At 42.2% G+C, this 138699-nt stretch overlaps 1 protein-coding gene and 1 pseudogene across 5 annotated transcripts; one reads left to right on the top strand and one right to left on the bottom strand.

Annotated features, from left to right (window-relative positions):
- Positions 1-38967: 38967 nt before the first annotated feature.
- LOC122752273 lies at positions 38968-39081 on the bottom strand (annotated as a pseudogene).
- Positions 39082-50097: 11016 nt separating this feature from the next.
- PDPN (podoplanin) lies at positions 50098-92824 on the top strand. 5 transcript variants are annotated; one of them, XM_043999254.1, is made up of 6 exons: positions 50098-50475; positions 79422-79507; positions 82187-82313; positions 87242-87280; positions 88402-88507; positions 90527-92824. In XM_043999254.1, the coding sequence occupies exons 1-6, from the start codon at positions 50409-50411 to the stop codon at positions 90531-90533; spliced, it is 432 nt and encodes a 143-aa protein (XP_043855189.1). In that variant the 5' UTR covers positions 50098-50408; the 3' UTR covers positions 90534-92824. The 5 variants fall into 5 exon arrangements, with proteins under 5 accessions (XP_043855189.1, XP_043855187.1, XP_043855192.1 ...); XM_043999252.1 differs by having other exon boundaries at positions 88402-88513; XM_043999257.1 differs by lacking the exon at positions 87242-87280.
- Positions 92825-138699: the final 45875 nt, after the last annotated feature.

The following is a 138699-nucleotide window of genomic DNA, read 5'->3' as shown; positions in this document are numbered from 1 at the left end:
AGACGAATAGCAGCAAAATATTGCGCAACAGTAGGTGGATGCACCTGAGAAGAGAATGGAGTGATTAAACAAATTCCCTGGATAAATGGTGGATTAATTAAGAGTCAGACAAAGTGCAGGCAGGTGGCAGTTTGAACAGATCTTGCTTCACCCCCGCAGCTCTGCTGAGCGACCTTGGCCTCCCCTGTGGCCCTGTCCCCTATTCCAAGGAGAGCCCCACACCCAGAGCGCTAGCTCCGGTCTCCTTCGAGCTGCTTTATGAGCGGTCTATATACATGTCTCATTTGACCCTCACAGTAGCCTGGTGAGGTAGGAGCTATTGCTGTTGCTGTTCAGTCATTTCAGTTGTGTCTGACTCTTCATGATGACCCCATTTGGGGTTTTCTTGGCAAAGATTCTGGAGGCGTTTGTTTGCCTTCTACAGCTCATCTGACAGTTGAGGCAATTGAGGCAAGCAGGATGAAATGACTGGTCCAAAGTTACAGAGCCAGATTTGAAATCAAGATGATGAGTCTTCCTGACTCCAGGCTCAGCACTGTATCCACTTCACCACCTAACTGTCCCCTAGGTGCTATTAGTAGGCCTATTTTACATAAGAGAAAACTGAGGCTCAGAAAGATGAAGCCACCTGTCCAGCATCCCTTTCACTGTTAGCAGTTGTTTGAGGCTGCATTAGAATTCAGGTCTTTCTGACTTTCAGGCCAGTGCTCCAGGGATCTTTCCACAGTGCCTGGGCACCAGTCCTGAACACTCAGCTGGCCCTGGTGTCACTGCCTCAGAGCTCCCCAAACTTGATTTTGCTGTCCTCCAGCCTTTGTAGGTGATTGTCAGTGTGTCTGCATACAAAGGAAGCTGCCTTCCTTTACAGCTCATGTGGAAGAGATTAGGAGTAGAAATCAATCAGGAGACATGGCTTCTACAACTGACTAGCTGGTAGCCCTTGGGCAATTTCATAGGCTTTTAGATCCAGAGTTGAAAAAAACCTCAGAAGCTGCCACACCCAACTATCTTCTTTTCTTTCTTTCTTCCTTCCTTCCTTCCTTCCTTCCTTCCTTTCTTTCTTTCTTTCTCTTTCTTTTTTCTTCCTTCCTTTCTTTCTTTCCTCCTTCCTTCCTCCCTCCCTCTCTCTCTCCTTCCCTCTCTCTCTTTCCTCCTTCCTTCCTTTCTTTCTATTAACAATTAGGTTTAAAGGACTTTCCCCAGGACACACAGCTAGTGTCTGAGGTCAGATTTGAACTCAGGTCCTCTTGACTCCAGGGCTGGTTGCTCTATCCACAATACCACCTAACTGCACCCCCCCCCCCAAATACACAAACACACTTTATTTTAAAAAGAAGAAACTAAGACCACCAGAGAAGTGAGAGGACATGTTGAAGGTCATGCAAGTCATAAGTGGCAGAGACAGAATTTGAAAATAGGCCTTTTGACTCTAAATCCAGTACCACATATCTCATCTTCTGAGCCTCCGTGTCCTTATATGTAACTGGGACAATATCAGCTCCATTCACCTCAATGTCTGTGAAGGTCACATTGAGAGAAGGTTTGTGAAGATTCATTGAAAAATACAAAGTCCCAGAAAGGATTAATTTGGTTGTTGCCCTTTGGCAAATTCTCTGTGACACATAGGATGTCTCTCCTGAAGGGGTCCCTTGGGGCTAAACGTAAGCACACTGTCAATAAAGGTCACTTGAATCAAATCGAAGAGGCAGCTGGGAGTAGGGGAAAGAGTACTGGGCTGGGTTCAAATCCAACCTGAGACACTTAGTTGTAAGACCCCCCTGCAATTTTCACTCCAATTTTCTGTGCCTCAGTTTTCTCATCTGTAAAATGAAGGGGTTGGAATCAATGACCTTCCAGTCCTAAATCAATGATCCTATAAGACCCAGTCTAGGACTGATCTCTTTCCAGATGAGGTTCCCCAGACCCTTTAGCAAATGTGAGCTTTACTACCTCTGTTTTTCCCCGACAAGAAAAATACAGGGCAAATGACCTACTGAAGGTCACATCATGAGTCAGTGGTGGGAGCTGGAAATAGAACTCAAGAATCCTAACTCCCCAGCAGATGCTGTCAGCCCTACTCTCCCCTCTCCCCTAAGAAACACACTTCTTGTGATTTGAGGAAAAACATTTCACCATGAAAGGAAATAGGGAATGGAAGGCAGTGGACCCCACCCTCCCTGCCAATGCGAGATGGCATTTTCAATAGGATTATAGCATTGAAAGCTAAAAGGGATCGCAGAGAACAGCCAGTCTAACAGTGAGTCTATCTCCTTTATTTTTCAGATGAGGAAACTGAGGCAAATAAGTGATTGCCCGGGGTGGCAGGATTTGAATTCAGTTTCTCCTGATTTCAAGAATAGCACCCCTTCCACTCTTCAGAATGTCTGTGTATAGGTTCATAGAATTCAGATTCCGAAGAGACTTTGGAGCTGGTCTAGTGTCTCTGACTCACTTGATAGATGACAAAATTAAGGCATAGGAAACTTAAGGCACTTGCAGTGTTATATGGGGATTCCCATCTAGAACTTCTGGCTCCACATTTGGTGCTATTTCTCCCACACTCTGTCTCTTTGGCTGAGTGAAGAGGGTAGGGATGGGAGTGGGACAAATACTCAAAGCACTTCTCCCAGAATTATTCTGACTTCTTTTGTCCCTGGTACAAAGAGGTGGGCATGCCCAGGTAAACACTGGGAGTTTCCATCTACTAGGATTTGGTAGCTTGACTTCCCACTTTAACCACTCCCCTTACTCCCCATTCTTACTACTGCTGCTGCTGCTGCTACTACAACTGTTACCACTACTATCACTACCACCACCATTACCACTACCACTACTACCACATCACACATCTACTATCACATCAGTCCCTTGTTTTGACTGACTATGTAGACAGGATAACAAAAGCTATATCAATTCCTACTCCTAGGAAGGAGGAAGAGGAAGGTGGAAGGGGAAGAAGAGAATGGGGAGGAAGTAAGAGGAAGGAAAGGAAGAGGAGAACTAAACCTATGATTTCACTAGTGCAGGAAACTCCCAGGTGAGGAAATTCCATCCACCAGTGCAGCATGGCCCCCTTCTCTACAATTTTCAGTCTTAGAGAGTTACCTAGAGCACTGAGAGGTTAGGAAACTAGCTCAGGGTCACACAGCCTTTCTCTCTCTCTCTCTCTCTCTCTCTCTCTCTCTCTCTCTCTCTCTCTCTCTCTCTCTCTCTCTGGTATGCAATGCATCTTTTACATAATAGTAACTACTACTACTACTAAGTTAATATTTATATAATACTTTCAATCTTACAAAGCACTTTACAAACCTTAACTCATTGGATCTGCCATGTGAGGTACATGCTATTTATCATCTTCCTTTTCCTGATGAGCAAATGGTATCAGAGAAATTATATGATTTGCCTCTGATCACATAGCTCGTAAGTGTCTGAGGCAGGATTTGAACTTGGGCCTTCCTTACTTCAAGCTGGTTTCAGCATGAGACTATTGAAGAACTCATAGGTCAAAAAGAGCTGGAAGAAACCTTGGAATTTACTATATCAGAGTAGAAAGAGCCTATAGGATATGGAATATCAGACCCTGGAGGCTCCTTTGGACATAGAATATTTAAAATTGGATAGGTTGTTAAAGATGGTGTCAACCAGCCCAGTTGTTTTACAGTTGAACAAACAGGCCTACAGTAGTGGAGCTCACAGATGGTAAGTTGCAGAGTTGGAATTGGTCCCAGGTAGTCATACCCCTCAGTAACATATTCCTGCTTTTTTTTCCCTCTGGATTTCCCATTGCCACCCTTTCCAGGGCTGTCTTTCCCATCCTGCTTTGCCTGGGATGATTGGCTTGCTACAAAAACAAGAAAAAATCCAACCACCTCTTTTCCATGGTCAGAAATAGCCCTCCTAATCCTGGCCAGCTGTCTGGTGAATTATGCCCCGGGTGAGTGTGGGGAGGGGGCGAGAACTCAGGTTCCACACAGCCCAGTTCCATTCAGCAAACACTATGTAGGTTCCTAATATATTCAAAGCCCTGGGATAGGTTTTAGAGCTACAAAGACAAAAACAAAACAAAACAACAACAACAAAAAACTGAGGTGGGCCTTACCCCTCAAAGAGCTTACATTTTCCTGAGAGGATACAATGTGTGCATAAAGGAAAATACAAAGTATACACAAAATAATGCAATAAAAATGAATAAGACACAGCTTCTACCCTCCTGAACTTTTATTTTCTGCAATTAGCAGAAACATTGCAACAACATAGGTTGTTGCAATTAGCAGTAACCCCAGCATGCTGGAGGTAAAAAGAAAGACAAACAACAGTCCCTTCCCTCAAGGAGTTCACATTCTAATGGGGACAGAAACAAGCAAATGATTATGTATGAACAAGAAATTGTCTGGATAAACTGGAGCTATCTCTGAGGGAAGACATTCGCAGTGGCAGGGGACTGGGAAAGATCTCCCGCAGGAGGTGATGTTTGAGTTGAGTCTTTGTCATTGTTAAGTCATTGTGTGCAACTAGATTTTCTTGGCAGAGATACTGAAGTGGTTTATCAATTTCTTCTCTAGCTCATTTTACAGATGAGGAAACTGAAGCAAACAGGGTTAAGTGACTTGCTCAGGGTCACACAGCTAGGAAGTGTCTGAAGGAAACCAGAAGGTGAAAAGATAACATTCTACTCATGGAAGACATCCAGTGGGAAGGCACAGAGTAAGGAAGGGGTGATTTTAGAGGAACAGCAAAGAGCCCTGGATCACTGGATTGTAGATGGGGATGGGGTGGTGAGATATAAGGTACAAGAAGACTAGGAAGGTGGGAGGGCAGGTTATGGAGGGCTTTGAATGCCAAACAGAGAGTTTTATATCTGATTCAGGACGTAGTAGGGAGCCAATGGATGTTGTTGAACGGAGGGGACGTCGATGGGGTCAGCAATAACAATAATACCAAATTAAACATGATCAATGCCTAAAAGAAATAGGAAATGCTACTCCAGATATGGATAGGGAAAGAAAACTCCCAGATTAAGAAAATGATTCAAAAGCACCAATCTTATTAAACATCGGCCAAGAGCATCCTCCTCACCTAGGGAAAAGTATACATAAGGACAAGCTTCTCAGCTAACACAAAGGGTTAGCCATTCATTCTAATGATTTCTTACAGTATTCCCAAATGAGTCCCCACTAGAGTCCTCCTTCAGTGGCTTCTTGTGGTAAGAAGGTGATCCTGAGTTTTGTTGCTGGCACACAACCTTCTGTTTCCTCCCTGTGGACTTTGACCCAAGCTGAGCCCCCTGTCTGGTATAGACTTCATCCTCATAAAATCTAAGTCCAAGTACCCCCTCCTATATGAGTCTTTTCTTGATTCTCCCAGTTATTAATGCTCTCTCCCTCCTGAAATTACTTGGTATATGCTTTGTATTTATTTATCTCTTCCACCCCCTCCCTTGCCACAGGTAGAATATAAACTCCTTGAAGGTAGGGCTGTCCATTACTGATCTCCATTCCAGTGCCTAACATAGTGCCTGATGCTTAGTAGGTGCTTAATAAATGCTTGGTGAATTGAACCAAATTCTTGGAGGCTAACACAAACTTTGGTGGGCTCTACCAAGCCAGAATGGCTTAAAGAAGGGATTGTGCTGCTAAATGTTTAACAACCAGGCTCTTAGAAGGAGAAAAATTATATGCACACATACTTTTTTTTCGGGGGTAGGGCAGTGAGGGTTAAGAGACTTGCCTAAGGTCACACAGCTAGTAAGTGTCAAGTGTCTGAGGCAGGATTTGAACTCAGGTCCTCCTGAATCTAGAGCCAGTGCTTTATCCACTGTGCCACCTAGCTGCCCCCTGCACACATACTTTTAAGTTTAACATACAATCTTAACACTTTATTAAATCTTAGACAATTAACAAAACAGCAAATCAAGTTCTGATTTGTAGTTATTAATGATTTCTGAGAAATGTTCACGCTGACAACTTTTAGATCTTGCAAGCTGGTTAGAGCTGGCTCCAGCACACACTTCTAAGTATGGATCTGGTGTGACCCCTTTATGTCTGTCCATTGCACATTAACCCAGCTAAGAGGCTGATCATTAGGTTTGTAGGATTATAGATTCAGAGCTGGAAGGGACCTTAGAGATCACCTAGTGAGACCCCCTCCTTTTAATAGAGGAGAAGAACAAGGAATAGAGAAGTAGGTGAGTGACCCACCTAAGGTGATACAAGTAATAAGTAAAAGAGGTAGGATTTGAATATAGGTCCTCGCACTCTAGCCCCTTTGCTCTTTCCACCATACCATGGTGCCTCTCTGGTTTTAATAAGCCCAAAGTGTGATTACCGAGCAGCATCCAAACGTACCCTCACCATCCCCCTCCACACTCCTTCCCCCAATACAGGAACGAACGTGTGGGTGATGGGACACAGGCACACACACACACACACACACACACACACAAAGAGGCCGCACCGCCTCCATCACCCAGGTGTGAGACTCTGGAAGTATTCATGGGAAACCTGGTTTAACTAGAAAATTCAATAGTATAAAGCTGCTCTATTTGTTTTCCATGAATCCAGAGCCATCTATTTGCATGCTATTTTCACCTAGATTTGAGTGCTAGTGTGCATACATTTGCATGAATTTCCCCAAGCCCTCACACTGCGTATAGAGTCAGTTTTCTTTTGGAGCCTTCCCCATTCCTGGCCTCCGGAGGAGGTCATGTCACATATACTGCCATGGCCTGAGTAGCCTTTGCAACATTAGGGGGCACAGAGGCAGAAAACACCCCAAAAGACCAAACTAGGAAGTCAGGCTATCTGGGGAGTCAAAAAGAACCCTAGTTCTTTATTTACCTGCTAATTTAACAAGAGCTAATTGCAGAGCGCTTGTAAGGGATCTCTTGGATTCCATTAAAAAACATTTGCTCATCTGTTAATTAAACACATATTTTTATAGCCTATGGGGACCTTCTGACATGGCACTCTGGGAAGATACTTCAGGTTCAAAGGCCAACATTTACCCCAAACCACAGCTTACAAGCCCTCATCAGTGTTTCCTATTCTAGTCTGAGTCCATAGTGGTTAAGAGCAAAGAACATTTAATTAACCGCATATCAAAATAGATGAAACCTTCCCATAGATTTCCATACTACTATTAGCCCTGGATTCGGGAGGACCTGAGTTCAAATCCAGCCTCAGACACTTGACACTTACTAGCTGTGTGACCCTGGGCAAGTCACTTAATCCCCATTGCACTACACACACACACACACACACACACACACACACACACACAATACAGGTGATATTTAATCTGGATAGAAGACTTGGGCAAAGTCACAATCTCTATCTGAAAGGGTTCCAAAGAATGTCATATGGAAGGAAGGAAATAAGCATTTATTAAACACCTACTATGTGTCAGGCACCATGCTAAGCACTTTGTAACTATCGTCTCATTTGATCTACACAACAACCCTTGGAGGTGTTATTATTATCCCCATTTTACAATTGAGGAAACTGAGAGAGAGATTAAGTGACTTGCCCAGCATCACACAGCCAGTTAAGTGTTTGCAGCTAGATTTGAACTCAGATCTTACTCACTCCAGGCCCAATGTTTTATCCACTGTGCCACCTACCTGCCTCTAAGAGGCAGGATTGGAACTGTTCTACTTGGGACTAGCAACTATGGATGGAAAGAGGCATCTAGGCTTCATGTAAAAAAAAGAATTTCTGGGGCAGCTAGGTGGCGCAGTGAATAGAGCACCAGCCCTGGATTCAAGAGGACCTGAGTTCAAATCCTGCATCAGACACAACACTTACTAGTTGTGTGACCCTGGGCAAGTCACTTAGCCCCAATTGCCCCACCAAAAAAAAAAAAAGAAGAATTTCTAAGAGTTAAAGCTATCCAAAACTGGAATGGACAGCCTCAGGGGACAGGGAGTTCTCCCCCTTGTTGGAAGTCTTAAAGAAGAGAGATTAGATGACCACTTGTTGGGTATGTAGAGGGGAGATGTGCTTAGGTATGGGTTGGGTTAGATAGCGCTTGAGATCCTTTCCTACTCTAAACACATGGGATTCAGGAACTCTCTCATCCTGCAGTGGTAAAGTAAGTTCTGCTGAATATTACTCCTCTCCATTATTCATTGACACTTCCTATGATTCAGCTTTCAATCAACTCAACCTTAAAAAAGGGGGGTTTCAGGGGCGACTAGGTGGTGTAGTGGATAAAGCACTGGCCCTGGATTCAGGAGGACCTGAATTCAAATCCGGCCTCAGACACTTGACACTTTCTGGCTGTGTGACCCTGGGCAAGTCACTTAACCCCCATTGCCCTGCAAAAAAAAAAAGAAAAGAAAAGGGGGAGTTCTGGAAAGCTTCCTCTTGCCCCCTGAAATTCCTTTGTAATTTACACTTCTAGATTCGGTATTTGATTACCTGGATATATATTGTCTTCTCCCTTCCCCCAACCCCCACACCTTCCTACATCCCCCCTCGCAGTTCAGATATTGTTGTTTGGTCATTTTGGTTGTGACTGATTCTATGTGACCCCATTGGGGGTTTTCTTGGCAAAGATACTGGAGTGGTTTGCCATTTCCTTCTTCAGCTCATTTTATAGATGAGGAACCAAGGCAAGCAGGATCAAGCGACAGCTAATAAGTTTCTGAGTCTAGATTTGAACTCAGATCTTCCTGACTCCAGGCCTGGCACTCTATCTACTCTGCCACCTAGCTGCCCAGCTCATATATAGGTAGTGGTTTAAGGTTTATAAATCGCTTTAAAGAATAGAATGTAAACTCCCTAAAGGAAGGGACTCTTTCATCTTTGTATACCCAGAAACTAGCAGTGTGGTTGGGACATAGTAGGCACTTAGCAAATGCATATACAATTGAGTTGAACTCAACCAATAAGCAATTATTAATCACCTCCTTCTGCACTCACTACCGTAGGCAACGGGGATACAAAGACTAAATTGAAACCATTCCTGACCTGAATGAATTTACATTGTAAGTCAGTTTGGAAACTGCCATGGATTTTTCCATACTAAAAATGTTAAGCAAAGATATTAGGTTGAAGCATTTCTCAAGTGCTTACTTCATACAAGTATGGTGCTAGGCACCAGGGATAAAAATGCAAACATCTCTGACTTCCAGGAGCTCACATTCTATTGAGGGGAGACAACATATATGTGTATATATAAATATATATGTATAAAATATGTATGTATATAACTAAATATGTGTAAGTTAATGGGAGAGGACCTTGAGTATGAGCAGCTGATTAAATGATGGAGGTCAAAGTAAGGATGGGAGGCAATGATCGTGAAAAAAGACCGGGTATCAGCCCCAGCCAGACTGCAGGCTGATTGATCCAATAGAAATAGTATTGGATTTTGAGTCAGGAATTCCTGAGTTGAAGTCCTGGTTCTGCTACTAACTTGTCATATGATGACCTTAGAGAAAGTCACAAATCCCTAGACTTTGCTCCCTGGACTTTGCTTTCCTCATTTATGAAATGAGGGGGCTAGATGTTATCTAAAGCTTCTTTGCTCACAAGAATGACTTGCCAAGGAAGTGTGAGTAGATCACTGGGATAAACCATCTGGATTCATGGAAGAACAATTCCAGGTGAATTTTGTACAAAGGACAGTGTATTATTACTTTCATACTAGAAAAGATTTGTGTTTTCATCCATCTGGGCACCTCTTCCATCAATGCAGACCATGACCTCCCACTATGCTTTTAGTAGGTTGTTTCATGAGTTGCTGTGGCCAAAAACCTCATTTGGTGGCCAGCCTTCTGCCAACCAGCTCCTAATTTAGTTAGAATTTAGTTCAATTCTACTTTGTTGATTTTGATTCAGTTTAATTCAATAAATATTTCTGAGGGTCCTGTTGTCATTGTTGTTCATCTTTTGGTTTTGAAGAGGACCAATGATATCATGGGTGATGCCTTGACTTGAACATGAATTGGATTTAAGTAAGGCAGAGTTGTGCAAAGTCATTAGACTCACTCTCTCTTCCTCAGTCATTGAAGTCCAGTGGACTTCAGGAAGGACAAAAGTCAAGACAACTGGCAATGGCTTGGGATGCAGTGGATGACCTTGGCTGACCAAGCTCTAAGCAGCTCCACAGTGCCTGCTTCAATTGACTTCATGGCCATTGGAAGAAACTGTTCTCATCCATCCATTCTGCCATGAGAAGTCTTTACATGCTTGGGGTAGACATCCCCCTACTCTGTGCGTGGCACTAGGCCTAGAGTCAGGATGATTTGAGTTCAAATTCTGTCTCAGTCTAGCTGTGTGACCTGGGCAACTCATTCAACCACTTCCTGCCTCAGTTTCCTTAACTGTTGAATGGGAATAGTAATAGTAATCCCTCTCAGGATTGTTGTGAGGATCAAATGAGATACTATTTGTAATGTACTCGCCATGGTGCCCAGCACATACTAGGTATTGTATACATGTTAGAGTTTATCATTACTCAGGTACTCCAATGAATATGTGATCTTATTGATTTTGAGATTAATTCCAATCATGCAGATTGCAGCTCATGCCAATTTGCCCAGCCTGTGGTTCTCTATGCCACAGGAAATCCAAAGGCCTGGGACCTTTCCTGGCTTTCTTTTGACCTTGTGAGGATCCCAGTGGAGCACATGAGCTGTCCATTCTATTTTCCCTTACTCTTGTAATGGTGATAAACCCATCTTTTTTTTCCAGTTACACATTTCTTTGATGTCATCCTTTCTACAATTCCTTATTCCTTATGTGTGTTAGCTCACTCCCACCCACCTAGCACCTTGCCCTTCTCCCCTTGTGATGCTCATTTAAAATGCTTTGGGAACAGTTGTGTTCTCTGACTCATAGCCATACAACACGCTGCTAGAATACTAGTATTTAAAAAGACGGGCTTTTGTTTCAGGGAAAGGTTTCAGGTTCTTAAAGGAGTTTTTCAATTTCCCAAAGGCAACTCTGCCCTCTCTCCTCCTATTTAACTGGTTGCTCAGAATAGAAAAATTAAGTCTATTTATCTAGAAATATTATTAACATCTAAAATATATACCTAAATAAATATATATTATATTGTTGTTCATTCATTCAGTTGTGTTCAACTTTTTGAAGTTGAATTTCATAACACTCATAATACTCCAAGCCTTTCTATCCTCCTCTGTCTCCTGAATTCTGTCTAAGCTCATGTTTATTGCTTCCATGACGATATTTATCCATTTCATCTTTTGTCATCCCTTTCTCCTTTTACCTTCATCTTTCCCAACACCAGGGTCTTTTCCAATGAGTTCTACCTTCTCATCATGTGGCCAAAGTATTTAAGCCTCAGCTTCAGCATTTGTTCTTCCAATAAATAGTCTGAATTTTCTTTATGGACTGATTTGCTCTCCTTACTGTCCAAGAGACTCTAAAAAGTTTTCTCTGGCGCCATAATTCAAAAGCATCTGTTCTGCAGTGCTCAGCTTTCCTTACAATCCAGCTTTCACAGACATACATTACTACTGGAAAAACCATAGTGTTGACTATACAGACCTTTGTTGGCAAAGTGATTTCTCTGCTTTTTAGTATGCAGTCCAGATTCACCATAGCTTTTTCTTCCAAGGAATAAGCATCTTTTAATTTCATGGATGCAGTCACTATCTGCAGTGATCTCTGAGCCCAACAATCTAAAATCTGACATTGCTTCCATTTCTTCTCCCTCTGTTGGCCATGAAATGATGGAACTAGTTGCCAAGATCTTAGGTTGGTTTTTTTTTTATGTTAAGCTTCAAGCCAGCTTTTTTTTACACTCTCCTCTTTCATTTTCCTCAGTAGTCTTCTTAATTCTTCTCCACCTTCTGCCATGAGAGTGGTATCATCTACATATCTGAGACTGTTGATATTTCTCCCAGCAACCTTAATTCCTGATTCATCCAGCCTGGCATTTTGCATGATAAACTCTGCATATAAGTTAAATAAATAAGGTGACATTGTATAGCTTTGTCATACTCTTTTCACAATTTTAAACCAATCAATTGTTCAATGTTTGGTTATGTAAAAAAAGTAACTTAACTATAATCTGGAAAAATGTATAACTGTACTTATATGGAAAATTATAACTTTAGAAAAATTATAATTGGGCCGTAAGTCCCTTCATAGTCGCCATTTATATGTAAAAATATTTTTGCTAACTGGGGCCTAATATGACTGGGCGGGGGGGGGGGAGCCTAATCTAGGGACTTTTGACTGGCTGGCTATCTGACTGCTATTAATTTCCTAAGCCAATCTGTTAGGGCCGTTTAAAAATTTTTCCACACTGCTCCACTCCCAAATTGATAAGCAAATGATTAAGAAGCCTCTTAATTAAATAATCAAAGCAGAATTTATTTATAAAAATGAATGTAATAGATAAGGGTTTAAGAAATTCAAATTATACAACCTATCTGCTTTTAATATAATAAGGGCCCAAGTTGCTGCCTCTTACCTTAGGGTATGCTCCAGTGTTCTCCAACTTTCACTCTTTATCTCCTTCACTGTAGCTCCCCTGCTTCACTTTCACTGCTCAGCTCCTTTCTTCTAACTCCAAGCCCCTTTCACTTTGTCGACTCCCCTTTGTCTAACTTTCCTCTCCATACTGCCATGCTGAACCCTGAAAAGCCCCTTACTCCCTAAGGCTCCTTCCTCTGTCTGTCTGCCCCCCTCAGCGTCTCTACCTTCTCTGTATCGTGGCCCTTTCTCGCTTTCTCCATCCACTGTACTGTCTCTCTCATCTCTCTTGTCAGCCCGCTTTTTATGTCACCGCCCCCAGGGCCAGCCGAGCCCCGTGCTTCTCAAGCCCGTAGCTGGGGCTGGGCAAAGCAAACCCCAGCATCCCTGAGGGTTTTTGTGGGCCTTTCCGATGTGCCACACCTGTGGCTCCGGGTTTTCGTCTGTGCAGTTTAGCCTGGCTCAGAGGCCTCTCTGCAGCTGAAATGGAGGGGGAGGGACCCTAGCCCCTCTTACACAGAAAAATCCCCTGAGAGCCTAAGGCTTTTTAATCTCAGCCCAAAGGCAGGGTCCCCAAATCACAATAAATTTCCCCAGTTATAACTGTAGCTTCTTGACTCCCATAGACCTGAACTAAATACAGCCATTTCTGTGTATTTAAATCCACTGACCCTCAAGATGTCGCTGTTTAATCTTTTCATTTCCTATTTGACCACAATCTGGTTTACCTAGGTTCATAGATCTTACAGTCCATGTTCCTATGCACAATATTGACGTTTTCAATATCAGACTTTCCTTTCATCACCAGAAAAATCCACAGCTGAGTTTCCTTTCAGCTTTGGCTCAACCACTTCATTCTTTCTGCAGCTACTTTTGGCTGTCTTCTGCTCTTGCTCACTAGCGTGTTGGACACCTTCCAACCTGACGGGCTCATCTTCTGGCATCATATATTTTTATTATTTTCATACTGTCCATGGATACTGGAATAGTTTGCTATTTCCTTCTCCAGGAGATTGATTTTGGTCAGAACTCTCTGCTATGACCTGTCCATCTTGAGTAACTCTGCATGGCATGGTTCAGAGTTTCATTGAGCTATTCGAGTCCCTCTACCACAACAAGGCAGTGATCTGGGAAAGGGGAATATATGTTATATTATAATTAATTATATGTTATGCTATAAAAATAATTATATATTTCTATTATAGACAAACACATATTTTATGTGCATTTTATAATATATATGTCTGTCTATATTATATGTGTACATATAAAACATACACATATATTATGTATGTATACATGTGTACACATACACACACATATTGAAGGCACCGCCATCCTTCCAGTGTCTCAGGTTCAAATTCTCAGCATTAGCCTTGACCCCATACTTTCTCTCATCCAACATATCCAATCAAGTACCAGATCTTGCTATTTCTACCTTCACAGCAGCTTTCCCATTTGATCTCTGCTCTCCACTCACACAGCTATATTTTAATTCAGCCCTCATCACCTCTCTCCTAGATGATTGCGATAGACTCCTGATTGGGTCTCCCTGCCTCCAATCTCTCAACACTCCAGCCCATCCTAGGCACTGATGCCAAAGTAATTTTTGTTAAGCACAGATCTGACCATGGCGTTCTGCCAACTTAGCCAACTTCATTGGCCATAAAAATGACTTCTAAGAGAATTATTGCATTTTTTATTTAGCATTTTGACCCCTAGTTGACCTAGCCCCAATGTATCTTTCTAGCCCACTAGACAGTACTGTCCCTCCAGCATGCCAGGATCCAGCCAAACTGGTTTTCTCTCTAGTCTTCCCACTCCATTTCCTACCTCCAGGCCTTTGCCCTCATCATTTCCAATTCTTGTCATGCACACCCTCCTTAAATCTGCCTCTTATAATCTTTCTCTTCCTTCAAGATGCAGTTCAGGCACTGTGTCCCACCAGCAATCTTTCCTTCCCTTTTCTGTTAGTGTCCTCCATTTCAAACTGCCTTGTATTGAACTACTTTGTATATATTTGTATTTTTTAATTTTACACTTATTTAGTGCTACATTTTTTTCTTTTTTTTTTTGTGAGGCAATTGGGGTTAAGTGACTTGCCCAGGGTCACACAGTTAGTAAGTGTTAAGTGTCTGAGGCTGGATTTGAACTCAGGTCCTCCTGAATCCAGGGCTGGTGCTTTATCTACTGTACCACCTAGCTGCCCCTGTAGTGCTATATTTTTACATGTAATTGTTTCCCTCATTAAAATGTAAGCTAATCTTTGAGTAAGTATTGTTCTATTCCCTGTATTTGTATCCCAGCAAGCTGGGTGCCTGGCATACAGTATGTACTCAATTATTTTATTATAATGAATTAATCATAATACTATAACAATAATCATTATTATATATGAATATATAATACAATATATAGTAACATAATACAGCATATAAAGTATAATATAGACATTATTATATTATATTTTAATTATATAATAGTTTAAAGCAAGAAGAGAAAAGGGCCCAGGAAAGAACTCTATTAGGGGACAATCTCTGGAAGAGGGTCCAGCAAAGGAGACAGAAAAGGTGTGGTCAGATGGGTGGGAGAACAACCAGGAGAGAGGGGAATCTCAGAGAGAAGAGAGTATTCAGGAGGAAAGAGTCATCAGTGGTGTCAAAAGCTGCAGATGGGTCAAGGAGAAGGAGGTCTGAGAAAAGGCCACTGGATTTGGCAACTAGGAAATCATAAGTAACTTTGGAGAGCACAGTTTTACTGCAGTGATAAGGTCTGAAGCCAGATTATAATGGGTTAAGAAGAGAGTAAGGAGGGGGGCAGCTAGGTGGCGCAGTGGATAGAGCACCGGCCCTGGATTCAGGAGGACCTGAGTTCAAATCCGGCCTCAGACACTTAACACTTACTAGCTGTGTGACCCTAGGCAAGTCACTTAACCCCAATTGCCTCACTTTAAAAAAAAAAAAGAAGAGAGTGAGGGGAAAGAAAGTGAAGACACCAATCGTGGATGGTCTTTTTGAGGAGTTTGGCTAAAAAGGGCAGAAGAGACACAGAGTGATGGTTAGCATGGATACAAGGCTCAAGTGAGGGTTTTTTTCAGGATAGGAGAGACATAGACATATTTGAAGGCAGAAGAGAATGAACCAGAAGACATCAAGAGAGTGAAACTAAGCGAAAGAGTGGGGATGACAGAATGGGAAATTTTTTAGAGGAGATGGAATGGAGTGGGATCACCTGAACAAGTTCTTCTCCTTCTCCTCCTCCTCCTCCTCCTCCTCCTCCTCCTCCTCCTTCTTCTTCTTCTTCTTCTTGGTGGGGTAATGAGGGTTAAGTGACTTGCCCAGGGTCACACAGGTAGTAAGTGTCAAGTGTCTGAGGCTGGATTTGAACTCAGGTTCTCCTGAATCCAGGACCAGTGCTTTATCCATTGCGCTACCTAGCTGCCCCCTCCCATATATGTCTTTTATGTATATAGTTGTATGCATGTTGTTCGCCTCTGAGGAAATTAAAATTATTCTGTATCATTTAATAATTAATTATTTTCTGAAATTGTCTCTATTCCCCATTTTGTCAAGCCCCATTTCTCAGGTCTGAAGTTAAGCTCAAGAATGTAATTGTCTCTCCAAGCCAGTTCATAGGTATGGTTGAAAAGGAATGTTATTCTCACTCTTGCAATTAGCCCCCACACATCTGCTTGTTGTCTGTAAGCCCTAACCAGCTTAACCTGGTGCCATCCCACCAAAAGACAAGTCACCTCGGGGACAGCTAGGTGGCGCAGTGGATAAAGCACTGGCCCTGGATTCAGGAGTACCTGAGTTCAAATCCGGCCTCAGACACTTGACACTTACTAGCTGTGTGACCCTGGGCAAGTCACTTAACCCTCATTACCACCACCCCCAAAAAAAGACAAGTCACCTGTCCTTGCTTAATGAGGGGGTGGCTTGATGTCCCCCAAGGGGACAACTGAGTATTTCTGGTTCCTTAACAAAGATTACAAGAGTCAGATGAGTCCCATTAAATAATGAACATTCCTTAATTGTCAAAGAGGGGCATGATTAGCCATATCTGAATGCCAACCCTTTTTACCAGCCTAACCAATTGTAATGTTCTCCAAATACCCAGATCCCATCCCCTTTTATGCAGGTTAATAAAGAGGGGCCCCCCTTCTTCCCAGTGGGGTCACTGGCCTTACTGAGGTGGCTAGTTTGACTATTAACAGTTATATGTATCACTGTTGATGAACTGGTGATGCTCAGAGTATGTACCTCAGTTTACCTTTATTTCATTTACTCATCACCACCACCAATACCACCCCCACCCCTAAGACTTGTTAGAAAGTGAGCTCCTTGAGGGCAGGGACTATCTTTTGCCATTCTTTTCATCCCTGTTGCTTAGCATCGTTTCTAGTAGACAATAGACACTTGATAAATGCTCATAGGTGATGATGGCAAATGACATTCTTGCTTTTTCTTGACTTGCAGTGGTCAGGTGACCTCATGGGAATACCAGAAAAAAATCTTGTTGCCCCAGGGGCAATGACCCCTTCCCTTTTGCCACAATACCTGCTCTACCCTAATCAGATTGGATTGATCCTGTCTGCCAAGGTGGTATAGAGCCACAGGCCAGTTGATTGATATATTAACTAATTGATTGGCAGGTAGTGTTGATTTGATTCCTAATATTCATAAATGATTTTAAAAAATCTTTACTGAATAGGATTGAATTAACTTCTAATTTACATATTCAATTTCTCCTGATTTTTGTTGCTGTTATTTATTTGTTTAGCTATGTACCTCCTATCTCTTTTCCACCCCAGAGCTAAGCAGGAAGCAGCTGCAGAGAGGGGATTGGGAGAGGGCACCCGGTCAGTCCACAATCACTGGGGAAAAAAAGTATAGCATAACGGAGAAGTATAGTTTCTGTGCCTTAGATGTTTGCTAAAAAAAAACAAAACAGGCAGCCAATGTGCACTTACTTGCTTCCCATGGGCAGAAATCTGACTTGCTACTGCAGCAAAAGGTAGGTGGGAGCCCAGTCCCATAGGTACCGGAAAATTTGGTTTTGAGCTATTCTTAATCTCTCTAATCTTGACCTGGCAAGTTTATTGCTAAAACACTTTTAATCTTTGGACTTAAAGAAAAAGCACTCAAATCAGATTTGGAGAATCTGCCTCTGGAAAGGGGCCAATCACTAATAGGAGACAGTTGTCCTGTTCTTTAGGGGTAGCTGACCTCAGCAGATTTCCACAGCTGAGACTATAGAGAGGAGAGCAGGAAAAGAGGCAGGGTGCCCTCTCTCTCAGCCACCCCCTATGCAAAGCTTTCCCTGAGCTCAACATTGCTACCTCTGTCTTCTTCCTTAAATGACCTCATTCGCTTAAGTGTATACATGTTATGCCTCCCAGGAGTATGTAAACTCCACAAGAGCAGGAAGTATCCCATGTTAATCTGTATATTCTTTGTATCTAACACATAGAAAGGATAGCAATAATATTTATTACGTTAATAATGTTTCATATACTCATATATAATATTTAATATTAATATAATGTACTTTGTGAACTTAAAGTGCTGTATAAGTGCCAATAATACAAAGCTATTATATTGTAATATTATATCATGAGAATGGATATATAACATTGTATTATAATATATTATAACATATAACACATCATATCATATAATTTGCCATAATACATTATATCACAGTACACTGTATTATATAATATTATGCTATTATATATATCATTATATCATAATATATTTGTTATATGATAGAATATTCCACAACATACAATATATTGTATTAAATTATATAACATTATAACTATTATATAACATAATATGCTATAACATGGAACATTGTATTATATTATACAATTTATCATAACACTAATATATTATATTATATTATGTTATATTATGTATGCATTACATATTATGGTATATTTAGCATTTATATAGAAGTTTAAGGTTTGTAAAACACTTTACAGACATAAAGTTAATAATAAAACAGGTTGTGGTGGGCACAGTGGGAGGATCTGGAGGAGTGGGATAGGAACACTGACATGGGTAGGTCTGACATAGGTGGGTCTGAGGGAATGGAGAGTTGTGGTCAGAAAAGGGGGCCGCTAGCCCAGGCAGTTCAGAATCACAAAGATTTTGTTGGAGCAAAGTCATGTGGCAGTAGATTTTTCTGCCCTTTATAGCAGATCTCATTTGATCTTCACAACCACCCTGAGAGGCAGGTACTATCATTATCCTCCTTTTACAGATGGGGAAATAGGCAGACAAAGGTTAAGTGACTTGCCCAGGGTCACACAGCTAGTAAGTGGCTGAGGCCAGATTTGAGACACAGATATTTTTTTACTCCAAGTCCCAGCAGGTTGCTTAGGGAAGTCTTAATCCTGTGTTTTACCAATTTTCTATTTCATGCAATAATTATATACTAAACTAGATAGAACACCAGGTCTGAAGTTTATGAAGTCATGAGTTCAAATCCAGCCTCAGATACTTACTAGCTGTGTGACTCTGGACAAGTCACTTAACCCTGTTTGCCTCAATTTTCTCATCTGTAAAATGAGCTGGAGAAGGAAATGGCAAACCTCTCCAATATCTTTGTCAAGAAAACCCCAAATGGGGCCACAAAGAGTCAGACACAACTGAAATGTCTGAACAACAACAGTAACATGAGTGTGTTTATGGTTCACATGGAATAGAGGAGCTGAGAATTTTCATGGGAAATGAGACATAACTTACATCTGTTATATTTGGAAATTCTCCAGGTGGGGGGCAAAATACAAACCAAATTGTGATAAACTCTGAAATAGTTTATGCAGGGGGCAGCTAGGTGGCGCAGTGGATAAAGCACCGACCCTGGATTCAGGAGGACCTGAGTTCAAATCCAGCCTCAGACACTTGACACTTACTAGCTGTGTGACCCTGGGCAAGTCACTTAACCCTCATTGCCCTGCAAAAAAAAAAAAAATAGTCTACGCAGATGATTCTTCTCCATTGAAAAAAAAAACAAACCCTAGTTTAAGTCTAGGGGTAGGAGAGCAGCTGTTTGCTGTAAGTAGGGCAAATGACCTAAGGCCTCTGCAGTCCCAATGTCAGCCCTTACCTGAGGGGACTAGGCCACCATCTGGGGTACCCTGTTACCTAGAGGTGGGGTGTAATACTGTCAGTACTGCCTATCCTTACACACAGGGCTGGGGGGGAAAGCCCATTCTATTTCATCTAAACAAATGTGGTCCCTTGCTCTTCTGGAGCTCTACTCCCCTAAGAATTGAAGCTGAGCTGGCCAGGGGCTGTTTCTTTCCCTCAGTTCATTTGTTATTCTGGGGTTGTTACTGATTGACATTTGCCTTTGAGGTGCTGTAATTCTGAGGATCCTGCAGGGAAGGGTTTTTGCAGGAGGGAGGGGGGCCCTGGCGCAGTCTTCTGCAGGGAATGACAAGGCACATTTTCAAAGCCCACTTGTTGCTTTGAGAGCCAGCCTTGTGCCGCTGGAGGGATGGCCGCTGGAGGCTGCTGGGTCTTAGACTTTCTGATCCAAAGGGTTTTGAAGAATCTTTTTTTTTTCTCCCACAGAATACTCATATGAGGCAGGTAGCAGGTAGTGGTACTGGCAACAATCACATAAGAAAATCAGTCAGGAACAATGCTTCAAGAATTGTACAGTGCTTCAACAATTCAACTAATATTTATTAAGTACTTAACTATGCATTATTCAAGGGCAGCTAGGTGGATAGAACGCTAGGCCTGGAGTCAGAAAAACTCATCTTCCTGAGTTCAAGTCTAGTCTCAGAACACTTGCTAAGCTATGTGGCAAGTCACTTATCCCTGAGTTCAAATCCATCATCAGACACTTAGTAGCTGTGTGACCGTGGACAAGTCATTTAACCCTGTTCACCTCAGTTTCCTCATCTGTCAAATGAGCTGGAGAAGGAATCGACAAACTAACTACTCCAGTATCTTTGCCAAGAAAACCCCAAATGGGATCACAAAGAGTCAGACATGACTGAAATAAGTGAATAACAACAGATCTAATATGAGAGGTGGTTTGTTAACAATAAAACAGATTCCATGGGCAGCTAGGTGGCGCAGCGGATAAAGCACGGGCCCTGGATTCAGGAGTACCTGAGTTCAATTCCGACCTCAGACACTTGACACTTACTAGCTGTGTGACCTTGGGCAAGTCACTTAACCCTCATTGCCCCACAACCCCCCCCCAAAAAAAACAAACAACCAAACAAACAAAACAGATTCCAGTGGGTTCAGTGGAAGGAAATAGAAAAATAGGATAGGGAGGCTGAAGGGATGGATCTGACATGGATGGGTATGAGGGAACAGGGGGTGATGCTTAGAAAAAGGGGGGGCTTCTATCCAAATAGCTTCAGAATCAGAATCACACGGATTTTGTTGGAATGGAGCCACATGGTAATATATTTTCTGCCCTTCGTAGTAGTGTGTGTTTTGTTTTGTTTTGTTTTTTGCAGGCAATGGGGGTTAAGTGACTTGCCCAGGGTCACACAGCTAGTAAGTGTCAAGTATCCGAGGTTGGATTTGAACTCAGGTACTCCTGAATCCAGGGCTGGTGCTTTAACCACTGTGCCATCTAGCTGCCCCCCCCTAATATTGATTTAATTATAAGCCCCTGAGAAAAAGGTGGAAAGGGTGGGGGGAGAGCAGGTGGTTTGAGGCGAGTCCAATGTCCAGTCCCTGGTTCTTCCTGACAGTTAAGGAAGGGGTTGGTGGAGTCCTAGGACTGGGCTGGTTAGAAAGGGGTGGGGTCTTTTGGGGGTACTCATCCTCAACAGATCAGCTCTGCCCTAGGAATCACTCCAAGGTCAAGTAGATTATTGGAGGTGGAGTGGTAGCTTTGAAGAGTCTTTGTTCCCAAACTATAACAATGTATTAGACTGAGAATAGAAAGGACAAAAAAATTCAGGACAATCCTTACCCTCTGGGAGCTTACATTCTATCAGGGAGACAAGATATGCACAAGTAAGTTTACTAGAAGGAAAATGGTAGTGAGAGAAAGTGAGAGAGAGACAGAGAGAGACATGTGGGGGAGGGAAGGAGGGAGGGAATTCCCAGAATGCTCAGTCTTCACGCTTCAGGGCACAGGGTTGATTACCAGCAATAGTCAGGAAAGTACTTATCCCCCCAACCCCTTCCCCAAACACACACACACACACACACACACACACACACACACACACACACACACACAGAAAGAGAGAGAGAGAGGGAGAGGGGGGGGAGAGGAGAGGACAAGAGAAAACAACAGATGAGAACCAACAGCCTGGGGAGGGGGGCAGGGGGAGATCAGAGAAGACTGCTCCCCAAATGGGTGTCACCTGAGCTGAGCCTGGTGGGAAGATTACTATTCTGAGAAGTGGAGATTAAGAGAGAGGATATTTCCATGTACAGGGAATGGCTTGTGTGCATTTGCAGAAGCAGGAGTTCTGAGTTTAGAAGATAGCTCATAATAGAGATCAGAAGGAACACAGGATTATGAAGTGGGATAAAGGGTAAAAGAGGCTAGAAAGGTAGCCTGTGGCCAGACTGTGGAGGGCCTTAAGGTAGGCTACACCCACAGAACATCAAAAGCCCCCAGAGGCTGGGTCATGGAGGAGAAAGCAGTGCCCAGGTCCCCATTCTTTCCTCCCTGGGAAAAGACCAATAAAACGAACTCCCCAGACACCCAGTTTCCATTCAGCTCCGGTCCATTAAGGGCTTTTCCAGTGCCAGATATCACTCATTTGATCCCCTGAACAATTTCTTTTAGTAATTGATCAGGTCTCATGGGATTTAGAGTTAGACAGGCAGGACCTTTGAGATTATGTAGTCCGACCCATGGAGAATAAATGACTAGTTCAAAGTTAGCCAGGCATTAATTTCCACAGTAAAAATCCCAAACCGGTCCCCCTGAGAGGCAGATCTAGGTAGGCTAAGACCCTGGCCTTAGAAATCAGTAGATGAATTCAAACCCTGCTAAAGAGATTCCTCTTCGTCTCTCTGGGCCTCAGTTTCCTCGCCTGTCAAACGAGGCCTCCAAGTCTCTCCCCCATCTCCATCTCAGATCCTGTGACTTTATAGCCAGTATTCTCTCCATCACTGCATTCAGGACAGACCATCAACAGTGTAGGAGTAAACAACAAGGCCAACTCCTTTTGAACCTCTCCACCCCACTGGGTGAAGGACCTGGAGCTCACGCCATGTGAAAGTTGGTTGAAAACTGGAAATGGAGAAGAGAAGACTCAGGGTGGGACATGGGAGCCATCTTCAAGTATTTGAAAGGCTCTGCTTGGTCCAAGATGGAAGAACAAGGGGCAATGGGGGTGCAGGGGGGTCAAAGGTCAGAGAAAACCTCCTGACAAAGTGGAATGAGCTGCCTTAGAGTTGGGGGGGCGGTGCGAGTGGAGTCCCTCACTTGAGGGACCCTCAGATTCACAAGCTGGCACATCAGGAAATATTTTCCGCAGCATGTCAGAGTCATAGCCCCCCTAACTTTTCTATTCTGGTGCCTCTTGAAAAGCCGGTAGTGCACAGGAATTGGAAAATTTCAAAAGAAAAAAAAACCCAACCAACCCCATGATCAGCTCGCAAAGTGCTAACTCCATGGAACAGCTGTACTGTCCTCGCTTGTGCCCTTGAGTCGCTCTGTTGCAAGATAATTCTAACTTGCATATATAAATAAAAACATTTGCTTGATAACTTAAGCCTGACTACACTTGCTTAGAACAGTTGAGTACCCAAGACTATAAAAATCTTCCACAATGGACAGCCAGCCCCTCCCTCCATCTCTGAGATGAAGCACATACCCATTCACTGGATAGGAGAGAAATTCCCAGAATGCTCAGTCTTCATGCTTCAGGGCACAGGGCTAAAGTCGGGAAGGTACTTCTCCCCCCAACCCCTTCCCCAAACACACACACACACACACACACACACACACACACACACACACACACACACAGAGGACTTTTTTAGTATAGTTTTTGAATAACAGAATCATAGAATTCTGTAGTTCAATGAGACCTTAAAGATCAGGGAAGGGCCAAGAAGGATACACATCAACCTTCTTTAACATGGTAGCTGTCTTCACATATTTGATGGGCTGTCATACACAAGATGGAATAGTCATGTTCTGCTTGGCCCTAGAGGGGAGAATCGGGGATAGAGACTGGAAGTTGCAAAGAGGCTTTAGAGTCTATAGGTTTATAGTTTCAGAGGTGGAAGAGACCTTAGGGGTTTTCTGGGCCAATGATGTCAAACTCAGAAGAATCAAGGCCAATAAACCTACTAAACCATACATAAGGGTCCTTGGTGGCATATTGACATGCTGAATGTTCCACTGGATGGTTTTAAAATTTTTTGTTAAATATTTCATTATTCCATTTTAATCTGTTTGGGTGGCATTTGGGAGTGTTGAGCTGCAATGCAGAATGTTTGACATCTCTGATCTGGCCTGATCCTCTTTGTATTCTCTTTTTTAAAAAAAAATAGGGCAATGAGGGTTAAATGACTTGCCCAGGGTCACATAGCTAGTAAGTGTCAAGTGTCTGAGGCTGGATTTGAACTCAGGTCCTCCTGAATTTAAGGCCAGTGCTTTATCCACTGCGCCACCTAGCTGCCCCTGGCCTGATCCTCTTTAACAGAGGAGGAAATTGAATCCCAGAGAAGGGAAGAAAGAGACTCGGCCAAGGTCAAACAGGCAGTAAATTGGTATTCTGGAGATTATGCCCTCAAGGTGTCGGGGGAAATATTTGCACTTTGTTCTGGCTGTACTTCTAAAGAAAATAGCTCTTTGTAAAAGTTATTAAGATTAAAATAATTGGATAAAGCACTGGCCTTGGATTCAGGAGGACCTGTGTTCAAATCCAGCCTCAGACACTTGACATTTAACTAGCTGTGTGACCCTGGGCAAGTCACTTAACCCTCATTGCCCTGCAAAACCAAACAACCCCCCCCAAAACAAAACAAAACAAAAATTAAAATAATTAAAAGATAATAAGTTGAAGGAAAGAAATAAGCATAGGTACTTTAATAAGGCTAAGTACTTTACAAATATCTCATTTCATCTTCACAACAACTAGGTACTATTATCCCCATTTTACTGATGAGGAAACTGAGGCAGACAGGGGTGAAGTGACTTGCCTAGGGTCACATACCTAGTGTTTGAGGCAAGATTTGAACTTAGGTCCTTCCTCACAGTGGATAGAGCATTAGGCCTGGAGTCAGGAAGGCTGAGTTCAAATCCAGCCTCAGGCACTTACTTGCTGGGTGACCCTGGGCAAGTCACTTAACCTGTTTGCTTTAATCCAGTGGAGAAGAAAATGGCAAACCACTCTAGTATCTTTGTCAAGAAAATTTCATGGACAACATTGGTGCACTATGGTCCATTGGGTCAAGAAGAGTCAGATACAACTAAACAACAATCTTCCTGACTCCAGGACCAGAATTCTATCTACTGCTGGCTAGTTGCTGGTTCTCTAGTCACAGACCCTTACCAATAGGCAGAACACAAGTAGTGGGGACTCAAGCTGGTGATGGAAGAGAGAAACTCCAAACCCTCAAAGCCATCCCTGAAAATCCAAGGTGGCTCTGGGAGACAGGGAGCAGGAACTAACATGCTACAGGACTATGGAGCTACAGCAGGAAGGCACAGAGCTCAGAGGCTCTCTGGTCTGTTGCCCTCCATTCACAGAGGGGAAGCCCAGAGGGGAATGGACCTGCCCATGTCCTCTTGGCTAATCAGCATGAGAGCCACAGTGTAAAGTCAGCTTCTCTGACTGGAAATGCTGGTTGCTCTCCCTTGTATTTGTAAGGGGTTAATATCCAGTTATGTTTTTTTTTTCTCAGTCAGTGAGTATTTATAGCATAATTACTATCACTTGATGGAGATTTTTTCCAACATCTAAAAGTGGGTCTTGGATTCCAAATAGACCCATTGATCGAGACCAGCTTTACAGGTGAAGAAACTGCAGTCCAATGAGGTTGTTGTCCTAGAATATTGTTCAAGGTCACAGAAGTAGGAAGAGAGAGCAGAGAAGACTTGAACCCAGCCCCTCTGACTCCAAATCTATTGCTTTTTCTACTGTGGCCCTTGGCTCCCAAATCAAGGTAGATTCATGCTTAATGTAAGAAAACTTTCCTTCTACATCAGACTAGAATGGGGAGGTCACAGGTTCTCAGGCATTGCTCTTGTCTCACTCCTCAAGTGATCCTAGGCGTGCTTACCCCCTCTCCAACCATCCTCTCCAGGGCAGGGACTGTGCTTTCTCTTGTTATTATATCCCCAATGCCTTGTACAGTCTCCCATGCAACAGGTGCCTAATTAGTGCTTATTGGACTAGATGACACTGTTGTCCTGTCTGACTCTTCGTGACCCCATTTGGGGTTTTCGTGGCAAAGATACTGGAGTGATTTCTCATTTCCCTTCTCCAGCTCATTTTATAGATGAAGAACCTGAGGCAAACGGGCTTAAGTGAGTTACCCAGGGTCACACAGCTAGTATCTGAGGTTAGATTTGAACTTGAGAAGATGAAGCTTCCTGATTCCAAGTCTCTTCACTGCTCCACCTAGTGGCCGCTAGATTGCATTGGAGGTTCTTAAACAAAGAGCGAGGGAACACTATAGTGGAGGGGATTCCTCTTCATGTTAGACTAGACGACACAGAGGGCCCTTCCAGCTCTGGAATTTTGGGATTCTGGGATTCCATCAAAACAAACCACTTGACAGCATCCTATTCATTTCTTTGTTATCTAAGAGTGGCTGCCATATTTTTTTTAAACAATTAAATAAAATGCAGTTGAGATTAGACGCATCAAACACACTCTGTGTGGGGGTGGGAGGGGGAGACAGTGTGCTCAGAACCAAATTAAAATGTAATTGGCTGGGAAGCTAGGTGGCACAGTGGATAGAGCACTGGCCCTGGATTCAGGAGGACCTGAGTTCAGCCCCAGACACTTTACACTTACCAGCTGTGTGATCCTAGGCAAGTCACTTAACCCCAGTTGTCCCCCACACACACACTGTAATTGGCTGTGTGACCTTGGGCAAGTCACTTAGCCCTCATTGCCCCGCAAAAAAAAAAATGTAATTGGGAAAATTTAACAAGGTAAAAATCCAATAGAACCAAGGTAATGTTAAGGTGTGATCTTCTACCAAGAACCTTATGGAAGGTTCAGTGGACTCTCTTTTCCATATGAGGTTGACCTTACAGATCCAGATGATCATTATTGGAAGGGGAGTGGTAGCAATCGTTCAAAGTCAATCTGTCAATCAACAGGCATTTATTAAGTGCCAAGTATGTGCCAGGCATCAGGGATTCAAATACAAATGAACTAATCCTTACCCCCCAAAAAAACCTTACATTTTAGTGGGAAGACAAGTACAAAAATATGTATAGATAACAAATGTAAAATGAATAATTACAAAGAAATATGAAGTAGTCTAGGAGAGTGTGTAATGGAAAGAGGTCTGCTTTTGGTTGTCAGAAGCTCCAGGTTCTAATCCCGACACTGGTGGATGGTCACTTGTTGGGGATTTTGCAAGTCAGGGATTTTTGGTCAGGTATGAGGGGTCTCTTTGTGATTCTGTGACTTCTGCTCAGTGGTGGGAGATGTAGCTGATGCCTCTCTTACCCCCCACCCCCACCCCATGCAGATTAAGCTAGTTTTTTCTTAAAAGGTATTGAAGCTCTCCTTGAGATTTGATTGGCTCAGGGAATTAAGGAATGGGCAGTTGGTATAGCTTTCCAGTCCTTAGGTACAAAACAAACAGGACAGGATGTGTCCCTGAGAATTCAGACCACAGACCCATTGGCAGGAACAAGACTAGGACACTTTACTCAACTGCATCAATGTCTTATCCTGAATGAGCATCTGATTTTGTCTTTTTCGTATCCCCGGTGCTTAGCATAGGGTCTGGCACATAGTAGGCACTTAAATGTTTTTTGACTGACCGACTAAATGTCCTTTTTCTGCTTTGGTTAAATAAAGCTCCTTTTGTTAAATGTTAGATGGATCACAAGTGTCTCATTTCATTCCCATTTTGGACCTAAACTACCAGGGGACTGGCCTGAGTCAAGCCGGCCCATTATAGACCTAGAAGATAGAACTTGGGATAATGACAGACTTAATCTTTGCAGAAATGCAGACTTTAACTTAATACAAAGAAGAAAAATTTCCTAATAATTAGAGGCATTCGAAAGCAGAATGGATTGCCTACTGGGACACGGTGCTAATTGCCCTGGAGAAGGGGAGTGGTTTCCTATTCACTAGAGGCACCGGGATGAGGGCTGGGTGACTCCTTGTTAGGGATGTAGAGGAGATTCTTGTTCAGGTGTGGATTGAACCAGATTGTCTCTGGTGTCCCTTGCAATATATCTCCCATCTCTGTAATAATAATAGCTAACATTTGTATAGCACCTACTATGTGCCAAACAATAAATATTATTTCATTACATCCTCACAACAATCTTGGGAAGTAAATTTTGTTTTGTTTTGTTTTACAAATGAAGAAACGGAGGCAGACAAAAGTAAAGTGAATTGTCCACAGTCACATAGCTAGGCAGTATCTGAAGCTTTGATTTGAACTCAGGCCTACTGTTTTCTCCACTGTGCTACCTAGGATGGATTAGAATGAAGAAAGACCTGTGGCAGGGAGACCCACCAACAGGCTGTTGAATTACAAACATGAAGTGATATAGGCTTGGACCAAGGTGGTGGCAGTGTCAGAGGAGAGAGCAGACTCCTGGCTGTATGGTCAGTTTTACCCTCTCTTTCTTGAGTTTTGACCTTAGTCTCCCCTCCCCTCCTATCTCTTACCCTCCCCCCTTTCCCCTCCCCTCCCTTGCCCTCTTCGATTCTCTTCTCCTCTTCTCTCCTCACCTCTCCTCTCCTTTCTTCTTCTTCTTTTTTAACCAAAGGGTTAGAATTTACAAGTTCTTGACCTGGGGTCCATAAATTTGTTTTTTAAAAACCATTTTAATAACAGCATTTCCATATAATTAGTCTCCTTTATTTTATGCATGTAAGAACCTGTACTCTGAAAAAGGGTCTGTAGGCTTCATCAGACTGCCAAAGGGTCCCACAACACAAAAAAGATTAAGAACTCTTGGTATTAGATGCTCTACAGCAAGAAAACAAGTGATTTTTCATTCTCAACAACCAGGACTTTTTCCTTCTCAAAAAAAAAACAAAAAAAGCTTTAAAAAACAAAAAAACCCCACAAACACCACAAAACACCCAAAAACCCGGAAAGAGAAGAAATTGGCACCCAAGGATGTGGCATCGAAATTGCAACCTACAGGGCTCTCTTGACAGTATATTTATCTCGTCACCCAGAATCATTCGGAAGGCAGGAAGAAGGCAGGCCAAACCAAGCCTGTCTTATCTCTAGTCCCTTTTCATTTCTGTCTGACTTGCAAAGAATCTATTGACCTGGGGCGCCCTCTAGTGACTATAGCTGGGAGCACCGCATTCACTCAGGTGTGAGTTGGTCCTTCCGACAGCCCTGAAGGGTTAAAAAGCCCGGCAGGAGGGTTGGGAGACTAGCGAGCCCACGGGCAATTTGTCCAGAACCTCACCAGCTAGTGGTTTCTACCCCTTTTGGTCCTTTCAGAACCAACCCTCCAGAAATCCCAATGGGACTCCCCGACCCTTACCTCCCACCGGCCAGTTCTGCAGCCCAGCTCCGCTGACCGGCAGCCTTTCCCTGACAAGGGAACACCGAGCCTTTAGTTAACTTTTTTTTTTAGTGAGGCAATTGGGGTTAAGTGACTTGCCCAGGGTCACACAGCTAGTAAGTGTTAAGTGTCTGAGGTCGGATATGAACTCAGGTACTCCTGACTCCAGGGCCGGTGCTCTATCCACTGCGCCACCTACCTTCCCCCTTTGGTTAACTTTTTAAAAAATCCCACCCCTTGGTAGTTTTCTTTACCTGCCTTGGAGTTGAGTCGAAGCTCAGGCTAAGAAAAACCCAGGCGCAACATATAATTTAGGACTAAGTGCATGATGAATGGCCAGAGACTTAAAATTAGTAAGGAAACCCAATCCTGGGGCATTATGCTGGCGGCTAAGCGCCTGGATGTCTGCTAGGGCAGCAGGACTTCGGGGGAGGCACTGGATGGAATAACTAGTCTCTATCCACCCTTAAAAAAAAAAAAAAAAGGTGAGCACTCTGGGAGGGGCGTCAGTCGTCCTAGCTGTTCTGCAGCCTCAGCGCTGAGCCTTGCTGGGTAGCCTTTTTGTGCACGACGATTGGGAGGGTCAGTCCAAATTACAGTGAGGTTTGGGGACTATCTCCAAAAGGCAAATATTTATTTGATCTCTATAAACATGCCCCATTAGGCATTCCCCTGCCAGCCCTCGGCCTCTATAATCTGCAATACTCAAGTGGAACGGGTCTGCAAAACAGCTGAAAGCTGTTGGATTGCCAGTGCCTGGCAGTCGGTAAATCAATAAAAGTTTATTAAGTGCCTACTGTGTGTCAGATAGTGTGCTATGTGCTGGGGTGGAAAACAAGGCAAAAGATAGTCCCTGCCCTCAAGGAATTCCCAATCTAATGGGGGAGATAACATGAAAATAAACGTGTACAAACGAATGATATTTGGGATAAAGGGAGTAATTAAGAGAAGGAAAGGTCTGTAGAAGATGGGATTTTTAGCTGGGACGGAAAGGATGCCTGGGAAACTGGGAGGCAGAGATGAGGAGGGAGACATGGGGGGACAGCCAGAGAAAATGACGGGAGATGAGAGATGGAGAGTCTTGTAGAATAGCAAGGAAGGCACTGTTATGGGATTGAAGGGTATGTGATGGGGCGGAAAGTATAACAAGTTAGAAAGGTAGGAGGAAGCTGGGTTCCCAAGGGCTTGAATGCCAAATAAGGGATTTTGTATTTGATCCTGGAGGCTATAGGAAACAACTAGTATTTTGAATGTTTTGAGTAGTAAGATGACAAGGTCCATTGTCCGTAAACATTTATTACTTGCCTACTATGTGCTAGGCACTGTATATACAAATGCAAAAGAGAAAGGCATTGCCTTCCCTCAAAGAGCTTACAGTCTAATTGGGGAAAACAAGGCACAAAAAGAAGCTGAAAATCAGGGAAGGAAGGGGAAAGTACCCAATGTTGTGCTCTGACTATGTGCCAAACACTTCAGTCATAGAGATACAAAGACAAAAATGAAATAGTCCCCAACTTCTTCCCTCTACACACACACACACACACACACACACACACACACACACACACACACACACACACACACACACACGAGAAAAAAAGAAAAAAAATCCTGATATTACTTTGTATACACATATTTCATTGAAAAAAATTGAGGCTGTTTGCCTAGCGTGTTCCAGACCCCCAAAACTGGCATTTTGTTCCCTATGTCTCACTGCCTTTCCCCTTCATTTTACAGATGAAGAAACTGAGGTTCATGGGACAGGGGAGTTCCCTGTTTGAAGTTCTACTTCAAATATTGACTGGCTGTGTCAACTTGGAAAAGTTATTGTATTGCTCAGTGCCTCAGCTTCCTCATTTATAAATTGAGGATAATAACACTTCCACCATCTTTCTTTTTTTTTTAGTGAGGCAATTGGGGTTAAGTGACTTGCCCAGGGTCACACAGCTAGTAAGTGTTAAGTGTCTGAGGCTGGATTTGAACTCAGGTACTCTTGAATCCAGGGCCGGTGCTCTATCCACTGCGCCATCTAGCTGCCCCCTTCCACCATCTTTCAAAGAGGTCTTCAGTGAAGGAGAGCCCTTGGTCAACCTTCAAGTGCTTTGGAACTGTGAGCTAGTATTGATCTACTTACTTATCAGTAATGAGGATTAGCAATGCTAATACTCAAGGCTGCACAGCTGGATCTTGGCTGCTGTGGGGGACTCAAACCCAGGATTCATCTCTCAGTTCAGGGCCCTTTCTATGGCTCCTTACTTCTGAAGATCCAGTTTATCCTTACCATCAGAATAAATTGGACGCATAATAGTAATGTTATTATTGCTGCTAAATTTGAACATCTCACATTTCTTTTGAGTGACTGCAATTCCGAATGAACACAGCACTTTCTTTGCTAGGAGCACATCATGCTGAGTGGTCCTGTGCCAGTATCTCCCACATCTCATAATCAATACCAAAGTTCTGTGGAGAGAACTTGAGAGTGTCCTTGTATCACTTCTTCTGACCTCTGTGTGACTGCTTGCCTTGTTTGAGTTCTCCATAAAATAGTCTTTTAGGCAACTCGACAGTTGGCATTTGAATAAAGTGGCCAGCCCATCAGAATTGTGCTCTCTGCAGTAAAGTTTGAATGCCTGGCAATTTAGCTTGAGAAAGGACTTCAGTACCTTAGCTTGCCAGGTGATCTTCAGAATCTTCCTAAGAAAATTCAAATGGAAGTGATTCAGTTTCCTGGCATCGCACTGGTATATGTCAAGGTTTCACAGGCATACAATGAGGTCAGCACAATGGCTCTGTAGACCTTCAGTTCAGTGGGCAGCCCAATACCTCTTTTCTCCCATACTTTGTTTTGGAGCTTCCCAAACACTGAGCTGGTTCTGGCAATGCATGAGTCAATCTCATCATCCATATGTACAGCCCTGGAAAGTATGCTGTCAAGGTAAGTGAACTTATCCACAACATTCAAAATTTCTTCATTTGCTGTAACCATTGGTTCCACATATGCGTAGTGTGGTTGGTGCTGGTGGGTGGAGAACCTGCGTTTTCTTGGTATTAATTGTTAGGTCAAAATGAGCACAAGTGGTAGTTAATTGATCTATATTATGTTGCATTTTAGCCACAGAGGCTACATTGAGTACACGATCATCTGAGAACAAAAAGTCATGTACCAACTCTCCCTCCACTTTAGTCTTGGCTTGCAGCCTTTCCAAGTCAAATAATTTACCAGCAGTGTGGTATCTGACCTTGATGCTGTTTTTATCCTCTTTGAAGGCATCTGAGAAAATCACAAAAAACATCATACCAAAAAGCATAGGAGCAAGCACATACCCTGCTTCACTCCATTCATGAGTGAGAACATCCTTCATTATCCAGAACATGTGCAAGAATGCCATCATGAAACTAACATATAATACTGATGAGCAACTCTGAGCAACCAAATTTTGCTATGCTATTCCACAAGTCCTCATGACTGACAGTATCAAAGGCCTAAGTCAGATCAATGAACATTGTGTACAGACCTCTGTTCTGCTCCTGGCATTTCTCCTGGAGTTGTCAGGCAGTAAACACCATATTGACCATTCCTCAGCCCTTTCTGAAGCTACACTAGCTCTCAGGTAGTTGACTGTCTTCCAGGTGATGGATCATCCTATTAAGGAGGGATCTAGCAAGAATCTTGCTGGCAATGACTAAAAGAAAGAGGACCCCCCCACCTATGACTGTTGCAGGAGAACCTATTTCCTTTTTCCTTATAGAGATGGACAATGAAGTCATCTTTGATCTCTGGGGGGATAACCTTCTATTGCCATATAACCTGGAAGATTTCCATCAGCTTTCATTTGAGCAATGGACCTCCTGCCTTGTAGATTTCTGCTGGAATGGACTCAGGACCAGGAATATTGACACATGAATGGAACCTAATAACATTCAAAACTTCTTTTTCAGTTGGAAGTTCTGTTAGAGAGGGATTGACTTCAACCTGAGGCATATGGTTGAAGTCTTTAGCATTGGTTGATGATTGTATGTTGAGAATGCTGTGGAAAGAAAAAAAAGAGAATGCCATGGAAGTGTTCAGCCCCTCTCTCCAGCATCATGTCCTTATCACTGATCAGTGTGGCTCCATCAGTGCTAACTAGTTGAGATACCTCAAAGGTCGTTGGCTCATAAATAGCCTTCAGGATATCATAGAAGTGCTTTGGATGGTTACTATCAGTGTAAAATGGAATTTCATCTGCCTTCTTACTGAACCAAGAATCCTGCATCATTCTAAGTTTTACTTTCACTTTACTTTTGATGAAGTTAAATCTGCCTTCTTAGAAATGGATGAACTATCCTGCTGGTAAACCCTGTCGAGTATTTGTTTTGCATTTAGTAATTTCTGAATTTCTCCATCATTTTCATTAAATCAATATTGATGTTTGCTAGTGTTCTGAAAATGCAGTACTGTACTCCAAGTCCCTGGAAGCTGCTCACTCTTTTTCTGCTTTATTGTTGCCAACTATGTGTTGGCTCAACTTTCCCTCCAAGTCAGCAACAAACTGTTCACACGTGAAGAAGTATTCTAATCTGTTGGCTTTGAGTATTCTGCTAGTCATCTTGCCTTGGGGCCCACACTTTTGTCAAATGACAACATTTAGCTTGGAGAGGATAAGTCTATGATTGGTCCAACACTCTGCATCACACATTGTCACTCTCACATCCTATCTGTCTATTTCCTTACAATGATGTAGTCTTTTAAATGCCAGTCATTGCTGTGAGGGTACATTCATGAAGTTTTTGTTTTGTTTTTTGTTTGTGTTTTTTTGTGGGGCAATGAGGGTTCAATGACTTTCCCAGGGTCATGCAGCTAGTAAGTGTCAAGTGTCTGAGTCCGGATTTGAACTCAGGTCCTCCGGAATCCAAGTTCAGTGCTTTACCCACTGCACCACCTAGCTGCCCCCGTCCATGAAGTTTTATTGCATTTAAGTAAATGGAAGACAGTGTTGGTGATGAGGTCATGAGATGCATAAGTCTTCAGTAGTAAGTGACCATCGCTGTTACCATTTCTGACTCCATTCCTTATAAGGATTCCCTGCCGTGTCTGATAGTCTGTGCCTATTCTGGCATTAAAGTCACCCAGAATTCCAAGCTTCTCTTCTTTCGACACATTAATCATGAGGGTCTCCAGGTCTTCCTAACATTTTTCTTTGATCTTATTAGGGTTCCACATGGTGGGAATATATGCACTGATGATAGTGGCATGGCACTTTCTTGCAAGTGGCAATCACATTGTCATGAGCCTATTTTTTCATTCCTTTGGGGAGGCATACAAGCTTATTGACTAGATTAGATTTGATTGTGAAACCAATACCAGTTTCATGATGCCCCTCATCATAGTGATCACTCCAGAAAAACCTGTATTTAGCTCCAACTTCGGTAAGCTGGTATTCATTTATCAGCCTTGTTTCAGTCAGGGCTGTTATTTGGATGCAATAGATGCTGAGTTCTCTCACAAGAGCTGTTTGTCTTTTAGGTCTACTGGATTTCATGTTGTGTATAAGCACAAGTATATGTCATTTACCAATGATAAGTGGTGAGGGGAATCATCTTCACAAAACTTTTTGTATTTGTGTGTGTGTGTGTTTCAACCACAGGGTGGGATCCCTGCCTGTTGCAGTAAGCAGACCAGGCTTGGGTGAAGCAGACAATTTTTAGGGCACCTTTTCTAGCCCCTTCATAATGCCAGGAGGTGAGGAGTGTGGTCCTTAAAAGGCTGCTCAGATACCCAGGGGGTACCAAATCCCACTGCTGCTTCAGTCTAGTGAGAAAACAACCCTATGGCCCGGGCCACCTGTGTGCAGGGTTGTGGCTACAGTTCCCAGCGTATCCATACCTGTTGCTTCATCACTGGTCTCTCGCCATAGGACTTTTTTTTCTTTTTCTTTTTGTGAGGCAATTGGGGTTAAGTGACTTGCCCAGGGTCACACAGCTGGTAGGTGTTAAGTGTCTGAGGTTGGATTTGAACTCGGGTCCTCCTGACTCCAGGGCCAGTGCTCTATCCACTGCGCCACCTAGATGCCCCTAGCCATAGGACTTTGAGGTAGGTAAAAGTAAAATTTAACATAATAAAATAGCAAAAATAGTAAAATGGTATAGGTGTTATTTTTTGACTCGAGCATAAATTGGATTTATGTGAAGCAGAACTAAGTCCCCAGCCTCACTTTTACTTCCAGAGTCATCAAAGTTCAGTGGCAAGACAAAAGTCAAGATGACCAATGATGGCTCAAGATACAGAGGATGACCTTCTTGTCTTCTGTGTCTGACCAAGTTCTGAAGGCTCCACAGCATCTGCTTCTGTTACCTTCATGGCTGCTGGAACAAATTGTTCACATCTTCCTATTCTACCAGGAAAATTTTCACATGCTTGGGGTAGACACCCCTCCCCCAATTTACTGATGACTTTGAGGCTCATCAGTTACACATCACCTGGTTTAGCCTGGCTGCTGATTTTACCCAGTGGCCACTGCACATGTTAGAGCTTATTGGAGCCACAGGTGAGAGTTGGGTGGCAGGTGGACACCAAAGGCGGATGAGCAGCCCTGAAAAGGGCCTCACATAGGAGGTGCTAGTCCTCCCTGAACACCCCATACACCCTAATAGTAATAAGACCCAGCATCAATACAGTGCTAAGGTTTGTAGCGCATCTAACATGTACTATCTCATTGGACCCTCACACTCTGGTGTCAGACCTTTTATTATCCTCATTTTACATATGAAGGAAATTGAGGGCCTGAGAATGGAAGTGATTTGCTCCTGGTAACCCAACAAGTGAGTGTCAAAGGTAGGATTTGAACACAGATCACTCCTGGAGTCGGAGAACCGAGGATCAGATCCTACCTCTGATACTACCTGTGTGACCTTGGATATGTCATCTCCCTGGGCCTCAGTTTGTCAGTGGAAAAATTAGGTGATTGGCCCCTGAGATCCCTTCCAGCTTCAACTCTACGATCTTGTCAGCCTGTGACTATAGCTTTAGTGTCAATGTCAGAGGCAGAATAAATACCTACTATGTGCCAGGCACTGTGTTTAGTGCTGGGGATATAAAGAAAGGCATAAGACAATCCTTGCCCTCAAGAAGCTCACAATCTAACGGGGGAAGACAATACCTTAGAAAGAAGCTAAAAAGTGGAGGGTTGGGGGAGTTCTCCCACTTGGGAATGATGAGATTTTGCAGCTGGGGTATCAAACGATCTGAGGAGGTGAGAGTTTCAGAGCTGATTTCTTCTTGAGGAATGAAGAATTTCTGGGGATCTTTAAGTCCAGGAAAGTAGCCAGGTGAGAAATTATGAGGTGAATTCCTTGGGATGAGGAGCTCCCAAATGTCCACTCCCCCACCCCCTTCTCTCCAATCATAGGGAGAGAGGGGCCCCACAGGCACAAAGTCCTGGAGATCAGAGGGCAGAAAATAATAAGGTGAATCCTAGGGGAGTCCTCCTGAAATGTTAGTGTACCTGAGAGGAGCTCTCCAATATCCACCCTCCATCCACCTTCTCCAATCAGAAGGTGGAGGGGCTCCAGGGGTGGGAATGCTGAAGGGGAGTGAGTTTCAGAAGCGATTTCATCTTAATAAATGATGAGTTTCAGGACTGGCCCTGGATTCAGGAGGACCTGAGTTCAAATCCAGCCTCAGACACTTGACACTAACTGTGTGACCCTGGGCAAGTCACTTAACCTGCATTGCCCCACCAAAAACAAACAAACAAACAAAAACAAACAAATGAAAAAGTAAATAATGAGTTTCTAAAGATCTGAAGTTCAGGAAATCTGGGGGGAGGGGAGAGGTACAGAGGGAGGGGGAAGATGTGTTCTCATACCTGCAACCCCACAATGTCCTCCATCAATTTAGCTTTCCTAACCAAAACGCTCTTCTCTGATCCCCACTCTATTATATATGCTGTCTTCCTCTATAAAATCTCTCAACCTTGAGAACCTTGGAAGCCTGCTTCTAGAAGAATGGGAATGATGTATATGGGAGATGCCTCAGAAAGACAGACTGTGGAGAATGTGTAGAAATCCTATCACTTCTTCCAGTTGACTGACCATGTGTTGAAAGGGTAGCTCTTTGATTGGCTTTTGAGGCACTTGAAAAGGGCTGTTAGTTTCAGTTACTGCCTCAGAACCTTTTGAGGGAGCTCAGTGTCTAGTGAAGGGAGTGGTGCTTCTAATCTTATGAATTCAAAAAGTCCCGAGAGCTCCTTCACACCCTGTCACACCAGAATCAAGATTTGTAGCCAGTGCAGCATTGATGCCTCAAAGGTCAAGAAGTAACCTTTGAGACCCAGCCCAGTGGTAACTGAAGTGAAGATTCATCTGACATTCATGCCACCCATGAACTAGGTGGGACTAATGCTATGTAGGGAATGATCTAAGTTTTGAGCTTACTTCTCCACAGACTGAGGCAGTATAGGGGAAAGGATGTTCCTGAGGTGTTGGGGAAAATATCTGTAATTTGTTCTTGCTATACCCTTGAAATTAATATCTCTTTGTAAAAATTAATCGATGCTAGGAGGTTGAATGGAATTATAGTGCTAGTCACAGGCTCTTCCCATTAGGAAGAACACAGCTGGAAAGGGCTTGACCTGATGGTCATAGAGAGACACCCAAGGAGTCTGGAACTACGAAGGGCATGTGGAGAGAGGGAGCCAGGGCATACACAACAAAGAAGCATAGATCCATAGCTGGCAGGTACCTTAGAGACTGTCTAATCCAATCCCTTCTTCTTCTTCTTCTTCTTCTTCTTCTTCTTCTTCTTCTTCTTCTTCTTCCTCTTCTTCTTCTTCTTCTTCTTCTTCTTCTTCTTCTTCTCCTTCTCTTTCTCCTTCTTCTCCTCCTCCTCCTCCATTATTCATTATTTATTTATTTTTACAGAGAAATCCAGAGGGGAATAGACCTGCCCAAGTTCTCTTGGGTAGTAAGTATGAGAGCCACAATTAAAACACAAGTTCTTTGACTATAAATGTCATATTCTTTCCCTGTTATTGCAAGGAGTTGATACTTAGACATGCCTTTTCTCAATCAGTGAGTATCTACAGTATAATTGTCTGTGGGTTGGGGGTAGTTAGGGAAATGTTTTGACATTTGAAAGTAGTTGACATCCAGTGCTTTCAATTTATGGATAAGGAAGCTAAGGTTAAGCAAGATTAAGCAACATGCTCAAGGTCACACAACCAATTAGTGACTATTGGGCTAGAACCCAGATCTCCTGACCACCAAGAGTGTCCTTCCCACTTCTCTGGGCATCAAAAGAGGGAAAAGCACCAACCCACTCCACCTCCAGGCTCCAGACCCAAAGAGCCCTTTTCAGAACACCCTAATGCATGATGTGAGGAGAGACCCAGTGCTTTCCATTGCCAAATTTCCTGTATCGAAATGCAGCTGGCAGAGGTGGGGTATTGGGTCACCAACAGAAAAGCTGTTTTCTTCCAACTTTATTAACTTTTGAGCCATTTCCTGTTTTCCTGTTGGGGCCAAAACCACCCTCCTGGCTGATTGGAAAACCTGAAAACTTGAATCAGATTCCTGACTGTGGAGTCACTCAGATCCATGTCTCAGCAAAGGAAGTGCTCCAGTGGCAGCCAGGCAGAATGATCTGGAAATAAACAGGAGAGGAAGCTGCCTAATACACATCCTAATCCAGTCTGAACCCTGGGATCTTCTAGCCTCCTTAGGAGGGGCAGATTTTTGGAGGCTTTCCCTTCCTCCACACTTCTGATTTTCTGAATCCTTTTCATCCTTCAAAGCTCAACTCAAGTGCCCCCTATTTATTGAGTCTTCCTTGATCCCTGCAAAAAGTCTCTCTCCCTCTCTCTCTCTCTCTGAATTTGCATGTCATCCTTGCGCAGAGGCCGTGCTAATCTCTGTATCATTCCAATTTTAGTATATGTGCTGCTGAAACGAGCTCTTTCTCCCTTTTCTCTCTTCTCTCAGCTTTCTACCTTTTGTCTCTATATCCTTCTTTCTCTCTCCCTCTCTACTTCTCTGTCTCTGTCTTTCTGTGTATGCCTCTCTGTCCCTTTCCCTCCCTCTGTCTCTCTATGTCTCTCCTTCCTTACATCCCTATCTCTGTCTTTTTGCATTTCTCTCTCTCACCTTTCTGTTTTTCTATCTCCTTTCCCTTTCTGCCTTTCTGACTGTCTTTCTAGTGGGAGGTAGATGCTATAATTATCCCTTTTGCATAGACAAGGAAACAGACTTTGAGTATATGCCTGGGCTTCCCAAGTAGCCTTTAGAGCCCTTGCTCTGAATCTTTTCTTTAACCTTTCATTCTATGCCCTGCCTAATGCTTTTCTAGGTCCATTCCGTATCCCACCCAGTAAAGTGTAATCTCCTCGAGGGCAAAGACTCTTAAAATTTTGCCTGTCTCCCTCCAGCCCCTGGCACAGTGACTGTCACATAGTAGGTGCTTAATAAATAGTTGCTGAATTACATTGGGGGTGGCTATTAGGCTGGAAGGATGAGCTCAACCTTCCATCAACTCTAGAGAGCTTTTATCATTGTGATCATTCTGTCCCAGCTGCTGCCAGACTCAAATTTTCAACATTTCAGGAGGATTTTTCAGAACACCAACACACTAGCCCACGTGCACAAAATATGAACTCATAAAATAGTGGTCCTTGACCAGATTCTCGCAGTTCTAGCACAGTCAGCATGTTTACAGACCACCCGCCCTTCCCCCAGCCTTAGAGCCATGGTGGTTCCAGTTGTTCCTCTGACACACACTGGCCATGTAATCTTGGGCAGGTCACCTAACTTTTCAATGCTTGGGGAATCTTCTCAGATTATAAATTGCAGAGAAGGTATCAACCTGCTCTGGTAGAGGGAATTTCTCGTCCTTAGAGTTCCCTATACCAATAAGATCCTAGGTCCAGTCCCTATCCTGGATGCCAGTAACAAGTCAGAACATCCGTGTACACATTCACAATCACACACACACAGAGCTCCCACAAAGTTTTTCCAAAGTGTCTTTCCCTTGGGGCAAACTGAGGTCCAAAAAAATATTCAGGGCCATAGCACAGTCACTGGAAGACGGATGGCTAGGTTGCTCAGCCTCCCCATTTCAGGTATGAATCTCCTGATGCCTTCTCTCTGTGTCAGTCTCTCTCTCTCCATCTCTCTCTCCCTCCCTCTCTCCCTCTTTCCCTCTCTCTGTCCCTACTTGACTTTTCAAAGCTCCTTCCACACTGGGCGGCATTCATTCAGATTGTTTTCTGAGGCAGAAGGCCGGGTCTTCCTAATGAAGGGGCTTTCTGAAAACATCCATGAAAGGGCCCTTCTGTGTGCAATGGGGCCTCCATGGCCTGAATTGGGAAAAAGAGCCACCTCCCCCAACCTTGGTTTCTCCATTTGATGCTCAACCTGGATAAAAATGATTCCACAGCTCCTCGACCCCTTTGAATCTCAGAGGCCCCATTAGGTGTCACCGTTTGCATGAGTTGACCCAGACAATAGTCCATTTGGTGGTGGGGAAAGCTAGAGCCATCTGGTGTCACATCGACAGAATGATTTCAATAGACCCAGGGCCTTAGAAATATGAGCCCCCTCCCGCCCCCCATCCCTTGTGCTGGTGCAGAGATGACCCTGGGTGAGAGAAGGTCATTCCAGCAGACCCCAGGCTCTCACACAGGCTACCAGGATGGAAGGCTTCAAACCCAGGCCTGGTGACAGATTGTGACTATCACTGGAAGACAAACTTAAGTAATGCATATTTCCTAAGGCCCACATTTTGTAATCTTAGACGCAGCAGGGTTGTATTAAATGGTCTATGTCCCTTTCCAGTTCAAGAGCTACAGTCCTATTATTATTTATTACTTTCCATTCAATCTAACCAGTATTTATTAAATGCCTACCATGTGCCAGATCCGATGAATGGTCCTGGGGATAGAAAGACAAAATCGGATGGGGCAACTAGGTGGAGCAGTAGATAGAGCACCAGCCCTGGAGTCAGGAGGATCTGATTTCCAATCTGGCCTCAGACCCTTGACACTTACTAGCTGTGTGACCCTGGGCAAGTCACTTAACCCTCATTGCCCAGAAAGAAAGAAAGAAAGAAAGAAAGAAAGAAAGAGAGAGAGAGAGAGAGAGAGAGAGAGAGAGAGAGAGAGAGAGAGAGAAGGAAAGAGAAGGAAGGAAGGAAGGAAGGAAGGAAGGAAGGAAGGAAGGAAGGAAGGAAGGAAGGAAGGAAGGAAGGAAGGAAGGAAGGAAGGAAGGAAGGAAGGAAGGAAAGAAAGACAAAGTCAGAACAGTCTCTGACTTCAGTGAGGCTACATTGAACTGTTGTGTGATTCACAAAGTACTCTGCCCGTTGTATCTCATGGAATCATCACAACAACCCTGTGAGGGAGGTAGTAGTGGTGTTATCATCCCCATTTTACAGATGAGGAAACAAAGGGTCAAATTGGTGAAGTTGCTCACCTTGTTCGGTCCTCATTTTCCCTCACCTGAACTATTATGCCATCCTGCCTGCTTCTGATCTCTGCCTTCTCCAACTCATTCTCCATACAGCTGTCAGCATAATCTTCCTAAAGCACAGGTCTGATTATACCCTGCTCCTGCTCAAAAATCTTCAGTGGCTATCTATTACAAACTCCTTAGCCTGGCTTTTGAGGTTTTCCCCAACAACCTTTACAGCCTTATTTCATGTTATTCCCCTTGTGCTCTATGTCATAGCCAAACTAGATTACTAGGAAGTGCTGGATATGGGGTCAAAAGACCTGAATTTGAATCCTGTCTCTACCACTTACTACATCTTGACAGCTAGGTGGTGCAGTGGATAGAGCACTGGTCCTGGAATCAGGAAGGCCTGAGTTTAAATCTGACCTCCAACACTTAGTATCTGTGTGACCCTGGGTAAGTAAACCTTTGCCCTGTTTGCCTCAGTTTCCTCATCTGTAAAATGAGCTAGAGAAGGAAATGGCAAACCATTCCAGTATCTTTGCCAAGAAAACCCCAAATGGAATCACAAAGAGTCAGTCACAACTGAAACAATTAAACAACACCATCTCTCTGACCTAGGGTAAGTTATTTCACATGATGCATCTCTACTACCTTGTTTAAAAAATGAGGGATTTCTTTTTTTCTTTTTTTTTTGGGGGGGTGAGGGGGCAATGAGGGTTAAGTGACTTGCCCAGGGTCGTATAGCTAGTAAGTGTCAGGCGTCTGAGGCTGGATTTGAACTCAGGTCCTCCTGAGTCCAGGGCCAGTGCTTTATCCACAGCATCACCTAGCTACCCCCAAAATGAGGGATTTCTAATAGACGACCTCTAACATCCCTTCTGGCTCAAAAAATAGATGGTCCTGTGATTCCAATCCCTTCAATCATTCATGGTACTGTATTTGTAGGAGATACTGCATTAGACACATACTCTCTCCATACAGACACATATAGACACCGATATTGCGAGCATTCAAGAAACACCAGAGTGGGACCCCAGGTATCCAAGAAGAGAGTCAGCTGTGGACTCAAGTGGGAGCTACTCCATGAAATCAGGAATAGAGATTTAGAGAGGAGCAGTTTCTGAGAGCCCTACTGGGCAGAGGACCTCTGTGAAGACTTCAATAGAAGAGGAAAAGGACATGGGGGCACTGGAGTATGGAGTGGTGAGTTGCTTTAGCCTTGTGTATTCAATATATGTACGCTTTACTATCATTGTCCTATTTGTACTTATTCTTTTCATGGATGCTGCATATTATAGGATGATGGAATTGTAGGAAAATGTGGTCTGGGTTTTTGGTGGCAATGATTTGTAGCTACTGTTCTATGAAATTTTAGTAATTTTTTTGTCATAAGCTAAATGTATGTATTGGCATAACTATTCTTTTTTTTTAAGTGAGGCAATTGGGGTTAAGTGACTTGCCCAGGGTCACACAGCTAGTAAGTGTTAAGTGTCTGAGGCCGGATTTGGACTCAGGTACTCCTGACTCCAGGGCCGGTGCTTTATCCACTGCGCCACCTAGCTGCCCCTCCCCTTTTTTTTTCTTTTTTGGTGGGGAAATGAGGGTTAAGTGACTTGCCCAGGGTCACACAGCTAGTAAATGTCAAGTGTCCAAGACCAGATTTGAACTCAGGTCCTCTTGAATCCAGGGCCACTGTGCCACCTAGCTGCCCTTGGCATAACTATTAATGGGAAGCATACTAGTGGGGGGGTTATGGATTATAGTCTAGGAGTATAGTCTCATAAACTATACTTTGAATCCAAGGGAGCAGAAGCTGCCCTCTAGACTCAACCTGCAAGTATATGAGTGCAAATTGGGCCAGTCCCACAGAGGGTCACTACCAGCACCCCTGGAAAGGCAATCCATAGGGGAATACCAACTTTGCCTATACATATAGCCATCTCTGCTGCTTGTGTATGGTAATGAGCATCTAATAAATGAAACAGCGGCAGAGGTAACTGGGTAGAATGGTCAAGAATGTTCCAAGAAGTATGCCACAGTGGGGTGGAGGAAAGAATACTGAACCAAGAGTCAAGACACCTGAGTTCTTGTCCCACCTCTGTTTTAACTAACCTTAGATTAGACCCTACCCCAGGTCTCAATTTCCTAATCTGTAAAAAAAAAAAAAAGGAAGTTGTACCAAATGGTCATAGATTTTTGATCTAGAAAGCACCTCAAAGATAATCTATTTCAATCCATTTCACAGATGAGGAAACTGAGACCCCAAGAAGTGAAACCAAGTCAACAAGCATTTACCAAATACTTGCTATGTGCCAAGCACTGGGCTAAGTGATGGGGATAAAAAGAAAGGCAAAACTCTTAAAGACCTCATGGTCTACTAGGGGATACTGCATACAAACAACCATGGACAAATAGGCTATGTCCAGAATAAATTGGAAATAACATAGAGAAGGCACTAGCATTAAGGGGGATCAGGAAAGGCTTCTTATAGAAGGAGAGTCTGTAGATGGGACTTGAAGGAAGTCAGGGAAGACAGAAGGTGTGGATGTGGACGAAGAGCATACCAGGCCTGGGGGACAACCAGAGGAAATGCTCAGAGTTGGGTGATGGAGTTGGAGAGACTGGATTCAACCCAGATATTCTGGGTTCAAATCCAGTACTCTTTCTTTTTTCTTTCTTTCTTTTTTGTTTGTTTGTTTGTTTTTTTGGTGAGGCAATTGGGGTTAAGTGACTTGCCCAAGGTCACCCAGCTAGTTAGTGTCAAGTGTCTGAGGCCGGATTTGAACTCAGGTCCTCCTGAATCCAGGGCTGGTGCTTTATCCACTGCACCACCTAGCTTCCCCTCTTTTTTCTTTTTTTTTAAACAATAAACGTTTTTATTTAAAGTTTTGAGTTCCAAATGTTATTCTTCCTTCCCTCCCTCCCCTTGCCCCTCCCTGAGGCAGTAATCAATCAGATATGGGTTATACATGCGCGATTATGTAAAATATTCCCATATTAGTTATTTTGCCCAGTATTCTTTCTACTAAACTATGGCATTTTCCGCCCAGAGGCACCTTATGATTCTAGGAACCCTTATTACTATGGGTTTGACCATGTGGTATCTTAGAGCTAGGTCTAATTCCTAGAGAGGATAGTAGGAATTCAGAACGCACATTGAATTTAGAGTCAGATCCAAGGGAGCTTACATCATTCCCAACAAGCTGGAGAGGATGGACCCAACTGTAGATTTTATGTCTGTCATCCAAGGACTGACAAGTTTGGAAAGGTCAGCTTTGGAAAGCAGGTTGGCTGCTAGGTGATAGATTTTTTTTTTTGGTTCAACGCTATTCCTTTTTTTGTTTTAAATAATACTCTCACTTCTCAAGGACAGCTCCTTGTCCAAATAGATTGCAACAAAGAGGTACAGCTAAATTAAGGAAGCAGCTAGGTGGCTAAATGGATGGAATGCTGCACTTGATGTCAAGATCTGAGTTCCAATCTTGATTCAGACACTTCCTAGCTGTGTGACCTTGGGCAAGTCACTTAACCTGTTTGTCTCCTGGAGATAATACTAGTGCCTATCTCTTAGGGTTATTGTAAAGATCAAATGAGATAATATTGTAAAGCAATTAGCATAATGCCTGGCATATAGCGGCTGCTATATACATATTAGATATTATTATTAGTGTTACATACTCATAGCCTCCCACTTTTCACCTGAAAAGAGGAAGATATGATTCAATGTTATTTCACCAAAGGCATAATTAGTCACCGAATTGATCAAAAGTCTAATACCCTTTAATGTCCACAGCAGCTCTTATCAATCATCTATTGTAATGTCAGATAAGTGGCACAGTAAATAAAGAGTTGGACCGGAAGTTAGGAAGACCTGAGTGCTAATCCTGCTTCTGTCACTTACTAGCTGTGTGACTGGGGAAGTCACTTTACCTCTGTTTAACTCAATTTCCTTACTATAAAAGGGGAGTATTAATAACACCTCCCTCCAAGGGTTGTTGTGAGAATAAAATGAGATAATATTTGAAAAGTAAAAAATCTTAAAGCATTATAGAAATAAAAAGCATCATATAAATCCTAGCTATTATTGTTGCTGTCCTTATAAGTAGGTTGCATCAATGGAAAGAGAACCATACTGACAAAATCACAGTGTTGAAGTAAATCCCTACTTATCAGGGTTGTTGCAAAACTCAAATGAGATAATAGTGGACATGAAACCCATGGTCCAAGGCTCCCCTTATCCAAGACTCTGGTGTCACATGAACCAGATTAAGCCCTTGGCAGTGATTCAAAAGGTCAATTTTTCTCTGGCTCCTTGTCTCTGCTCAGAGTTTATTCCCAAGGAATTTCCAAAACCGCTCGTGTCTACACTTCCACAATTGTCCACAACGAGAGCCTCCATCTCTCAACCAAGCAGGCAAGATAGCAATTGCACATGAGTATAGGACAGCCTTTATTTTTACAAACCCCCAGAGTGTACTGAAGATCAGAAAGATTCACAGAAGCCCAATAGATTGGGAAAACTCATGAGGTGCTCATAATAGCTTCCTTCAGCTGAATTTGGGGGTTGCCCTGACAGTATTCTGTTGAAAACCTTTTCCCCCCAGGGAATTCCTTTCCAGACCAGTAATGCCATTCTGTGACTTAGGTGAGCTCTGGAAGGCAAACCCACTTTGGGACTGCTGAACAAGCAATCCTCTTCCCATCTGGCCCATGTTGTCTAAAAAACCCTCTGTAACTGCAGGGGATAAAAAGGTCCCCGGGGAAAGTAGGTGGTGCAGTGAATAAAGCACAGGCCCTGGACTCAGAAGGATCTGAGTTCAAGTCCAGACTCAGACACTTGACACTTACTAGCTGTGTGATCCTGGGCAAGTCACTTAACCCTCATTGCCCCTCAAAAAACAAAAGGTCCCAACCTCTTCCCCATCCTACCCCCACCCCCAACCCTGAGCTATCCATTGAACCTTCATTGCTTTTCCTCTGTGTGCAGGAAGGAAGGAAATGAGTGTTAAGTACCTATGATGTTCCAGGCACTGTGCTAGATTTTACAAATATTATCTCATTTGATCATCACAACCATCTGGGAAGCAGGTGCTGTTATTATCCTCAATATACAGTTGAGGAAACTGAGGCAAAAAGAGGTTAAGTGACTTGCCCAGGGTCACAGAACTAGTAAAGTGTCTAAGACTAGATGAGGTTAAGTGACTTGCCCAGGGTCACACAGCTAGTAAAGTGTCTAAGACCAGATTTGAACTTGCGTCTTCTTAACTCCAGGCCTATTTCTCCAATAGGCACATTGCTTCCATCCCTGAACAATTTATAAGACAACTCCGGGCTGGTCTTCCTTAAGAGATCTTGTAGCTCTGGCTAGAAGGATGAATTCTGGGAGTCCCTTGTCTGGAAAATCGAAGAACATCTTCCTGTATCACCAGAAGTCGGGGCTCAGATAGACTATTCAGAAAATCCCCTCTCAGGCTGGTGGGTAAACACACAACTGGTTTTTGCTGGGACTGCTTCTATCTTCTGGACTATCTATCTTCTGGAAAGTCTGCTAACGGTTCTTCAGCCTCTTCCCTGTGCTCATGACAACCACCACAATGATAACAATAGCTGGTGTTTAAATAAAGCTTTATATGTGATCTCATTTGGTCTTCAACACCCATTTTACAGATGAGGAAACCAAAGTGGAGGGAGGTGATATGGCTAGCCTAGGGTCACACAGCTAACCAGTGTCTGAGATGGGACTCCAGCTCCAACACTAATTACTATGGCACCTAGCTGTCTTTTACTATGAGCTAGCACGTATTGCCATCACGTGCTTCTTTCTCGATATCCTTGATGATGGGGGGTGGGGAGTGGTAGCGGGAGGGGCAGGGAGGAGAATGTACATGTGTATAAATTAGTTCAGCTGCACTCCAGTCTGATCTCCGAATAGGAAAATGGAAAGGAGAGGGAGAGGGGCTGGACCTGTGATTACATTAGTCTAGGGAACTCCCAGGTGGGGGAAACTCCTTCTACCAATGCAGGTTGCCACCTTGCCTAGAGTCAGAGGATGATCAGGCATTGAGAGGATAAATGCCTTGTCCCAGCCACACAGAAGGTGTGAGAGGCAAGACTTGAGCCCAGATTTTAGTCTGTGCCATGTAGAGGACAAGAAAAAAAAATGCAGAGGGGAAGGAAAGTGATTAGGTCTGTCTCCTCCCTTTCATAGGCCAGCAGAGAGACAGGCTTCTGTTACTAGCACTGTTTTCCTCAGGATCCCAGCAAACTTATCATTTTATTTTATTTGTTTGGTTTGGGTTTGGGTTTTATCTGGGGGGCTCTGGGCATTTTCTTTTTTTCACTTAATAGTATTTTATTTCTTCCCCAATTACATGTAAAGATAGTTTTCCACATTCATTTTGGTAAGATTTTGAGTTCCAAATTTTTCTCTCTTCCTCCCTTTTCTTCCCCCCTCCCTAAGACAGCAGGTAATCTGATAGAGGTGATACATGTGCTATCATGTTAAACATATTTCCAAGCTAGTTGTGTTGTAAAAGAAAAATGAGAACAAAAGGGGAAAACCACAGGAAAGAACAAAAGCAAAAAATACAACAAAAAAGTGAAAACAGTATGCTTCGATCTGCATTCAGACTCTATAGTTCTTTTTCAGGATGTGGAGAGCATTTTCCATCACCAGTCTTTTGGAATTGTCTTGGATTGCTGAAAAGAACCAAATCTATCACAGTTGATCATCACACAATGTTGCTGTAACTGTATACAATGTTCTCAGCAGTGCTGATCCCTAAAATCCAGTAGGGTGATGCTTCTGTCATTTCCATAATATCCATTATCTGTAAATGGGTGAGCCGTCATACTGTTGGGATGAGGGGTGTCTTTCAGATGCCCCAAAGGTTTGCCCCTCTGGGACCTCATCCAATCAATAGAAGAATTCTCTAGATTCACCAGGGAATTCAGCTGACCCCACCCCCACCCTCCACCCCTCTCACATAGTGAGATATAGTGCTTAGCAAACTTTAAGCTCTCTATTGATGTCAGTTATGATCGATGTCAGTCCAATCCCCTTGATTTTACAGAAAAGGAAACTGAAACAGCAGGATTTGGTAGAAAAGGTACTGACTCTGGATTCAAAGGATGTAGGTTCAAATCCTACTTCTTATGTTTACTACTTGTGTGACCTTGCACCAATTGTATAACCTCTCTGAGTCTCAGTTTCCTCACCTGTAAGATGAAGGGGGCTGGATTTTGTGGGCTTCGACATCTCCCAAGATTTAGGATCCTATGAGGCTCGGACAGGGAAAATGACTTTCCCACAGTCATAAAGGCTGTTTCCCCTTCATTTCTTTTTTCTCCTTCTCTTTGGCTCTATGGTATCAACATACCCCCTTCCCTGCCCCATCCTCTGTAATTTTGTCCCACTCCTTGGCTGCCTTCTCTCTCCCCAATAATGGCTAGCAAACCTGCTCTCAGAAAAGGTTCTGCTATAAGTCATTTATACCTTACTAAGAATTTCGACTCACTTCACCCCCCCCCCCCCGCCCCAACACACACACCTACTTTGTCAGTTAAGGATGGCTTATAATTGGAACCATAGAATCTCAAAGTAGAAGCGCCTCTGTAGTTTATGGTTTGTACCACCCATCAATAGGACAGAGGAGGCTGACAGCTCTACGAAAGTTCTGCTACCTGTTGACCCGGGAGTTTTTCTGAGCTCTTTAGAGCTGACTCTTAGAATCAGTTTATTCTAGAATTCAGCTATTCCTTTGTCCAGACAAATACTCACTTAGCAGGTTAAGAGTCTGGCAGCTTGCCCAACCCAAATGCTTAGAGCAAACAAATAAAAAAAATTGTTTTAAAAAAACCCTAAAATATATATGAAACTTACCAGAAAAAAGTAAAACCCTAGTTTTAAAATTACATTCATAGGCTCAGGGTCCTTAGGAGGCATACCTAGTAGGTCTCTGTCATTTTTCAAATGAGGAAATTGAGACTAAGAGGGTCAGGGACTTGTCAAAAGTCACAAATCGAACAAGCATCAGAGATGGGAGGTGAACCAGCCCTCATCCTCCACACCCACCCCACTCCATCCAGGTCCACGTCCACTGTAGCACCCCTTCTCCCAATATTCAGTCCCTCCCTCCTGTACATAACTGGAAAAGTCCAGGGCTTCAGTCTTAGCCTCCATTTCCTCATCTGTAAAACTGGGGGGATTTGGGAGGGGGGGAAACCAGACCTCTGATATCATTGTCATAGTCAAAGTCCTTCTACCAAACCTTAGCCTTAAAAAAGGGATAGGGAGGTTCCTAATAAAAAAGAAAGACGTTCCCCTAGCCCACACCACTTTCAGTAAAATCCCTAGACAAAATCAAATCAAATCGTCCTAAATCTAACGGCCCTAGGCTCACTTAAGACCCAGGCAGGGCAGCTGCAGCCCTGTAACTTTAAACCTGCTCTGAGCTCATAGTTTTCCACACTGGCCAAACAGAAGAGAGGGCGGTCCTAGTATTTCTCCCTCCCGCAGACCACCTTATGCACCGCTGCTCCCTCCCCTCGCTGGAGAGAAGCTCTGCACGACTTGCCGACTGTTCAGAACTTTTCTTCAGAAAGTTTGGTCCCCAGGAAGATCTGTCTCCAGTCTCTCTTTTTCTCTCTGTGGGAGGCAGAGACCCACCCATCAGGGGAATCCTCCGAGGCTGGACGCGCTCTGACTCCCCCTCACTCTCCTCTTCCCTCCTCTCAACCGCCAGGATTGGGACTAATCGAGCTGGAGACCGGACCCGTTTGTAGTTCCACTGAAATAAAGCATCCCCCCGGCCTGCACTATTCAGGCAGAAGAAGATGTGGCAATTTCAAATCCTGCTGCTGGTTTTGGGGAGCTCGCCCCTCTGGGTGATCGCAGAAGAAGGTAAGGGTCTGATATGACCAGGCGCTCATGAGCAGAGACTTTCCTTATGCGGGGCGGGGAGGGGGGGGGGAATCGTTTGTGCCTGCATGTTTGGAGTCGCCCTTGTGATGGGGGAGCTGGAGGAGAGAAAGTTTAAGGGTCTGAACACTTTAGGGTGGAGGAAGAAGAGCTTCAGGTCAGGGAGAGCCTCATCCCCGAGAGAAAGTGGATAGAACCTTGCAAAGCCTTTGTATCATCAGACTGCCTGGGAGAAGAGACAGCTGGGAGTGGTGAGGGGTGGGCAAGAGGGTAGCCTGAGGGAGCATCTCTTCCAGCTCCTTGTGTGACCTCCTCTGGTTTGGAATCTGATAAGTCTGTGGCCTCCTCATTGACCCAGGCAGCTGAGCTCTCCCAGGTGGCAGAGCCTGGAAGTTAAACAGTCCCATTAATAATGATGAAGATGGGGAGGGGGTTAGATCTGAGCCTAGATTCATCCAGGATTCAGAGGCACCAGAGACCAGGCTCCTTCCTTCTGAGTTGGGCAGACTTTACCCTCTCCAGGTCCATGGATTTGAAGTCAGAGGGGAGGGGCTCAGATCTTACCATTGCTATTTATTACCTGTGCAAACATGAGTCAGTCACTGAATTTCTCTGGACCTCAGTGTACTCATCTGTAAAATGGATGAGTTATACTGAACGGCTCCTGAGATCTTTCCAGCTCCAAGTCTGGAATCTGAGGATCTTCTCCAGATTTCTCATCATAACAGAAACACTCTGCAGGATTGCTAGAGAGCCTCTATCACATTATTATTATTATTATTATTATTATTATTATTATTATTAATAATAATTTTTATGAAAGGAAGTTACTTCATTTGAGCGTGGGGCACTTGAGGGGCAAAGAGAGATATAGACTTGCAAGAGGCTGTATCTACACCTGCAGAGTAAAGAATTGAACTAATTATCTGCTTAATTCAGGTTAAAAATTATTTCAGGGAAAAAGAGGGTTGCTCTGGGAATTCATTTTATCCAAGCTGGTTGTCTTCGGTGATTGAATAATCATATGATTGTTCAACCACTTTGCTGTACTTAAAACTCAGTCAGCTGATGATGATGATTGTGTGTGTGTGTGTGTGTGTGTGTGTGTGTGGTGCCTGGGGAGAGAGTAGACAGTGTGTTGGTGTTAAATGAGAGGCATCGGAGCATAGTGGATCGAATTCTGTACACAGTGCCAAAAAAGCCTCCATTTCAAATCCAGCCCTGGACACATATTGACAAATCATTTCTCTGAGAGTCAGTTTCCTTGTCTGTTAATGAGGAGTCTAGAAGAGCCCTTCCCACTTCTAGAAGTAGGCAAAATGCTCTCGAGCAGAAGAACCAACAACCTACATCAGTTAGTCATTCAAGAAGAATTTTTAAAGTGTCTGCTATGTGCCGGCCCCGTGCTAAACTCTAGAAAAAAGAAGAAAGGCGAAAAGCAGTCCCTGTTCTCAAGAAGTTCACAGCCTCTGTGTGGGGAGAGATTTGTTTGGGGTCCTCCCTCCATCTCTTGCCGTCATCCTTTTCCTCTTTTCTTCCTTTCCCCTTCATTTTTTTTTGAGGGGGGGTGGGGTTAATCTCTAGCACTGATAGTATTTTGTAAATCTTAAAGTGATTTAGAAAAGTCTATTACCAAGATCATCTCTTTTTCACCAAGGACATCCCAGGAATAGTCCTGGGGCAAATAACAATATAGATTCAAGGTTTGCATAGGTTATATAGATTTATCTCATATGTTCCTCAACCTAACCCTTTAAGGTAGTTGGTATTATTATTCCTATGTTACAAATGGGGGAACTGAGGCACAGAGAAATGAAATGACTCCCCTATTTGAACTGGGAGCACTTCCTGGTTCCAAGTCGAACATTCCTTCCAGTGAGTCACCCACTCAGCTGCCTCAAATTGTTCTCCTGCTAATATTATTTCATGTTTAATGTTTTATGGACTATCGAGCAGGTGACAAAAATGATTGCTTTTTATAATTGAATATAAAAAAGTATTGGGGCAGCTAGGTGACAGTGGATAAAGAACTGGCCCTGGATTCAGGAGGACCTGAGTTTAAATCTGGCCTCAGATACTTGATACTTACTAGCTGTGTGATCTTGGGCAAGTCACTTAACTCTCATTGCCCTGGGCAGAAAAAGTGTTGAGAGACCAGGGGTTGCTCTGGCAAGAGAACCAGATTTGGAGTTATGGGACCTGGTTTTAAATCTCAGTTCTGCTCCTTGATTCCTGGGTAACTTTGGGCATGTGTCTTCCCTTCTCTGAGCCTTGGTGACCTTATCTAAAAAATAAAGGAGCTGAGTTCAAATCCGGTTTCAGATACTTGACACTTACTAGCTGTGTGACCCTGGGCAAGTCACTTACCCTCATTGCCCTTTAAAAACAAAACAAACAAACAAACAAACAAAAATAAAGGGGTTGCCCTCAATAGTCTCTGAGATTACACCTGCTGGGCTGTAGGTTCATATAGGGGCAAGGCCCTAGGAGGCAGCTAGGTGTCTGAATGGATAGAGCACTGGGCCTGGAGTCTGGAAGATCTGAGTTAAAATGTGGCTTCAGATACTTCCTAGCTGTGTGACCCTGGGCAAGTCACTTAACCTCTCTCTTCCTCAGTTTCCTCAACTGAAAAAAATAGGAATAATAATATCACCCAACTCAGGGTTGTTGTGAGGACCAAATGAGATAATATTCATAAAGCTCTTAGCTCAGTGTCTGACACATAGTAGGTACTATATAAATATTTATTCAATTCTCTTCCCCCGCCCCCTTTGTAAGGCACTATACATACAAATCTCATTTGATCCTCAAAGTGTTATGAGGTAGGTATTACAGGTATTGTTCTGTTTTACTGATAAAATGATGGAGGCTCAGAAATATGTGTTTTGTTCATGTTCATACATCAAGTAAATATCAGAGACAGGATTTGAACCCAGGTCTTCCTGACTGAATCCAGCATTCCACACAGGATACCAAGCTTCTTACTCTTACTGTGTATTGAAGAGACTGAGAAAGTGACCTGGCTAGTATCATACAAAAAACAAGTGTCAGAGGCAGATTTTGAATGCGGAACTTCCCTGCTCCAAATTTAGTCCTCTACCCACTATATAAAACTTGTTACCCTTGTTTTACAAATGAGGAAACTGAGACTAGGCAGGAGGAAGTGACTTGCCCAGGGTCACAGGGCTCATGGCCTAGAGCTGGGACTGCAATCCAGGCTTCCTGACCACCCCCTGGACCCTGGAGGCCCAGTGTTCTTTCCATCAGCTGCTCTGCAGAGAGACAGGAAGCTCATTCATCCACTTTTCGAAGATGCACAGAACACTAGAGGCAGTCACCCTGCTGGGCAGGCCGGGTGGGCAGGGGTGGGGGATGACCCAGCCTTGCCTTGACTTCACTAATTCTGTTCAAGGACAAAAATACCTCGTCTTCAGAAAATTACACCTGGCACGCAGAGCTGCGTTCTCAGGCCACTCAGTTCAAAGAGAGTGTGTCTGACCAGCTCTCTTTAGAAGTGCCACATGACTGGCTCTGGAGGCACTATTTTTAGGGACCCTTGTTTCCCCTGGAACGCATACCATTCTCTATTTCAATTATATCTCTTTTTTTGGAGGCAAAACGTGCAGATTAGACTGTTTAGTGCTCCCTAGACGAGGGACGTGTAGGTGGCACCCAAATTAACCAGCACTCGAGGCTCCACCAAGGAAGGGGAGGGAGAGACATCCTCTGTTCTTCACTGGGAGGAAGAGCTAGCTGTAAACAGGGGAGACCAAGGAATAGATGGCAACATAGCAACCCAAAGGTGGTGTTCAGTCTGGTCTCCTTATAAACAACCCCTCATCCTCCTCCCTCCCAACCAGCAGCATCGAGCTGCTAAAGAAAGAAACGTGAGGAGACTAACAGAGAGTGTGTGGGTCTGCTGAGCTGCAGGGGTGGGCAGGGGGCGATTGTCCTGGGAGAATGCACGAGCCAACCCGAATGCAGCTGAACAGCTCCATTGAAAAATACTATTGTTGGTGATGAATGTCATTGTGTTTCTCCCTGTGGGCAACTTCCAATCCAGGGGTCTTGTGCTGCCACACCATACGTGAGCAGATTCTGAGCTAGAGTACTCTCCCCAAAAGGTTGGGTCACGGCCAAGTCTGCTGTTTTTCTCCAAATCGTTGGAGCCCCACCCTGACCTTGAACTGAAGGTCCCAGGCAGACTGCAGGGCCCCGAGGAGTCGAACTTATTTCAGCAGATTCTGCAGTTCCTCCTTTGCAGAGAGCACACATGTGTTTTCTGGTATCTGTTCACTCAGAATTAATCATCACAGTGAATCCACTTCCCTGTGATTTCCCCACCGACCCTGCCAATAGCGAGTTCCACCCTGGCCCTTAGAGATCCTTCTGTGAGCTCCCAGCTCCAAGTGCAGCCCTAGCAGATGTGTTGGGTATGAATGGAGGAATGAGCCAGGCCCTTCTTAAAGCAGGACTCATGGTCTTCCTTGGGTGTCAGAAGCCAAATATCTGATCCAAATGGGACATTCCACAGAATTGGGGAGAAGGGGAAAATAGACCAGGAGAAAAGGGGTTCAAATCACATGGGAACTAAGAATGGGAATGGACAACATTGCTTAAGCCCCTGCCAATCTAGCTATGATTACTTTGTTATGTAATAATAATAGCTAGCATTTATAAAGTGGTTTTAAAGTTGTAAAACACATCACAAATATTATATCATTCTAATTTCACAACAACCCTGGGAGATAGATGCTGCTATTTTGTCCATTTTCCATTTTCCATTCCAGGAAACTGAGTCAGACAGATGTTACACGATTTGCCCCAGGGTCAGACAGCGTTTGAGGATGGATTTGAACCTTTGTCTTCCTAACTCCAGGTCTAATGCTCTGTCTACTGTACTGCATTCAGTTGTTCTTCAGTTGTTTTCAGTCGCGTCCAACTCTTTGTGACCCCCAAAACATCCCAGTCCTAGAAGGGGCTTTTCCAAGACTGCCAAGGTCAAGAACCTCTGCTTTAAGCAAACTGAGTGGATCAAATCCAGATTTCTGCGCAGGATAACTGGAGGAATAGGGGATCGGTGGATCATAGGGCTGAAGATCTGGAGCTAATGACTTCTTCAAGACCCTCTAGTCCAAAGCTTCTTAGCAGTTAAAAACTGTGGGTCTCAACCCCATGTAGGGTCTCATAATTGGATGTGGGGGTCATGAAAAATTTGGCAGTAAATGTTATATACCTATTTTATATACCTACCTGGGGTCACATAAAAATTCCTTGAGCAAAAAGGGGTCATGAGTGGAAAAGTTTAAGAAGCCCGGCTTTAGTCCACTCGCTTTATTTTACAGATGAGGAAACTGAGGTACATAAAGGGACCATGCCTTGACTGGGTCACATAGATAGTAAGTGCAAGAGGCAGGATTTGAACTGAGGTCATCTGACTTTAGAAGTAGTGCTCTCAGGGGCAGCTAGGTGGTGCAGTGGATAGAACACCGGCCCTGGATTCAGGAGGACCTAAGTTCAAATCCGGCCTCAGACACTTGACACTTACTAGCTGTGTGACCCTGGCCAGGTCACTTAACCCCCATTGCCCCGCCAAAAAACCCAAAAAACCAAAACAACCAAACTAACAAACAAAACAAAAAAGAAGTAGTGTTCTCTTTTCTCTGTATGATGCTAGGTAGGAGGTGTGTATGTGTATGCATGTATGTCGGGGTGTATGTGTACATGTGTATGTATGCATCTGTGTATGTGTATATGCATGTACATATTGTATATGTATGCACTTATATGTGTCACATGTATGTATGTATATTTACAGGATCACAAAGAGTCAGAATGACTGAAAAAAATGACTGAACAACAATATATGGTTTCACTTTTATCACCAGCCCCCTTGCACACAGTAGGTACTTAACAAATACTTGTTAGATTAGGTTGGAATGAGGGCACACCTAACTGTGTAAACCAAGGCTCCCTTGTAATCTTCCTTCCATTCTTTGCTATCCTCTTGCCAGGAGAAGAGTGGACTTGACTCCATTCCACTGATTTATCTCGGAATATTTCTCATATTTGTGTGCTCCAGCTCCTGCATGCTGGCATGCCAGGTTATAACTCACTGTGGAGGAGGGACTGCCTAGGGAAGGGTGGGGAAGATGCCCAGTGAACTCTGCAGCTGTTGCCCGGACTCCCTCCTGGGACAGTCTGTAAATGGTTACTTCATCAAGGTTCTCCAAGTGAGCCATTGCTGTTCCCACATCCCGTAGCTCCATGACTTCTCAAGAATTCCATCACAATGGTTTACAAGAACTTAGATCAGGAGGTGGTAGGGACTTCAGGGCATCTAATCCAACTACCTCATTTTACAGGTAGAGAAGATGAGACCCATGGTGGGAGGGAGGACTAGACCTCACTTACTTGCCCATGATCACACAAGTAGAAAGGGAGGTTTTGAACCTAGCTCCTCTCACTCCAAATCCAGTGCCTTTTCCACTTTCCCATAGTGTATCAGTCCTCTTTGAAGTAGACATTTACAGATGTCCCCCCCAGCTCATAGGATCTCATGTTTTTAATTATTTCTGAAATCCTAAAGTTGTTGTTGTTTAGTCATTTTTCAGTTGTGTCTGACACTTTGTGATCCCATTTGGGGTTTTCTTGGCAAAGATCCTGGAGTGGTTTGGCACTTTCTTCTCCAGCTTGTTTGCCAGATGAGGAAACTGAGGCAAGCAGGGTTAAGTGACTTGCCCAGGGTCACACAGCTAGTAAGTCTCTGAGGTCAGATTTGAACTCAGGTCTTCCTGACTCCAAATCCAATGTTCTATCTACTCTACCACCTAGCTGCCCTGAAATCCTAAAGACTAATTTTATCCTTACAGTGATAACTAGGGGAAGCTTGTTATAGTGCTGGGCTCGAAGTTGGCAGACCCTGGTATCAAATTCTGCCTACTGACACTGCTTAGCTGTGTGACCCTGAGCAAGTCCCTTAAACTCTTTGAACCTCAGACAACTTTCTAGAACTTCTCTGCCTTGGTAGAAAACTTCTTGGGCTGAAGAAGCCCCAGATATTTTTTTTTTTTGGCAGGGAAATGGGGGTTAAGTGACTTGCCCAGGGTCACACAGCTAGTAAGTGTCTGAGGCCGGATTTGAACTCAGGTACTCCTGAATCCAGGGCCAGTGCTTTATCCACTGCGCCACCTAGCTGCCCCAACCCCAGATCTTTAAGGAAAGCAGACACATGTATTAAGAGGTTGTGTGATATGGGAAGGGAGCATTGAATTTGGAAGCAGAGGATCTGAATCAAGAGCACTTCCATTCCACAATATCATGGCTCTTAGAAGCAGGCTCCCCAGCATTTCCTTGTGGGGAGATGCTATTAGAGACACTCTGTGTATTGCTTGTTCCAATTACAATCATCTAGTTTGGACCTCTTGTTGTACAGATGAGGAAATTGAGGCACAGAGGGGGTAGTGACTTGCCCAAAGTCACACAGCTAGTATGTGTCTGAGAGGGGATCTCAACCCAGGTATCCCTGACTCCTAGTTCCAAACTCTAGCTGTTGTGCCACACTGCCTTTACTTCTAAAGAACCACACAGCCCAGTCTATTGGTAAGTGTTAAATCATTTGGCACGGACTATACCCAAAGCTATGGAAATTTAGAGAAAAGAGAGACCAGACTGAGTTGGGATGGTCAGAGAAGGCACCTTGGAGAGGACATGACCTGATCATTGAAGGATAATGGTAACGATTATGGCAACAATAGATATTTATACACTGACTTAAAGATTGTGCTTTACCTACATTAACTGCACTCTGCCTTTTAACAAAAAGGTGTCAGAGATAAGTTGTTGGCAAGGATTTCTGCTTGGAACAAGTTTCAGATGGCCAGCACTTTGCTTACTGTAATAACAACTGATAGTTATAGACGTTTTAAGGTTTGCAAAGCATAAATGTGAACTCATTTCATCCTCACAACAATCCTGGGGGGTTGGTAACATGATTACCCCTATATTACAAATGAGGAAACTGAGGCACACAGAGGTTAAGTGACTCGACCCAGTATCACACAGCTCATAATCTCAGTGAAGTCTGAAACAGATTATGAACTCAGGTCTTCCTGGCTCCTAGTCATGAGCTTTACTCATTGTTCTACCTAGCTCAGAACACTCCTGTGAGGTAATCGCTTCAGGCATTGTTGTACTCGTTTGATAGATGGGAAAACTGAGTCCCAGACAAGGGAAATGTGGCTCTTCCAGGTAACAGCCATTGAAGAAAGCTATCCTGTCCCTATTGAGTTTTCTCTTCTCTAGGCTAACCATCCTCAGTTCCTTCAACAGTTTCCTGTATAGCATCCCTAAGGTGATTGTTCCAGTATAACTGTCTTCCCTCATTTTTCAAAGGAAGAACTCAAGGCCCAGAGAACTTTGCGGAAGATCACGCAGACAATTAATGGCAGAGGCATCCCCCAGCTGAAGAAAACAACCACCACCAACAATGCTGTTAGTGGATAGAGTGGATAGGGCCTGGAGGAACTGAGTTCAGGTTCAGACTCAGATATTTACTGGCTTTGTGACAATGGACAAATCACTTGATGGGCATGTGGTATAATGGCTAGAGTGCTGGACTGGGGGTCGGGGAGAACTGAGTTCCAATCCCATCTCACACATATACTAGCTGTCACTGCCCCCTCTGGGCCCCAGTTTACTCATCTATACAACAAGGGGGCTGAACTAGGTTATTACTAAGATCTTTTCCAAGCCTAAATCTATGAAGCTCTTGTAATTAGAACTGGCAATACACAGAGTGCCTCGATTTGCCTTAGTTTCCCCAATTGTAAAATGGGAATAATAGTAATAATAGCACCATATAAGTATCAGATGAGAAAATAATTTTGTACCTGGTGCATAAAAGCACTACATAAATGTTAGCTATTGTTAGAATTAATAATAATAATAATAAATTATTGTTATAGCAATGCTAACAGCATCCCATCTAGCTCCAGCAGAGGTTTGGCCGCTGGCCAACCTCAGCCCAGGGACACAGAATAACATTCTGAACATTCCAAACCACCTTCATCCCCCTGGTTTTACATCCAGGCTGTTTGCAGGCTGGCTTGTTGGAAAGTAAGATCAGCTCAAAAAGAACTTATCTATGCCTTCTTGTAAGACCAGCACTTTGTTCTGCCGAAGTACCTGTGAAGGAATTAGTTGGAATTTTTGTCTCCCATTCAACTTTCTTGGAGTTGATATGGCCCAGGAATGGGGAGGGGATGGAAAGAACACTAAATTTGGAGTCAGAGACCAGGGTTCAAATCATTACTATGCCATTTAACCATTTAGGTGAACTTGAGCTAGTCACTTCTCTCTGGACCTGAGTTTCCTCTTCTGTAAAATATCAGCCAATGGGGTACAGCAGTTAAGAAAACTACTGTCGCAGCAGCTAGGTGGCTCAGTGGATAAAGCACTGGCCCTCAGGAGGACCTGAGTTCAAATCCAGACTCAGACACTTGACACTTACTAGTTGTGTGACCCTGGGAATGTCACTTAACCCTCATTGTCCTGAAAAAAAAAAAGAAAAGAAAAGAAAACTATTGTGATGTTAAATAAGAGAGGTACAGTGTCCAGAACAAGAGAGCATAGTTTCCTTGTCCTCTCCCTTCATTAGATCATATTGGATTGTTGTGTTTGGTTCTCGGTGTCACATTTTAGGACAGACACTGATAAATTGGGGAATGTCCGGAGGGAGGCAGCCAGGAATGGTGACAGGCCTCAGCTTCATGTCATAGGAGGATGGGTTGAAGCAATTGGGCTGGTTAGCCTGGAGAAGAGAAGGCATCAGGAGCACTTGACTGCTGCTGTCTTCAAGTGTCTCAAGAGCTACCATGGGGAAGAGGGAATAGGCTTTTTCTGCTTGGCCCCAGAGGGCAGAACTAGGTGTGAAAGGTGAAAGTTTTAGAGAAGCATATTTATGCTCGATATCAGTAAAAACTGGCTAACAATCAGGGCTTCCCAGAATGCTTTGGGGCTGTTTCTGGAGGTTGCCCTTTCTTGGGAGATTTTCAAGCAGAGCCTGGATCAGCACTTGTCAGGCTTCTGAGTTCCCTTCCAACTGAAAGTTCTGTGATTTGAAATGATGACTAGGGGAAAGATACCATACTGGTGACCTAAAGTCACAAGGTATTAGATATTATCGAATCAGGACAAATTATGAGCCTCTAGCATTTCATTTTTAGCCAGGTATTTTCCAACCTTCACCTTACATATTTTAAAAAAACCATTCTTTAGGATATGAGTCTCAAATGACTTCCAGTAAGTCCCAAGTTACATCCTGTTATCAAGGAGTAACAGGTATTTCTCGTGTTATGGTGTGTATGATCAGGAAAGGGAGGGGCAAAAAATTCACCTAATTTTCAAAATGAGACTCAGCTATCAACAGACCAATCTCAGATCTTTCTTTCCTGGTGGGAAAATAATTTCTAATTTAGGAGCTCCCCAAACCTCTAGAAAGTGTCTCATTGAAATTCTGCCACCATCATGGCCCACTTCCTTAAATTAGAAATAGTGTAGGTCCATGGGAAGGACACTGATGGAGAGGCCAGAGACCCAAAATCTATTCTCAACTCTGTGGTGGGACCCTCCTAAAGGGAGCAGTTTCTTCCTTTGTCCAACAATGGGGGTTAAATTAGTTGATGTGGAAGGTCCCTTCCAGCTCTGAAATTCTATGCTTTAAGAACATAAGAGCTGAGAAAGTTACAGTGGAATGGACTCTTACCCTAAGCATGTTAATCCTGTATACACAGCTCACTTATGGAGGGATTTTCCACATGTTCCAGGTTTGGCTCAGCTTGTTGGTACCATTGGGTAACATAGTTGGTTCTCCCTTGGAAGAATGACCGGCCAATTGTCATTCTACAGGGGATTCTTGGTCAGAGAAGATATTTTGGTTTGTGAAGGTATTTGAACTCCCTCCCCGCTCTGAAATTCTTGAATTCTAAGTAACTTGCCCAAGGTCACTCAGCTAGTAGGTAGCAGAGCTGAGATGCTCAATGAATAATTAATTTAAATCCAAATCCCTTATTCTTTGGCACTGCCTGACACATGCCTTTTTATTCTTTGATATTCTTTCATCTTAGCTTTAGCTAGAAGAATTCGATTTTTCCTTTATTCCCCATCCCAGGCAACAGAGAGTTTAACATTCTCAAAGAATCATACTTCTAGAGTTGGGAAGGACCTTCAAGGTCATCTATTCCAACCCCTTGATTTTACAGATGAGAAAACTGAAGCCTAGAGAGGTCATGGGACTTACCCAAGGTCACACAGAGGTGGGATTCAAACCCAAGTCCTATGACTCTAAATTCAGTGCTCTTTTCCACTGTACCCCAGTTCTCTCTCTGTAACATGGGAGAGGCCACTGACCATTCTTAAGGAAATGCTTCTCAGCTGGATGACCTTGGACAAGTCATTTTCAGTTTTCTCATCTGTAAAATGAGAATAGGAATCAATATTTATGAAATTCCCATTATGGGTACCATACTAGGTGTGAGAATACAAAGACAAAATGATAATAGAATAATAAATAATGGCTAACATTTCAACAATACTGTATGAAGTGCTTTATGTATGTTACTTCCTTTGATCCTCTCATTTACCCTCTAAGGTAGATACTTTCATTCCAATTTTACAGATAGAAAAGCCAATGATTAGAGGCTAAGTAGTCTGCCCAGAGTCACATAGACCTTGCCCTCAATAAGCTTACATTTTATTGGGAGAGAAACGTACATATAGAGATAAAAACAAAATAAATATAAGGTAATTTGGGACTGAGGGCGCTGGCAACTAGGAGGTTGGAAGCAAGAAAGGCTTCTTATAGAAGACAGTGCTTGAGTTGCATTTTGAGGGAAACTAGGGATTATAATAATAGTAGTAATAATAATGGAGGTGGCTGGGTGGTTCAGAAAGACCTGAGTTCAAATCCAGCCTCAGACACTTACTAGTTGTGTGACCCTGGGCAAATTGCTTAACCCCTGTTTGCCTAATTCACTGGAGAAGAAAATAGCAAACCACTTCAGTATCTTTGCCGTGAAGAACCCATGGACAGTCTTGGTGAGCTATGGTCCACCAGATCACAGAGTCAGGCATGACTGTAAAACAACAACTCCCCAACTCCAAGTCCAATACTCTACTATACTACTCATATGATGATAATGATAATAATAGTATTTTTAACAATAGTATATTAATAATAGTAGTAATACTAGTATTTGGAGTACCTACCTTACATGGTCCTTGTGAGGCTCAAAAAAGAGATAGCAGATATGAAATAAAGGTGAAAAAGTTAATCTCACATTTCAAAAAATGTCTTAAAAAAAAGTGAATGGAATTGTTCTCAGAAGAGCATTTCTTGAGGGGCTTTCTGCATAATGGCTTCCAACCCTGGAAGCCTCACCAAATCCAAACATGCAGATTTTAGAAAGACCAGACACATAATTTCCACATGTTCCAGGTTTGCTTGCCTCACTTGGGCTTCTTAGCTCTGACATTGTGTCAATTGAATTTCGTGAAGGAGGCAGTCATGGAAGCAATGTACAGCATGCTGTCAAGTCTTGTTGCCTGACTGGGCACACGGATGGTTGATTGAACTTGATACAATGTGTAGGCATGTTGCTTCCTATTACCAATCAAACATCTGGACAAGAAAGCTAATCTCCAGATGCAAAGGGGTGCACCTTTCATACAGAGTCAAGGGTACTCCAAGTTGGAAGGGACCTCAGATAGTCAATTTGTATATACCTGAGGTGGTATCCCTTTATGACAAACCTAACATGTAATCATCTAGCCTCTGTTTGAAGACTTCCATTGAAGGAGAAACTAAAGCCAGAGGATTTGGGTTCAAGCCTTGACTTCGTCGCTTATTACCTGATGACCTTGGGCAAGTTACTTCACATCAACTGCCTCATCTGCAAAAAGAACAGGTTGGCTTAGATCAGGGCTTCTTAAACTTTGTCTACTCACAACCCCTTTTCACCTGAGAAATTTTTATGTGACCCTGGGTTTATAGGTATATAAAGTAGGTATACATAACCTTTTATTGTTGTCAAATTTTTCATCACCCCCACATTCAGTTGCATGACCCCATATGGTATCCTGACCAACAGTTTAAGAAACTTGCTCCAAATCTATGTTCCTTTGGGTCAATGACTTCCCAGGGAGCTTGTTCTACTCCAAAAGAGCATCAATTGTAAGGAAGTTTTTCCTTCTGTCAAGCTTAATTTGCCACCTTTTGTTCCTGATTCTGCCTTTTAAGGCCAAGTGGGACAGACTGATTCCCTTTCCCTCCTTCATGTGACTGTCTTCTAAACAACTGAAGATACTACCAGCCTTCTTTTCCTTGAGCCTTCTCCTTTCCAAATTGAACATTTTAACATCCTTCAGTTGAAATGAACCAGCCATCGTTCACCATCCTTTTTGCCTTTCTCTCTAGGATTTTGGGCTCATCTATCTAGAATTTAAAGGGACCTAGGAGGCAACTAGGTGGCACAGGGGATAAAGCACCAGCCCTGGATTTAGGAGGACCTGAGTTCAAATCTGGCCTCAGACACTTGACACTTACTAGCTGTGTGACCCTGGGCAAGTCACTTGACCCCCACTGCCCTAAAAAAAAAAAGTTGCCTGGAGTTTAAAGGGACCATATAGGTCATCTAGTCCCAACCGCCACAGTAACTGGGAGGGGATAGGGTGGGTGTGGGGTAGAGGTTGTGGTATCATTAACTACTAAAATATCAAATTCAGTATGAAAAACTTTTGATGAGGACACAGAAAATGACAAAAATATGGTTGGTTTTGGCACTTGGTGAGTTTGAGGTGACAGCATGACACATCCCAGACAGATCCATCAAGATCATATGCTTTTATACTTTTATAGATGGAGAAGTTGAGTTCCAGAAAGGTGGAGTTCCTTGCCTGAGGTCACACAAATACTAAGCAGCAGAATAAGGATTTGAATCCAGGTCCTGTGATGTCAAAGCCAGCATTTTGCCCATGGCTTTTATCAGTGTCCTTCCTAAAATGTGGTACCCAGAATGAAACACAGTACTCCAGGTGTGACCTGACCAGGGTCATCTTTCTTATCAGCTGACTTCTGGGGAAAGTCACCCAGTCAACTCTCACTTATTCATACTCCTGGAGGATCACTATCAAAGGAGAGAAATAGAAAGTGGAAAACAATCCAAATAATGATATGAGGAATTCTCAACCTTTTTGAATATGACAACCCCTTTTTAAACATCAATGAATTTCACATATCTCCACATGGCAACATCTATTCTATTAGTAAACCTTGGTAGTCTACCAGCACCATGCCAGGAAACAATTCATTTGAATTATCTTAGGAAGATTCTAAAGTAGACCTGACAAGAAAGATATCACTCACTGAAGTCCTTTCTAGAGCTAAACTGCCCAGTATTCAAACTCTACTGCAGAGAGTCACATTGTTTGAATGTCAAATGTAGGTTTGCCTAAAAGACTATTTTAGAAAGAACTCACTCAAGGCAGGTGCTTATAGGGAGATCAGAAGAAAGGATACAAGGATACTCTCAAAGTCTCTCTGAAGAACCTTGGAATTTATTGTGAGACATGGGGGACACTGGCATGGGATCACCTAGCATAGCATGCCATATCAAAGAAAGTGCTTTGCTCTGTGAGTGAAGCAGAATTGCAGTCGCTCTAAAGAAACATGAGATGTGCAAATTTCAAGACATCTCCTCTCCATATGTTTATATGGACTATTTGTGCCTAACCTGTGGTAGAGCCTTCTGAACTTGTATTTGTCTGATCAGCCAGAATAGGACACACTGTACCTTGACTCCAACACAGTGATGCCATTTTAGTCTTTTTCAAGCACAAAGCGCAACTACTACTATTATGTCCCCAACATTCTGATGTCATTGATCCTCTTCAAGTATGAAGGATGAAAAACATCAAGTATCCATTAGGATCAAATTAATAGTTGTAGCAGCAGCAGTAGTTGTAGTGAAGAAAATACATTATGACATAGAGTTCAGATATTCGAGGCAGAAAGACCTGTTAGAATCTGATCTTGCTGCTGTCTAGCTATAGGACCATGAGTGAATCACTTAATCTCTGTTAGTTTTACTTTCTTCATCTGGAAGATGGGAATATTAGCTAACACACAAGGTTATTATGAGGATCAAATGAGATAAGATATGTTGAGCATTTTGTCAACCTTAAAGAACTATACTATGCCCAAAGGACTATAAAACTGTGCATAGCCTTTGACCCAGAGATATCACTATTAGGTCTTTATCCCAAAGAGATCATAAAAAGGGGGAAAGGACCCACATATACAAAAATATTTCTAGCTGCTCTTTTTGTGATGGTAAAGAATTGGAAATTGAGGGGATGCCCATCAATTGGGGAATGGCTAAACAAGTTGCGGTATATGAATGTAATGGAATACTATTGTGCTATAAGAAACAATGAACAGGCAGATTTCAGAGAAATCTGGAAAGACTTACATGAACTGATGCTGAGTGAGATGAGCGGAACCAGGAGAACATTGTACACAGCATCAACAACATTATGTGATGATCAACTGTGATAGACTTAACTCTTCTCAGCCATACAAGGGTCCAAGATAATTCCAAAGGACTAATGATGGAAAATGTTCTCCAAATCCAGGAAAAAAAAAGAACTGTGAAATCTAGATGTAGATTGAACCATACATTTTTTTGGTTTTGTTTTTTATTTTTTGAGGTTTTTCCCTTTTTTTCTGATTCTTCTTTCACAACATGAATAATGCAGAAATATATTTAATGTGATTTTACATATATAACCTATATCAGATAGGTTGCTGTCTTGGGGATGGGGGAGGGAAGGGAGGGAGAAAAATTTGGAACTAGAAATCTTATAAAAACAAATGTTGAAAACTATCTCTACCTATAACTAGAAAAGAATAAAAATACTTTTATGATAAAAAGAACTATATACATGGTATCTATAACAACAATATTGATGATGATATTATTATGTTGATTAAGAAAATACATAATGACAATAAGGCTTAGTAGTAGAAAGAGTATAGGACTTGGAGCTAGGAAGACCTGAGACTGAATCTTGCCTCTGCCACTCTTCAGACATGTGACCATGGACTAATCTCTCAATCTCTATAAGCCTCAGTTAACTCAACTGAAAAATGGGTATGCTCTACTTCACAGGGCTGTTATGAGGTTCAAATGAGACCATATATGGAAGGAACTTTGTAGTCTTTAGAGAGTCCCATAATTTTTGTTGTTGTTGTAGTGATCATGACAAACTATGAATTTAGTAATAATCAAAATGTATTTTATGATCAAAATGATCAAATATTACTTATATTTTATTTATTACAGCAGCATCAATATGCATTTGAAAAATAAAGGTTGGTTCATGCATGAGGTATATTGTGTATTCAGTCTACATAAGGACCACTTACTAAATAAAGATCAAAATAGAAGTGTTTGGCACTCTATACATTGGTAGACTCTTTGAAATACCTTCTCAGCAGCCCACAGGTGGGCAACCACTACCCTCAGCTTGGACTGCATGTCTTCTGAGGTCTCTTCCAACTCTGAAATTCGATGAATCTGTGAATGCAAAGCACTGTGTGATTTGTGGGAACAGCAAGTTTACTTGGGCTAAAATCAAAACAAATTTGCATTCCCAGAACATCCAACAAACTGTTAGCCAGCTCAGGGCTAAATTTTCCATGGATAATCCCCAAAGTCCATTGTCTCCATGCTGCTCTTTGGAAGTTGCCAGTATTAGCCATAGAAGTATTTTTGATTCATGTGGTCATTTACCCAGAATCTACTGAAAGACTATAAAGGTGAAGCCTGAGACCCATCCAGAGCCATTAGCAGCCACAGTCCTGGTTCTGGAGACAGTGGTCAGCCTGGCATCTGTAGTCTGGGAAGGGCATTCCTTGTTCCAAGACTCTAGGGGACTCCAAACCAACCTTTCAGAGAGCAATGGCTCTGTGGCATGACTGGTCCAGCCTAGGAGATAAGAGTCAAGGATGTGGGAGACTTAACATATAGAACCAAGTCTTATGTCTCCCAACTTTTTTATGGAAACCTACTCAATATCAAAAAGTGAAGCATGATCATATTGTTATTTTTGGATCGAGTGAATCGAAATGAAAGTTTAACTGAGAGTAAAGAACCTATAGTAGGTGGTCCCAGAGAGATCAAGGAGCTCATGAAGCTATGGAAGTTCTCTTCTTGCTATGGTTTAGAAAGCCATTCAATTCAACAAGCAATAAAATAGTCCATTTCCTAAAGTATGTTACATTCTACTGGGAAGAAACAAGGTTTGCAGAGATAAATCAATATAAAAATATATGCAAAGTAAAAACAAAGTCATTTCAGAGATTGAAGGTGAACACTAACAATGGGGGGGTTTAGGAAGAACCTCATGGAGGAAGTGCTGTTGGAGCTAAAGCCTTGAAAGAAGCTAAAGACTCCAAGAGGTTGAGGTGAGGAGAGAGAGAGAAATGCAGGCACGAGGGACCATTTGAGCAGCAGGAAATGAAATATTGTGTATGGTGAATAGTGGCTAAGCCACTTTGGCTTCTTTCATTTGTTGTCTATGCTAATGAGGCATGACATAGCAAATTAACATGGCAAGGATAAGAATTTGAGGAATAGAAGTTGTATAGTATTCCCTCTAGGGCTTTCAATATTTTGTGAATACTCCCACGGAAATCTAGTCCTGAAAAGTAGTGGGTTCCTCATCATTGGAAATCTTCAAACAAAGGCTAATTGGTGCTCTCTCTATTTTTTTTTTGATGAAGCACTTCTATCAGTAAAAAAATATTTTGAACATGGATTCCACAATAGGTATATATTTATTTTCAATTACACATATATATGTATACTACTGTACTAATTATATACATTATATACTATATATTATACACGAAATTATATGTATAATTATAAACATTATAATATGTAATGTATATAAATACATTATAAAACTTTCACAAAACCAGAAATTTAAAAAAGGTTGAGATAAAGATAAAATGATATTTGATTCTGGAGGTGATAGAGAGCTGTTGGGATTTATTGAATGAAAGAATGACAGCCAGACCTGGACTTTAGGAACACCACTCTGATAGTTGTGTGGATGATGGATTTGAGAAAGGAGAGACTTGAGGCAAGGAGACCAAAGAGGAGGGTATAGTAATAATCTAGGCAAGAGGTGATGAAGACCTGAACTAGGGCAATGACTCGGTGAATGGAGACAAGTAGAAAGATTAGAAAGACGTGAGGGTTGGGGCAGCTAGGTGGTGCAGTGGATAGAGCACCGGCCCTGGAGTCAGGAGGACCTGAGTTCAAGTCCGACCTCAGGCACTTAACACTTACTAGCTGTGTGACCCTGGGCAAGTCACTTAACCCCAATTGCTTCACTAAAAACAAAAAAAAAAAGAAAGACATGAGGGTAGAAGCGACCAGACTTAGTAATAGTCTCAGGAGGGTGAGGGTGAATGAGGAGTTAAGGTTGACACTGAGATTGTCTAGAAGAATGACTAGAAGGCTAGACGAATGTAGGTGGCCTCAACAGTCATAGGGGAGTTTGGAAGAGGGGAGAGTTTGGGGGGAAAGATAATGTCATGAGCCCTTTGATTCAGACCTGTTGATTCTGTGAAACTCATTCTGTGTCATCTAAAATGAAAAAGGGTAGTCAGGACTTCCATTCAGTAAGTCACTACCCTCTGAGGGTGTTGACAGCTGCATAGCCACCAGGTAACCTGGCTGGGGGGTGGGGGGGGAAGGGACATTTTAAATTTACACATACTATGGAGTTCAGCTTTAAAGAATACTTTTGGGTTGGCGGGACAGCTAGGTGGCAAAGTGGATAAAGCACCGGCCCTGGATTCAGGAGGACCTGAGTTCAAATCCAGCCTCAGTTGACACTTATAGCTGTGTGACCCTGGGCAAGTCACTCAACCCTCATTGCCCCGCAAAAAAAAAAAAATACTTTTGGAATTGTACCATTTGCAATCAGCTCATTCAATAAGCCATTATTAAGTGTCTGCTATATACTAGGAGCTACACTAAGTTCTGGGGATACAGACAAAAGTGAAAATTGTTCCCCTCAAGAAGTTTGTATTCTACTGGGGAAGACAGTATATTTAAATATATAGAGAATAAATACAAGCTAATTTGGGGGTGGGGTGGGGGTGGGGAGAAACTAGCATCATGAGCAAAACTTCTTAAACTGTGGGTTCACATGGGGTCATGTAACTAAATTTGGGGGTGGCAGAAAAATTTGGCAATAGTATAAGGTTATGGATATCTATTTTATATACCTATATATCTGGGGTCACATGAAAATTTCTTGGGTGAAAAAGGGTCGTGAGTGGAAAAAGTTTAAGAAGCCCTGATCTAAAGGCATAAGGAAAGGCCTCATGTTTGGAGGTATCCTTCGATCCCCTGTTCTTGACCTTTCCCCAGCATTTAATAGGGGAGGGAATGGGGAAGCAGATGAATATTGTTTTGTTTATCATCCCAAAGCCAGACAAACAGCACAAGCCAGAGACGGCCAGAAGCCTTTTAAAGGTAAATAAACCCAAATCAGCTTTTTTATTTCATGAAAACTCTTCACAAATGATTTCAGGGCTGATTGATCTCCCATCTTCACAGCCTGACTTGTTGCACTTGGATGGGCTGAAGAGGACATCAGACTTGAGACTTCTCTAAGTAACGTAAAAATCACTGCCTCTGTCTATTGACAAACACAACAGGTCTGCTTGCGGAGCTGCCAGGAAGCCCTATTACAAGGAAGATGACGCACTTAGGTTAATGCAAGGCTTGGGGTTTTCCCCCCTTTTTTTGCAAGTTCAACCACAAGATGTTTAAATATTCAAAACGGTTTTAGAATAACATCCACATTTCATAGATATAAAAACACATCCTGCTGCTGTTGGGTTAGGAAGTAGGGGGTCTGGCAGCAATGGGATTGGAATTCAGACACTCACCCACATGTGATGATCTACAATGAGGTCAGGGCCAGCTGCAAACTGTAAAGCAGGGGTTCTGAACCCTTGGCCTATCACGGATGCTTTGGCCACCAAGTAAACCCCATGGCCTTTAGAACAGTGATTTGTGGACTTTAGATTCATGCTTTTATATACCAAAAAAATGCATAGGATTACAAAGGAAATCGGTTATAATGAAATACAGTTATCAAACTTTTTTTAAAGTTAGAAATCTATCCATGGACACCAAGCTAGGAACTCTTGCTCTACACCAGCCCTGGATTCAGGAGGACCTGAGTTCAAATCCGGCCTCAGACACTTGACACTTACTAGCTGTGTGACCCTGGGCAAGTCACTGAACCCTTATTGCCCAATAAATGAAAACAACAACAACAAACCAACAAATAAACAAATAAAACCTCTTGCTCTAAAGAGACTGAGGGAATCTCAGGAAAATGGGAGACAAGCATCTTGATGAGAATAATAGCCCGTAGTCAGTAGTCACTAAACATTTGTTTATCGCCTATGTGCCAGGCACTGCCTTCAATAAAACAAGGCATCTTGGGGTGATGGATAGGGTAGTGTCTCCGTAGATAGACCTGGATTTGAAAGCCAGTTATGCTACTTACTACCTCTTTGACCTCGGGCAGAAAAAGGCCTTTCCTACTATACTGCCCAGCTCCCTGCTAAGCTGCTGTTGTGCCTTAGGAAGGAGTTGCTGTGCTAACATTGGGGCATGCATGCTTTGAGGCACCCAGAAAAGATTTGGGGGTCCTGACTGCTTGACCTCCCTTGTCCTGTGTAACCCTTGTCCCCATGTTATTTTCATGGGCTGCTGTGGCCATCCCTCACTGATCCCACCGATGGTCAGGCTAGGAGAGGCAGGAAAAAAGGGGCTTGTATTGAGGAAGGACCAGAGGTGCTGGAAGCAGCCCAGGGAGAGGCTGACAAAGAGAGTGCTGTTGTGTACAAGGGGGCAATCCCTGCCACCCTGGGCAAAGTCAACTTCAGCTTAATCCTCAGCCTGAAAGATGGCTCCTGTGTCAGGAGGGTTGGCACTTGGGAGATGAAGGCAGGCCCTCATTCAGACCAAGTCTGTTTCAAAACAACAGCTGGATGCAGCAGTGAGACTTCTTACAAACTCCAAGCCTGTTTGAAAGCATCTAGACATGAAAATGGAACATGTCCCAGACAGGAAAGGGAATCTTAAAATATTCTTCCAAGAGGGTATAAGAATTAAGCATGAATTAATACTAATTTAGATCCAGAAGAGACCTCGGAGATTATCTGGTCCAACCCCTTCGTTTTACAAATGAGGAAACTGAGGCTAGAAGAAATTAATCAACTTACAGGATCATAGATTTAGAGCTAGAAGGGTCCTTAGACGTCATCTAGTCTAAGCCGTCCCCTTTACAGATGTAGAAACTGAGGCCCATGGAAGTGCCATGACTTGCCCACAGTCACCCGGGGAAGAAGCATCTGAGTTGGGACTGGAACCCAGATTTTCTTGAGTCCAAGTCCAGTGCTCTGTCCTCTCTACTGGGGTCCATTTCCTCATGTCAGAGCCAGGAGGGACATTAGGTATCATCTAAGTCCATCTTCCTTATTTTACAGAAATTGGTGGAGTGAGTGGGGAAGTGACTTGCCCAAAGTCATACAGAAAGTTAATGGAAAAGCCGAGAACAATCACAACTCATATTTGTAGAGTGTTTTATAGTGTGGAAAGTACCTCCTTCATAACAGAGCTATGAGATGGGTAGTACAAATATCATGACCTCCAGTTTAGAAATAAAGAGACTGAAGGTCAGAGTAGTTAAATATGCAACCAATAAGGATCAGAGCTTGACCTCAAACCTGGTTCTTCTGCCTCCTAGTCTAGCATGATTCCCAGTACTGTAATCCAGGGAGGGGATGGCCAGCCTGAATTAGTAATCAGCCTGGACTATAGAACACATTGAAGAAATGAAGCATCATTACTTTCTAGGACATACAGTGATGTAAACTTGGATAACTGGGCTTCTAAGCAGAGCTCTTTAGGGACCTATGTTAGCAAACAGATCAGTTATTCTTTTTTTTTTTTTTTTTTTGCACACAGGGCAATGAGGGTTAAGTGACTTGCCCAGGGTCACACAGCTAGTAAGTATCAAGTGTCTGAAGCCAGATTTGAACTCAGGTCCTCCTGAATCCAGGGCCAGTGCTTTATCCACCTTTATCCTGTGCCACCAGCTGCCCCTAGTTATTCTTATTTAATGTATTCATGCAAATAAAGGTTTTTAAAGTATTGGAAAAGTTTGTTCTCAAACACCTCCCCCCGTCCATAATCTTATTTACCCCTAACACTTTTCTCATTAAAACATAGTTCTGGGCAGCTAGGTGGTGCAGTGGATAGAGCACTGGCCCTGGATTCAGGAGGACCTGAGTTCAAATCCGGCCTCAGACACTTAACATTTACTAGCTGTGTGTCCCTGGGCAAGTCACTTAACCCCAATTGCCTCACAAAAACAAAAACAAAAACAAATCCCATAGTTCATATTCAATTCAGAGAAAGAGGCAGCATGGTAAAAAAAAAATGTGCTAAATTCGGGTTCAAAGGGTCTGGGACGTAATTCTGCTAATCACTACCTGTTTGACCTTGGACAAATGTCTTAAATTCCCTGGACCCCAGGATCTTAATTTTAAAATAAAGGGGTTGGATTACATAATTTCTGCCCTAGATCTATGAACCTAAGATCTCATGATCCTAAAACATCTGCTAAAGACTGTGCAAGGCACTGGAGTCTCAAAATAGAAGGAAAACAGGTCTTACTCTCAGAGCTTAAAATCTCTCCCATAGGTAGACCAAAAGTAAGATCTAACCCAAACCCATTAGAATAACCCCCAGTTCAAAATTAGAGCTCAAGTGGAGAAGATTGGGGCTGTACTGGAAAATGTCCAGGAGATCTCACCAATACGCAAGGACTGAGTGGGGCATGGAAGACCTGGAATGGGTTGGATGTACCTTGGGTGCTAATGTGTGCATGCCCAGCTTTTTGTTGGAGGTTGATGCTCTTGGAAGGATCTGGGGCTACTTGTTTTGTTTTGTTTTAAAGAAGGAAAATGGTTTTGAGCAGGAAAACTACACTCCATGACCCCAATTCCACAATGGAAAGGAAAAAGATGGGAAGGCAGGCTGAAATCTGGCAGCTGTGGCTCAGCGGGAAGCTCTGATGCCCGGACAAGAGGGACTATTATCGTTGAGAGATGGGTTGGGATCTCCTATTAAGAGCGACTTTCCCATGAATCCAAGAGAAAGGGAGGGCATGGGGACAAAAGAAACGCCCCCTAATCCTGACTGTCACTTGCTTTTGTCTAGCCAGGGTTGAAGTTCTTTACAGGGTGGGTTACAAGACAGGGAAGAACGGGGAGGGTAACACCACAGCTGCCCCCAGTTTCCTGGGCTAGGATCTTAACCCGCTCCATTCTATATCAGGATTTAAAATGTATGTGTGTATGCACGTGTTTATGTTTACATATCTGTGTGGTATGTTGGATGCATATGTATATAGGCTTATGGAAGTATGCATGCAATTAGTATCTAATGCATGTAAGTATATAGATAGGTATATGTGCATTGCTTTATACACATCTTTAGGTACGTGTGTGGTGTGTACATATGTACATATGTGCGTGCAATGTATATGTGTAAGTGTACGTGCATTTGTGATCATTGTATATATATATATATGTGTATAGTGTATGTGAGAGGCAACATGGTGTAATAATAATTTCTATTTAGATAGTGTTTCAAGATTTACAAAGCATTTTGTGCTTCATATATTGATTTATATATTTGTGTTGTTTTTAGATTTATTCATTAGGTTTATTATTTATTATTTTTACAGTTATTTATCATTATATTTATCATTTTATGTCATTTAATACTATTTATAATTTTAATTTATAATTTATAATATTTATAATTTTATGTCATTTTATTATGTCAATTTATGTCCCCTCCTCCCCCAATATATTAGATTTATAGTTTTTATATAATTATATAGGAAATCTATGATTTAAATATTTATTATCTTAGGAGCCTCGATTTAGAGGACACTGTGTCCTTAGAAGTTATCTAGTCCCCATCATTTTTACAGATGAAGAAACTAAACTCCAGAGAGGCTAAACCACTTTCCAACATCCCACAGGTAGCAAATTGCTGAGCCAGGACTCCAACATAGGTTTCCTGACTCCAAATTCAGTGGGCTTTCTGTAGTAGCACACTGCCTGCTTTTAGGAAACTAATGATTTGAGATGTTAAGGTAACTTTCTTGTGGTCATAGAGCCAGCAGGCATCAGAGAAAAGATACCAACTTGGGGTTTGGGTTTTTTTTTTCAAGATTTTAATTTCTTGTTATTCCAAACTCGACAGATCCCAACAGGCATGACATTTCCATATACAAAAAAAAAAAAACAACAAAAAACCCAACAAACAAACAAAAAACAGAAAAAGAGACTTGTATTTGGAACCTCAAATCTGTTGATCTGTTGGGTATAGCTCGCTGTTGGGATTTTTTTTTAATGTTTATCTTTTTTTCTTAATATGTAACAAATTAGACCAAACCCAGGTCTTCCTGGTTATGAGTCCAGCATTTTATGAACTAGGGTTGCAGGATCACAGGGCTAAGGCTGCAAGGGAGCTCAGAGGTCATCTACTCCAGTCCTCTCATTTTTCCAGATTAAGAAACTGAGATCCCAGGGAGCAAAAGGGACTTTCTCAAGCTCATACTGGGAGTAAATGACAAGAGCCAGGATCTAAACTTGAGTCTGAGGATCCCAAGTCCAGCATTCCACGTTCAAGGGCTTTGGGGGGGGGGGGGGCGGGGCATGGCCCTCTCCAGTTTTGCTGACTTTCCGTATCCATGTGCCTACTTACCTGTGTCTTTCTAGAAATGTGCATATTTATCTTGACGTTTCTGTGCTATTTGTCACAGAGTCAATACAGTCTAGCTCCTGAAAATACTTTTAAAACTTCATTGTTTGGTATGACAGTTTCCAAGCTCTGGTTCTGAAAAGGAGGGCAATGAAATGTTTGGCTCCCTAATAAAGGGTCCTTGTCTGCCAAGGAGCTGTTCTCCTCCCCTCCTCCCCCAAGCCCACATTTGTCTTCAATAGGCCCCATCAATCCCTCTATAGCATCCAAACTTTGACCTCCAGTGAAGGAGGAGAGGGGAGAAATAGGGAAAGGAGGGAAGCCTCCCTGGGGCTCTAACAATTATTCGCCTATGTCTCCTGGTGAAACCCTTCCCCTCAGAGACTACAAATGAACCCACTCGGCCAGACGTCTTCTCCCATGCCATCCATCTTCAGGGATGGGGCTTTAAAGCATCAAATGCAGAATGAAAAGCAGTGACAAGGGAGGACTCCAGAGACTTTGTTCCTTCCTATGCTGCCAGAAAAGTTCCAATCAAATATTTATTAGTTCTCGTCTTGGGCTTGGCTCTCTGAGAGCATATTTATAAGGGAAGCAGAGGGGGAGAAGAAGATGCCTTTCAAGGGACAGAGGTGCTAACAGCCTCAGAGCCCAGCTGCTCTGCCATGACTCACAGAGATCTCCATCGGCCCCTTTCTCCTCCCCCTCAAGGCACGTGATTTCTCTCCTGTTTTGCAACATGGTTTGGTCATGGGATTTCAGGAACCTACCCCATGCCAGGGGGCTGGGGCTCGTGAGTCACACTGTTAACTCTTCAAGTGGGCACATGTTGTGTTTGTAGTGGAATTGTAGAATCACTGATTTGAGGCAGGAAGGGGTCTTGGAGGTCATTAAGTCTGAATCCCTCATTATATTGATAAGGACACTGAAGTGACTCACCCAGGGTCATACAGTTGGGGAAGTGGGGTGGGATTATAAAGTCAGGCCTCCTTGACTCCAAGTCCAGGACCCCGGCCGCTATCCATGCGACCTTTCAGAGACCAGGGCAAGTCATCTGTCATTATTCAGAGGGACTCATCAGGCTTGCCTGGAATTTCTGAGTACAGAGTCACTGTGTGGCTAGGATCTCACTTTTCTCCTCCATGAATAAGAGGGGAAGGGCCCGAAAGGATCTGGGCCTCCTTCCATGCATGGAACCAGTGAAAACCCAAGGCCAAAGAGTAATGCTATTCCCTCCCCACCCCCCCCCCCAAGTAGGATGTCAATTCCTTGAGGACAGGAGGAGAGGGACTATTTAATTGTTGTCTGTATCCCTAGAACTTGGCACACAGTAGGTGATTAATAAATTCATATTGAATTTCATTGATTTGAAGGTAGAGCTGTAGCTAATAATTTTAGTGCCCAGAGCAAATTCAGTAGAAAAAAGACATTGGGATACCAAGCAAGGTTGTAGATGACACCTAGGAAAGGTAAGGGATGGGAACCCAAGACAGTAAGCTGCCGTCCAGTTGTGTCTCAACAGGAGGTGGCTCACTGGCTTTCAAGTGGGCTGAGAGGATGAAAAGTGTCACAGGGAGAGGAGGACGCGACAGTAGTCAGTTAAATGTTTATTAAGCAATGATTCTGTATTAGGAACTGCACTAATTAGGAACTGTTCTGGGGATTAAAAAAAATGGCAAGAATGGAGGGGCAGCTAGGTAGCGCAGTGGATAAAGCACCGACTCTGGATTCAGGAGGACCTGAGTTCAAATCCGGCCTCAGACACTTGACACTTACTTAACTGTGTGACCTTGGGCAAGTCACTTAACCCTCATTGCCCCAAAAAGAAAAAGGAATATTTATAAAAATGACAAGAATGGTACTTGCTCTAAAGAAGCAGGCATTAGGTGGGCCCAGAAGCTGGGTACAAGTAATGCTGATGGACTCTTGATAGAGGACACCCAAAGCTGGACAAGGGAAGGTGGGTGATAGCACTGGGTGAGAGAGCGGATAGAGGATGGAGAGTCTTTAATGCTCTGGGCCAGAGAACTTACATAGAGAGGAAACATACCCCACCCCAATGTGCAGCCCTGGGAAGAGCCAAGTCACTCCACCCTGGTGACAGCTCTGACTGAGAGGGAGATCCAGGGCAGATGGGGTCAACAGCAGTTAAGCTGGGAGACCCGGGCAGTAGAGGGTGGCAGATTCCTTGTTCGGGTGGGCAGGGAACCAAGAGTGCTTAGCTCTGGTATGTGGGAGGCAATGAGGAGCGTGCACAGGTCAAGCATTGGCAATTGGAGCCAAAGTGTGGGGACAAGAGCAGGAAACCAGGGTCACAAAGCAGCCCGGTGCATGGGAGTTTTCATTTAGCATATTGCAGATCCATTTCCCTCAGTGTTCTCATCTGTAAAATGGGGTGCTTGGTCCCAGATCATAGGCAATGTAGTACACTGGAAAGGATGCTGCGTTTGGAGCTAGAGGACCAACTGCCAGCCCTACATGGTTGACTCTGAGAGCAGTATCTGACTTCTCTCTGCCTCACTTTCCTCTTCTATAAGAGTATGTTGGTGTCTGGAGTTATTTTTAGCTTTTATTCTACGAGCCCGTGACTTTCTTAGAAAGAAAGAGAGGAAGAAATATAAAAGAGAAGAAGAAAAGCAGGAGGAAGGAGAGAGGGAAGGAAGACAGGGAAGGAAGGAGGGAGGGAGGAAGGAAGGAAAGGAGGGAGGAAAGAAGGAAGCAAAGAAGGAAGCAAAGAAGGAAGGGAGGGAGGGAGGAAGGGAAGTAGAAAGGAAGGAAGGGAGAGAGGAAAGGAGGGAGGAAGGAAGCAAGAAAGGAAGAAAGAAAGAAAGAGAGAGAGAGAAAGAAAAGAAGGAAGGAAGGAAGGAAGGAAGGAAGGAAGGAAGGAAGGAAGGAAGGAAGGAAGGAAGGAAGGAAGGAAAGATGGACATAGACAGGAAGAGAGGAAAGGAGGGAGGGAGGAAAGAAAGGAGCAAAGAAGCAAGAAAGGAAGTGAGAAAGGAAGAAAGACAGAAAAACGGGCAGAAAGGAAGGAAGGAAAGAGTAAATGAAGGAGGGAAGGAAGGGAGGGAGGAAGACGTAGAGGCAGTGGGTATGCAGATAATAGTAACACATCTGGAGCCTAGTAGAAAAGTCTGAGGGGGCAGGTAGGTGGCACAGTGGATAGAGCACTGGCCCTGGATTCAGGAGTATCTGAGTTCAAATCTGGCTTCAGATGCTTGACATTTACAAGCTGTGTGACCCTGGGCAAGTCACTTAACCCTCATTGCCCTTCAAAAAAAAAAAAAGAAAAGAAAAGTCTGATGGGAAGTACCTTAGGCCTAGAGAAGCAAGGAGACTTGCCTAGGGCCATGCAGCTAATAAACATCTTGGGTAAAATTGAACCCCATTGTTCCAGATTCTAAGGCCAATGTTCTCTCCACTATACCACATAAATAGATACATATAAATGAATAGATGCATAAATAAATGAACAAATATGTAGATAGATGAATGGATAGATGAATGAATGAATGAATGAATATTAATATTATTTGAATGGTTTGTGACATGGTGGTAATACAGAGTGGGTTCTGGAGTCAGAAAGACCTGGGCTAAGATTCTGCCTCTGCAGGTTACTAGATGTGTGGCCCTCAGCAAATCACTTACCCTTTCTGAGCTGAAAGCACCTAAGATGGCAAGTTACAGGTGGGTTGAAATTTGCATTGTTGGAGAGGTTCTCACCCTGAGGAGATCATAGGTCTTTGCAACAGTGATGTATTATTACTTCTGAGGTCCTGTCCAGCTCTCCAGGTCTATGAATAGTGTTGGGGAAAATGGCACAAGGAAACAGTGGTCAGGTTCTTTGGCACTGCAGAAAGCCACGGAAATGACTGGAGAGAAATGTGACACCCCAAAGAGGAAGGGAGGGGAAATCTCTGAGCTGAAGCCTAACAGTATCTCACAGAGTTTCCAGCTTGGAGTCCTGACTCAGTCTCTTTCTTCCAGTCAGCACAACTTTACCAGAAGATGGCATAACCACAGCCGACTCCAGTAATGCGAATCCTTATAACTCTGAAGATGCACCAACTCTGGTGGGTATCTCCAGCCTCACACCATCTCATTTTCTTTCTGGGTTTAATTGTAAGAGCTAAAGTCTGAGTTGAAATACAACAGAAAACAAAGAAATGGGGTAGCTCTCTAAGAGTCTTAGATGAAGGGGATAAGGTAGCTATCTTCCAGGGGCAGCATAGCCTAGTGGTCAGCATCAGGATGGCCTACCTGGGTTCCACTTACTAACTGTATAACCCTGGTAAGTCTCTCTGCTTGTAATTTCTTGGCCTTGCTTTCTTTTTTTTTTTTTTTTTTTAGTGAGGCAATTGGGGTTAAGTGACTTGCCCGGGGTCACACAGCTAGTAAGTGTTAAGTGTCTGAAGCCGGATTTGAACTCAGGTTCTCCTGAATCCAGGGCTGGTGTTCTATCCACTGCACCAACTAGCTGCCCCTGGCCTTGCTTTTTTCATATGTAAAAGGAGGAGATTGGGCACACTCAGGTGTGGGGTGCATTCAGTGACCACTGAGATTCTTTCCATTTCTGAAATTCTGGGATAACTGTCCACACAGATCTCAGAGGAGATCCTGGGCTGAGAAGGGATTTTCCAGGGGCTGTGATTTGTTCTTCTTGCCTATAATTACTCATTGCCTTTGAATTTCAGGGAGCAAAATGGAGGAGGTGGAAGAATTTAAGTTTAATTGTAAGCACAGGACCCCTGGTCTTTTCCCACCCACCAGTGGATCCAAGGCTGGACCACGGGGTAGTGCCCTTCAATAACTTTCAGGGATTCCTTTTGGTGATTTGCTATCTGGGTCTTTACTTGGGCAGAGAAGCCCTTGACTGCCCACACATAACATTATCCTGAGCTACTGTGTACCTTGGTGTGGCTACATAACTGGGACCTCTATTGAATTCCGTGGCGTTTTGAGTTGGCTGAAAGCCCTCTGACCTCACCATGGGGTTGGTGGAGCCTTAAGAGTGAACATCTTTTATGAAGAGGACACTCCTGCCTTCCAAACTAAACAATCCCCTAAAGAATCAGTGTGTGGTCCAAGGGAGAGAACTTGCATTTGGAGTCCCAGGTTCAAATCTCAGCTCTACCACTTACTATCTATGTCACTGTGGACAAAACACTCAATCTCTCTGGATGTCCAGATTTTCTCGCTTTTAAACTGAGGGGGTTGGACAGAACAGCTTGAAATTTGTGATCCCGTGACCTGGGCACAAAACATAGTTCTTCCACTTATTATTTGTGTGATCTTAGGCAAGTCATTTTCCCTTTGGGTTTCCCCATCTGTAAATGAGGGGACCAGATTAGATGGACCTTCAAGTTTCTTTCCAATCCCACATCCCTATTCCTATAAGCTGGGGTAAAATGTCAGTTTGCCTCTTATTCCCTATGTGACCTTAGGTAAGTCACCTTTCTGGGCTTCCAGGTCTCATCATTCACAAAATGAGGAAAATGGAGGGAAAATGGAGGGAAGTGGATCTCAAAGGTCCCTTCCAACTCTGATAACAACTTCTATAATTCCTCCTTCCCACCACTTTCAAATAGTCAACAAATATTTGAGCCCTGCTTGACACAAAGCAGGTGGTATTATATGGTATTATGATTATGTGGTAGGTATTCTGGAGAAGATCCAATAGAAAATTCTCTGTTTGGTGTCCAAAGCCCTTCCTAGCCTGCTGCCCCCATTGACATTTGGAGTTTTCTTAGACCTCATGCCACCTCCTTCACATTCTGATTCAGTGACATGGGGGCCCCCTTGCAGTTCCACGAACAAGACCCTCCATTTCCAGATTCTAGGCATTTCCCCTCACTGTCCCCCATGCCTGGAATGCTCTCTCTACTCATCTCCACCTGTTGGCTTCCTTCGAGTCCCAACTAAATTCCCACCTTTGACAGGAAGCCCTCCTCAATCCCTCTTAATTCCAATGCCTTCCCTCTGTTCATTAGCTCCTATTTATTGTGGTGATGACTAAGACTCAAGAGAGATAGTTTTGTGGCAATTGAATCATTTTATTAAAAAGACAGCACGTTTGGTAGTAAAAGGATGGTCATTTGGCCATCTTTCTTAGACCAAAGACAATCATGGCGGCAGGCCCACAACTTACATACCTTTTGAAGGGAGGGTATTCCTCAGGGTGGGAATCAACACTGATTGGTTAACAATTAATGAGAAAACAAATATTACAATGAAGGGCTGAGAATGACATCGTGTTACCCTTGGACAGAGAGATTATCTTTATATACAGATCACCCCCAAAGAATTTATGCCCCACCTAAACCTGAGCAGAACATAATGACTATTCTACCTGGATAGCATCTGAAGAAGAAAATTAGTCCAACCTCATTATCAGCAATGTCTTTAAGAGACTAAACTTTAAAAAATCAGGACTTTAGGGGGCAGCCAGATGGCACAGTGGACAAAGCACTGGCTCTGGATTCAGGAGGACCTGAGTTCAAATCTGGCCTCAGATACTTGACACTTACTAGCTGTGTGATGCTGGGCAAGTCACTTAACCCTCATTGCCCTGCCCCCCCAAAAAATAGAATTGTCGCATCCTGCCAATGACATAGATGACAAATGGCATAGAAAATCCTGGCTGAGGTGATACTGTCCATGGAACTCAAGCCCCAGGAATGAAAAGTGTTATAAACAAAAGTCTCCTTCCTCCTTCCATTTAACTATTTACTGGCTGTTTTCCTGCCCCACAGCTGCCCACAACAACCACAAGAATCCATTATACCACAGGATTCGATGAAGATCAATCCACTACAGAGGCCACAGCCCACAGCAGAGAGAACTCCACAGACTCCAGGGTTACAACTGACCATCCCAGTGGTAAGAAACCAGTTTATTCATTTAAAAAAGCATCAATTATGGACTTGCTATATTATGTAAGGGGCAGCTAGGTGGTACAGTGGATGGAGTGTCAGGTGCTTCCTGGAGTCGGGAAGACCTGAGTTCAAATTTGGCCTCAGACCTTTACAAGCTGCGTGATCCTGGGCAAGTCACTTCACCCTGTTTGCCTCAGTTTCCTCATCTGTGCAATAAGTTGGAGAAGGAAATGGCAAATCACTCCAGTGTCTCTGCCCAGAAAAGCCCAAAAGGGTTCACAGAGGGTTGGACACAACTGAAATGACTGAGCAAGAACAATAATATGTAAGACATTTTGGTAGGTCCCGGGCACACAAAGACAAAAACAAAACATCCCTATCATTGTTCTGATAAAGCTAAGGGTTCCTCATATGTAAAAACTGGTCTCTCACCATTTGGTCCTCACTCCGACCCTGCGAGGAAGGCAATTCAGGTGTTGAGAGAGTATAATTCTTTATACCGTTATCCCTAGTGCCTAGCACTAGGGGCTTAATAAATACTCATTAATTGGCTGATTGTCCCCATTTTATAGAGGAGCAAACTAAAGCCTAAGAATCATAGAATAAGAATTGGAAGGAACTTTTGAGGTCATCTAGTCCAACCCTCTCATTTTACAGATGAGGAAACTGAGGCACCGAGAGGTTGAGGTCATACAAGTAATAAGGAGGTGGGGTTTTGAACACCGATTATCTCAGTCCTGAGCCAGTGTTTTCACAGCACCAAACTTCCTTTTCCACATGCTCTTATTTTTCCCAAGGTCTCTATTAGAAAAATGGGTAGAACTGGGAATGGAACCAGTTATAGAATCATAAGAATATAGTTTTAGAATTGGAAGGGACCTCAATGCCCATCCAGTCCAACAATTCTCTGCCCCCCCCTTTCATTGGTAGAACTTTTCCTCATTGGAAAGTCCCTAGACCAGGGGTCAGCAAACTGCATATGATATGAAGTCCAAATCCAGCCATCTGCTTCTTTTTGTTGTTTGGGAATTAAGAATGGTTAAACAAACAAATATAAGAACATTTTATTTTCAAATGCAAATACCATTCTTAAATAGAGAGGGCAGACTTGCCCTGTGGGCAGTAGTTTGCCAATTCCTGCATAGACCAATAAAATCACAGGTCAAGTCCAAAAAAGTAGAACAATCTGAGCAAAGAGACCACACTAAGGGCCTGGGGGAGAAAGGCTACCTGAGGGGCAGCTAGGTGGCGCAGTGGATAGAGCACCGGCCCTGGAGTCAGGAGGACCTGAGTTCAAATCCAGCCTTAGACACTTGACACTTACTAGCTGTGTGACCCTGGGCAAGTCACTTAACCCCAATTGCCTCACCAAAAAAAAAAAAAAAAAAAAAAAAAAAAAAGAAAGGCTACCTGAGAAAATGAACCTAGCATTTATAAAGAGCTTTAAAGTTGGGGGCAGCTAGGTGGTGAAATGGATAAAACACCTGCCCTGGATTCAGGAGGACCTGAGTTCAAATGCAGCCTCAGATCCTTGACGCTTACTATCTGTGTGACCCTGGGTAGGTCACTTAATCCTCATTGCCCTGCAAAAAAAAAAAAAAAAAAGGCTTTAAAATCTACAAAGCACTTTTTGTATATTCTGCCATTTGAGCCTCTCAAACAGCCCCAGGAATTTGGCACTACAGGTACTATTTATTCCCATTTTATAGTTGAGTGGTGGCAGCTTCTCCATGGCCACACAACTAGTGTCAGAAACTGGGATTTGAACCCAGGTCTTACTGACTTCACTTCTGGCATGATCCACTGTTCAGCAGGAGATGGCACATGGACTGAACCTTGAAGGGACCTCAAGTTTCCTAATGGGAGGAATTGAAGAAGGTGTGTGTTCCAGACACAGGGAACAATCTGTGCAAAGGCCTGGAGGTGGCCAATTGGATGCTGAGTTTGGAGAATACCAAGTACACCTTTTTCCTTAACTCTAAAATGGGGATTGGTACACTTGCCCTACCTAATTCATAGGTTGTTGTAAGGAAAGCACTTTGCAAACCAGAAAGGCTACAGAAATAGGCAGTTACTAGTGACTTGCCCAGGGTCACACAGCTAGTACATGTCAAGTGTCTGAGGCCAGATTTGAACTCAGATCCTCCTGAATCCAGGGCCGGTGCATTATCCACTGCACCACCTAACTGCCCCCGGCAGCCACTCTTAGGTACATGGAGGTTCACCCATTTCGACTCTGATTTTTTGTTGATTGGCCACAGACCATCTTCATTTGAGTGTGAATGATAGTTCAGGGTCTCTGCCAGTTGTTCAGATGGACCACACCTCCTCAGCCCAATAGAAGATTCTGGAGAGGAAAAAGTGTGCTGCCAAGCATGTGTGGACAACCTAAATCTAAAGTACATTTGTTTTTCCTCTTCTAAATTCATGCATTTGCATTGGCGCATAGAAAGGGGAAACCTTGTCTTAGTGAATGTTTCCCCCATCTGCAAATAAGACAAAAACTCATCCCAAAAATAAAAGTGACAATGACCAACCTGATGAGGGAAAAAAAGAAAGACATCAAGAGATGTCCTAAGGGGATTTTCAAAAGGCTTAAACGGAGCTTGAGAGTCATTAAGGCAACTTAGGAAAGCTTTTGCCTCTTTTAAAAATCAGTGATTGAGGGGCAGCTAGATGGCGCAGTGGATAGAGCACCGGCCCTGGAGTCAGGAGTACCTGAGTTCAAATCCGGCCTCAGACACTTACTAGCTGTGTGACCCTGGGTAAGTCACTTAACCCCAATTGCCTCACCAAAAAAAAACCCAAACCAAACAAACAAAAAATCAGTGATTGCCCCAAAGAACATCTATCTCCATTGGATAGAATACTGGACTTGGAGATACTTGGATACAAATCCTGCCTCTAAGCAGTTGTGTGACCATGGGCAAATTACTTAATGACCTTCAGCCTCAGTCAGCCCTCTAAGACCACAAGGCTAATCTAATGAGAGCTAGCTACCATTTATATGTTGTTGTCATTGTTGTTCAGTCTTTTTGTGTGTGTGTCCAGCTCTTTGTAACCCCGTTGGGATTTTCTTGACAAAGATACTGGAGTGGTTTGCCATTTCTTTGTATCTCCAGCACTTGGCACAGTATACATGGCATGTGTTGGTGGTGGTGTTCAGTGATTTTTTGTTATGTCTGAGTCTTCTGACCCCATTGGGGTTTTCTTGACAAAGATACTGGAGTCGTTTGCCATTTTCTTCTGCAGCTCATTTTACAGATGAGGAAACTGAGGCAGACAGGGTGAAGGGACTTGCACAGGGTCACACAGTTAGTCAGTGTCTGAGACTGGATTTGAACTTAGGCCTTCCTGACTCCAGGCCTAGCACTCTACCCATTGCAGCATCTTGCTGCCCGACCATTTATATAGCTCTTTAAAATTTATAAAGTACTTTATGAGTTTTATTGCATTTTATCCTTATAACAATCCAGTGAGATAGGTGCTATTTTTACTGCCATTTTACATATGAGGAAATGGAGGCAGATTGCAGTGAGCTGACTTGTCTAGGGTCACAGAGGAGGTACATGTTTGAGGCAAAATTTGAACTCAGGTCTTCTTGAGTCTAGGCGTAGCACTCTGTCCATTGTGCCATTTAGTTACCTATAGAGACAAACTTGGGTTCAGGAAAACCTGGGTTTTTCATCCTATGGCCTCTGACCATGGGAAAATAACTTAAATCCTGTCAGCCTCACTCAGTTTCCCTATCTGTAAAATGGGGGCAATAATACTCTTAGGGCTTTACAGCATTGTTGAAAGGCTTAAACAGGAGGATGCAAGTAATATTCTTTGGAAACGCAAACATTTTGTTTAAATGTCAGTTATCATTATGTTAAACATCTGAAGGGGAGGTGAGATTAGATATTCTCATTTGTTTCCCTTCTCTTCCACTATGGGATCTTAGGATTCAATACTTCAAACAATGGGAATTCTAGTCTCTTTATATTTAATAGTGATAGGTCCTGATTAAGAGACCTAGCTTCTGGGTGCTATTCACCAATGAGATAGTATGACCTTGGAAAATTAATGATTGGGGGGCAGCTAGGTGGCTCAGTGGATAAAGCACTGGCCCTGGATTCAGGAGGACCTGAGTTCAAATCCGACATCAGATACTTGACACTTACTAGCTGTGTGACCCTGGACAAGTCCCTTAACCCCAATTGCCACACCAAAAAAAAAAAAAAAAAAGATCAATTCTGTGTCTTATTCTCAGCTCTGAAAAATAATAAAATAAAATAAAATATCTGCCAGGCTGATTGTCCTGCTTTCTAAAACAGTTGGGAATAACCAAGGTATCATTAGTTAAAGGTACCTCAAAAGAGGAAAATTAAGGGATTAAGCTAGTTAATTTCTCAAGTGCCTCCCTGCTGGGACATTTTGTATTCTAAGATAGAACAGGTCTGACATTCTGTGTTCTTAGGTCCTTTCGAGTTTTGACATTCTATTTTTTCTCACATTCTGTATTTGTAGGTCCCTCCTATCTTTGATATTCTGTGTTTGAAATTCTAATATTTCATGGTCTAAGGACCCTCCCAGCTCTAACATTTTACATTCAAAGTTCCTTTTTGCCTCTGTCGTCCTGTGTTCTAAAGGTCGTTCTAGCTCTGACATTCATGCTCTAAGCCTTTCCCATGTTCTAAGGCTGATTCAAGCTCTTCATCTTACAAACTATAAACATTAAAAACATTAATAATTAAGACCAGCAATGAACTTTAACATCTTTTTAAAACTAACTTTGCATTTTTCTTAGCAAATGTCTTCCTCACTCCTGTTTTTGTTGTCTCCTACCTAGTTTGCAGTTCTATCTGAGGCAAATTTCTCCTCTAATTATGGTTTAAATCCCAGTTGCTAAATTTTCTAACATCACTCTGTTATTACATCTCTTTACAGAGAAAGTGGGTGGAGAGACAAAGCCAACAACTGAGAAAGGTAGGCTAGAATGGGTTACCCAAAGATGCCACTGTTCTTGTCATCACCTGAATTCATAAGCTATACTGTAGAGCAACTGTAGAGAGCAAGTTTAAAACTTTGAAAGAAAGATCAATTGAATGGGAGAAAAGAAACAAAGCAAATTCTGGGCAGTTAGCTCTTTAATCAAAAGACAAATCAAGAGATTTTTAAATCACTCTGTTTTATAGCTATTGACGTGAAGTCAGTCATTCCAACCAATCTGACATAGGCTTGTCAAGCAGTTCAAGACTTTGTACTTGTTCAAGACTTTGTGTTAAGTATGGGGGGCTATAAAGAACAACAAAAAAGAGACTCTTTCCTCAAGGAGCTTACACTTTATTGGGGGATGCAACATTTGCACAAATAAGTAAATGCAACATAATTTCAGGAGGAAGAAAGATTACTAAAGACCAAAAAAGGTTTTCCATAGGAGCTGGTACCACAGAGAAGTCTTAAAATAAGCTCAGGAATCTAGGAGGTTGAGGTGAGGAGAGAATGCATTCTAGGCATGGGGTCAATCTGAGCAAAGGTACAGAAACCAGAGATAGGGATGGACTATTGAGTTCAAAGGACACCAGGTAGGGTAAGGAGTGAATATAAAAGGGAGTAGAGTGAAATAAGTCTGGAAGACTAGACTGAAGCCAGATGGGAAGTAGTTGTAAATGCACAAGATGGCAATTTATGGTTACTAGAAAATCAGGATTATTTTAACAGCTCTATCGAAACTCTTCCTAATACTTAACAGCAAATTTGAGATGTTCTTAAACTCAATAGACAAAAGCCTATTTCATAAGACTCTTGTTCATACCCATATGGTATTCAAATAGCTCATGGTCAGCCATTTTATTGTGTCCTGATTTGAAATCTGTCCCCAGGGCATGAGAGGACAATAAGACATTTTGGAAATTTGCTGCTATGATTAGCTGGGTCTACATGGAAACCTAACGTCCCATAGGATGTAGCTTAGTCCAAATCCATCCATGCTTCAGAGTAGAATGTTGGGTCAAAGTGGAAATGCTGCTACCAGTACATAGTTTTTATCCTTCTTCATCTTGTTCTGGGAGAAATACCAATATTTTGCTTCTCTTTCTCTATGTTAGAAGGCTTGGAGACTGTGGCCTTGGTGGGAATCATTTTGGGAATTGTGATCGCCATTGGTATCATCGCTGGGATCGTCATTGCAGTCGTGAGGAAAATGTCGGGCAGGTACTCGTAAGTAAATACCTCTATATTGACATGATACATGTGTGATTAGTGTAATTATCAGAGGACCCTTGAGCTGGAGTAGAAAGAACAGTGGACTTGTACTTAGAAGAGACCTGCTTTTAAATCCTGCCCCTGACATTTCCTAATTGTATGATCTTGGGCAAGTCCCTTACCTTTTCCAAGCCTCAGCTTTCTAATCTATAAAATGGGGATAGTAAGACCTTTAGTAATTCCTCTACCTCAGAGGGTTGCAATGAAGAGCAAATCAGATTGTGTATATATAATTCCTTTGAAAACCTTAATTTACAAAATAAATATTATTAGTTGTTATCATCATCATTCTTATCACTGGTCTTTAGAGGTCCTCTGAACCATCCTCCTGCCTCCAACTGAACTGTATCTGAACTTTTTTGTGTGGGGGGCGGCAATGAGGGTTAAGTGACTTACCCTGGGTCACACTGCAATGAACTTTCTAATATTAGAAGGTAAATTTCTAGGAAGAAATTTAGTTCAGGAAATAGGCAACTTGTGAATATGCTTGTTCAATTTTGGGGTTCTGCTTTAAGTTAAAACTTGAATTAGGGTACATTTATATTGCCACTTAAACCCAGGGGTGTTGTTAGGCTTAAATGAGATAATGGATATGAAAGTACTTTGCAATCCTTAAAGCCCCATATAAATCTTTTTTTTTTTTTTTTTTGTGGAGCAATGAGGGTTAAGTGACTTGCCCAGGGTTACACAGCTAGTAAGTGTCAAGTATCTGAGGCTGGATTTGAAGTCAGGTCCTCCTGAATCCAGGGCTAGTGCTTTATCCACTGCGCCATCTAGCTGCCCCTAAATGTCCATTTTTATGATGATTATTGATTTATAGGCACCAGGTCTCCAGTCTAGTGTGGCTACTCCATTCTCTGAGCCTTCTCCTGAACTCTTGATGAGCTCCAGCATTGTTTAGAGAGCAATGCAGTGGTGTGCTAATAAATGTTTAACAACCAGGCTCTTCTAGAGGAAAAAATGTACAAACACACTTTTAAATTTAATCTGCATTATTAACACTTTCTTAAGGCTAGAAATCAATAAAGCAATCAATCAGGCACCGATTTGTAGCCATTTCTGGATTTCTGAGATGGAAAATCTTACACTGGAAATTTAAAAATTAATCAGCTCACAAGCCCATTAAAGCTTGCTCCAACACGCACCTACTCGTCTGTTCAATTGTTTCAGTGATGTCCCACTATTCCTGACCCCATACTGGAGGGGTTTGCCAATTCCTTCTCCTGTTCATTTGGCAGATGAGGAAACTGAGGCAAACAGGGTGAAGTGACTCGCTCAGGGTCACACAGCAAGTAAATATAGTAAGTTAGTAATAGCTACCATGTATAGAGTGCTTACTGTGTACCAGGCACTGTGCCAAGCACCTTGCAATTATTACATCATTGGATCCTCACAACGAAGTAGATGCTATTATTAGCCCTGTTTTATGGATGAGGAAACCAAGGCAAACAGAGGTAAAGTGACTTGTTGAGGGTCACACAGCTAGGAAGCATCTGAGGCAGGATTTGAACTTGGGTCTTCTTGATTCCAGGCCTGCTACTCTACCCTCTGTGCCCCCTGGCTGCCCAAATTTCCTCTGAATTCACTCTTTCGGGTGCCTGGAAATCTGTCACTGGTAGTGATTATGAAAATGCACTAGAAATATGGGGGTGGGGTAGTACCAGAGAACCAGTACTTAGTGAGGAAAGAGACTACATGGATTATAAAATCACAGATTTAGAACTGGGAGGGACCATACAGGTAATTAGTCAAACCTCCTCATTTTGCAAATAAGGAAACTGAGGTTTAGGGAAGTTAAGTAACTTGCCCAGGGTCATTTATCTAATAACCATCAAAGGCAAGCTTTGAACCCAGGTCTTTCTGACTCCCATTCCAACTCTCTATTTATGGAAATGCTGAGGAATAGGTAGTAGTATACTGACCGTCAAACAACCAATTGACAATTTCCTTTTTCTTCTTTTACCACAGACCATAGATGACTGGATAATCGTGTCCTTCTGCCAACTATTTTATTTTTTAAAGAGAGCTCCTATTTTAGCTTCCTGTGCCCATGTGAGAAGATGATCCGTGGAAGAGCTGCTCCCCCAGTTCTAAATCCGTGGTGATTCCGAAACTCTCCGAAGGGTTCCTGAGCTGAAAATGAGAAGGCTCCTACAGCCTGTGACTCCAGACCTATGTTATTTTTAAATCATTTTTTATTTTTATATATACACATTGTAAAAGTAGGTGACATGACTAAAAACAAAAAAGGCTAACAATGAATAGGAAACAAGGAAACAATGACCAGTGAGCCCATATTCAACCAAAATGACAACAACAGAATCCCAATGGTGTTGGAAAGTTCTTAATGTGCTCGCTCAGTCACTATTTTTTTTCTCTCAGTCACTATTGAAAGCAAAAAAATATATGGAAATATTGACATTCACTCTACCAGGGTTAAATGTTAAATGGGATCATAGGGCCATAATTCTAGAACTGGAGGGACCTTCATAGGGCCAGTGGGGAAGAGTAGACAAAGCCCCTCATTCCTACCCTGCCTCTGATACTTACTAGCTATGTGACCCTGGGCAGATCACTTCCCCTTTTTAAACCTCAGTTCCCTTATTAAAATGGGAGAATAGAGTCATAGATTTAGAAAGGAGGGGGTGTAGAGGTCACCAAGTCTAACTCAACTCATTTTACAGATGAGGGGAACTGAGGTTGAGTGAATTTCCTAAGTTGTGTCAACAGCTGAGGTTGTTGTGAGGATCAACTGAGATAATGCATGTAAAACATTTTGCAAACCTTAGAAATGTCAGGAATCATCATTAGAGGTTATCCAGCCCAGACCCCCTCATTTCACTGTGAGGAGACTGAGGCCCAGAATAGGTAAAGGGACTTACTCAAGGCCACACAGGCAGTAAGTAACATCATTGGGATTTGAACCCGGGTCTTCTAATTCCAAATTCAGGACTCTTTTCACTGTCCCATGCTGTTCCCCAAGAAACAGTGATCCCTAGAGCAGTGATCAAAAAGTATCTTAAGCTTTTGTGATGTAGTGAACAGCTGTTTCTAGTTGGTTGGGACAAAGTACTTCAAAGACTCCCTCATGGAGTCAACCATTGGAGTTAGTAAACAGGAAATCCATGGTTCTTGGAAGACAGTCCTCCCCCACACCCAAGGCCTCCTGGGCTTCTTAAGAAGCTTCCAGAAAGGACTTGCTGACTCAATGTTTTGAGCTGACAGCCTCCCACCTCTGAATCTTTGAAATGAATGGGCCAAGGGTGGTCCTCCAGTTAAAAGAAGGTTGGTTTCTGATTGGATGCCAATACCACATCACTATAACCCCTCTGATCCTTAGCATATGGCCCCACTGGGCTACATCATACATTGTAGCCACAAAGCTGCCAGTGGCTAATATGACCCAGGCTTAAAAGCATTTTGCTACATATCTCCAAAACATGAAGGACCCTTGTACCAGGATACACCCGTAAGCAGCAGAACCTACCAGTTTTCCTACATTTATTTGTCTCCTTGACCTTTGTCACATTGGAGAAAAGTATGAAATAGAAAATGAGTGTAGCTAGAGTTGAGTTTTAAACAGTAAGTTTTTAAAAAGCATATAAATCTCAAAGAAAAAAAACTTTCCTAGTTTTTCATTTATTGATCTCAGATTGAGAAATGACTCAAATTTTCTCATTCAAGCTCATCATCCCAGTACTGTCAAATGTAGCACACACTTTGCTGAAGGTCAGTTGAGTTATTTTTTTAAAAATGACATCCTCAGTCATTGACACATCCTGGAATGACTGGGTATAGTTTCAAACCCGAGCTCTTTCAATTTATCCAATGGATTGGTGGAGGATGGGAAGCCATTGCCTGAGAAATACAGCTTGTTCCTCTCTCAGGTTTCTTCTCTTGTACTGACATTTGGATGTTATTTTAAATAATCTACTCTAGGGTGAACCTATCGGCAACATTTTCCAAATTAAATACACAAGAGATGGAAGCAGATGCTCCAATAAAGTGTGATTGGAAGAAGAACTTATAAACACCATGCCCTTCAAGTCATCTCCCCTTCCCCTACCTTTTAAATTTCTGGTTAGTGGTTTATAACAATTCCCTTAAAAATTTTGTTTCCTACCACTTCTCCCTTCTTCTCTTCCCAGCTCCATGAAAAAATAAAAGAGTCCATCCCAAGTTATACACTGGACCCAATGCCTGCTGGGACAGGACACTGGGTTTCTTAACACTGTTTAATGCAGTGTAGACATTTTCAAATAAAGAAGATAGTTATGTATAATAGATGTTGGTGTGTTTATTGGGAATCTCCATGGAGTTTGGGGTGGGGAAGTCTCCTTGGGAATATCTCAGAATGAAATTATGAGTTGCATTAAAATTTGCCATGTTGATTTGAGGCCCCAAATCAACCATTTGTAATCATAGGATGGGATAACTTTATATGCCCATAAGAAGCCAAAAAATATCCCAAACGATATTTCACTAAGCCTGTTGTCTAGGTCTGTCTCCACTGAGCAACTGAAGCAAGGTAAGTGGGAAGTTTTGCATCATGACCTACCAACCCAACAATGTTCCAGAATGTGATCTGGAGTCCATATTTGGGATCTGTAACGATTGGAGTGAGCCACCTGCTGGAGAGTTACTGTAGGAAAGCTCCGCCATGAGGAGAAGGCATCTGAGGGCTTGCCGTGTGGTCAGTTCCTTGGTGTCAGGAAGTGATGTTTGCTCGTGGGTACTGTCTATCAAAGCTATCAGCCAATCAACTTGAGGAGCCTCCCATTTCTGGGAGGAGAACATGAAGTAGGAAGCAGATGCTGGCGGAGGGGTTCTTCCTCTTTGGGTTTGAGAAATAGGCTTGGTGGCAGGACTTCATGTGGGAGGTTAGGAAGGCTAGGATTTCCATGCTATAAGAAATCTGTTCTCAATATTTCTCTCTCTTTACTATCTTATATCTTTTAATAAACCCTTAAAAGCATCTTGGTGAATTTATCAGTGATTTTAGCCAGTTTCCCCCCAAAACTGGGGGGGACAGATTAGAACCCACATTTAGATTTTTAAACAACACAGATCAAAAGAGAGAAGACAATGGTAGCAGTTTGGACACTTTTTCATTTGGTGGAAAAATTAGAAGCACTTAACATGCAAATTTACTATTTTGACTGACAGTTTTTGCTAGCTAAGACACTAGGCTCAGGTGTTTCTATAACAGTGCCAGTGGTATGAGATACCCTTTAAATTTCACTACCTTGGGTCAAAGCCCCAGTTATCCTGTCCTAGTTATATCTCTGGTAGAAAGATGGCCCAAGTTAGACTACATATTTCCTCTCAGTAGAATGTAACAACATACTTTAGGAGAGGGTTTCTTAAACTTTTTCCACTCATGACCCCTTTTCTCCTGAGAAATTTTTATGTGACCCCAGGTATCTAGGTATATAAAATAGGTATACCTAACCTTTTACTGTTGCCAAATTTTTTGTGACCCCATCATTCAGTAATATGACCCTATATGGGGTCACAACCCACAGTTTAAAAAAGCTAGGCTTTAGGACATAGACTATTTTGTTTGCTTATCTCATAGTAGGCCCTTATTGCTTGTTGAATTGACTGGCTTTCTAAACCATAGCAAGAAGTGAACTTCCATAGCTCCATGAGCTCCTTGATCTCTCTGGGACCATCTACTATAGGTTCTTTGTTTGTTTGTTTGTTTTGTAGGGCAATGGGGGGTTAAGTGACTTGCCCAGGGTCACACAGCTAGTAAGTGTCAAGTATCTGAGGCCAGATTTGAACTCAGGGACTCCTGAATCCAGGGCCGGTGCTTTATCCACTGTGCCACCTAGCCGCCCCTACTATAGGTTCTTTACCCTCAGTTAGACTTTCATCTAGATTTACTCAATCAAAAAAATATCAGTATGGTCAAGGTTCACTTATTTGCTATTCAGTAGGCTTCCATTAAAAAGGTGGGAGATATAAGACGGGTTCTAAATGCCAAGTCTCCTACACCCTTGAACCTACCATGTCTGTGCATGTGTATGTATATGTTCGTATGCATATATGTATATATGTAAATGTGATGTTTAAAATGTAATGTGTGATCACCTTAAAATAGAAGCTTTTAGCACCAGTCTTTGGGCATTAAGCATTTATTAAAGTATATTAGAGGTTAATAAAGAAAACACATAGAGTTCAGAAAGTTTAAGAAAGAGACTCTCTCCTGGCCTGCTTCTTCTGCCACCACGAGCTTGTCCCAGACACCAAAGAGACAGTTTCTCAGTCCATTTGAGTGGAAGCTTCCTAAGGGATGGAGGAGGGGCGGTCCCTACACGAAGCTCCAAGCCAATTGGCTGGTAGCATTGATTGACATGACTTGCAGGTGGTTCTATAAATAGAAGCAACTTCCAGACACCAGGCAACTTCCAGGATGCTAGTCACATGCTTCTCGTCAGGGGGCAGCAGCCTTGTTCTCACAATATCTTTCTCAGCAGGGGATGGCACCCTGGTTCTCACATAAGTATGTGTATATATGTATGTATGTATGTATGTATGTATATTTGTAGATAGATGATAATTATGATGATAGATAGATAGGTGATAGATAGATATGATAGATAAATAGATGATAGATAGATAGATTGATTGATTGATAGATAGATAGATGATAGATAGTGTGATAAAATAATGGGACTTGGCAGATGCCCAGCAGCCCCCACCTGAAGTCTGATTTGGAATTGATTGAATTGGGTGAGACTGAGAGACTGAGTACCTACTTGTGATTAAATCTACCTGGCCGTCCCTGAGTAGGGTGTTGTTCTCAGAAGTTGAACCTAGTTAAGATTGATTAAATTGAGATCACATGTGGGCAACCCTGAGGAGAGTGAGTTCTCAGAGGCTATGGACTGCCACATAAACAGGAAACTTCTCTCTGTCAATCAACTTGAAGAACCTCCCATTTCTGGGAGAAAGACAGGAAGTAGGAAGCTGAGGCTGGCAGATGGGATCTTTTATTTTGGTTCAAGACATCAGCTTGGTGGCTGGACTTCACATGCGCTGTTAAGAAAGCTAGGATTGGGGCAGCTAGGTGGCGAAGTGGAGAGAGCACCGGCCCTGGATTCAGGAGTACCTGAGTTCAAATCCGGCCTCAGACACTAGACACTTATTAGCTGTGTGACCCTGGGCAAGTCACTTAACCCCCATTGCCCCGCAAAAAAAAAAAAAAAGAAAGCTAGGATTGTCCATGCTATAAGGAATTTTTTCTCAATCTTTCTCTCTCTTTGCTATCTTATAATATATCTTTTAATACACCTTAAATTCTTGTTGAATTTATCAATGATTTTAGCCAGTTTCCCCCCAAAACTGAGGGAACAGATTAGAACCCACATTTAGATTTTAAACAACACAATAGATAGATGATAGATTGATATAGATCTATAGAGATGATAGATAATTAGATAGATAAATAGATAATTGACAGATAGATTGATGATATATAGAGATAGATGATAGATTGATTGATAGATGATAGATGATCGAGATAGATGATCGAGATAGACGATAGAGATAGATAGATAGATAGATGATTGATAGATGATAGATTGATAGATGGATGGATGATATATAGATAGATGATAGATAGATAGATAGATAGATAGATAGATGATAGATAGATAGATAGATAATTTCATTCTGGAGCCACAAATTAGGAAGATCATTGAAAGGCCAAAGAGTCTTAGAGACAGGCATCGATTGATTGAAGGCCCTTAATTCTATAACACATAAGAAACAGTGGAAGGAACTGGAGATGTCTGGCTTAGAGAAGAGGAGACTCGGGGTTATTATGGGAGAACCCAAGTCAGAGAGAGAAATGTGATAAATATCTTCAAATATTTGAGAGATATGTCATACTGTGGAAGGATAATCAGGCTTTTTTCTATTTAGCCCCAGAGGTCAGAACTTGAAATAACCAATAGAAGTTGGGAAGGGGTGAATTTAAATTTGTTGTAAAGGAAAACGCCCTAACAATGAAAACCATCCCAATGTAAAATGAGCTGCCTTGGGAGGTGGTGGTGTGGGGGGGTCAGGGTTCTTTACTAGAGGTCATCAAACACAGGCTGGATGACCAGGGTGTAGAGAGGATTCTTCTTTAGGAATCGCTGGCCTCGAGGTCCCCTCCAGCTCTGAAATCCTGGGCTTCTGTGATTTTGCCTCCTGAGGGAGACTTTCTTCAAACAGACCCTCCCCATCCAGGTCAATGTTTTGTTTTTGTTTTTGTTTTTCCCAAGTGAAATGTCTCTAGATCATTTTCTTCTTGGTGGTCGCAGTTCATTAAGCCTTTGAGTCCCATGACTGAAATTTCTACCAAGTTGTGCATGTGTCACATCAGAAGATTTATGACATTTGGAAAAGCCTGGGCAGAGGTGGAAAGAGGCACAGAGAGAGGATGTTGGGATGGAACTTAGCTTCCTGGCGAAATGTTCCCATCCCTTTGGCAAAGCGGAAACAAGCATTTGTGGGCCCGACAGATGGTTCAGAAGTCATGGCCCCAGTCTGATGAAGGATTCGCCTCATCTGCTTGGTCCCAGAAAGCAGAACTAGGAGCGAAGGGAGGAAGCTACAGAGGGACAGATTTAGGTTTGAGGTCAGGAAAATCTTCCTGATAGAGCTCTCCCAAAGCCAAATGGTCTGCCTCAGTAGTGGTAGGTTCCTCCTCATTGGAGGTCTTCAGATAGATGCTGGGTGACTACTGGTCAGGTATAAAATAGAGAAAATTCTTATTTAGGTGTGGTTTAGACCAAATGGCCTCTTTCCAGTTCTAACATTCTGTGATGCTAAATGCACAATCATGGACAAGACACAACCTTTAAGCTTAGATTTCTTAAAATTGTAAAATGGGAATGAACATGTTATATATTATAATATAGTATGTATTATGATATATAATATAGTATAATAATATTATAGCACAACATAACAATGTAATATAATACAATATATAGCATATTTTAATAGTATAATATACTACATATCTAGTATGTATGTAGTAAATGTTCTATGTAAAGTGCATATACTATATAGTACAATATATCATGGTATATGGCATAATATGTATGATATATTATATACTATATTATCTGTTCTATACTATATATGATAATGTATAGCATCTACTTCAAAGGTTTTGTGTGAGGATCAAATCAATCAATCAATATTTAATAAGAACCTACTATGTGACAGGCAGTATACTGAGCACTGGGGATACAAAAAGAGGCAAAAGACAGTCCTTGCCCTCAAGGAGCTTACAATATAATGGAAGAGAAAGCATGAAAACAAATATATATAAAGAAGCTACATGCAGGAGAAGTAGGAAATAATTAACAGAGGGAACTTACTAGAATACAGAGGGGTTGGAAAAGACTTCCTGTACAAGAGAGGATTTTAGTTGATACTTGAAAGAAGCCAAAAAAATCAGTAGGTGGAGTTGAGGAAGAAGAGCCTTCTACAAGCAAGGGGGACCAGAGAATATTAAGAGGGTCTAGCATCCAAGACCAAAGTGATGAATGTCTTAATTATCCTCTGTCCTTGTCACACCTCATCTGTGATTGATTCTGAGTAGCACAGTTGAAGAACATCGATGAGGTGGAGAATGTCCAGAAGAGGGGATGGCTATCAGCATAATGAAGGACCTTGAGTCCATGTCATATGTGGAGTGCTAGAAGGAACTAGGATATTGAGCCTGGAGAAGAGGAGAATCAGTGGAAACATGGTGGAATTATTTGAAGTGCTGTCATGTGAAGGAGTGATTACATTTGTCTTGCTTGTCCTTAGAAAAAAGAATAAGGAATAATGGGTGGAAGTTATAAAAAGGCAAAATTTTGGCTGGATGTCAGGAGAACTTCCTAACAATGAGAGCTGCTCCAAAGTACAGTGGGGGGCTCAACCCTGAGAGGTAGTGTGTTCCCTGTCAGTGGAGGAATGCAAACAAAGGCCAGATGGCCACTTCTTTGGTATATTATCATGGAGATTTAAAAAAAAAAAAGATTTCAGTTGGCCAAGACTCCTTCCAACTGTGAAATTCCCTGAAATTAAACTGGTTATAAAGTGCTTTGTAAACCTCGAAGCTCCTTTTGTCAACTATAATTAAGCATTATTATGATTAGATGCTTCAGTGTTTCTTATTGAAAAGAATGAACATAAATGCCTCTGCTTTCCAAGAGGAAATTTGTCAAGAGAAAAGAAAGCATTGCTTAAAGCCTTCCTTCCTAGGTCTTCTTTTGTGAGAGCCTTTGGGCATACAAAGCATGCCTCTCCAAACCCCTCTAAATTCTGAGGCATCAAATAAAATTCAAGTCAATCTGACCAACACGTATTAATTGCCCAGTATGTGTCATGCACTGTGATTAAGTATTAGGGAATCCCTGCCCTCAAGGAACTTATATTCAGAGAGATGTGATAAAGGCAGTTGTTTTCAGCATGAACACTTTTTGGTGTGGTTGAGTTGTTTTAGTTGTGTCCGACTCTCCGTGATCCCATTTGGGGTTTTCTTGGCAAAGATACTGGAGTGACTTGCCATTTCCTTCTCTAGCTCATTTGACAGATGAGGAAACTGAGGCAAACAGGGTGAAGTGACTTGTCCAGGGTCACACAGCTACTAAATGTCTGAGGCCTGATTTGAACTCATGAAGATGAATCCTCCTGATTTCAGGCCCATCACTCTATCCACTGTACCACCTAGCTACCACCTTGGAAAACAAAAAATCCTTCTAAATCAGGACTTGGTTTACTGTTTTGCTGAGTTACTAGACTTGAGGAAGAGATAAAAATGCAGATTAGATTAAAAATGCATATCTTGGGGGGCAGCTAGGTGGCACAGTGGATAAAGCACTGGCCCTGGATTCAGGAGTGCCTGAGTTCAAATCCGGCCTCAGACACTTGACGCGTATTAACTGTGTGACCCTGGGCAAGTCACTTAACCCCCATTGCCCCACCAAAAAAAAAATTTAAAGTAAAAATGTCTATCTTGCATACATTTCTTTTTTCCTAAAGAATCTTCACCAGCATGCCTCTAATTTACATTCCTTTGAGGAGGAAGGAGACACTGACCAATTAGACTAGCTGGGGAAGGCCTTACTGAGTAGATCGCCCCTAGACTGAGTCCTATAAGAAAAGAAATTTTTAAAGAGTCAGAGGTATGGAAAGAGCACATTCCTGTCCTGATGGAAAATCTGTGCAAAATCAGGGAGGTGGGAGGCCCAGGGCAGAAAAAAAGGATTGTCCCAAGATTTTCCCAAACGATTAATTTTTGGCCAACCGAGATCTCCATCTCCAAATATCCTACTATCCTGCCCTGCCTCCCTTATAAAAGCCCCTGAGATGGAACAAAATGTAAATACATGCTGATTACACAAAGGACTCCACTGTACTTGCTAAAAAGAGTATGGCTCTATTCCAACATGAAGTCTCCTAATCCTAAAGTTAATCTTAACAACCAGACCCACGTTTACTATTTGATTAATTAACCACGTACGTGTGCTGGGGTCCTTTTTTCTAGATCCTCATCCGTCTTGACCTCTCTGCAGCTTTTGACCCTGTGGATTACCCTCTCCCACATACTGTCTTCCCTCTGGGTTTTCATGACACTGCTCTCTCTCTCTCTTGGTCTTCCTCCTACCTCTCTGACAGCTCCTCCTCCATCTCTTTTGCTGCATCATCATCCATATATTGTCCCCGATCATAGTCAAGTCTCTGCCCCAAGCCCTCTTCTGTTCGTTCTCATAGAGTTTTTTTTTAAGGTTTGCAAAGCCCTTTACACATAATGCCTCCTTTGATCCCCAGAACAGCCCTGTGATGTAGATTTCATGTCAAGCTCCATTCTACCGTTTTGATCTTAGTACTTTCATTCCCCTTTCATGAACTCACCTATAAGTCAATGTGGCCTGTCCTGGCTGTTTCCAGTGGGCAGTTTTCCATCTCCTGACTTTGCACAGGCTATGCCCATGCCTGGAATGCACTCTCTCATCACCTCTGCTTCTTGAAATCCCTAGCCTCCTCCAAAGCACAGTTCAGGTGTCACTAGATGCAAGACACCTTTCCTTATTCTCTCCAGTTATTGTCACTCTTTTATTTTTCCAATGAACAAAAATCTATTTTCTCTCCCCCCTACTTACCCCCTGCATGGAAAGAAAAAAAAAGAAAACCTAACAAATATGCACAATCAAGCAAAACTTATTCCTACATATCCAAAAAATATGGCAGTCTTTACCCTGAGTCCATCAGCTCTGTCAAGAGGTGGGCAACATGCTTCCTGATGGGCTCTCTGGAATCATGGTTACTTATTGCATTGATCAGAGTTTTAAGTCTTGAAATTATTTTTATAACTTGGCATATACTTATTATTTACATATACCTGCAATAGAATGTAAGTTTCTTGAGGGTAGACCTTGCTTCACTTTTATCTTTGTATCCTTAGAACCTAGCCTTGGATGTGGGAGATGTTTAATGTTTGTTGAATTGAATTGAATGAGGGAGGTATCAATCCTTGTATGCTTTGCCCTAGTCAGACAACACCTAGAGTTCAGTTTGGGGCGTGACATTTTGGGAAGGTCATTGATAATCCAGGGAGTGTACAGAGAAAGGCTAAGTGACTACAGCTGATTGAAGACTCTTTGAAGGAATAGGGAATATTTCACCTGAAGCAGAAAAGGCTCAGGGTGAAGGTGGGAGTAGGGGTGGAAAATAGCCATTAAAGTGATGTAAAGGAGAGTCATGAGGAAAAGGAATTAGATTTTTCTTGGCCACACAGAGTAAAATGAGGAACAATAGATAGAAGTGGAAGAGGGGCAGACTGATTTCATGTGGGGATGACCTTCCTAACGATTAGGGCTTTCCAGAAGTGGAATGGGCTACCACGGGAGACAGTGGGTTCTCCATTACTAAAAGTCTTCAAGAAAAGATTGGATGATCCCTTGCTTGGTCAGGCACGAGTGTACTACCTGGTTTCTGAAATTCTTTCTGATTGTGAAATCCCGAAGTTCCGATATTGCCAAGAGGGAAGAGAAGGGAAAGGAAGGAAGTCTAGGGTACACCCTTTGAGAACATTAAAATTGAGGAGTCAGGAGTGATTAAAGAGAATTCATCTATAAAATGCTAGAGCAGGAATAGCTGGTCCCCTAGCTCTACTTCTCTTGGTCTAATAATGACTGAAAAAGACCATGGGCATGACGTAGGATGCAAAAAAGGGTTAATAGAAAAACCCAAGACCCAAGCTCTAATTCAGATATTAGCTCCAAAAGGGAATTAGATCCTAGTTAATGGATAACTTATGTTAGGTTCTCGTACCCATAGTGATCAATATCCAAAACGGACCAGAACAGGTCAGGTCAAAATAACAATAAAGGAAAAGATAACCTATAGAAATTCTAATGAAAAATGATTATATTTTGAAACTAGCCATGGGAATCAGAAAGAGACATGCGCAGAAAAGGCCAAATTTGTCCCCAGATTTACCTTATGATGTGTAAACCCCCAAAACACACCTCCACTGAAAAAGGTACCTGCCTTGGGAGTTGGTTTAGGACCCCCAGGGACTCCAAAATAGGATAAGCCCTCCCCTGTACCTCCCCAAGGTGGAGATTATTATAATGAGACTGATAATCAATTTATCTATACTATAAATATGACTGTCTTTTCTTTCACTATTTGAGAGAAACCTTTCCAATATTCTGGTTCTCTCCCTGTGGTCACTCATAGTATTGCAATAAAACTTGGGAAACTGAGTCACTGAGTCTTGTAATTCTTTTGGGACGACTCATGATCAATTTGACCCCAAATTCCATCCCACATCAGACAGAAGTTATTATTTTATTAGTATATTAATAATCAATTATTAGTTAGGATCCAGGCTTTTTATTTCCTCATTTAGGATCCAACCCCTGTAGAAAATCAGTCAATCTGTCTTTGAAGGACATAATTGATAGATGAGATTACATCTAACCCTCAGGGAAAATGCAGGGCGGAAAAACAGAATCCAATACAGCCCTGTCCTTGAAATCCTCCATAAAAATTGAAGGTGACCCAACTCATGAAGGAGAAAACCAGCCAGAGTGGTGGAGGAGGAGATGGATTATCCTGTCCAAATTGCTGGAGACAGTTGAATCTCATGATCAAGCAGCAAGAGGAGCTGAAGACTCCTAACCCAGCTCCTCAGGGTTGAGGGTTGATTTTCACCTGTCAGGGGACACCCCCTTTTCTGAAAGTATATTCTTACTAGCTGTGTAACCCTGGGCAAGTCACTTAACCCTCATTGTCCCTCAAAGACCAAAACCAAAACCAAAATCAAAATAAATACTTGTTGGGGCAGCTAGATGGTGAAGTGGATAAAGCACCAGCTTTATATTCAGGAGGACCTGACTTCAAATCTGATTTCAGACACTTGACACTTACTAGCTGTGTGACCTTGGGCAAGTCACTTCACCCTCATTGCCCCACCCCCCCAAAATATATATATAAACTTTTAGGCTCTCCATGGTTTTTGTGTTTGGTTACTAAGAGTAACCACTGAAAATCAGTTTATTATTAGCTAGTATAATTAATAAACTGATTATGCATTACCCAGAAACTCTCTCTCTTGGGTTTTTCATTCGTATCATACCATTGACAGTTAGAGAATTATAAGAGGAGAGAGAAAGAGAGGAGAGAGAGAGAGAGAGAAAGAGAGAGAGAGAGAGAGAGAGAGAGAGAGAGAGAGAGAGAGAGAGAGAGAGAGAGAGAGAGAGAGGAGAGAAGATAAAAATGATATTAGACATAGAATTCCTCTGGTTTGACATTCTGCATATAATGATCACAACAACAATAATACCTCACATTTTTATAGCATCTTCCTTCTAAAGTGCACAGTGCTTGGCACACAGTAAGCACTTGATAAATGCTTGTTGACTATTTGAGTTGTTTTGCTCCTCAGAGTAATGCTATGAGCCTCATTTTATCCATGAGGAAATGAAGTCTCAAAGAGGTTAAGTGAATTGTCCAGGATCACAAAAGCAGAAAAATGTCAATGGGAACCAAAACTAGGTTTTCTGGCCTGCAAGACCAACAATCTAGGCACTACTGCTCCAAATAAAGATGGCCCTTGCACATAGCTTAAAACCATCTTGAAGTGAGCATAGGCTTGTATTTCCAATTATTGGTCAGCAACATGCACAACAAATGAATGCTCTGTTGGTGCTAGAGAGAGAGAGAGCTGCGAGGCAGCTTATTGAATGGTCCTCATTACAGCAATGGTTCACCACATAGGGAAAGTGTCAGATGAAATTCATCAAACAGTTGTTTATAAGCTCCTTCACGATCCCCAGGGAGCATTCCATCAGTCATTGGCAAGCAGCCACTTCTGGAGCAAGGCAATGTGGGCTTTATTTCTCTGCATAATAGGAGGCTAAGCAGTACTGTATGGAATACTGTACTGTGCTTATTAACTGATCCCTGGCTCTTTCCCATCTCCTTTCTTTTTAGCTGCTTTCTTCAATTCTCTCTAACTCTATCCCTCTAATGTACACCATCGGTGTAAAAAAGAGGCGTGCTGGGTCCACTTTACCCACTGCAAACTGGCTTCTGACCCTACTGCTTGACTGAATTATTCTCTTCAAGGTCTCCGTTGACCTTTTCATTATGAAACTGAGCACAGTACAGTTTAAAGAGTGCTGAACTTGGAACCAAGGGACCCACTTTAGAATCCTGGCTCTGTCTGCCTGTTACTGCCTGGGTAATCTTGGGCAAATCACTTAACCTTTTTATAGGATCACAAATTTGAAGCTGAAAGGAACCTTAGAGGACATCAAGTCTAAACACCCCTTCCCCCTTCAGTTTTACAGATAAGTAAGCTGAGGCACTGAGATGTTAGGTGACTTGCCCAGGGTCACATAACTAATAAATGCCTGATGCAAAATTTGAAACCAAGTATTCCTCACTCCAAGTCTAGCACCCAATCTACTATGCCATGGCACCATTGCCCTTTTTCTGGTCCTCAATTTTCTTCACTGTAAAATGAGCATTAAGTCCTTTTCAGCTCTGGATCTTGTTATGATCTAGTATTTTTCTGTCTTCATTCTTTGTTAGTTCTTCAGAATGGCACAAGGTTGGCCAATTTAACTGAATTAGATATCTCTTAAGTACCTCTCATGTGCAAAATACCACAGACAAAAAAGCATTTTAGTCTATGACCAGAAAGACAATCTTCTATTGGTGGTGATATGATATATATGTATATCTATATCAGTCTATATACCATATCTATAATTTCATTGGCATAAGGATCTATCAGTGAAGAAACTACCTTTATCAATGCAGATGAAGAAACTATCAAATAAAATCAGCTTGCTGTACATTTTATAAACCAACAAAATGGAGAATTTTTTTAAAAGCAAAATTATTTACAAAAAAATATAAAATAACCAAACTAACAGAACACAAAAAGAGATCTTAAACACAATTTTAGAAAAGGAAACTGAACTAGTTATAAAGGAAATTTTTTTAAATCTCATATCCAGTCAGTTATAGGTGAATTATAGCAAATGTTTAAAGAAAATAATGATTATAACGCCTATATTATTCTCCAAATTGAGAAAGTATTCTACTAAATTCCTTTTATGAGACAAAATTGTCCTAATACCCAAACCAAAAAGACATTAGAAAACATGAAACTATAGATCATTATTGTTATTCGGTCATTTAGTCATGTCTGACTCTATATGTGACCCCATGGATTTGTCCATCTAGTCTTCTTGGAAAAGATACTAGAGTGGTTTGTCATTTTCTTTCTCTAGTGTGTCCTCATTTTACAGATGAGGAACTGAGGCAAACAGGGGTTAAATGACTTGCCTAGGGTCATAAAGCTAATAAGTATCTAACAGATCTTCTTGACTCCAGACCCCTCCTTCTATTCACTTTGCCACCTAGCTGCCCCCTGAATTATAGATCACTATCACTAATATTGATGCCCTAATTCTGACTCTAACTTTAATTTTAAACAAAATATTAGCAACAAGATTACAGCAATTTTTAAAAGAATATTTGCTTGGGGCAGCTAGGTGGCACAGTGGATAGAGCACCTGCCTTGGATTCAGGACAACCTGAGTTCAAATCCGACCTCAGACACTTGACACTTACTACTAGCTGTGTGACCCTGGGCAAGTCACTTAACCCTCATTGCCCCACAAAACAAACAAACAAACAAAAACAAAAAACAAAACAAATGAATATTTTCTCTCTTAAAGTTAGATTTATACCAGAGATCTAAAGATGGTTGGATATTAGGAAACTAATTAATGTAATTCATCATATTAAAAACAAAAGCATCTCAAACTTATGATGATTATCAATAGATTCACAAAAGACCTTTGATAAAGTGTAATACTCTCCTACAAAGCATAAGCACAAAAGGGCCATTTTCTTTTTTTTTCTTTTCTTTTTTTTTTGCAGGGAAATGAGGGTTAAGTGACTTGCCCAGGGTCACACAGCTAGTAAGTGTCAAGTGTCTGAGGTCAGATTGGAACTCAGGTCCACCTGAATCCAAGGCCAGTGCTTTATCCACTGTGCCACCTAACTGCCTCTCAAAGGGCTATTTTTAATATAAAACATATACAACTAAAACAGAAATTTAACAAAATTTTCAATGAAGAAACACTAAAAACTTTCTCCATAAATCCCAGATTAAAGCAAGTGTACTTTCTTCCCCCACTTCTATTTGGCATAGTTCTAGACATTTTAGCAACAACAATAAGACAAGAGAATAAAATGAAGCCTATAAATGTAGACAAAGAGGAGAAACTTCTATCTGCTTGTTAATAATGTGAAGATTTACTTAGAAAACCCCAGAGAATCAGTAAAGCAGCTAATTGAGACAGTGACTCCAATAACATGGCAAGGTACAAAACAAATGAACAAAACTATCAACATGGATTTATGACTTCTTTGTAATTTAGAGTTTCCTGGAATCGCAGCAAGATTAGATGACTTACTCTGGGTCACACAACCAGTATGTGTCTGGAGGTACTTGAAGGTCTTCTTGTCTGCAAGACCACTTACAGATGTCCCTTTTAAAATGGATAAAAGAAAAAAATTGATAAAAGAGAGGCTGTTCACAAACAGCTTCTGTGGGATTCAGAGAAAAGGATCCAAGATTTGAAGCCAGAAAATCTGGGTTTGACCTTATCTAAAGCGTTTGATTGCTTTGGGCCTTGGCTTTCTCATCTGTGATGACATTAGATTAGATGACTTGAAAAGCCCCTTCCAACTTTGGATCTATGGTTTGGTCAGTGTACCTCAAACTCCATAGTCTTGCCAGATAATTAAGCAACAAGCACAGTTCAGTCTCTTTGCCAACCTTAGGCGTTCTCCAAACTTTTTTGGTCATGTATCCCTACCAGTAAAAAATGTTTGAGCACCCTCCAAAGTGTGTATATTTATTTATCATAAGTTATAGGCATGTCTTACTATCTGAAAAAGCATGTGCATTATAACATGTAGAAAGAGGAATTTTGAAAGGATGAGATGAAAGTGAAATGATATTAGATCTCGGAGTTTATTGAATAGAGAAATGACATGGTCAGACATGTGATTTAGGAAAATTAGTGTGGCAATTATGTGTAAGATGAATCACAGAAGGGAGAGGCTGCGGGCAGGGACACCAATTAGGAGGCTATATCACATTAATTCAGATGAGAGGGGATGAAAGCCCAAAGTGGGGACGGATATGAGGTGAGGACCTAGAAATGACAAGATTTGGCATTCGATAGGATGTGTGGGGTGGTAGAGAATGAGGAGTCTAGGATGACATAACTATGAACCTGGGTGATTGGAAGGATTGTGATGCTCTTAACAGTAAAAGGCAAGTTTGGAAGAAGTGCGGGCCAGGGTGTGGGTGGGGGGAAGATAATATCACAAAATTTTCTACATGTGTTATAACCCATTCATGTCTCCTCATCCTGTAAACTCATTCTGTCCCAACTTAACTAAAAAGTGGGCGGGGTAGGCTGAGGTTCTTACTCACCAATCACTGATCCAGAATACAGAGCCAACACCCCTCAGCCAAGGAAGGTCTGGTAGGCAGGATGTGTGGGGAGGAAGGAGGAGAGATTTCCCTAGTAGTAACCACAAATCATTGCTGGTATTGTCCATCTTATGGTTATGTTATAAGTGCCTTGAAGGGTCAATACCCAACTCAAAAGGGAGAATTCATCAATTTAGAGCTGACAGGGACCTTAGAGGCCATCTAGTCTAACCTAGTCATTCTACAGATAAGGAAACTGAGACCCAGAGTGGTTAATATTTGTCCTGGGTCACATGGATAGTAAGTGTCAGAACCAAGATTTGAACCCAAATCCTTAGCTGCCAAAGGGCTAGTAATTGTCTGGGGTGACATTTGAACCTAGACTTTCAATGCTTAATCCCATACACTTGTGCCAGGCTGCTTCTCAAGTGTGTAACACTTCTCTAGAAAAAGAAAAAAAGAAAAGGAAAATTCAATTTCTAATAAAAATGCAATCCAGTGAGATTCAAAGTCAACATTCTTGAAATATGGAGATGTTGCTCTACCAGAGGGCTGAAAGATTTTACTTAATGTGCAACAGAATTTTAAATATGAGAAAATTTCTTCCTTAGGGAAACCTATGTTGTTTCCTGAGGGACAGGGGGATTAGACTAATCTTTTTTGGTTCCAAAGGGTAGAACAAGGATCAAAGGGTGGGAATTGTAGAGAAGCAAGTTTAGGTTCGGTGTAATTAAACAGCACCACCATCACCACAACCAACAGCAACAATAACAACAAAAACAACACACTAATAATTAGAGCTGTCAAAAATGTACTGAGATGCCCTTGGGAGTTAGTGGGTTCTTCTTCATTAGAGATCTTCCAGCAAAGGCTGGATGGCCACTTGGATCAGGGATATTCTAAAATGGATTTTTGCTCTGGTATGAGTGGGACTAGATGTCTCCTGGGCTCCCCACTCTGAAGTTCTGTGACTCAAAAAGATTTGTCAGGAAAAAAAATGGAGAGAGAATTATATAAAAAGGTCAAGATTTCATACCTAACACATCTTAGAAATAAATAAAGAATGATCAGCTATGTCAAATTAAGTTCAACTTTTCTCTGGACAGGGAGAAAAGGAATTTGCCATTCTTTGGAGTGGAAGTTTTTTTCCACTCATTCTTTTGACTAACCTGGCTTTCTGAAAATAGTATGAGTCCATTTATCTGTTGACCCCACCTGAGCGACGTCTGTGTGAGGTCAGCTCCCACCCTGTAGCCTGTCCAATGATGAGTCCCAGCTTCAAAAGCCACAGTGATGTGTTTCAACTTTGAACTGGAGCCATTACCTTGACTGACTCTATAGAACAATACGCTGGCAGGCACCTGGGTTTCCTTTGCAACTAGCAGATGTTATTGGACCTTCCCATTCGGTCATGTCAGTTTTTCAATAGGGTCAGAGGAGGAAGTGGTGAAAGAATTGTAGCCTAAAACAATGGCCCCAAACACAGGGAATGACACAGGGAAGACATAGACAGACGCCATACAGTCATTTCTCCACCCAACATTGTGAGTCATGCAAAAAAGCCCAAACTAGCCATTTCCGCTAGGGTAACTGATGCCCCAGATGAGCAGCTAACCCAGTGGATGAGAGATTGAAGATACAAACATTATCTGTGAAGGGTAGAATGTTGGGCTGAATCTGAGAAGAAGAAATTTACTAGCTCTAAATGTAAAGTCTCACACTTGAGGTCCAAAAAAATTTATCAGTACAAGGATGTAGAAGGCAGAGTAAGATATCCATTCACTCCTTTACATTCCAACTAAAATCTCTTACAGGAAGCCTGTCTCAACTCTCCTTGATTCTAGTGTCTTCCCTCTATTTATTGTTTCCAATTTATCCTATATAGAGCTTGTTTGTATATATTTGTTTAAAAGCTGTCTTTTCTATTAACTTGTAAGCTCCTTGAGGACAGGGACTGTCTTTTGCCTCTTTTTTGTATCCCCAGAGTTTAGCACAGTGCCTGGCACTTAGTATACATTTAAGAAATGTTTATTGATTGATTTGAAAAAGATCTGAACAATTTAATGCACAGCAAGCTCAATATAATTCCGCAGTGCGATCTGGTCATCTAAATAGCAAGTTTGACCTAGAAATGTATTTAGAAAAGTATCTCTGACAGACAAGTAAGGTGATATTACCCCTGAAATCTGCCCTGGTCATTTCATGTAGGAATTATGAAAAGATATCGAAAGATATTGACCGCAACCTCATCTGTAAAATAAGAGGGTTGGATTCGATTACATCCAAGATCCCTTACAGCTCTAAATCTCTGAGCCTATGATCATATGATAAGCTATAGAATATCTAGAGGAAGGCAACCAGGATTGTGAATCAGTTCAAGAAACTAGGGATGGGGGCAGCTAGATGGCGCAGTGGATAGAGCACCAGCCCTGGAGTCAGGAGTACCTGAGTTCAAATCCGGCCTCAGACACTTAACACTTACTAGCTGTGTGACCCTGGGCAAGTCACTTAACCCCAATTGCCTCACTAAAAAAAAAAAAAAAAAAAAAAAAGAAAAAAAAAAGAAACTAGGGATGTTTAGACTGGAGAGGTGTAGACTCAGGGAGGACATGAAAGCTATCTACAAGTCTTTGAATGGTTAGCATATAGAAGAGAGAAGAGGGATATAACTACTTATTTTTAGACTATTTGGTCCTTATTATTAGTCTATTTGCTCCATATTTGAAACTATGATGAGTGGGTTAAATTTTACAGAGACAAATTTCAGTTCAATGTAAAGGAAAATCATAATTGTAGCCACTGTCATAATAATATTTATATAGCATTTTAAAGTTTACAAAGGGCTTTACAAATATCTCATTCTTACAACAACCCAGAGAGGTAGGTGCTATGATTATCCCCATTTTATAGAGGAGGAAACTGAGGCAGACAGGTTAAGTAATATACTTAAGGTTACACAGTGAATGACTGATTTTGAACTCAGGTCTTCTTGATTTCAGGTCTAGGGCTCTATCCACTGCACCACTTAGCTGCCCATAAAGATGAAAGCTATACAAACGTGGAATTGGCTGCTTGGAAGGAGAGGCAGTAAGTGGGTTTTCCTTCTCTGAATAGCTTTGAACAAAGACTAGATGACTCCTTGTCAGGAACTTTGCAGGGGGGGTTCTTAGGTAGACTTTATGTTTGATGGCCTCTGAGGTCCCTATGTGTTCTAAGGGTTTTGTGATTCTTCTCATATAATGGAATAAATAAATATTTGTTGAATTGAGTTTGAGGTGGCAGGAAATCAGTGAATACTGCAGCACCCAGGGAAGACTTCATGGAGAAGGTGACACTTAAGGTTGAAGGATGGAGGAATCTAAAAGCAGAAAGGAAAGAAGGCATACCAGACAAAATAAACAGCCTGGGTAAAGACAGTGGGATGTAGATCAGTGGAAAGAACACTGAGTTTGGAGTCAAAGGTTCAAATCCAAGGATTGTCACTTACTACCTATATGACCTTGCTCAAATGATTTCCCAGCTGGCTGCTCTTCTAGGCTTCATGACCTCTCAAAACTCATCATCCTGCAATGTGACATCAACTCTGAAACACCTCCTCAGTATCCCCCTCCCCCTGGAGCCCTCTCATTCTTGTGTTGGAGAGGGCGAATGGTGGATATTGGAGAGCTCCTCCCAGATCCTCCATTTACTTCATAATTACCCATATTGCCCCTGAGCTGGTATCATATTCCTTACCCTCTTCCTGCTTTTCAGTTTCTTGTTATACATTGCCATCCCTCATTAGATTCTGACCTCCTTAACGGCAGGGATTGTCTTCTACCTTTCTTTGTATACCCAGCACTTAGCATATTGCCTGCCACATACTTGGCATTCAATAAATGTTTACTATTTCACCTCAGTTTCTTCTTCTATAAAATGAGATAATTAGACTAGATGACCTCAAGGGCCCCTTCCAGCTTTAAATTTATGATCCTAATTCAATGAATAAGCATGGGTTGGCTATGGGACACTAGGGAAACTGTTCTGACTAAAAACATCAACAATCAGTAAGCTTCCCAGCCCACTGACATCATTGCAGCCAGTTAATGAGCTTCTCTAGTTCAGAGCAGTGAGATGCCTGACTCTCTAACTGAAAACTTTGTGTTGCAATATCAATAATTATTCAATCTGGGTTTGTTTGTTTTTTAAACAAGATATAGATTGATACACTGATTGTTGTTCAGTCATTTCAGTCACCTTTGACTCTTTGTGAATTGTTTTCAGGTTTTCTTGGCAAAGATTTGGAGTGGTTTGCCATTTTCTTCTCCAACTCATTTTACAGATGAGGAAACTGAGGCAAACAGGGTGAAGTGACTTGCTCAGGGTCACACAGCTAGTAAGTGTCTAAGGGCTAGATTTGAGCTCAGATCTTCCTGACTCCAGGTCTGGTGCTCTATCTACTGTGCCACCTAGGTGCCCAAGCTGTTCAAGTCAAAGGACTTGGACTCAGATACTGCCTCTGATGCATACTACCTCTGGGACCTCGGGCTAGTTACCTAACCTCCATAGGCCTCAGTTTCCCCATTTCTAAAATGAGGGAGTATACTCAATGATCTTTAAGGTCCTCTTCAGTTCTAAACTTGTTATATTTTTGAAAGAGACTGTCTAACATCCCCATCCCAACCTAAATACCTTTATCAAGTGAGAACATCTCCAAATTATAATCAGTCTATATTTCTTGCCTTCTCACTGGAGGGGGGGGGGGAAAGATGGTGGAGGGAGGGAGAGAATTCAAAATTGAAAAGAAAATTAAATAAAATAATTACAATTAATCAATCAAAATAATAAACTTAGTATAAAAAATATATTTAGTCAACTTGGGAAGGAGTGAAGTGCTCCAAGCCATTGGATGAAATCGGAAGACAAAATTTATAGGAACTGGTTGAAAGACAATTCTGGGGCTATGTATATCAGAAGAAATTCCAGGAAGAACTTTTTGTCAACTACTTTAAGAATTAAACTTTGGAAGTGCTTTGAGGAACCAAACCTTTATACCTGTAACCAGAAGGGAAGAAGAAAAAGGAAGATTGAGCCTACATTTGCTTCTACCTCCTTCCACCTCCCACTATTAAACATGTCATCAGAGAGAAGGGGCTAGTAACAATCAATGAAACCATCCTGGAATAGAGAGTCAACCAATTAGACATGCTAGGTTTTCAGGAGCCCACTTCCCATGATCCTCCTCTTACCTATCTAATCATTCCTTCTCAGTGTCCCCTGCTGGATATTCACCCAGGTTACATAAAATAATCATGGATGTCCCACCTCTCCACAGGAGATGGCCCCTGGGCCCTCTTCCCTTCTTTCTCTATAGTACTTCACTTGGTCATCTCTTCAACTCTTTTTTTTTTCATCAGCTCTTATGAATTTAATTATCATCTCTATGATGATGATTTTCAAATCTAGCTCTACCCTGTCTGCTGACCTCCATACTTTCATCTCCAACTGTCTTTCTGACATCCTAAACTGAATGTCCAGTGCTCATCTTAAACTTAATATGTCCAAAACTGAACTCATTCTTTTTCAACTTCTCTGTTACTGTGGAAGATAACACCATCTTACCAGTCCCTCAGGCACACAACCTAGTTGTCATCCTCAATTCCTCACTATCTCTCAACCACCTCCATAATCAATCTGTTACCAATGACTGTCGATTTCACCATAGCAATCTCTCTTAAATATGCTCCCTTCTCTCCTCTGAGACTTCCCCCAACCTGGTGCAGTCATTTCCTTACACCTCAACTATTGCAATTGCCTTCTGGTTATTCTACCTTCCATAAGTCCCTCCCCATTCCAGTCCGTGCAAGTGATTTTCTTAAAGCTCATGTCTGACCATGTCAGTCACCTTCCAACCTACACTCAATAAACTTCCCTATCACCTTCAGTATCCAGTACAAAATCTTCTGTTTGGCACTTAAGCCCTTCAAAACCTAGAGTCCCCCCCACCTTTTCCAGTCTTTTTACACTTTAAACCCTCCCCCCACTCTCTCCAATCCAGGAGCCTCCAGTAGTTATTTGAACAAGACACTACATTTTTCTGCTGTAGGAATTTTCTCTGGCGGTCCTCCATGTCTGGAATGTTCTCCCTCTTCATCTCTGCATCCTGATTTCTCTGGCTTCCTTCAAATTCCAGTTAAAATCTTACCTTCTATAGGAAGGTTTTCCTAACCCTTCTTCTTTCTAGTGCTTTTCTCTGCAGGTTATTTCTCTATTTATCCTGTATATAGCTTGTTTGGATGTAATTCTTTGAATTTTTTCCCCATTAGATTATGGTATCTTTGAGAGCTGGGATTGTCTTTTACCTTCCTTAAAATCCCTAAATTGTACCTTCTTCTTTTTTTTTTTTTTTTTGCTTTTTTTGGTTGGGCTATAAGGGTTAAGTGACTTGCCCAGGGTCACACAGCTAGTAAGTGTCAAGTGTCTGAGGCTGGCTTTGAACTCAGGTCCTCCTGAATCCAGGACCAGTACTTTATCCACTGTGCCACCTAACTGCCCCTGACCCACCTAGCTGCCCCCAAATTGTACCTTCTTAAAAGTCTTTAATGTCAGGGGCAGCTAGGTGGCACAGTGAATAAAGCACTGGCCCTAGATTCAGGAGGACCTGAATTCAAAGCCAGCCTCAGACACTTGACACTTACTAGCTGTGTGACCCTGGGCAAGTCACTTAACCCCCATTGCCCCGCAAAAAAAAAAAAGATATAAAAAAACTAAGATGAAAAAATAGAGATTAAATATCCCAGTATATTAAAAAAAAGTCTTTAATGTCCCCAGACAATAAGTCCTATAGTTAATTTGAAGGTCTCACTAATAGGGTACAATTCAGTGGGAAAGAGCTGGAAAGGATGGGAAGGGGCTATTAAATATTTCTAATAAAAGGATGACTTTGTCTTAAGCAGGAAGCATAGAATATTCCCTATACTTTAGCAAATATTTTAAGGTAGAGCTGCTTTGCTATTGTAGCTAAAGCAATACTTAATCATAAAATTTCTAAAATCTTGTAATTTATTTGAATTTAAGTTAATGCAATAATTCTCAAATTATCTCTCCTTGGTCTATTTTTCAGGTTAGTTGTTTTTTCCTATGAGATCTTTTACATCTTATTCTATTTTTCATTCTTTAGATTTTGTTTTATTGTCTTCTTATGTCACAGGTTACCACTTGCCCAATTCTAATTTTTTTTTTGTAGGGCAATGGGGTTTAAGTGACTTGCCCAGGGTCACACAGCTAGTAAGTGTCTGAGGCTGGGTTTGAACTCAGGTCCTCCTGAATCCAAGGCTAGTGCCTTATCCATTGCACCACCTAGCTGCCCCCCCAATTCTAATTTTTAAGGAATTATTTTCTTCAGTGAGCTTTTGTACTTCTTTTTCCATTTAGTCAATTCTGTTTGGGGGGGAGTTCTTTTCTTCAGTGAATTTTGTACCTCTTTTTCCATTTGGTCAAATCTGTTTTTAGTGTTATTTTCATGCCTCTATTCCCAAGATATTGTCTTTTAATAATTTTCTTCCTTTGCTTTCATTTATTCACCTAATTTTTCCTCTGGTATTATTGATTTTGAGTAATTTTGTAGACTTTTCCAGGAATTCCTTTTGGCTTGTGTCTGATTAACAATTTTTCTTTGAGGCTTTGCTTATAGCTATTTTGACTTCATCATTGTCTTCTGAGTTTATGTCTTGGTTTTCCCTATCACCTTAAATTTTTGTGGTCAGGTTGTTTTTTGTTTTTGTTTGCTCATTTTTCCACCCTGTTTCTTGACTCGGCACTTTATGTTAAAGTTGGACTCTGTCCCCCATGTGGGTAGAAAAGGGGCACTGTTTCAAGCTTCAGGTTTTTTCACATTGCTGTTTTCAGATCTAGTTCTGGGGTTTGGGAATTTTGGGGAGCTTCTAAGGTGGTGTGATCTGGGGGTCACTGCTTCCCTGGTCTATACTCTGGTCTTTTCCCAGGGAAGATCACTGATCTCTTGAGATCAGAAGCAATACTGTTTGTTCCTTAGGGTGCCTGATCCTTTGGAGCTAGAAGTGATATTGTCCCTCAGGGCTCCCATTCCCTCTTGATCAAAAGTGCTACCCTTTGCCCTTGAACTATGACCCAGAAGAGGGTATGGGCACTGGTGTTGCCCAACAGCATCTGGTCTTGGATTCAGTGCTAGCACAGGGGTCCCCTGTAATCTCTTTCTGACCAGTCACCAGATCCCCTTACCATCTCTGGCTTGAGAACTCCCAAAGATGCTGTTGCTTCTCTTACCAGCACCTAGTGTCACCAATGGTATTTCATCCACTTAGGTTCTGGGCCATCCTCCTCCTCCATGCCACATATCTTTCTTTCTGACCTCCTATACATCTTGGGCTAGAAATCTGTTATTGACTCTGCCACTCCAAAATTCAGTTGAGGCATTTTAAAAAAGTTATTTAAAGGGGGATGTTGGGAGAGCTCAGCTCTCCTGGAAATCTGTTGCTTTTGTTGAAAGTAATTATTTTCTTTCTTTCTTCAATCTTATGTCCTCCCTCCCCTTAGGAGGGAAGTTTCCTTCTGTGCTGCTATGAATTGAGCATACTTCTAATATTTTCTATGCCTTTTATACCACATAATTTAATGTTTGAGTACTTGATAATTTGTTTTATTATATAATTGATAAAATGGCAATGTGCATTAATATTAGTCTATTTGTACTGTCACGTGAATGTGTGGTTATATTTCTGGGGAAAAAATAATTTGCCAGCATCCACCAGTTTGTAAAATTTAGTGAGATAGTAAAGATCTAAATAAGTACTGAAATGCAGGAGGAGGAGGAAGAGAAGGAGGAGGAGGAGAAGGAGAAGGAGGAGGAGGAGGAGGAGAAGGAGGAGGAGGAGGAGGAGGAGGAGGAGGAGGAGGAGGAGGAGGAGAAGAAGAAGAAGAAGAAGAAGAAGAAGAAGAAGAAGAAGAAGAAGAAGAAGAAGAAGAAGAAGAAGAAGAAGAAGAAGAAGAAGAAGAAGAAGAAGAAGAAGAAGAACTCTCTCCCTTACTAGCTGCATATACCCTGGACAGTGGAAGCTCCTAGAGAACATGATTCTTTCACTTCCCTTTGTATTCCAAGAACCTAACATATAGTGGGCACTTAGTAATACTGATTGATTTTGAGGAACTAAGAACAGCATAAAGTGACACTAGATGGAGATCAGCACCCTTCAGATGTGCAATATGAATAATGATAATAACAGAATAAACACCAATACGGCACCTCCCATGTGCCAGCCACTGGGCTAAATGCCTTACGGATATTATTAGCTCATTTAATCTTCACCACAACCCTGGGAGGTAGGTGCTGCTATTCTCCTCATTTTACAGTTGAGGAAACTGAGACTGACAGAGATTAGTGACTTGCCCAGGGTCACACAGCTAGTAAGTATCAGAGACCACATTTGAATTTAGATCTTTCTGATTCTAAGACTAGTGTTCCAGCCATTGGGCAATTTAGCTGCTCCAGTAAGAACAGTAATAACAGGGGCAGCTGGGTGGCACAGTGGATAGAGCACTGGCCCTGGATTCATGAGGACCTGAGTTCAAATCCGACCTCAGATGCTTGACACTTACTAGCTGTATGACCCTGGACAAGTCACTTAACCCCAATTGCCTCACCCAAAAACCCAAAACAAACAAAACAATAGTAATAACAGCAGCTCAAACATTTCGATGGCACTTTGAGATCTGCAAAGTACTTCACCTTTTTCTCTCTTGTTTATACCTTAAACTACAACCATAGAAGGGGCAGCTAGGTGGCACAGTGGATAGAGCACTCACCCTGAAGTCAGGAGGACCTGAGTTCAAATCTCACCTCAGACATTTACTAGCTGTGTGACCCTGAGCAAGTCAGCTCCAATTGCCTCAAACATCTGGTGCTATCTCCAGTCATCCTGATGTATACCCTGCCACTGGACCCAGGTGCCTCTGGAGGAAAGAGTGAGGTTGCTAACTTTGCACAGCCCTCCCTCACTTCAATCCAATTCAGTGCAAGTCATGACACGACCTTCCGATGTCATGGTCCTCTTCCAAAACAAAGGACCAACAACAACTGTACAACTGTAGAGGGAGATGCTTTTACTATCCCCCATTTTTGCAGATGGGGATAATAATAAAAGAAACTGAGGCTGCAAGCCATTAAATGCCTTGACCAGGGTTACATAGCTAATGAGTGTCTGAGGTAAAATATCAGCTTGGTGCCTTCTGGATACCAAGCTCATCTCTCTATTTGCTATGCCAGGTCCAATGAATGGATCCCAAGTTAATGGGTGGGGGAAGAAATTCATCATTTGAATTGGACGACCCTCGGAATCCGTGGCCCCGATTGCACCATGAATAACTGAGTCTCAGAACTAGTGACAAGCCTCTGCTAATGACCGACTGCTATTTCTGTACTTTCATTCCTTATAAGCTGGGCATGGCTATCCATGTGTGGAAAACTTTGCTCAACAACTCAGCAAAACTGGGGGCTAGGATTGGTCCTGAGTGACTCCAGACCCTCCCCAGCTGTTTCCTAATCCTGTCGAGTGGTCTGCAAGCTTTGGGGTTATTCCTGGTCAGGCAGGTTTCGGAGCACTGGGGGGGGGGGGTAACCCGAGCTGGGGGGCTGCCTCAAGGAATGTGAACCAGAGCTTTGTGCAGCCCCACCCCCAGCAGCATGGACCCGATGATGTATAAATAAACTCTCAGTCTAGGGAGCCATGAGTCTCTTTGTCTGGGTCCTGTGGACTCAGGCGTCAGCCCAAACCCACAGCCCAACCTCCCCTCCTCCCTCAGCTCCGCAACAAACAGTTGGATCACAGCAGAAAGGTCCTCATTCAATTAATGGACTTTTGAGCTTCCCTCATCCAGAGAGTGGAGAATTTAAGCCTCCTGCCCCATTAAACTGGCAAATAATGTAATAGGGCAGAGCCTCTGTGACTCCTGAGGTCTTCTAATGGAAGAATTCTATTTCTAGAACCTAGTAGAAGAAGAACATTAATTATTAGGAATTAGAACACCAAGCTTGGATTCTTCAAGCCTTGAGCTCAAATTTTCCCACTAATATTTATCAATTGGGACACTAGGCAAGTCACTTAAGGTCTCTAAGACAGTCTGCTAACCTGTGAGATGAGAGGAGTGGATGAGATGACCTTTAAAGTCTCTTCAAACTCTGGATTTAAAAATCCAACCATTTCTCTCTTTTTACATTTTATCCACTGCACCACCTAGCTAGCATCTACTTAGTGTTTTAAAAATGTTATCTAACTTGATCCTTACAACCACTCGGAGAAGTCTGATGAAGACACTGAGGCAAACAGATGAAATGACTTGACCCGTGTCATAGCCAGTAATTGTTCATGGCAGGATTTGAGTTCAAGTTTTCTTGACTCCAGACCCAACACTATATAGCATCAGTTGTCAAATATCATCATTTCTACTGTTACAAAATCTCTTATAGCCATCCCCTTTCCTGTAACCATACAGCCAATACTCTAATTATTCAAGCCTTCAATCAATAAATCAATACATCAACAAGCAGTTAGCTAGGGGACAAAGTGGATGCTGTACCAGATGTGGAGTCTGGAAGATTCATCTTTCTGAGTTCAAATCTGGCCTCAGAAACTTATTAGCTATGTGACTCTGGGCAAGTCACTTCACCCTATTTACCTCAGTTTCCTCATCTGGAAAATGAGCTGGAGAAAGAAATGGTAAACCACTTCAATATTTTTGCCAAATGGGTCAGACATTACTGAAATGACTCAACTTCAACAACATATTGACAACCATTTCGTGAGCCCTTACTCTTTGCTAAAGCTCTAGAGATGCAAAGGAAAAGTAAAAACAGTCCCTACCCTCAATGAGTTTACATTCTAATGAGGGAGAAAAGGTGTACACACTCAGTTTTACACAAGATATATACACTGAAGGTCGAAGGTAAGCTCAGAAAGGAAGGCACTGGTAGCTGGGGGGACTAGAAAAGACCACTTGCAGAAAGTGACACTAAGTCATGAAGGGAGCCAGGGATTCTAGGAGGCAGAAATGAGGAGAGAGCACATGGCAAACATGGGAGATAGCTTCTACACAGGCAAAGGGGTGAGAGCTGGAACACTGAGATTGGGGAATAGCGGGTAGGTCAATTTGGCTGGATCAGAGTGTGCAAGTAGGGGTAGTATGAAAAATGTTGAAAAAGGGGAAGGAGGGTCGAAGGCAAATTGTGAAAGAGTTAATACTTTTATCCCAGAGGCATATATAACTATCTGTGACCTGAAAGACACTTGTAGGGTAGTGACATGGTCAGATCTATGATTTAGGGGAAAATGTTTTAATAATTGTGTAAATGATAGGTTGGAAGTAGTGAGATTAATTAGGAGTCTATTAAAACAGGTGAGGCAAGAAGTGATGAGCTACTGACCTAGGGTTGTGATGACTGTGTTACTGGAGAGAAGGGATCAGAAATTTTGTGGAGGTAGAATCACTGAGAGTTGGATATTGATAGAATATAGAAAATAAGGGAGGAAAAAGAGTAACTCATCAAGGGTGATGGTAAAGATAGTTGTGGCCTTGACAGTGAGGTGGCATATTGGATAGAGCACTGAGCCTAGAATCAAGAAGACTGGAGTCTAAATCCAATCTCAGACACTCACTATCTGTGTGACCCTGGTCAAGTCATTACACTTTTGTCTCCTTCAGTTTCCTCATCTGTAAAATAAAGGATAATAATAACACCCATCTCCCGGGGTTGTTATAAGGATCAGATGAGATAATATTTTAAAAATGCTTTTGCAAAGCTTAAAGCACTATAGAAATGCTAAATGTTATTAGATTAGACAAGGAAGATGTAGGGTCCCTTCTAACTCTTAGTCCTCTGATCTTAAGACCCAATATTCTGATCTAATCTTCTCTCTAGATACGACTGCTCCATCATGATCGTCACCACCACCATCACCATCATCACAACCTTCTTGAAATGACTTCAGATTCTCCAACTACCATTTTTACTCAGAAGGAAATCCTCTCCTCTCCTGCTTTATTAAAGCACACCATAGGGGACTGGCATTCATATTCATTCTACCAAAAATTCCAAATTACCAGCTTCTGATGCTAAGGTTAAAATTAATCTCAGGATGGCATCTGCATCAAAATGACTTAGTCAATGTTCCTCATCTCTTAGGTAGGCTGGTCATTACAGTGGTGGCAGAAGATTAGCACTTCTGAATGACAGTGCTGCCCAACCTTTTAAAAGCTTTAATGTGGTTTGGAGGACACCTGTCGAGACAGATCTTTTCCCTTTCCAGACATATTAACAAAGTTGGGATGATTTTCAACCTCTATACCTGATCTGGATACAGAATTCATCTACAGAGGTATTTTTTCCCTAAACTCTTATTTTCTCAGAAGTGTCCAAGTACTTTCTCTGTCTCTCCCCCTCTCTCTGCCTCTAGTTTTCTCTGTCTCCTTCTTTTTGCTATTTTCTCTGCTTCTCTGTTTATGCCCCTGTCTTTGCCTTCTCTCTATCTTCCACTGAGGGAAGAAGCCTTTATGGGGTAGGGACTCCATGTTAGCACCAAGTATTGATCAGGTACCACAGATAGGGAAGGAAATAAGCATTTATTAAGCACTTACTATGGACCAGTGTTGATAGCTACTAATAGATATAGATGGAGATGGGGATAGAGATGAAGATAGAGATAGAGATGAGATAGAGATATATATTTTGTATATATTATATGTATATATTATTTTATCTATAAACACAGATAGTTATATATGCATTTATTTCTATATTTCTATTCATAACATATTTCTTTATATTTATATACCAATTGTATTTATCATAAATTATATTTAATTTATATACATTTATATATTTATAAATATATTTGTATATAAATTTATATGTGCAAATAAATATATTTTATATATTATAATTGCATTTTGAAATATAACATATTTATATATTTATAAGATGAATATAAGTATAAAATTATAAATACGCAGCATATATTTAATCCTCACAACAATCCTGGGAGGTGAGTGCTATTTTTATCCTCCATTTTTCAGTTGAGGAAACTGAGGCAGACAGATTAAGTGACTTGTCCAGAATCACCCAGCTAGTACAAGAGTCTGAGGCCACAGTTGAATGCAGGTCTTCTTTGACTCTAGGCCTAGGGAGTCTATCCACTGTGCTACCCAGTTGACTAGGTAATAGGAGGAGACTTAAACCCAAGGTCGATGGAAATGGCATCACTCCTCCCTCCCCTGCCCCCAGATCATGGGTCCTGCTTCCAGCCCCACCTCCACAGTCATCATCCAAGGAAATGAGACCTGATAATTGCTCTATAGGTGCTGCTGCCCCTACCTCCTCAACAGCCATAGGTATTGAAGACTCAGAAAAACCTGTTTGCCAGGAAGGCTCTTAGCTCTGTCATCTGGCTCAACATTAGAAGCAGATATGGTCTTAGTAGTAGAGATGGCATTAGCAAGGTGCATTAGCATCAGCTTTATCCTACATCCTAAAGCATATGACTCTCAGCTGAAACCTCCTCTATGTTCTATCTCCCCCATTAGAACTTGAGCTCATTGAGAACAGGATTACCCTTCCCCAGCTTTTCTATTTGTGTCCTCAGTGCTTATCAATGTTCACATAGAAAATACTTAATAAATGCTTTTTCATTCATTCAGTCAGTCTCTTATACTGTCTTGGTCTCTGCATTTCTACCTATCTCTGCTTCTCTTTGTCTCTCTGTTTCTCTGTCACTTTATCTCTATCTTGGTCTCTCAGTTTATCTGTCTTTTTCTCTGCCTATCTCTGTCTTTGTCTCTTCTCATTTCTCTTACTCTGTCTCTCTTCCTTGCTCAATCTGTCTCTGGTCCTCTTTGTCTCTCTTTGTCTTTCTGTTTCTCTGTCTCCTTATCTCTTTCTCTGCCTCTTTTCTCTTTCTGTCTCTGTCTCTATCTTTGCCTCTGACCATGTCTCTTACTTTATCTCTGTCACTTTTCCCTTCCATTTCTCTCTGGCTCTTGATATCTGTTCTACCTTTGCTTTTAGATCTGTTTCTCTTCATCATAATGTTTATCTCAAAGTCATATGTGAGATACTCTCAATTTTAATTTCTTTTTTAATGTAATAAACATTTTTATTTATAGTTTGGGGTTCCAATTTTATCCCTCCTTCCCTCCCCTCTCCCCTCCCTGAGGTGGCAAGCAGATATGGGTTATACTTGTATGATTATGCAGAGTATCACTATATTTGTCATTTTGTACAAGAAAACTTGATTAAAAGAAAAAATGAAGGAAAGTGAAAATAGCATGCTTCAGTCTGTTCCATCAATATCAGTTCTTTCTTTGGAGGTGGATAGTATGTTTCATCAATAATCCTTTGGTATTGTCTTGGATCAAAAGCATGGATGAGTCCAGTTTAACAAGAAAGGTGCCCTGATGACTTTGCCAGGGAAGTCTGACCTGGAGGGCAAGTATCACCCTAGAGGAGATGGTCCTCTGCTTTCTTGATGCAATACCAGGTTAAAGCTGAGCAATCAGCCCCTGAAATGAGAAGCATCAGCCGCTGCCCCAGGACAAATGCAGGGGCTATTCCAGGCTTTGTGATCTTTAGACAGAGCTTTGTAAATGTCTACCTTATATCAGGGACAGCCTCTGAAACTGACACACCACCCAGCTGGTAGCTTATTTGAGGAAATGCTTCAGCTAACCTTTAGATGACAGGTTAGAAGGTAGGCTTGTCAGTGGCTTCTCAAACCCTTAAATAAACATTCTCAAACTTGTCCACACAGTGGAATTCAGCTTTAAAGAATAACTTAGGAAGACAGTCTTTTCAACTGAACAACCAACAAGCACTTGCTAAGCTCCTACTATGTGCCAGATACTGCAGAATTTTTTTTAAAGACCCAGACATGAAGCAGCCTCTGCCCTCAAAGACCTCAGTCTTTGTACATTATGTGCATAGACATAAGTATATATTTCAACTAGGGGGCCAGGAAAATAAGTTAAAAGATTCCATATGGATAAAATACTGCAGATCACTAAGATTCAAACAATCTTGTGATTTCACATCATTCCCAGAAAATTAACAGTGATGAACATGGACATGGAATTGGAGGGGCTGTAGGGAGACAGACACACAGATGCCTTCATGGCAGAGCTACAGATTGATCCAAATGATTCTGGGAGACAGTTTGTAATGATGTGACAGACAACACCAAACTGGTCGTTAAGCTTTTACTCATCACTTTCACTATCATACCTCTATGAAGTCAGTAACAGAAGGCAAGGGCTCCTATATAGAAGAAGAAGAAGAAGAAGAAGAAGAAGAAGAAGAAGAAGAAGAAGAAGAAGAAGAAGAAGAAGAAGAAGAAGAAGAAGAAGAAGAAGAAGAAGAAGAAGAAGAAGAAGAAGAAGAAGAAGAAGAAGAAGAAATAAGAATAATAATAATCCCAGAAGCACCGTTCTTTTGCCTACCGTGGTAGGCAAAAATCAGATACAAAGTGGGTACCTACTTATTAGCTGACAAGTGTGGAATAACTCTAAGGCTCAGCTCACATGAAGGTGAAAAGAGGAGAGTGAGCATGTATTTATTAAATACCTACCATTTGCCAGACACTGTGCTAAGGGCTTTATAAATATTATCTCTTTTGATCCTCAAAGCCTTTCTTGATCTCTCAACAGCTAATGTCTCTCCCTTCCTTCTCCCTTTATTTCACCAATCACCTGGTTTTCTATTCTGTATATGCCTGAGAGGCAGTATGGTATAGTGCCCCGCTTCTTAAACTGTGGGTCATGACCGAATATGGGGTCAATAACTGAATGTGGGGGGTTGTGAAAAAATTGGCAACAGTAAAAGGTTATATATATATGTATGTATACACACACACATACATTTATTTATTTATATACCTATACACACACACATACACACACACACACACACATTTATTTATTTATATACCTATATATCTGGGGTCACGTAAAAATTTCTTAGGTAAAAAGAGGTTTTGAGTGGAAAAAAGTTTAAGAAGTCCTGGTATAGTGAATAGAGAGTTAGCCTAGAAACCACACTTCTGATACTTCCTGGCTGGGACACCCTTGGCAGGGCATTTCTCTGTGCCTTAAGCCACTCTCTAAGACTAAATTGCAGAAGTGCCAACCTACATTGGTAGAGGGATTTTCTGCACCTTGGGGTTCACTATATTAATGAAGTCACAGGTTGGATTCTTGTCCCTGTCTTTTGTAAGAACCTACATATGTGTCTAAAGGCAGCTAGGTGGCACTATTGAGCATAGAGCAATGGCCCTGGAGTCAGGAAGACTCCTCTTCATAAGTTCAAATCTGGCCTCAGACACTTACTAGCTATGTGAACCTGGGCAAGATACTCTATTCTGTTTGCCTCCATTTCCTCATCTGTAAAATGGGTTGGAGAAAGAATGGCAAATCACTCCAGTACCTTTGCCAAGAAAACCTTAAATGGGGTCACAAAGAGTCAGACACAACTGAAACAACTGAACGCTCACACTGTAGACTCTTCAAAGGCAAGGGGTTGTCTTTCTTTTGTCTTAACATTCCTAGTACCTTGCACTTAAAACAAAGACTGGATGACCATTTGGCAGCTGTGATAGAGGGGGAATTCTTGGTAGCATCAGTATGCCTCTTAGGTCCTTTACAACTCTGAGACTCTGTGGCTCTAGGGTTACCCCTGCCAAGAATCTCTAATAACTACCAATGATATCCTGTCACTGGTTATAGCTATTATTAGTGAGACTTTTATGCAAGAATTCTGCTAGGCCCTATGGGATGGCACTTGGGTATGAATGTAGGAGGAGGTCAGGATTATTACTTAGCAGCTGGCCAGGGGCAGCTAGGTGGCGCCGTGGATAGAGCACCGGCCCTGAGTCAGGAGGACCTGAGTTCAAATCTAACCTCAGACATTTACTAGCTGTGTGACCCTGAGCAAGTCACTTAACCCCAATTGCCTCACCAAAACAAACAAACAAACTTAGCAGCTGGCCACCATTTCCCTCATTCCCATGCCAGTAACCTCCTACTAACATTACATTTTCACCATCCCTCCATTGCTGCCAATACCATCATCACCATGACCAGGTCATGACCCACCACCACTGCCAACCCTCTATCCATACAACCATCCCCACCTGGAGAAAAGCCCTGGCTCTCCTGCTAGTGGCTAGGACAATGACCAAATACCCTCTGGAGCTACTCCAGCCTAAAGCCAGAGACTGTGCCTCATCTAAGTGTCACTAGAATTTCAATCCTACCTCTCCAGTGAACTGTCAATGTTCTTTATTGATCCTCCCAGCAGCCCCACGAGGGAGGAAGGGAGGGAAGGAGGGAGCAGACATTCTTCATCACACAGCCAGGGAGCCCAAGCGCCCAGAAGCATGCTGAGATCCACGTTGATGTCAGAACCAGGCAGCCCAGGGGGCAAAGCTGAAACTTGAAGCTCCTTCTCTGTACTCTCAGTACTAATGTTTAACTTTCAAGGTTGCACTGCCTCTGACAGCACAAGACTGGGCTTGAATCTGAGCTTTGAAACTAGGACTGGCAACATTTTCTGATTGCAGAGAATAATCAGATATTCTGGAAATACACAACAAAAGAAGTAGGAAACATTAACCTTGCTCTTAGGACGCTCGTTGCTTAGGTGGGAGGAGGTACTTTAATGCCCAAGGAGTTGTGATTTTTGTGGGAGCGATGTAGATTGCAGCTGCCCTGTGAATTTTATCAATCAAGGGAGCATTTATTAATCACCTTCAGTATCAAATATTAAAGTTTTTCTCATAGTTTCCCTGCCTTCCTTCAGATCCCACCTAAAATCCTAACTTTAAAAAAAATTTTTTTTTGGTGAGGCAATTGGGGTTAAGTGACTTGCCCAGGGTCACACAGCTAGTAAGTGTCAAGTGTCTGAGGTCAGATTTGAACTCAGGTTCTCCTGAATGCAGGACCGGGGCTTTATCCACTGCGCCACCTAGCTGCCCCCTAAAATCCTAACTTTTAAAAGATATAATTTAATGCTAGTGCCTTCTGCTATTATCCCCAATTTCTCTTCCCTCTATCTTATTTGTACATAGTTATTTGTTTATAATCTCTTCTATTAAACTATGATCTATTTGACAAGAGATTGTGGTCTGTTTTTTGGAGGGGAGGGGAGTTGTGATTTTTTCCCTTTCTTTGTAATCCCAGTTCTTAGCACAATGCCTGGCACACAGTAGGAACTTAATAAATGCTTGTTGAAGTGACTTGTCTTTTTTGTCATTGAAAGATCTTCACAACCTGGCCTCTTCCTCCCTCTCCACTTTCCTTGCATTCTACATAACATTCTTATGCTCCACTCCCTTCTATGCACTCTATGATACAGACATCACCAGACCTTTGCACTGGTTGTTCTCTGGGCCTGGAATGCCCTCCCTCCCAACCTCTGAATTATAGAATCCTTGGCTTGCAGATGGATTTCAGAAAAACCTGGAAGGACTTACATGAACTGATGCTGAGTGAAATGAGCAGAACCAAGAGAACATCATACACGGTATCAACAACATTGTGTGATGATCAACTGTGATAGACTTAGCTCTTCTCATCCAAGACAATGCCGAAAGACTTATGGTGGAAAATACTCTCCACATTCAGAAAAAGAACAATGGCATCTAAATGCAGATTGAAGCAAACTATTTTCACTTTTGTTGTTGCTTTTTTTGTTGTTGTTGTTTATTCTTTCTGGGTTTTTTCCTTCTGTTCTGATTCTTCTCTTATAACATGACTAATGTGGAAATATGTTTTATATGATTGTCATATATAACCTATAACAGATTGTGTGCTGGCTTCCAGAAAGGGGAAGGGTAGGGGGGAGAAAAATTTGGACCTAAAAATTTTTTTACGTGAAATTGGAAAAATATTTTTAAATTAAGTTAAATTAAAATTTTTTAAAAAGAATCCTTGGCTTCCTTAAGATTCAGCTCAAGACCCACCTCTTCCTTAGGCCTTTCCTCACTCACCCAGCTGCTAGTGCCCATCTTCTAAGCTACTCTGTATTTATTATGTATATTCTGATTTATATGTGTTGTCTCCCCCATTACAATACAAGGGTTCATCTACCTCCTGACAAAGAGATAGTGGGCTAAATATGCACAATTAGACACTTTCTTTTGGACATGGCCGATATGGGAATTTATTTTGACTATACATATTTATTTCTTTTTCTTTTCCAGTGAGGGAGAAGAAAAATAAATGCTTGATGATTTCTTTTGTTTTGGTGAGGCAACTGGGGTTAAATGACTTGCCTAGGGTCACACAGCTAGTAATTATTAAGTGTCTGAGGCCAGATTTGAACTCAGGTCCTCCTGAATCCAGGGCCAGTGCTCTATCTACTGAGCCACCTAGCTGTCCCTGATGATTTTTTAAAATTCTAAAATGAATATAAGCTCCTTGAGGACAAGACCTGTTTTCTGTTTTTATTTGTATCCCCAGTGCTTAACATAATGCCTGTAACATAGTAGGTGCTTAATAAATGTTTATTAATTGATAAAGCGCACTGTGCTAAACAATGAGGATCCAAAGACAAAAATAGTCCTTACCCTCAAGGAGCTTATGTTCTATCAAGGAAATAGAATGTGTTGAAATAATTTCATGTAAGGGAAGGGGCTTTCTATGAAGTGTGACCTCTCCCACCTCCTACCTGAAGGTGACAAACAGCCTCACAGCTGAGACTCTGAAGGGGTCAGAGGAAAGAAAGAGGCTTCTGCAGATCCTAAGCCATAGGGTCACTGACCTTGGGGAAAGAGCACTGTAATACTCCTGCTGAAGAGTCCAGTACCATCCAGTCAAGCTAATGACTTAAGACAGAAAATGCTTGAGCTGCTCAATGAAGAGCAAGCCCAGAGAGTACAACAGCTTGTACTGCTCTGCAGACACACTGAATCTGAAGAAGAGTCTTGCAGACAGGGACCCTGCCTGTTCTAACTTGGCAGCGACTGCCCAGCAGTCTGGGCCCACCCCAGAAGAGCATGGCCAGCATTGTATGTACAAAATAGATACATACGAAGCAAATTTGAGAGTGGGATAGTGTAGCAGATGAAGGGATCAGGGAAGGATTCACAGATAGGAAGCATTAGATGGCAGTTTGAGAGGCACTGTGGGAAAAAATCATAGTCCTGTAAACAACCTGGTGATGAGCCTCCCCAAGTTTAGCTAGGCTGGTCCTTGGACAGGGAAGGAAGGAAAGAAATATTTATTTAAAATCACCTACTGTGTGCCAGGCATTGTGCTAAGTACTTTACAAATATTAACTCATTAACTTAAAACAACCCTGGGATGTAGGCGCTGCTATTATCTCCATTTTATAGATGAGGAAACTGAGGCAAACAGAACTTAAGTGGTTTTCATAGGGTCACACAGTGAGTGTCTGAAACCAAATTCCAACTCCAGTGACTCTAAGACCGGTGCTATAACCACTGCGCCACCTAGCTGTCATATAACATATGACATGACAACAGGCTTGTTATATGCATGGGGATAGATTACACGTGAAAAGGAAAAAATAAACAGAGGATAACATGAAAGTTAGTACAAATTAGTGCAGTGCAAACTGAGTACATAATAAGGATGTATAAAGAAACAGATTGGGGGCATCTAGGTGGGGTAGTGGATAGAGCACCAGCCCTGGAGTCAGGAGGATCTGAATTCAAATCTGGCCTCAGACACTTGACACTTACTAGCTGTGTGACCTCGGCAAGTCACTTAACCCCAATTACCTCACCAGAAAAAAAAGAAAGGAAAAGAGACAGATTGAATGGTGTGGGTTAAGGCTAACCAAGAAAGCTTCCCAGAGGAAGCCTGAAGAAGACCTGGGGATTTTAGTGGACCACAAGCTCCCAATGAATCAACAGTCTAATACAGCAGCCAAAAAAGAAGTCTTAGACTGCATTAAGAGAGAAATAAAGAGGTAATAGTTCCTCTGTAGTCTGCTTTGATCAGACCACATCTAGAGTATTATGTTCAGTTTGACGCAATATGTTTTAGGAAGGGTTTTGATTAACTGAAGACTATCCAGAAGTCTCTAAGAGACCAAAGTAATGTCATAAGGGAGGTTAAAAAGCTTCAAGATCATGCCATGTGAGAATCCTTTGAAGTAACTGGGCGTGTTTAGCATGAAAAAATGTAGAGCTTAAGTTGAGGTGAGGGGAGGACACAATGGCTGTCTTCCCATATTTGAATACCTGTCATATTGAAGATGGATTAGGCTATCCCAGAAGGCAGAAAGAACTAGAAGCAGTGAATGAGAATCATAAAATTTCAGAGGCTGGTTTCATATTGATGTCATAAAGAAAATCCCCACAATTAGAAATAACTCAAAGTGAAATAGGCTACCTCAGAAGGGCATGAGTGCCTCATCCCTCAAGGTCTTCAAGCAAAACCTACAGGTGGTGCAATGGTTAGTGCTGGACCTGGCGTCAGAGAAACCTGAGTGGTCACATATGTTACTCTGGCCAAGTCACTTCACCTCTGTTTGCTTCAGTTTCCTCATCTATAAAATAGGAATAATAATATCATTACCCCACAGGGTTGTTGTGAGGATCAAATGAGATGGCGTGTGTAGAGCACCTAGTGCTGTCTAAATGTTGGCTGTTGTTTTTATCGTCATGGCATGGAAGGGAGTCTTCTTCAGGTATGGAATAGACCAGCTGGCCTCTAAACTCCCTTCCAACCCAACATTCTGTGCTTCCAGGTTAACTCGTAGTCAGATCTTAAAGGAAAAAAGGGATAGGGACCATTGAGGAAGGGCTATGCATCTTGACTGGGGACTGGCTGGCTGGTGCAAGGATTGAGAGATCAGGATAGAAGGCAGCTAGGTGGTACAGTGGTTATAGCACCAGTCCTCAATTTAGGAGGACCTGAGTTCAAATTTGACTTCAGACACTTGACACTTACTAGCTGTGTGGCCCTGGGCAAGTCATTTAACCCTCATTGCCCTGCCCCCCCCCAAAAAAAAAAGAAAAAGAAAAAAAGAGATCAGGATAACCAAAGTACATTTAGGCAGCATCCAGAAGTTTTGCTTGTCTGGAACATTAAGCAACAAGTGGGGTACACCATCTGTCATAGAAGGCTTATGGTCTTGGGTGTCCTGTGTGGATCATGTGCCATGGAGAACTATTATGATGCCCTTATAGTACATGATTTTTTTTCTTAACAATAACCTGAAGTATCCAAAGTCATCTAAGGCACGTCTAAATGGGCTATACTTAGTGCGATAATTTGGGATTTGGGAAGCTTCTTGAGGGAGGGGTTGATCCAATACAATCTCTGAGGCGATCAGTTACCACTAAAAGTAAAATGACTTAGTGGGCTGGCTTAGGCTCTTTCTAACCAAGACGATCTATAAATACTAAGTGTTGGGATACAAGAGAAGGTGGTTTTTTAAAATGTTAAAATAGAAAGGGATTTAGTGTTCTCTGCTCAGCTGTCATTGGAGATTCATTTGTTTCTCAGTCAGCAGCAGTAACAATGCCCATGAGGGACAGTTTGCCATAGCAGAGAGGGCCCTGGGTTCGGAGGCAGATGACCTGGGTTCAAATTTTAATTCTGTTGTTACTGCATGTGTGACCTTTGGCAAATTGTTTCACCTCTCTGGCCCTCAGTATCATCCTCATTAAAATGAGGGTGTCTAGCTAAGTGTGGTGGCACACATCTGTGTACAGTAGCAGTCCAAGCTACTGGAGAAGCTGAGGCTGGGGGAAATGATTGAACTGTGTAGTTGTGAGCTGCAGTAGGGCAAAAGCTGGTCAGCTGTCTACATTGAGTCTGTCACCAATATGGGGAGTCTGCAGAAATGGAGGGACACCAGGCTGCTGGGGGTGAGGGATGAGGCCGGCCAGCCTGACAGCGACAGAGGTCAGAGCTTCTGTGCTCATGAGGAAAGATAGAAGGTCAGTGCTAAGGAGGCAAGAGACAGAGAGAGAGAGAGAGAAAGGGAGAGAGAGAAAAGAGAGAGGGAGGGAGAGAGAGGGAGGAAGGGAGGGAGAGAGACAGATATAAAGACAAAGACAGAGGCAGAGAAGGAGGGATGGAGAGATTAAAATGGATAGTGGGTTATATTCCTTCCAGCTCTGAATTTTATAATGGTAGGGGAATTGTTTAACTTAGAGATATGGAGTCTCTGGGTAGACATGCTATCTCTATCCAAAGGTTGCTGGGGAGCACAAGGGAGTCCAGTCTTCCCTAATTCCTCCCTCCCTTCAGATAAGAAGGGGCAGAGTTGGGGGTCAGATAGGTGGCACAGTGGATAGAGCACTGGCCCTGGATTCAGGAGTACCTGAGTTCAAATCCAGCCTCAGACACTTGACACTTACTAGCTGTGTGACACTGGGCAAGTCACTTGACCCTCATTGCCTCTCACAAAAACAAAACACAACAACAACAAAAGAAGGGGCAGAGTTTAACGTCTAGAACCAGTACTTATGCCCTCATTGTCCCAGGGGAAATCTAAGTGAGAAGCAAATTTAAGTTTGCTGATTCTGCTTAGAGGGAAAAAACTAAACTCATAAAATAAACCATAACTCAGGAAGTCACTGAACTTCCTGATGCCTCAGTTTCCTCATTGATAAAATGGTGGAGTTGAACTAAGTAACCTCCAAAATCTATTCCTACATAGATCTGTGAATCTGCGCCAGGACATTTAGAACTGATGCAAGGAGAATACAGGCTGGCCTGGACTCCCCCTGTTCACCTGCCTATGTCCTAGATGGGTGGGAAGGAGCGAGAGGCCTCAGCCTGTACTAATGTCAGTCAGTGAAGAAGCATTTATGAAGTGTGCTAAGGGCTGGGGATACAAAGAAAGGCAAAAGATAGTCCCTCCCTTCAAGGAGCTTACAGTCTACTGGGGGACACAACATGTAAACAAGTATGTACAAAAAATATATATATAAAAAGGATAAATAGGATGGAGTAAGCAGAGGGAAGACACTGGAATTAAGAAGGGTTGGGAGGTCAATCTGATACTTTTCTTATCGAGTCCTCAATGTTAAAGAAATGTGAATGAATAAAAAAAAATTATGAACTAACTAGGCCCCTACTATTTGCCAAGCACTATGTAAGGCAGTGGGCAGCTAGCTGGTGCAGTGGATAGAATACCAGGCCTGGAGTCCGGAAGACCAGAGTTTCAGATTTGAGCTCAGACATTTACTAGCTGTGTGACCCGGCTCAAGTCATTTCGCCTTGTTTGCTTCAGTTTCCTCAACTGAAAAATGAGCTGGATGGGATATGGCAAAGCACTCCAGTATCTTTGCCAAGAAATCAAAGAGATGGATACATGTAAAAAATGACTGAACAGCAAATATAAGGCATTGAGGCTACAAATACAAAAATGAGCCAATCCGCACCTTCTAAAAGCTACTATTCTAACAGGTTGTTAGGTAGTACAGAAGGATAGGATAGAGCACTGGGTGTGAAGTCAGGAAGATCTGGGTTCAAATCCTGCCTCAGACACTTAACTAGCTGTGTGACTCTGGGAAAGTCACTTAACTTGTCTACTTTAGTTTCCTTAACTGATGGATGAGGATAATAATAACCCTCTCTACCTCCTATAGTTGATGTGAGGCTCAAATGGGCTAAAATATGTAAAGTAATAGGCAAATCTTAAAGAGCTTTATAATTGTTGGTTAATATTATTAACTATCTATTGTATCATTATCTTATTTACGTTTCATAATATGAATAAGTATGATTAATTGATAGAATAATTAATGCAAATTATTAATTTGCAAATGTAATTATTAACCCAAATATAAATTAATTACACATTTATATTATTGTTATTAATAGTGATCCTTCCAGGACAGCTAGGTGACACAGTGGATAGAGCACTGGCCCTGGAATGAGGAGGACCTGCGTTCAAATTTCGCCTCAGACACTTGACACTTACTAGCTGTGTTAAGTCACTTAACCCCAATTGCTTCACCCCAAAAAAAAAGAAAGAAAAGAAAAAGAAATAGTGATCCTTCCCCTGATGATCACTCCTTAATTCATGATGCCTCCCCTTATTAGTATTTAACAATCCAATAGTATTATATAATGGAATAAGATTGTATTATATGATGAAATAAGATTATATTATTACATAATATAATAATAATAGATTATATAATAAGAGGAGACAGCGTAAACTGGGGAGTAGTCACCAGGGGGAGGAAGCCACATAGATCCTGCATGTCCTAAAAGAGTAGAGTCTAAAAAAGTGGTAGCCAAGTCATGTCACAAATGCTATTTGAGCTCAGCTTGGGTAGAAGTGGGTGCCCATAAGACTTCCTGTTTACTTTTCTTGCTAGATTCCCTCCTTATATATCCTTCGAGGTATCAACTTCACAAGCCGTTGCTCCAGGAAGAAACCCTGAGAAGAGAACGAGCCAGCAGTAGCAATTAGTGGGCTGGCAAGGCTGTCCTGGTTTTCAGCTTTGGCTTGGATTTCACCTATCCCTCCCTGTTCCAAAGTGGGGTCTTTAGGATGGAACACAAACATCTTTTCTGCTTTGGACCCAAGCCACACAAAGCACAGAGATGTTTGCAAGTGCCAACCTCCTCTGACATGGCAGTCAGAGAATTTTAAATGAAAACATAGTTCACCCATGCTAATAGTTCTTCGAAGAAAAAATCATTTCCTCAACCCAGAATATGCTGAAGGGAGATGGGGAAGTGGGGGCTTGATCAGAGTTCCTTGGTCTGAGTGGAAGCCCTGGAAAATTACAGTCTCACATAGCACACTTGGGAACAGAGATAGTTGGCCGTGCCAAGAGAGTGCCATTCAGAAAACCAAGAATTCTGTTGTTAAGAGAACTTCGGTAGCTTCCATTTCTTTAGTAATGACTGAATGCTGGATGCCAGCCTATGTTCCCTTCCAGTTCTAAATCCTATGGGCCAATTAGTAAGAAGGAGGCTTCTTAGAGCCAAATGGGCCTATTTCTGCTTCCCTGAACTTGGCATCCTGTCTCTTCTCTTGGTGCCATTGCTTAGGCTGTCTGTCTGTACATTCCCTCCTCTATTCTGTCTCTTGTGGTCCTTCAAGGCTTATTTTGGGGACCATCTATTCCAGAAGCCTTCCCTGACTGGTTTGGTTGTTCGTCTGTCTGTCTCTGTCTATCTCCCTCTGTCTCTGTCTCTCTCTGTCTTTGTCTCTCTCTTTCTCTGTGTCTCTGTCTCTTTCTCCATCTCTCTCTCTCTCTCTCTCTCAGCACTGGGAAGTGTTTCTTCATATCAAGTTTAAATCCCTCCTTTTCAATGTCCACCCATTGCTCAAAGTTCATTGGATCATAGATTTCAAGCTGGAAGAACCTCAGAACTCATTTAGTCCAACCCCCCTCATTTTACAGATGGAGAAACTGAGGCCCCAGAGGTGAAATGACTTGTCCAAGGTTACACAAGGAATGCACATCAGAGTAAGGTTCAAACCCAAGTGTTCTAACTCTAAATCTGGAGTTCTATCCACTCTACCATATTGCCTCTCTAGTGGATGGTTTAGTTTAGAAATTCTAAATTTTTTGTGTTAGAACCTACACCTGGGATCTTGGGATGAATTTGGGACTAAGGCTTTGACTTTATTATGAGCATTTACAGGGGTTAAATTGATCTACTGAGTCCAGTTCACTAAGATTTTGTCTTTTAATTTGTCATTTTCTTCATAAGAACACTATTTTGGCAGGGGTGGGGAGGTTGAGTAGGATGTCAGATGTGATGGTTGATCTTTGTATCATAACCTTTTTTGGTGAGGCAGTTGGGGTTAAGTGACTTGCCCAGGGTCACACAGCTAGTAAGTGTCAAGTGTCTGAGTCCGGATTTTAACCCAGGTCCTACTGACTCCAGGACTGGTGCTCTATCCACTGTGCCACCTAGCTGCCCCATTGTATCATAACTTTTTAGCCACAAAACCCAGCATAACCCCTGATCTAGTCTACCCAATCACCCAGGTTTCAGATGAAATGGTTCTTTGTGACATAGAATGCCACAAACCTAAAAACTCTAGATACATACTAGTTATAATAAGTAGCACAATAATTATAAGAAGCAATATTATGGTAGCAGTAGTAGAAGGAGGCAGCTAGGTGGTGCAAGAGATAGAGTAGATATAGAGATATATGGAGATCTAGAGATAGATAGACCTGGTGTCAGGAATCCTGAGTTCAAATCCTACTTTAGACACTTATTAGCTGTGTGACTCTGGGCAAGAAACTTACTATCTGTCTGCCGGAGTTTCCACATCTATAAAATGGGGATAATGATACCTAACTCCCAGGGTTGTTGTGAGGATCAAATGAGTTAACATTTGTAAAGAATGTTGTAAACCTTCAAGTGCTATATATGTGTTAGGTAGGAGGAAGAAGAAGAGGAGGAGGAGGAGGAGTTGCCCAGCAGCTGTAGCAAGAGTAGTATTTATGAACACACAGGTGGTTAAATGGTTTGGGGCAGCAGTCCTCATCCCACCTTTGTACAAGTTCTTTCATTGGTCAGTCACCATGAAGAGCCAATTTGTCACATTGGAAGGGGCACATGGTTTAGAATGAAAAGACCTGAGTTCAGATTCTATTTCTGACACTACATATGTGACCTCAGGAAAATCTTTATTCCTCTCTTGTCTCCAGATTCCTCTTACATAAAGTGAAAGGTTTGAACTAATTGAAGGTGTGAGGTCCCTTCTACCCCTAAATTTACAATCCTTCTCAGATATCATATCCTCTCTTGTCTTATGCACACCACCTGTAACTGCATCCCATCAGTCAATCATTCTGCAAAATGAGGGGGCTGGATGAGATGACCTCTGAGATTTCCAGTTCTGAGTCTATGATCCTGTATGATCCCAAGTCACGTAAACCTTTCTGATAGTTGTGTGTTTTTGTTTTGTTTTGATTTGGTTTTTTGCAGGGCAATGGGGGTTAAGTGACTTGCCCAGGGTTACACAGCTAGTAAGTGTCAAGTGTCTGAGGCCGGATTTGAACTCAGGTCCTCCTGACTCCAGGGCCGGTTCTCTATCCACTGCGCCACCTAGCTGCCCCGAGTTGTGTGTTTTTAATGAGGTATATGTAACTGGGTAAGGTTCTTCTGTAGATGATTTAAATAAAGGTTTAAATAGCCATCAATCTCACTTGACGTTTTGTGGGCAAAATCTCTGGATAAATGCCTGAATTATTTACTGAACTGACCAAGTATTTGGATATCATGTTGATAGGGCTTTGACGTGATGAAATCATTCCCATTTCAAAGCTGTCATGTCTAGTAATTGATTGGTGTGAAAGTCAAGAATCCTCTGAACTTTATGAATCAATATATGTCAGGAAATAGCTGAGTTTCTTTCTTTTTCAACACTGTTGTTTTCAGAGTTTCTTCACCAGGTTACTCACAGCCCTAACTCAACATGAGTCTGATGCACAATGTTATGCAGGAAGTCAGAAAGAATGTACTGTCCTATCAATTTCTTTCATTAGCTGCACCTAGTGAGACTGTCAATTTCCCATGTGATGCCCTATGCCAGATTTAAATACAGAAAGGAAAAACACTTCTTTTTTAAAGTAGGTTTTTTGTTTTGTTTTGTTTTTTGGGGGGGTTTTTGGGGGGCGATGAGGGTTAAGTGACTTGCCCAGGGTCACACAGCTAGTAAGTATTAAGTGTCTGTGGCTGGATTTGAACTCAGGTCCTCCTGAATCGAAGGCCAGTGCTTTATCCACTGTGCCACCTAGCTGCCCCCAAACTCACTTCTTCTGTTGAAGGATATAACTGCCAAGAGGCAATCTGATGTACCAGAAATAATGTTGAACCTCCAGCCAGGAAAGCGAGGTTGGAAACCCAATTTTGAATATAGGCATGATAACTAGGACAGAGACAGGGCAGCTAGAGGATAGAGCAGAAGGCCTGGAGTCAGGAAGACTCCTCTTCCTGAGTTCAAATCTGGCCTCAGACATTTACTAGCAGTGTGACCCTGGGCAAGTCACTTGACCCTATTTTCCTCAGTCTCTTCATCTGTAAAATGAACTTGCAAAAGAAATGACAGGTCTGCCTTCATCCAGGAATGATCATAAATACCAGCTTTCCTTTTTGCCTTTTTTCTACAACAGTCCTGTGAGGCAGGGAGCCCAGGTATAACTCTTAGGACTTTGAGACCTATGTTACACAAATGAGGAAACTGAAGATTAGAGACTTAGTGACTTGTCCAGGGTCACGCAGTTAGTAAGTGTCTTAGGCTGGATTCTAACCCATACCACCTCACCCTAAGTTCAGCCTCCTTTCCAAAAAACCCCACTGCCTCCTCAACCATTTAAGAAAATGTGATGCTATATTTGTAGGTAACAATATAAAGTATTTTTGTTTCTTTAGAAAGCTTGTTTGCTCACCTGAAAGCCCGCAAATATCTGATTCCCACTATAATCCTGAAATTTCACTCTAAAACTTTCTAAAAATATATGCACATATACTTGTTTTTTTTTCTTTTAAAATATTTTTGGAATGTATTTGGTATTTTATTTTCCCCCAATTACATGTAGAAACAATTTTAAGATTCATTTTTTTAAGTGAGGCAATTGGGGTTAAGTGACTTGCCCAGGGTCACACAGCTAGTAAGTGTTAAGTATCTGAGGCTGGATTTGAACTCAGGTACTCCTGACTCCAGGGCCGGTGCTCTATCCACTGCGCCACCTAGCTGCCCCTTAACATTCATTTTTAAAACTTTGAGTTCCAAATTCTCTCCCTTCCTCTCTTTCCACTCTTCCTCATTGAGAAGGCAAGCAATTTGATACAGGTTATACATGTGTAGTCATGCAAAACATTTCCATATTAGTCATGTTGTGAAAGAAAACATGGATTAAAAAAACTCAAGAAAAAGAAAGAAAGTATGCTTTAATCTGTATTCAGACACCATCAGTTCTTCTTCTGGAGATGTATACCATTTTTCATCATAAGTCCTTTAGAGTTGTCTTGGATCATTGTATTGCTGAGAATAGCTAAGTCATTCACAGCTGATCATCTTACAATAGTGCTGTTACTTTGTACACAGTACTTTTCATTTTGCATCAGCTCGTGTCTTTCTGTT

Source organism: Dromiciops gliroides, chromosome 3 (assembly GCF_019393635.1).
Source record: "Dromiciops gliroides isolate mDroGli1 chromosome 3, mDroGli1.pri, whole genome shotgun sequence".
In the NCBI taxonomy this organism is placed as follows: Eukaryota; Metazoa; Chordata; class Mammalia; order Microbiotheria; family Microbiotheriidae; genus Dromiciops; species Dromiciops gliroides.
Note: the sequence above shows the minus strand (reverse complement) of the source record. Positions and strands in the feature narration are given on the sequence as shown.

Excerpts from the sequence above, each read along its gene's own strand:
- PDPN (XM_043999252.1), top strand. The coding sequence starts at position 50,409 with ATGTGGCAATTTCAAATCCTGCTGCTGGTTTTGGGGAGCTCGCCCCTC. Across the intron at positions 79,508-82,186 it reads CTGAAGATGCACCAACTCTG|CTGCCCACAACAACCACAAG; the intron begins GTGGGTATCTCC and ends CCTGCCCCACAG. Across the intron at positions 82,314-87,241 it reads TACAACTGACCATCCCAGTG|AGAAAGTGGGTGGAGAGACA; the intron begins GTAAGAAACCAG and ends ATCTCTTTACAG.